General features: G+C 35.9%; 5 protein-coding genes and 1 long non-coding RNA gene across 14 annotated transcripts; 3 read left to right on the forward strand and 3 right to left on the reverse strand.

Moving 5' to 3' along the window:
* LOC109714092 (WD repeat-containing protein 3) lies at positions 3,012-33,068 on the forward strand. The gene is made up of 13 exons (XM_020238519.1): positions 3,012-3,092; positions 3,642-3,700; positions 21,583-21,799; positions 21,905-23,011; positions 23,755-23,877; positions 27,795-27,976; positions 28,072-28,303; positions 29,293-29,502; positions 29,720-29,848; positions 30,748-30,816; positions 31,632-31,754; positions 32,502-32,552; positions 32,649-33,068. Exons 1-13 carry the CDS (start codon positions 3,012-3,014, stop codon positions 32,808-32,810), a joined length of 2,745 nt encoding a protein of 914 aa, XP_020094108.1. The 3' UTR covers positions 32,811-33,068.
* LOC109714004 (lysine-specific demethylase SE14) lies at positions 3,650-16,918 on the forward strand. The gene is made up of 7 exons (XM_020238355.1): positions 3,650-4,776; positions 4,852-4,930; positions 5,031-5,098; positions 7,468-7,618; positions 10,903-11,549; positions 12,769-13,227; positions 14,692-16,918. Exons 1-7 carry the CDS (start codon positions 3,855-3,857, stop codon positions 16,560-16,562), a joined length of 4,197 nt encoding a protein of 1,398 aa, XP_020093944.1. The 5' UTR covers positions 3,650-3,854; the 3' UTR covers positions 16,563-16,918.
* On the forward strand, positions 34,111-36,695 carry LOC109714229. Its single transcript, XR_002217268.1, has 2 exons — positions 34,111-35,121; positions 36,460-36,695. It is a non-coding gene; the product is annotated as an uncharacterized LOC109714229 (long non-coding RNA).
* LOC109713918 lies at positions 41,863-82,225 on the reverse strand. Of its 9 annotated transcripts, none has more exons than XM_020238212.1 (12): positions 82,098-82,200; positions 81,387-81,497; positions 65,516-65,640; positions 65,177-65,369; positions 64,317-64,369; positions 58,598-58,685; positions 57,823-58,506; positions 57,674-57,744; positions 51,361-51,660; positions 51,212-51,268; positions 50,828-50,885; positions 42,512-42,630 (listed from the first exon to the last, which is right to left on the reverse strand). In XM_020238212.1, the coding sequence occupies exons 2-11, from the start codon at positions 81,493-81,495 to the stop codon at positions 50,865-50,867; spliced, it is 1,701 nt and encodes a 566-aa protein (XP_020093801.1). In that variant the 5' UTR covers positions 81,496-81,497; positions 82,098-82,200; the 3' UTR covers positions 42,512-42,630; positions 50,828-50,864. The 9 variants fall into 9 exon arrangements, with proteins under 9 accessions (XP_020093795.1, XP_020093796.1, XP_020093798.1 ...); XM_020238211.1 differs by lacking the exon at positions 50,828-50,885 and adding an exon at positions 49,733-49,793 and having other exon boundaries at positions 42,569-42,630; XM_020238206.1 differs by lacking the exon at positions 50,828-50,885 and having other exon boundaries at positions 41,863-42,630.
* LOC109714587 (translin) lies at positions 96,192-103,479 on the reverse strand. Its single transcript, XM_020239286.1, has 7 exons — positions 103,055-103,479; positions 102,817-102,913; positions 102,586-102,701; positions 99,725-99,769; positions 97,886-97,911; positions 96,758-96,893; positions 96,192-96,582 (listed from the first exon to the last, which is right to left on the reverse strand). Exons 1-7 carry the CDS (start codon positions 103,203-103,205, stop codon positions 96,479-96,481), a joined length of 675 nt encoding a protein of 224 aa, XP_020094875.1. The 5' UTR covers positions 103,206-103,479; the 3' UTR covers positions 96,192-96,478.
* Positions 118,441-136,316, reverse strand: LOC109713555 (putative white-brown complex homolog protein 30). Its single transcript, XM_020237665.1, has 14 exons — positions 136,033-136,316; positions 135,808-135,884; positions 132,033-132,323; positions 129,917-129,980; positions 129,662-129,808; positions 129,462-129,496; positions 127,478-127,551; positions 125,565-126,415; positions 124,844-125,140; positions 123,616-124,089; positions 123,384-123,532; positions 122,290-122,579; positions 121,710-121,834; positions 118,441-118,797 (listed from the first exon to the last, which is right to left on the reverse strand). Exons 1-14 carry the CDS (start codon positions 136,290-136,292, stop codon positions 118,641-118,643), a joined length of 3,291 nt encoding a protein of 1,096 aa, XP_020093254.1. The 5' UTR covers positions 136,293-136,316; the 3' UTR covers positions 118,441-118,640.

Genomic DNA, 144,179 nt, shown 5'->3' on the forward strand with positions numbered 1-144,179 from the left:
TAAAGTGAAAAAATTGAAACCACAGGGGGGTTTTTGAAGTTTTTCCATAATAATAGCGAATGTAGATTAAATAGTAATATTACTTTCAATTTTAGATATAAAATTATTCATTAATTATATTAAGAGATGCATTGTAAGTTCTCTCCAAAAGTTTTTTGAATAAATTATACTTTTGGCTCTCAAATTATAAGGAGTGTGACATTTTGGCCATCAAATATTAATTTATATAACTCAAATTTTCTAAATTAAGTTCCACCGCCCAATCTAGCTGAATAAATATTGACAAATTATTGATAATGAAATAATATGAAAATTAACATTTAAAGTTTGAGCACCAAATGTCAATATCTTATACTTTGAGGACCAAAAGTGTAATTTACCCAAGCTTTTAATCCTGGCAAGAATTTATAAAGTTAACATAAATTTTAGGCCAAAATAACTATTTAACATCTTAAAATTTCGAATTTCTTATTTAACCTTTCGATATATTAGATTTGGATGATTTAGAAAATTACTGCCTTCATCTAGTATATCTATACATTCTTACATGAACTTATTTTGTAAATAATATCATAAATTTTTTTATTTGATGAAATAATCTTTTAAAAATTTTATTTAGGCAAATAACCCTAATCTTACGATGTGGATGTTTGGCCTAGCTTCTGAAAAGTGATTTTCGGCGCGTTTAACAATCTTATTTTTAAAACCTAATTCTAATTTTTAGAATCAATTTTCTAATTCTGGAGGCCGAAAATCAGAAGCAGCTGAAACATGCTTCTTGAAATCTGATTCTTATTGCAGAAAGCCCTAAACCCTAAAATGTAAGTTTTTTAAAAGTTTGGAATGGAAAACGAAAAGGTGGGTATTTATAAAAGGATTTTCTATAATTTAGCCATATATATATATATATATATATATATATATATATATATATATATATATATATATGTATTATATATTAGAGGTCCGTACTATGCTTATTAATCGCCGATTGAAGACACTTGGTGCTTTAACCAAGCTTTTCCGCGTATAGATTCTATTCTTTTTGATCATTTCACACGTGTAGATCATCTATTAAACAACCACACATTCAACCCCCTATGAGAGCCACCATCATCCTAACCGCATATCTCTTAATCCAATAGCCAAAAACTTGGTAAGCAGGACTTCGTTGGCTATTTGAATAGCTATAGTGCCATTTAATATAGAGATTGTGTGTGTTTATACTATATATAGATGAGAGAGAGAGCAGAAAAAGAGAAGAGAGAGAGAGAGAGAGGAGCTAGGCTGGTATACATCAAGTAGCACGAAGACCTCGTGCCTACCAAGTTGTTATTCAATGATGTGGATTCCATATCGACGATCGGCTCTGTTTAGACTTGATCTACACTAATTGAAGTATTTGGGAAACTAAAATTTCATTCTTATTCGCCATTTCATTTAGCTCTCAAAACGATAGTTAAAAATAAATGGCTAAAATAAAAATACTCATAAAAAATAATGGATAAAAAGACTTTGAATTAAGATATGAGATATGATCTTACTCAAAATAGTAAAAAAAAAATTTTTTATAAAATTTCCATCTAATTTGGATTTGTATTTACATCTCGTTAATCACAAACACATCAAATCTACATTAAATGTCAATTTTGAGACCTATTTTGATCACTAGCCAAATTAAGATGTTCAAAAATTTATGAAATTATAGGTTTGCCATACTTTAAATGTGTAGAATCAAGATTAACGGTAAGCGATCGATCGATGGAAGCACAATCATTGAAAACAACTTGGTAGTACGATGCTCCGTTGCTACATAGTTATAACAGCCTTAGCTCGCTGCTCGCTCGCTCGCTCTCTCTCTCTCTCTCGTCTCTTTCTCTCTTCTCTTCTCTCATCTCTCTCTCTCTCTAATATAATATATATATAGTGAGTTCCTGACTTTTATATATTAATAGTACGATGTCGTTATCTAATGTTGTTTTCGATGATAGAGCTTTCGAATCGACGATCCACACCGTTAAACGTTATCTAGAGCATTTGAAACATCTAGAAATCAAATTTCATAATTTTTCGACATCATTTACCTTACAATCAAAAGCTTACAAAATTGACAATTTTTAACGGCCGGTATGAAATACTTAATAGTTTAACGGTGCAAAAGAATCTGAATAGGTTGAATTTTTGATAGAAAATTCTATTCACTACCTAGATAAAGATCAATAACTCTGATCTTAAATTGAAGGATCCGATCATCCATTTTTAAGACATCGTTCGATTTTGACCGTTCATTTTATGCCCGCTTGATGGACTTTATTATGATTTCGAAAAATTACGAAATTTATTTTCTAGGAGTTTCAAATACTCTACATCATATTTAGCGGAGTGGATCGTCGATTCGGAAGCTCCATCATCGAAAACAACTTACGAGTATGAAGGACCCAATACTCATAATAGTATAGTAGCCCTACTATATATATATATATATATATATACTCTTATGAGTATAGGCTTCTTCGTACTCATAAGTTTTTAGCCATTAGAAGAAAGGATATGCGGTTAGGATGGTAGTAGTCTCCTAGGGTTGAGTGGGTGGTTGGTTGAATAGTATAATCTAACTGGTGGAAATGATTAATGGGATGGATCTAACAGCCGAAAACTTATGAGTACAAAGAGACATACTCATAAAAGTATAGTAGTTGAACTCTCTCTCTCTCTCTCTCTCTCTCTCTCTCTTTGTAGTGTCCTTGGGGTTTAGCTGTCGGAATGACTGCAATATCAGTGGCTTGTCGTTCCCTGGGGTTTAGCTGTCAGAATGACTGCAGTATCAGTGGCTTGTCGACACATCTGTAGAGTATCGGGACAAGTCGGAGTCGTTTTGGCCCAAAATGAATGCAAAAACGGACTCGTGCTGTGCGAGATTGGAGTTCTAACACTGAAATCTGCAAATTGCAAATTTTGAGTGTTGAGTACCGGTACCTGAGTGGACTACGGTACCCCAGAGGATTACCAGAATGGGTGCTCTCGAGTTTGTGAAGCTTTGTGCTGGGTACTGGTACCTGAGTGACGCTTTCTCCCATTTTCTTTTAAAGGGGGTGAATCGTTCACCGCATTCAAGAGAATTATATAGGAAATAGAAAAAAGTGAGGTTGTTAGGATTATATGTGGATCATTAGAATTTTTATTTGATTATTAGGATTTTATGGATAGATTATTAGGATTGTTAGGCTGTTAAGATTATATAAAATTATATGGATAAATTATTAGAATTTAAAGATTGTTAAGATTATATGTGATTTGTTAAAATTTTTATGTGGTTGTTAGAATTATATATGGGATATAGAAAGAAATAGTAAATAAGTGAAGGGTAGTGACTGATTCACTATCTTTAAAAGAAATAGAAAAAGAAATGGAAGAAAGCGGGAATGATTTACTGCCTTTAAACGAAATTTTAACGTGGCGCCGACGTGACGAAAGTAGGGTTAGTTTTTCAAATAAAATTTTAAGAAGGTTATTTCGCAAATTTTAAAATTTTAGTGGGTTGTTTTATAAAGAAGTCCTGGCTTGGGGTGTAGTTACTAGGAAGCACTGCTCTTAACAAATCCCTCCTCTTCTCCTCCCGCTGCGTGCTCCGCCTCCTTTAGTCCTCTCCCAAAACCCACCGTCGCAGCTCTCCCGGTTCCTCCTCCTCCTCCTCCTCCTCCTCTCTTCCTCCTCCTCCTTCTCTCTCTCTCGGGTGTGCGCGACGCCTCATAATTCTCTACCTTTCCCACTCCGACCTAGGGTTTCCACGAAACCCCCATCAAAACCCTAACCCTCTTGTCCCCCCATCACTAACCGCCCCTCCAACACAAAAAATGTCCGATCCCGAGATACCCTCGTGGTTGAGGAGCCTCCCCCGCGCGCCCGAGTATCGCCCCACGGAGACGGAGTTCGCCGACCCCATCGCGTTCATCTCCCGCATCGAGCGCGAGGCCGCTGCCTTCGGCATCTGCAAGGTCATCCCTCCCTTGCCCAAACCCTCCAAGAGGTTCGTCCTCGCCAACCTCAACCGCTCCCTCTCCAAGTCCCCCGACCTCTCCTCCTCCGCCGCCGCCGCCGCACCCACTACTAGGCACCAGGAGCTCGGGACCCGCCGCGCCCGGACCCCGGTGCCGTTCCACAAGCAGGTCTGGCAGAGCGGCGAGCTCTACTCCGTCGAGCAGTTCGAGGCCAAGTCGAAGGCTTTTGCCCGAGCCCAGCTCGGCGGATTCAAAGAAGTCACCCCGTTGCTCGTCGAGAGCCTTTTCTGGAAAGCAGCTGCAGAGAAACCCATCTATGTCGAGTATGCCAACGATGTCCCCGGTTCGGGCTTTGCCGCCCCTGAGGAGCCCTTTAAATATTACACTTATCGCAGGAGGCGGCGGAAGAGAGAGTTTCATCAGGAGAAAATTCAAGAACCCATGTGCCCGCTACCAGTAGGAAGTGATGTGGAGAGCACAGGCAGCGCGGGGTGGAAGCTCTCGAACAGCCCATGGAATCTTCAGGTAATCGCACGGTCGCCCGGCTCACTCACCCGGTTCATGCCGGACGAAGTGCCGGGCGTGACCTCCCCGATGGTTTACATCGCAATGCTGTTCAGCTGGTTTGCATGGCATGTGGAGGATCACGAGCTGCACAGCTTGAACTTCCTCCACATGGGCGCACCGAAGACTTGGTATGCGATTCCTGGTGATCATGCTGCTGCCTTGGAAGAGATTGTTCGCGTTCAGGGATACGGCGGGAATGTCGACCGGCTCGGTATATTATTTGCTCTGCCTTTTTGTGAACTTTGTGATTGTAATGGTTCTTTATTTTTAATCCTTTATTGTTAAGCGGCTCTTGCTATGTTGGGGGGGAAGACGACATTGTTATCTCCAGAAGTTCTAGTGGCTTCAGGGATACCCTGCTGTAGGTAAAATATTTCTTTAATGAATTTGACTGATTGATCTTTGCTCGATGGTGGATTGTCGATTTAAAATTTATGAAGCAGCTCTGTTTTATTCCTGTTTCAGATTAGTGCAGAATCCGGGGGAGTTTGTTGTGACATTTCCCAGGGCATATCATATTGGATTCAGCCATGGTAATTCTTTCCTAATTATATTTTATCTATGCAGTGGAATGTTAATTTTTATCTCTTGAGCTGTGGATATAGATTAGAATGGTAGTGACATTTGATATTTTATCCTCCTCTGTAGTCTATATCGAACTGAAAATGTGCAGTTAAGGTTGTCATGGTTTGTCCAAGCATCTCAATGTAGCTGCATTATATCATGGATTTGATTAAATTCTGTTGCATTACTAGATAAAAATGGAATTTTCTTGCCGATAATCTGTTTCTCTTTTTCCCATCAAAATATCATGTTTTCTATGTTAAGAAGACAATGTTTTGATGCTACTAGATAAATCCTCAAACTATTTTGGCTTTTTTTGTTGGTTTGCTAGCTGAAGTCCAATACAACAGACTGAGTTTATCAAGTAAAGATAATTTGTTAAAAAATGTGTGTAAATCTTGGGGAAAAGAAATATGGCTATGTCATCTTGATTCAAATACTATGGTGAAACTAGGTTATTGTACCGAACTGCGTACTTTCCCTACAAATGAATGGGGAGGCCACCGGGCTAGGATGCCAAACTCTAGCGGTTGATAATGGTGGGAACTGCTGAGTGTCACTACGACTTGCATAAATTAGAGCAAAAGCGAATAGATACTATCAAGTAGTTTATGAATACCTAAGGAGTTGTATGAACTATTTAGTAATTAAGTGTTGAAGGGTTTGTCCCATATGGAATGATGTGGATGCTCATGCACATCATCGTCTTCTGGCAAGTTGATGTCGTCTTCTGGCAAGTTGATCGTGAAGAAACTAGGATGAACTTTTGGATGCACATCTCGTTCTCTACTTAGCTGCCATCCTCTGTTTTCCCAACCTTGGAGACCTCTATTCAACCATAGCAGTTCTTCACAATGAGCTGTTCATTCCTTTTCTTCTTGCTGGGAGTTCGAGGGAGAAATGGTGGCGAGTGGAAAGAAGAGGGAAGGAAGACAGAGAGAAAGGTCTTTGTGACAAAAATATGTTTCTGTAGAGACTTAGGAGTATGGATATGTTCTTGGGTTGCCTCTCTTGTATGCACTGCACAGCAAATAAGCAATATGTCCCTGCAAAGTGGCAACAAATAAAAATAAAACACAATAAGACGGGCAGCATTTTGATTTTCCAAACTGACTAAGACTAAACCATCAGCTAACCTTGTTCAGTTGACATTTTAATGACTAATTATCTGCACCTTGCATTTCTTACCTACGCAGGCTCTTTCATCCAATCAAGCCCTGTGCCTACTGCTTCCTCTTCAGTTTGGCTTGCCTAAATGAACCAAACTTCATATTTCTCTTTTGTTACTTCCTCTTAAATGCTATCTGAATGTAGAGTTTGAATGACAAAAATCATAGAAGAAAGCACTCATGGTAAAATGAAAAGAGGTAAGAAGGAAGAAAACTTAGGTAGTTCACTCTATGTTCTACATGCTTTAATGAAGACGAGAGTTCACTGAAGGGTTAGTGGGTTATTTATCTGGGATTTATGGATAGGCTTGTGTTTATTTGTTTCAAGTCAGCTCACTAGCTCAGCGGGTTTACCTTGTTTGAGCCAGATTTGAAATAAAAGCTAAGGGATGATGTTTTATGTGAGAAGGATTTTCACTTTTTGAGCTAGGTTTGCGGCAAAAGGCAAAGCTATTCCATGAAAATAATTATGGATGGCCAATCTGATTTAATAAGAAATCATGTTTAATACAACACTTTCTTGGTTTAGTTCTTTAATAAATGTATGAATTTCCTTTGTGAACATTTTTTTGGTATTACATGACAGAGTACTGTGATCTATACCTTCAAGCATGTTCCTTGACATAGATCCCCTGACTGATGAAAATTCTTGTGGGGGAGCAGATCTTCATTTAAAAAGATACTTATTTTGAATAGATTGATCTGCCATTGGGATAATTACTTTGAATTGCTATGTTTATTTCTTCCCTGTTTATGTTATCATTAGCTACACCTTCTCCATTTAATACAAGAAGAATTTTATTTATTATTGACTAGATTTTCTCCACTTAACATGAGAAGAATTTTATTATGTAAATGTTTTTGTATGAGTTAGATTGTTGGGCAGCTGAACGAAAGGATGTGGGTTAGTAAATCATAACTGTGCATGTAACCAGAGTTGTTTATTTCATGTATTCCTGCAAGTTGCTGTGATTTGCAATTTATTTGCTCTCTTGTATTTCTTTACCATTATAAATATGTGCATTTCATTCAATAGTTTAACATAATATTGGAGATGACTACTTAACTATTGGTTAAGGTTTGAGTTTTTTTTTTCTTTTGGAATAGATGTGAACTTTGTACTGTAGTTTCATAATTAAGTAGTTGTGTCTTCATGTATTTGATGACAGGATTTAATTGTGGTGAAGCCGCAAACTTTGCAACTCCTCAATGGTTGAAGTTTGCAAAAGATGCTGCAGTACGAAGGGCTGCCATGAATTATCTACCAATGCTCTCTCATCAGCAGCTGTTATATATGTTAACTGTTTCTTTTATCTCTAGGTCAGTTTGCGACCAGATTGTGGTTTGTTTGTTAATCTATTCTCTCTTCTTTACAAGGATAATTGCTTCTTATTTTGGTACCTTAGTATTGCATCAAGTTTGGGCTGCATTTTAAGTCGAGCTATTCAAACTTTTATTAGTTTTTGGTTTAATCTTCAGTAATTTTGACTAAAGAGAGTAATTGGGTTATGGCTTTTCCTAAATAACTGTAGTGTTTCCAGTCAGCAAGGGCATTTTAAACATCTGAATATACTGTACAAAAGCAAACATTAGAATCCTGATACATATATTTGATTTAATATTTTGAAAGTATGATTATATAATGCAAGCTTGTGACTTCCCTCCTNTCTTCGCTATTACGCCAGCTGGCGAAAGGGGGATGTGCTGCAAGGCGATTAAGTTGGGTAACGCCAGGGTTTTCCCAGTCACGACGTTGTAAAACGACGGCCAGTGAATTGTAATACGACTCACTATAGGGCGAATTCGAGCTCGGTACCCGGGGATCCTCTAGAGTCGACCTGCAGGCATGCAAGCTTGTGACTTCCCTCCTAGAAATGTTGCTTACTGCAAGTTTTGGCATACATTTTGGGGTAGTCGACCATTATTAAGGTGAGAAAGAACGGATTATGAAACCCACATGAAAATGTTCTCCTTGATTTTTGTTTGGAGGAAATACGAATTGCGTGTGATAAGGAAATTAGGAGAGTTATACACGTTTCTACCACTGTAGTGACCTTAGTTAGTTGGCTATGAGTAGAAGTTCTTCTTGTTAGGAATTTAAGTTCAAGCCATGATCGTCGTGCTGGTTGGCGTGGTAGGAACTTGTTGAGTGTGCACTTTGCCGAATGCATCAACAATGAAGAGGGCACCATGTAACGGTCAATGCTTAATTATTTTTTATTCCAAAACTTAGTATGGTGGGGATAGAAATAATAGTTGTTTAATTGATAATTCTTTATTTCTATATGAATAAAGGAGTTGAAAAAATAAGGGCGTATGATATCTTATGTGGTGCAATTGTGCACAAGTAGGTCACTGATGCTGGTCGGCATGGTAGGATCTTACTGAGTGTGCTCTTTGCTGAATGCATCAACAATGAAAATGGCGTCATGTAGCAGTCGATGCTTAATTTTGTATTGATTCTAATACTTAGAATGATGGGAATAGAAGTTTAAATGATTGTTCTCTATTTTCTACCGAATAAAGGAGCTAAATGAACTAGGGGATATGATATATTTAGTGTGGTGCAAAAGTTGGTCACCGGTGAGCAGTAGTCAATCATGCCTCGGCATACTTGGCCTATTTTTCTGCAAGAAGAGGTTATATATGTGTGCTGTTGAGCAAGCCTGGTGAATTAATTCACAAAATCAGATAGATGGTTTTCACTAATTTCATCGACTTCACAGATAGGCTAATGATGATGAACTTTCAACTTCTATATTTGCTTGAAAAAAAAAGGTTTGTATCATGCATGTTTGTATGCATGTGCTGATATTATAGGCTAAACTAGAGGCATGAAAACTGCTGCGAATAGGTAATTTAGGTATGCCAATCATACATTACTAACCTGTAATATCATTGTATAACAAATTCTAAGATTATACAACTTGACATTTAGACCTAGAAACAGCTACATTTAAACTTTTGAACGACAACATTATTTGCAGGACATATCAAGATAGCACTGATCATTAAGATAATGGACAAAAATAAAATGTTTACTACGTTGAGTTGATTTGTAACACTTTCCAGGAACAAGTGTTGGACGTGGCAAAACCACTTTCCATGCCAAGCTATACCTCCAACTCTTCAACTAATGAAATACAAAGTCTCGTGAACTTGCATGCAACATATCAAGGAAGATGAAGGTTATAAGACATCAAAAGGATTTAGCTGCACTAATTATCTAATTTTCACTTTTTGCAATGTTGTCATTGTGGGTGCGTTCTACAACGGATTTCACCCATAGACTAGTGGTGGATCAAGATAGACTGATTAAGACATGCATTCTTAACCAGTCACATGGTGATGTGAGGCGGAATTTTTTATAGCTGACCACAATAATGGGTCAAGTTACACTTTAGTAGTGTCCTTATAGAGAGGAAGATGTGCTAACCTGGTCTAGAAGATCTGAGTAGGTCATAGGCTATTTTTTTATTTGTTTAGTACTCTGACCGCAATTGTGACACCTTATATTAGTTATATGCAGTGAAATGCAGGGTGTGACCACTGATGAAACTAGCCTGGATTTACTATACTTTTTCGAAACATGTTTACCAATGCTTCTATTTTTCATCGGATGATGAAGTTGTTTTCATAGAACTTCTAGGTGGAAAATATGGAGTGATAGAGAGGCACGGTGCCCTGCCCACGACAGGAAAATAGTATGCCAACAAAAGCAAACTTTCCCCATTTTCAGTATGTAACCACTAAATATTGATTCTGAACCTCTGTAACTTATGGGTTGAAGAACTATAGAAGTACCCTTAGATTCTTTCTTGATTTTAGACTAAAATAAACTAACTGATAGTGGAAATGATGCTTAATGCATCATTAATGTTCAATATGGCTTTTCCAATAATTCAGGACGTTTTCATTTTAATAGTCAATTGAATCTTCTTGAAGTTTGTCTGATCTGTTCTTTAGCTTCTGTGGTCTAGGATTATTACTGACTTTTGTCAAGAGGAACTTGGATGGCCTGTCTGACCGTATAAGCTATCAGTATTAACAAACAGAATCAGGATTATTGTCATCTCGTTTCTTGTTATATTAGAGTTTTTTGTGGTAAAACTTTATCTGCTATCAAGTCCATAGCCATTGTGCTTACCCAGGATAGAAGTTCCACATCCTCATAGATGCTCTAACTGGCAACTAGTATCTTTTGCAATGCATGTGAGGAATTTACTGAAAATAAAATGCTTATCTATTTGTTTTATGGTTGAATGTAAGCTCTCATGATTGGTTATTCCAGCAGCCTTGATAATGCTATCATCTTATTGGGTAGTTTCTAGAAAACCTGATATGACCTTCTTCTTATTATTTTTAGATGATCTTTATACCTTTTTTTCTCACTGACCTGTCTCATGTTTTCTGGTATTATTCGGCACAGTGTAATGAATGCCTCTTAACAAATTGGTGCTCCTATTTCATTTGTATTTTAGTGAACTATCTCACACATTTACGTTTTTATTTTGTGTGCTATTGGTGTCCATGAATTACTGGAGTGGGCACCTAATCTGTATGTTTTCTCCAGTTTGAATCTGGTGGGGTTATTTTAATTCCAGAGTACCTGGAGAACTATTGCCTGGCGTTCGGACATCACGCTTGAGAGATCGTAAGAAAGAAGAGAGAGAATTTCTTATCAAAAGAGCATTTTTGCATGATATGATGAATGAAAACCAGTTGTTGTGTTCCCTTCATGCAAAAGAATCGACTATGGGTGCAGTTCTATGGGAGCCTGACCTGTTACCTTCTTCATGTCTTGTACCCCATGAGAGGATGGTTGATGGTGATTCTGCAATGGAAATGATTCAATGTAAGCTCAAAAATAGCAAACCTTTAGAGAATGTTCATGAAGGGACTGACCATTTAGCTAGCATACAGTCTCAGAATATTTTATCTGTTAAGACACAGATCAATGCTTGTGATGCTGAATGCTCGAATTCTAAGGAGGAAACAATTAATTATGAAGATGCTGAGGGGGAGGCTGATGAGGAGGATTTACCTTTTGGTTTGAGAATCGATTCGGGGTCACTAGCATGTGTTGCCTGCGGTATTCTTGGCTATCCATTCATGGCCATTTTACAACCTTCTGAAAAAGCATTGAACGGGCTTTCTCCTGTAAATTGTGAAGAGTCTACTCAAAAGATTGAAGTATCAGAGTGTACAAGTCAACCTTCACTTGCTAGCATCATTAAAAAGTTTGATTCAGGTTTGCATCCTTTGACCGAAGTTTATTGATTTCAAGTTCCAGACAAGGGTCTTTTTAGCTTAGTTGTAAATTCTGCATTTTTATTGTTTAAACATAGCTGTTTAAGAAAATTTATTTGTTGAAATCTCCCCAGCCGCTTCCAAACTGAAGCTGAAAGTAGAAACTTCTGATTGATGCTTCCGCTTGTGGAATCCAGAATTCAGAGCCTTTTTGTTTTCCAAATTTTCAAATTCTAAACAGAGAAACTATTTTAGAAGCATGGCTAAAGGGCCACAAAAGTAGGCATCTAAGGGTGAGAAAAAACCAGCTTTGTGCCTAAATGTTGACGGATAGCCTTTATTTGTTGTTTAAGCGATGAATATCATGGTTACATGAAAATTGTTGCGCATTAGGCTTTTGGTCATTACAAAAGACCTTACAGACAGATTTGCCTCTTTTGGCTAAAAAGAAGAGTTTATAATGCGTTTGATAATTAAGAGCTGGCCTTTCCACTATTTCTGTTTGCCTATTATGAAGTTTCAGAACCCAATGTTATTTTCTCGTGCTTTCATACAACCCCCCTTCTTTGGCAAATGAACCTAATAAGCCCATGTTAGCCAGCCTTAAATGACAAGAATTAACATCTGATTGCATATTTAATGATTCTGAAGGGTAAGTTGCAGATAAATTAAACTAAATTTGCAACATGCATTTTGCAGCGACAGGAATTTTAGTGCTTAGTGGCTCAGGCCATGCCCACTGTGCTGTACTATGCCGGTGAGATATATGCACAGTAATGACAATTGTGCCGATGGAACGATTGAAAACCGTAATTTTTTTCAAAATTAGCAAGTAATTTCATCAATAGATTACAAAATATTTGATATAAAATATATTAAGAGCAATTAGAATATACTGGTGACAAAGAATGAAAGAAAATAAACTTTTCATGCCGAAGAATGTTAACACATAGGCATTGCATTGATGAGACACATCAGTACAACAAAACACTGTGCTGTACGGTGCTGCAAGTGCCCGGCATGACCCTGTTCCTCGGCTCTTAAATCCATGGACAGCAATGGATGCTTGTGTCTCCACATATGTACTTGTATTATGGAGATTAAATACCTTTTGGTTTTACTTCAAAAATAGAAGAAACGGATTTTAACATAAGTAGCAGAAGAATTCTTATTTGCAATTTAAATTAGCTCTTGAACACATGCTCATGTTTTTCTGTCAGCCAAAGAATCATCATTAAACCATGTAGAGGCGCGAGACCAGGAGACTTCTGATGGGGACAAAGCTAGAATAGGTCATCAATCTCTAGAAGGAAACACTTGTAGAATTAGTAGTTCACAAATTGACTCGCCAGATGGTAGGAAACAAGGATGCAGCACTGCTATATTCGAGCATCCAATAAATCAGCTGAGCCATCAAAATGATAGCAGTTCTCCGTCCAGAATAGGAATTGTGAGCACTGAAGATGATATTTCTAACATGAATATTTCTGGTGAAAAGGCACAGACAGATGCAGACAGGCTGCTTGGTGCCGGAGTGGGACAATGTGATGAGGTTACAAAGTGGAACACGCATAATGGATTTTTAAGGCCTCGAATCTTTTGCTTGCAACATGCTCTTGAGATTGAGGAGTTGTTGCAAAGTAAAGGCAGTGCACATGTTTTAATTATCTGTCATTCAGGTATGAAGTTCTTCACACATTCTCGAGTTGTTTTATGCTTTCTTTAGCTCTCTGAAGCTCTAAAAGAGTTTGATGTCTTATTCTCGACAATATTATGGTCCTTTAGTCTTGTGTATGTAAAGTATGTACGGAGTTTTTAGGATATTTTTTCCTTTATTTTCGTGTCATAACATACTTTATCCCCTTGGCTTTCCTGTTAAATAGCATGACATTGAGTTATTTTTTTGTTTGTTATGGCTCTGTTGTTTGCTGTAGAAACAATAGAAAGAACTCTTCTTGTTATTGAGACAATTACGACCTCTGTTTTCTAACCAGATTAAGTGGACAAATAAGATCTCATAAGGAAAGGAAGACATCTAATTAAGAATGTCTTCGCTTTGACTTTTAGGAGTAAAACTTCAAAGACTTGCTGGTTTCATTATTCTAAATCTGTATTTCAGAAAATTTGAGATTACTTTGTTGGGAGCATATGAACTTATTATTCTAAATCTGTAACTAGGAAATTTGAGATTACTTTGCTGGAAATCTATTATCTTTAATGGCCTTCCAAGTGTGTATCTTGTGCCTGACTTATTGTATTGGAAAGTTCTATCCACAAAAGAAATATGCACAGTTGTTTGATCCTGGGTAGTCTTACAGAAGTTGATGAGATCTGAACTCTGATCTAATGAATTTTTTGATTTTTTTGTTTTACCCTAAATCTTGTAAGATACTGTATTGGGATCTCTGTTGCCTTTAGAACCCTGGGATTTGACAGTTACAGGGACTAAACTAGAGAGGCTTGTCACTGCTGGTGCATAGTTGTCATTATTGGAATGTGACTCTGCCGCCAAGGAGGGAGCGGTAGGGGCTGCTGTAGGAGATTATATTTAAAAGTGATAGAAGGGAAAAGAAGGGTTTAGATGGGCGGAAAAGAGAAAAATCTAAGACTACTGGGCAAATGGGAGGACATGAGAAGGATAAAACAGCTAACCTAAATGGATAACAATATAATCTAAAATATCTAGCAGTTCTGATAGATTTGATTTTTATTTAAACCTGCCAATATAAAAGATACAATGCGTATAAAACTTGAACCAATTGATGAACATACGATGCAACTCAATTTTACCTTTACTAATATATAGATGGATAAAGTTAAACATGACGCAAACTGGATTCGTATTATCCCTAAGTTGCCGTGCTGGCATAAAAAAAAAGCTTTATTTACTTAATTTTGTATGATTCCCTAATTGAATTGATATGTTCGTCGTAATATTTGTACAATCTTAGCCACCTATTGCACAAATAAATTTAGCTGCTAATCTCTTAGTGCAGCTTTAATGCCACTTTCAAATAATTGACCTAACTGGAGATTCAAGCAATTTTTAATCTTTCTAATTTCTTAATTGTGCTACATGTGAAGTATCTTAATGAGATTGGTGAACATAGTATCTTACCAATATCTACTTGTGTTTTTGATAGATTATCTCACAATAAAAGCACTTGCCATGTCGATTGCTGAGGAAATTGATGTCCAGCTTGATTGTGAAGACATTCCTTTGCAGAATGCATCTCCATCTGATATGCATTTGATTAATATTTCAATCGATGACGAAGAGCATGAAGAAGATGGCAAAGATTGGTCATCAAGTTTGGGTGTGAACCTACAGTATCGTGCCAAGCTCAGAAAGCAGTCATCAGCAAAAGAACAGCTTGCACTCTCTCTTGGGGGAATATTTTCTGACCCTGCTCCTGTTTCAGTTGTTTCTAATCTCAAGTGGCTCTGCAAAAAATCCCGCACGCCGTGTAAGGTAGTTGGTACAAGCCTGCCTAGATCTCACCTCCATAAAGATACTAATAAGTTTGGTCGTTCGCATTGTTATTATGAAAATGTAGATGAGGAAAACATGAACAATTTGTATGCTGTCCCTATTACTATTGCCGAACATCTGCAAATAAATCAACTCGGCTTGTCTGGACAAAGTGTTAGCAGTTCACATGAGGTCACTCATTCTTTAAATTCACAGGGTTCGCCTGTTGACGACAATACAGATTTTGTGTCTGGTGGGGGAGAGTTAGAGATCCATTCGGATAAGTCAGTTAATACAGTCAGTCTTTCTAATCCTATGAGCTCAGAATCTGATATATCCTATTACAACATTCCAATCTTGGCAAGGTTTGATATTCCTGAAAAGACCACTAAGGAATATAGCTTGAATAGAAAACACGACAATGTGGAGAATTTAGAAGTTAAAGAAAAAACTATGAGGTTAGAAGATGAAAGCTTACAAGTTGAGGAAACTAAAATTCTTGATGAGATGAATTCTAAGCTTGATGGGCCCCAATCTGCAAAATTAGATTGTGAATCTTCTTTAAGTGCTGTCTCTATTGCAGAGAATACACAAGAAAACTCATGGGCCGAAATTCCTGACTCAGAGGGTAACCATGCTGAAACTTTGGTGCTAGAGGAGTCGTTATCTGCCCCAGTATTGTCATTGAATGCTTCTGATATCCTTCTTGAAGTTGTAGATGAGGAACGACAGTGTGATGCTGCACTTGCAAAAGAAAGTCTTGCTCTAGATGATGCTGCTCTGAATGAAATCCACCACTCTACATTTAAAACCACAGTGGTTGACAATGCTGAGGCGAAAGATAACTCTGAAATGCTGCAGAAAGCACAACTAACAAATGTAGTGAAAGCGAGTACAGAGGTCTGTGCTTCTTTTGAAGCTGTTGTGAGAAGTGGGAAAGCGACTAGAGATATCATACACTATGTGAGACGCAAGAACAAACGAAAACGAGAAGAAGAGCAGCACAAAGGTGATAGTTCATACAGCTGTATTGGCTTTATACGCAGCCCATGTGAAGGCTTGAGACCAAGGAGTGGGCGGAACATACCCCTAGAGTCTGATACCCCTGTAGTTCCGAAAAAAGTAATGAAGGCAGTAAAGAAGCCTCAAATTTCTACCGTTCAAGGAGGCAAAAACAGGGTAGAAGGGCAGTTCAGCTGTGATCTCGAAGGCTGCCGCATGAGGTTTCGAACAAGAAGGGAGCTGTCACTCCACAAGCAAAACCGGTGCACTTTAGAAGGGTGCGGTAAGCGCTTCAGTTCACACAATTATGCGGCACGCCACCAGTGTGTTCATATTGACGATAGGCCTCTCAAGTGCCCCTGGAAAGGCTGCCGCATGACCTTCAAGTGGGCATGGGCCCGTACGGAGCATGTGAGGGTGCACACGGGCGAACGTCCCTATGAGTGTAAGGTTGCTGGGTGCGGGCTTACTTTTAGGTATATCTCCGATTTTAGCCGCCACAGAAGGAAAACTGGGCATTACGTGAGCGCATCTGTGTGACTGTTTTCAGAGGAACTTTTGCTTTCTTCTGTTGAAGCTTTCTCTTAGGCAGGAGAGATTTAACATCTAACAATCTAACTTTGTAGTTCTAGTGTTTCTCTTCGTCAATGATGGAGTTAAGTGTACACTGACTGGAATGTAGATTTGCCTAGACTGATCTTTCAATTGTCTGTACATTACTCCATTCTTTTGTTTCATTCAATGTTGCACTAAATGGGAAGCTTATTAATTGGATGTTGCCCCTCTATTGAAGTGTTCCTTTTTACCTAATTATGTAATTTTTATTCTGGTGTTTGAACTAGCCGTATGGCCTATGGACTGAGATCCTGCTGAGTTTATTATATATTGTTTGTCCATCGATTCTTTCACAGGAGATTGGTGATTTTAAGGCTGTTCTCAATGATAGCTCGATGCATTACTAAGCACATAAAATTTTCAAGACTTTCAGCAACAGCAGAAAATAGAAAATTTTCTTTTCTTTTCTTTTCTTATCTTTTCTTTTTTTCCTGATTGAGTACGTACTCATCCTAAACTTTAGGGTTACCTATTGGTGGCTGGAAGAATCTCAGAATTCAGGTGAAAATTTGCTTGGGGGGATAGCTTGGTTATTAATTGGAGCAATATGAAACAGTCTAAAAGGAGGTCTTCTCTTCAACGTAGCAGTTGCACCATATTATTTTCTTATCAAATCAGTCAAATACTTTTTTTTTTGAAAGAAATTGGTGAGCTCCAAAGGCACAATTTGATTGGTTGAGGATACGATGATAGAGAGCCATGGCCTTTTTGTTCAATGCTTTGTTAAAATAGTCTAAACTTCTGCTAAATTCTATTCAGAAGAAAACAATTTTGCCAAACAGTAAGTCTCTACACATCCATTGTACAATTCCTACGTACAAATCTCACGAGCTGACGTAGACCGAAAACCGCATCAACTAAAAAAAAAAAAACCCTTCAAACCAAAAAAAAAAAAAAAACTCGCTTCAACCCCCCAAAAAGTATATTTCATTTTCTTTCGCACCCAGATATGGTGGAGATCTCTTCCTCTCCTAAAGATTAGCATCTCATCGAAGCAGAATATGTTGGAGAACGAAAATAAAAAAGGTTGAAAATCGAAAGAGAATCAGAATCACCAAATTGAAATTTCTACTTTTGAGCATTAGAATCAATTTTTGCTATTCAACTTGGCATCTTGGGAAAAATACTTTATCCGTTTGCCATGAATAAGCCAAATTATAGTTTTAAAAAGTGTGGGGATTTGTATAAACTATGAGTCAATTCTATTAGTCGGAGATTGGCTCCGACAATGATATCATGAATGAAAAATCTATTATAGCAATCTCGGCCTAATGTGTAGAATTGAGCAAAATTGCTGGTTTTAAAGGTCTCATGCGCGGAGTTGTAAGAGGTCAGTTTCGACAAAGTGCTAATCTTCAGGAGAGAAAGAGGTTTCGATCGTATCTGGGTGGAAGAGAAAACGAAACGCTAGTTTTTTCAGAGGTTGAAGCAGTTTTTCTTTTTCTTTTCTTTTTCCCTTCATTCTCAGTTAATGAGGTTTTCTCAATTCTATTTTCACATCTTACATGTTGTGGTCTATATCAGCCCGTGAAATTTGTATGTAGGAAATAAAAATTGTACTTGGGTATAGGCTTACTGCTTGCCAAATTATGAATAATAAAGATATGAAAGAATTAGTTTCGAAGCTGTCTTTATAAAATCTAAAACCAAACATGAGTAGGAAAATAAAACTCGAAATTGTGCCCAAACTCAATCCGGTATTTTATAAACTATGAATTGGGAATCCTATCAGGTTGGGAGCGCTCTCCGCATCCTGCGCATTGTGGGCCCCGCAACTCATTGTGGGTCCCGCAAATTTGTTTCACATTAAGTGATGTGGTCCACGCAATTCTATTTTGCAATACATGGGGGTATGATCGGATCTCAATTTTCCATTAAATTTGACCTTTACATCTGGGGACGGCATTTGACCCTTCTATTTCTGTTTCATCTGACGCTCCGCCTTCTCCCTCTCCTCTCCATTTCCACCATGGCTCTCCGCCGTTATCTCGATCTTTGCCAAGATGGGCGTGACGTGAGGCTGCCGTTTTCTCCGTTGTGCCTTTGCCGAGCTGTTTGTACAGCTTCACCTCTTTCTTACCTTCTAGGGTTTCGTTGCGGCAAATTTTCTTGTGTTGGATGGTGGATGCATTGTTCGCCTCTGTAATGTGGCCTCTTGCAACTTGTCAAAGTGCCACAGAATGCGGCCTCCGGTGTAGATGGCGTGGAGGTTGTGTTAGTCCCTGACACAACGTATGGTGTTTTTGCTGGTCGTACACCTAGTAATAATAATTGGGCTTAAGCATTTTGGGCCTGTGATTTTAGCCCAACGAGTTATTATTGCTAGCGGATCGAATCGTTACATTTGATACCAGAGCCAATCACCAGCCGACAATGTGTGGCTAGTCTCGGTTGAGCCAGGGTTTGAAAGATAAGATGGCAGGTTTTGCCGGAGTCTGAATGACAAGGTGACCGACTATGCCAGGGTCTGGATGACAGGGCTAGCGAGATAAGTCTAACATCGCTTGGTGATCTTGGGCTCTAAGTGTGTGTGTGCGTGTTTAGAGCTGACGAGGACCTTAGGTAGGAGTGGGGTTGTCATTGGGTATATAAGAAGACTCTACCCTACTAATAATAACTAGGCTTAAGCATTTTGGGTCAGTGATTTTGATCCAACGAGTTATTATTACTAGCAGGTCGAGTCGTTACACATAGTATGGCAACTAAGATGGCATTTAGGCAGCCGTTGCAACCATTGATCTTTTTTATAATTTGTTTAAATGATGTATCAAACAAATGTAAAAATTATTGACCCAACATATCTATGTTATGTTTAATCCTTTTCCATTGGTTTTGCTTCTTTTTCTTTTCTTTTTTTTTTCCCCTTGCTTATGCACTTGATTTAATGCATTTTATGCATAGTCAAATGCTGTTATATTTTTTTCCTCAAATTTGATGTTGATCCAATTTCACTCTCTTTCTTATATATTCCAAATTTTTTTGTACTTTCTTTCAATTATTTATTTATTTTTTTAAATTTTTAAATACTTTTCAACTGTTTAAATATGATGAGGCATTTTGGATGGCAATTATACAAACATTTATTTTCCTCAGAAATCAGTAAATCAGCTATTGAGGTAAATATTTGAAAATTTTTTGTTGATTTCTTCTACCATAAGTTTTTGATCAATTTGTATTTATTATTTTATTTGTTTTCTTTGATTTATCTACTGTTTTGAAAATTTAATCTGTTTTGCTTCAACTACTAATATGCCCCTGCAGATGAAAAAATAGTTATACTTCACTCTTTGTTCCTACTCCTAGCGGAAGAATGGTTATGATTCACTGTTGTTTCTACTTCCTTTGCTGTTGACAACATATATGGTTTGATATCTATTGCGAACCATCATTTTTTTAAAAAGAGATGTTAAAAAACAAGATTATTATAAATACTATAAATTATTTTTCTTCTGTCACCAATTATCGAACTTCTTCTATTTATTGATAACTTGAAAGTTTGTAAAATCCTATCAACTTTGCTGCTGTTGCAACACTAAAATCACTGTTGATGTTATAGATTTGACTTTTCTGTAACATTACAGCTTTTGGTCTCAGCTATTGATAAATCAATTATTGAGTGAATAAAAGTTATTTTATATATTTTTCGCATTATATTTAAAATAAAAAAGAATTATTTATAATTTATCATATCTCAAAGATAAACAAATTTAAAATTAGATATTAAATATTATATATTTATCAATCCCATCATGTGGGTCACTATACCAAGTTTTCCTAATAAGGGCTTTTTTTTTGCATTTAGCCTCCTGACAAATTTTTATTTTCAAAATAATCCTATTAAAATTTAATTTGCAAAAATGGCCCTGAGCCTGCCATGCAAGTGCCACGTCAGCGCCACGCGGGCAGGGCTGGAGCCAAGTGTGTTAAGTTGAACACGGTGAACCATTCACTGTGTTCAAATACGGTGAATGGTTCACCGTGTTTCATATTTGTATTTATTTTTTTTCCCTTTTTCAAAAATCCAAATCCGAACCCGGAAATCAAATTAAAACCCAAACCCGACGGATTTTAAAAATTCTTACCCATATCCATATCCGACCAAAAACTCGAAATCCGAACATGAATCCAGCGGGTTTTAAAAATCTATACCGTTGGATAAAGATCCAAGGAATAAAAATTATTAAATATTTTATATATTGTATAAATAAATAAAAATAAATTATGCATATATATAATTTATTCGGGTTTGAGTTCGAATAATATTTCGGATATCTATACCCATTGACATTCCTACTCCCTATTCCTCTTTTCAATATTTATATTGCAAAAAATACGTACAGGCTCTAAACACGGTGAATGGTTCACCGTGTTAGACACGGTGAAACCCACCCCAACCCCGTACGGGCGGCGCTGACGTGGCGATTGCGTGGCAGGAGCATGCCATTTTTGCAAATATAATTTTGCTGGGTTATTTTTAAAAATATTTTTTTGTTTCAGGAGTCCAATTACCAAAAAAGCCCTAATAAATCCAAACCCTCAACCCCTTAAACCCTAATTAGGTCGACCCAATCTCCCTCTCGTCCTTCTCCCGCTCCACCGCCGCTTCCCCTTCCCCCGCCGCCGCAGCGCGGCTGCGCCACCGCCTCTCCGCCGCCTTCGTCTTCGCCGCCGCCGCGAAGATGGTGAAGGCGTACCTGCGCTACGAGCCCGCCCTAGCCTTCGGCGTCATCACCTCCGGCGACGCCAACATCTGCTACGACCCCTCGGGGCGCCACCTCCTCGCTCCCGCCCTCGACAAATTCGCCCTCTGGGACCTCAAGAAGGGCCTACCCACCATCACCTTCTCCCCTTCCGCCTCCCCCTCCTCCTCCCGATCCCTCCAAAACCCTAGTTTTCCGCTACTTCACTTCGTGTTCTAAACCTTTGGTTCCTTTTGGTGTGATCAGATTGCGAGCGGGCACTCCGACGGGAGCATACGCCTCTGGGACTGTGAGAAGGGCACGTGCGAGGCCACGCTCAATGGCCACAAGTCTGCAGTTACCGTCCTCCGATACAACCACGCTGGCTCCCTCCTCGCCTCCGGGAGCAAGGACTGCGATGTCATTCTCTGGGATGTCGTCGGGGAAGCCGGGATCTTTCGCCTCCGCGGGCACCGCGACCAGGTACACACTCTCTCTCTCTCTTTCACACCCCCTTAAAAATCCCACCTTTTGTTTGTTTTATGCACTTTTAGTTGATTTGGATCGATACCCCTTTGTTTGTTTCAGGTGACTGATCTTTCTTTCATCGACTCGGGGAAGAAGCTGGTGACTTGCTCCAAGGACAAGTTTATGAGGGTGTGGGATCTGGAGACACAGCATTGTATACAGATTGTCGGCGGGCACCACACTGAGATTTGGTCTCTTGATGTTGATCCAAAGGAGAGGTTTCTGGTCTCTGGGTCAGCGGACCCAGAACTGCGGTTTTACCAAATCAGGCACAATGCAGAGGCAACTGATAAGGTTCAGGACAAATGGGAAATCTTGAAGCAATTTGGAGAGATTCAGCGGAAAAGCAAGTATAGGGTAGCCGCTGTCCGATTTGATAAATCCGGAAGCCTCTTAGCATGTCAAGTAGCTGGGAAAGCTGTGGAGATTTACTGGGTTTTAGATGATTCAGAAGCCATGCGCAAATCCAAAAGGAGGCTTCATAGAAAGAAAGAAAAGGTTTTAGCAAAATCAGTGGTTGAAGGAAATGAGAATGGCAGCGTAATAGATCCTTTATCCAGCCAGGAAGTGCAGCATCCTACTATTGTTGTCTCCGATGTTTTCAAATTCCTCCGAAACTTACCAGCGAGCAACAAGATTTGCTCGATTGCATTCTGTCCCAATTCTCCACCCAAAGGCGCCCTTGCTGTTCTCACTTTGTCACTAAATAATAACATGTTGGAGACTCATTTAGTCGATAGCAGTGATAGTAGCAAGAGCTCGAAAATGAATTCTGTTGAACTTCAAGGACATCGCTCGTATATTAGAAGTGTCGCACTGAATTCCGAAAGTAACCTTCTAATGTCAACCAGCCACAATGTGGTTAAGATCTGGAATCCAAGTACTGGGGCCTGCCTTCGAACCATTGATTCTGAATATGGCTTGTGTAGTTGCTTTGTTCCAGGAAATCGGTATGCTCTTGTGGGAACAAAGAGTGGAAAGTTAGAAATTATTGACATTGGGAGTGGGAGCTTGACAGAGGTGGTTGAAGCTCATGCTGGTCCAATACGGTCAATTGTACCCATTCCGGATTTGAATGGATCTATAAGTGGGCGCGGCTTCGTCACTGGGAGTGCGGATAAAGATGTCAAGTTCTGGGAATATCAGATATTGCAAACACCTGATAGTGTGAGATTCTTCGTTTCCTAATTGGTCCCCCATTCCTAGATAAATTACTTTATTGTTGTGTTTATGCCAGTGGTCCATTGTTCTAAACTGAACCAGCCTCACTCCATGTGTGGCATACATAGTGATTCTTCTTAAAGTTAGATTAGCTTTTCTACCTAGAGATAGCTTTTGGTAACGAACTTAGTAGCACTTAATTGTTGCCTGAATCATCGCTACTAGTTTTTAGTCTTTTCAGCCTTGGCACTTACTGAAATTGTTCATTATTTGTATCTCGACATATCCATATGACTTGATTTTGGTCTACCTTCTCAACAATTTTTGTGCTTATTTTGCTTAGGAACCATAATTAATTAATTATATAAGATTTATATATGTAGTAATGGTTGATGCTAATCGTAGCCTGCGTTCTATTGATTGCTTGAATCTGGGCTTCTTGTATGACTTTTCTTTTCCCCCTTCTTCCCATGGAGGACGCATCTTTGCCAAAGAAAATGAAGTCTGGATTGTAGGCACCTATTGAGTATTCCCTACATAAAATTGTTGTGAGATTGGCAATATAGTGTGGTCTTGTGTCCCATGGTCAGAGTCGCCTTGCCTAATTTATTGCACTGACATAATGTCAATAGTGAACTTCATTTCTATTTAGAAGGGCCTTTTTTTTATTATTAACTTGCTTTATACTGCTGCATCTAACTGTTTGTAGTTATATGGAGAAATTTAAGTGGTGTTCTTAATGGCTGCAGGGCTCCAAAAAATTAAGTGTGGCAAATGTTAGGACTTTGAAAATGAATGATGATGTCCTTGTTGTCTCCATCAGTCCAAATGGAAAGTACATTGCTGTTGCTTTATTGGATTGCACAGTCAAGGTTAGTTCTCAAGAATTTGGAATTTCAAGCATCTTGGTAATGCCAATTTTAGTTTATATTTATTGATTATTAGAAAATAATAAGGATCGCAATAGTGGCCCCTTAATTCTGTGCCAAAAAGTTATATGTTTGCCATAGGCTTTAAACTTAAGTATTCAACTCCTTGAACATTAAAAGTGTTTCACTCTGATCTTTGCTAGGGAACTGCGTTAGTGGAACTAACAAAAAAGGCAACATAGCTACTATGTAGGTTACTCTTGATATTTACTTGGTCGTCAAGTGACTCAAGTCCATTATCTCACAAGTGAGTTCCGTTGAACCTCATAAAGAAAAGAATTTTCGTTTATGGATCATTAATTTATTTCAGGGTGGAATTAGATTGAGCATGGCTGCCAAGCATACGTGCATGACCAATTTGATGCTTTCTCCGACTTATTTAATCTGATGGAAAGGGTTAGAAAAATAAATACACAATTCATTTTTCAAGGATTCAAATTGTTAATGGCATTTTTCAACTTCAAGGATTCAAATTGTTAATGGTTGATGTCTGAAATGAAACTTTTGTAGAGTTCAGAGGCCGTTGATGCAATTTACCCTAATATTAGCATTTTGGATACTCATTATGTGGACAGTTTCTATTGATGTGTTCATTTATAGATTGTGTCTCCAAAATTGTTTCTGGCAGCTTTATGCTGCTGCTTGTCCAAAAACATATTAATATGCTTAAGTGATTATTACTTAAGCAAGAGATTTTGCTGTGATGCTTATCTGTTAGCCTTTTGGCCGCTGTTACTCTGCCGTAATCTTTAAAGACGCTCATTTTTATTTCATTAGCAAGGCTTTTTGTTGGAACATTTTTGTCACCATTGCTCTTTAGTAGCTGCTTCAACTTGTGGTTTCTCTGATCACGAGGTGGTGTTGTCCTACTGGTTAGAACAGTTGTTATTGATATTTAAGATATTTTTTGTGGGAATATTGCATCTACTGGAGGTATGGAAGACTACAAAATAGACAAACTTAAATCAACGCTACTTTTGTTGCTAATTTCTTGGTCTAGGTAATTCTTTGTGATTGAAGCCAGCTATAATTTATGTAGGTTGATTAGTTGTTCATTTCCTACACTTGCTTATAGCTGAAATTGATATTCTCTCCCCTACATTGAGGTTTGAAGATTTACTGCAGAAGTATATTAATGGAATATTATGGAGTGTGTAGGCTAATCTCATTTGAAAGAAGAAATAAGTCATATTAAGTGCGTTAGCTTAGAGAAACTAGGTTGTGATATTTTTAAATGATTGTTATTTAAGGAAAAACAATGGATAAATAAGGTAGGAAAAGAATGTTGAGGAATGTGGAGAAAGAGAAATGGAAGCAAAAGTCAGCTGGGAGGTAAAGGAGAGGAGAGACAGGTACCAGCAAAGAGGAAGTATAGAGAAGAGAAATGAGAAGGGAAGATAGATGGAGCCTATGGGTACTGTGTAACACACTTTGAGTGTATCTGTCTTTCTGTCTCTTTCTGAAGCATTGGTCCCTAAATACAGTGAAAGTAACACTCATGTTGGAAGTTATTTTTGTTACCATCTTTTTGAAGTGTTTGTTTTATTTAAATGCTTGGTAACCTGGACACAGCTGAGGAAGCGGTATCCCTATCGGATGTGTGTTCGATGTATACGACGTGCGAACACACACATCCCGACACATATGCATTGCGGAGTATCAAGTATGTGATTCCATGGGGAAAGCAAAAATTACAACCTTAATTCGCTTCTCATAAAACAATCTAAGAGGTAATCTAGGAAACTACCAATCATCAAAATATTAAATCCCTGGTGTATGGATAGTTATGGACAGTCAAGATTTGTTTATAATTAAGATCAATTTTAGTAGATCCCTTATTATCTTTTTCTGATTTTTCATATCAAATAAATCAAGATCAGCATAATATCTTACTTAATCCTAATGCTTACTTTAGTAAACTATTCTTTTGAACATGTGATTTAAAAGGTTCCTCCTCTTCTTTTTTCTCTAAGCTTTGCATGATTATTTTAATTTGCTTTTGACTAATTCCATTATAAATTTTGTTTTGCCTAAGTTAATTTCATCCCTTCTTTTAAATAAAATGCGCATATTTGCTAGTTTTTAAAAATAATTCAGTTCCTTTTTGTTAATATTTTCTCTCACGACAAAATATAATAGTATTTTCATGAATATGATGATTATATGTGTGATAAAATAAGTGTAAAATTATATTGAAACATTGTCCCCTTACCATGTCCATGTCCTAATTTTGTTGTAACTTGCCGAGTTGTTGTGTCTGAGTCATGTCATGTCCCGTGTCTGTGTCCATATACGGGTACCTAGTTTTAGTGCTATCTTTTTGGTACATTGGATTGATCTGCTAAGTTGCATGGTATAAAAAATAGGCTCATTATTTCCTCTCTAATACTGTTGAAAACAATTCTACCCAATTTGATTGCAGATTTTTTTTTTTCTATATTTTGTTACGTTTTACAGGAACACTTTTGAAAATTCATGAATTTAGGGTCTGTTTGGTTCAACGTAAAACTATGGAAAATAATTCTCGGTGGAAAAGAGTTTTCTGTGGAAAAAAATTTTACGCTCTTTAACATTTGGTTTATAGAAAAAGAAAAATAGTTTTCCAGCCATACTTGTTTGGTTGAAAGGAAAAGTTTGAATGAAAAATAATTTTATATATCTTTCTTCTGTTATATATTATGTATTATTTATATAAATAACTATCATATTATACATATTATAATTAAAATTTATATCTGTATCTATTATTATTATTATCATCATCATCTATATTTATAATTTAAATATATTCAAAATTATGTAATATAATATAATATATAATATATAACACATATGTAATATAATATATAATGAGGTGAGCTGGAATGCTATCAATAGCAAACGGGCTCCGGTGCCACCCATTTGTTTTCTGAGATAGACCCTCCAAATTGATGATTGGCACGGTTGAACATGATTCATACCACTTGAAGTATCTAGAAACCAAATTTTAAATCTTTTCGACATCGTTCGCTTAATTATCAAAGGGTTTCAAAATTTGTAATTTTAATAGTCAATATGAGATGTTTTCTCGTTTAATGGCGTAAAGATATCCAAATCAATTGTATTTTGGTTAAAAAATTTTTTAAACTATTCAGAACAAGTTCTATACTATTGATCTTGATTACAAGACTCCTATCATCACTTTTTAAAGGATATTCATTTTCAGCCGTTCAATTTTGTGTCTACTTGATGGACAAGAGAACAATATCGAAAAAACATGAAATTTGGTTTCTAGATGCTTCAAGGGGTATGGATCATGTTCAATGATGCCGATAATCGATTTGGAGGCTCCATCATCGAAAACAAATGGGTAACAACGGAGCCCGTTTGCTACTGATAGCATTCTAGCTCAACTCAATATATAATATATAAATATATATATATATATATATATTTATAAATAAAATATATATAATAGTTTATTACTATAAGGAGAAAGAGAGGGTAAGTGACTCTCTTCCAGAGAGTTTTCATTTTCCGCCGAAAAATGGTGGAAACTGAAAAATTTTTCCCTAAATCCGTAAAATTACTTTTACGGGAAAGTTATTTTACATCGAACCAAACAAATGAAAAAGCATTTTTCATACCAAAAATAATTTTTCAGTTCGTTTTATGCCGAACCAAACGCCCCCCCAGTTGAAGTCTCTTTAGTTTTAAAATTTTCACTCATCTAGTGCCTTATAATGAGGTGCAAAAATTAAATGATATCCTGCTTAGCATTCGGATGACCTGATTGTTGTGTAGTTAGAATCATAGTCAGTAATTCTTAACTTGGCAATTCATATGTTCCAACATGCTGAGATATGCAAGTAATTTTGCAGGTCTTCTTTGTCGACACGCTAAAATACTTTCAACACCTTTATGGCCACAAGCTTCCGGTTTTCTGTATGGATTTTTCATCAGATGGAGATCTACTAGTTACTGGTTCTGCAGATAAAAATCTGAGGATCTGGGGTTTGGATTTTGGCGATATTCGTCGATCTATTTTTGCCCATGCAGACAGGTCCTTTGATATTATCAATTTAAACTAATTCAGGCTATTCTTGAGTATCTGCCTTAATGTAGAACTTATTGGAGATTTCTCACTTATTTTTGCAGTGTTATGGATGTGAAATTTGTCAAAAATACGCATTATATGTTTAGTGTGGGGAAAGATCGTCTTGTGAAATATTGGGATGCGGACAAATTTGAGTTATTGTTAACTCTTGAGGGGCATCATGATGAAGTTTCATGCCTTGCGGTTAGTAATCGCGGTGATTTTATTGTTACAGGATCACACGATCGTTCAATTCGACGTTGGGATCGCACCGAAGAACCTCTTTTTATTGAGGTATTATTTGCTTAATTTTTTTTGGCAGCAATGTATGTAACTAACCTGTTAGGCTGGTTGGGAACAGCTACCAAACCTTTAAGAATTTTGTTTTATTGCCTAATCTTTTGTTTTATTTGATTTTAGCTGTTTATTAGCTCTGGAAAACTATTGCATGCACCTTGTGCATTTGTACATTTATATACTGCACATTTATTGGTCATCATTTTATTTGGTTATTGATCTTTATTATCTAATGGTTTTATGGTTTTTTTAGTTAAAAAATTAGTGATTTAATTAACAAAGTGAGATGCAGTTAAAAAAAATAAAGATATGGTGTACAAATATCTGGATGGACGAGGTACAAGCAATTGCTCTTAATAAGACAAATCAAACTATTTGAAAGCTCAGGTAGTAAAATAAAAAATTTTAGAAGTCGGGTAGCCATTTCCAAATGACCTGAATTTTAGGCTAGCTCTATACAATTTCAATTATTATTATTATTATTTTTTTCTGTTCAGCTGCTAATTTTAGTGTAAATTAGAACACTTACCATGTAATTTCACTTAAGCTATTGCTATGCTGTTGTATTGCTGTGCTGAAATACAACATCCATTTCAGTTGGGTCCGTTTGCCAATTTCATTTAATTACCCTAACTAAGGATGGCACAGTGGCTGATGCTGCTGCCACATCTGTAAGAGATGACATAGTGGTTGATTCTTAATAGCCTTGAGAGTATATGGTAACTGAATTGTCTATCACATGTTGCCACAAAATCTCGTGGAGATTAGGTGTGATTCCATTCCATCCCTCTGTTATGAAAGCGATGTGAAACATAAATTGATGTTTACTGCGTAAAATGCGGCAAATTGAAATGACCTGAATGAGATGTTGTGTTAAGTTCAGTAGCCAGGAGCAAAATCTAGTGCGCATTTAATTTATGCTATTCACTGCATTTCTATTTTGCATGTTTAATAAGTGGTCTTGTGGAATTTTCTGGGAACTACAGGAAGAAAGGGGGAAAAGATTAGAGGAGATGTTTGATTCTGATTTAGATAACTCAGCTGATAATAGATATGCACCGAAAGAAGTGGTTCCTGAGGAAGGATCTGTTGGGGTTCCAGGAAAGAAGACTCAAGAGTCTCTAACTGCAGCTGATGTTATAATTGATGCATTAGACACTGCTGAAGAAGAGATAAAACGAATTAATCAATACAAGGTACAAGTGGCATGAATATCTTCTTTTCTGCTTCATCTCTTATTTGTGCTCAAATATATTATTCAATAAGGAATTTAAACAAGAGAGTGGGTTGAACATGAAATTTTCTGGTAACATAAAAACTAACGGATATTTGCGGAGAGATAATCTTCAGAATCTGTGAAATTATTACATTTTGGGATTCTTACTGTGATTCTTTTACTTTTCCTAATTTCAGGAGGACCAAAGCCATGGACAAGAAACAGAGTTCCAGCCGAATGTTTTAATGCGAGGGCATCCACCTTCTGATTTTGTTCTCCATGCACTTTCAAATGTCCCCGCCAATGATGTGGAGCAGATGCTGCTGGTTTGTATCTGTCTCAACTGTTTTATTCATTGCTTTCTATTACCTTTTTGTGTAATGATATGCTGTTAATGAATTTCTTTTGGAGTAATGCTCCCCGTTTTAGGGTGCGTTGTAGTTGTATTTAGCATGAGTAAGATTTCTCTTCTTTTTAATGGTTCTTTTATTTCGGAAATTGGAATGAAAAACTACTTAATGCAGACCGTGATCTGTTGGTTACAAAGAAATTTCTCCGTTCTGTCACCAAAAGGTGCACTTGCACGAAAGCTTTCGTGTTTGAAGTTTTGCTTATAATTATGTTCAAACTACTACAATTCCCAAAAGGGCCAAAGTATTAAACCATAAATTGCAAAACATTTCAATTTCTATCAGTAAGTTAATGCAAGAGTCTCGATATTAGAGTCTTTTTCTTATTTAAATATGATTGCCGCAAAATGTGACACCCCAAGATTTGGAGTAGTCCTATATGTGAGATATAATAGGGCTAAAAAAATCTCTTAATCCGGCTATAGCATTTTTGGCAGTAGCTAGGCCCAAAAGGTTAAAAGAGTTAAGCGTGCTAAGACTAGAGTAGTCTTAGAATAGATGACTCTAGTCTCTGGAAAGTGGGGCGTTGCAGAAAATGTTTCTTTGCTCTAATAGTCCTCTGCAGGAGCTAAATGTACCATGACTTTTAGCTCTATGATACAAAACAACCTTAAGACCTATTCTGAATAATTGGGTGAGTAGTCAGAAAATTTGCATATTTTACTTCTATCGTTTTGCTGTTGTTGGTCAAAGATGCAGCAATATGCTTACTAATATGATTGTATTGCTTTAGCCAGATGGAAGCTTTTTAACTTCTTGTTACTTTGGATTGACATATGTGAACATTCAAATAATTGAAGAATTTTATTTTGCAGTCGCTGCCATTTTCAGATGCTTTAAAGCTAATGTCTTACTTGAGAGAATGGGCCCTCATTCCTGACAAGGTAATGCACATATTTATGCTCTTCAACTTTCTTTTGGTCCATCATGTATGAATAAGACATTTATCTTGTATTTCTTTTTTGAATCACATTGCAGGTCGGTAGACAACATAGCAATACCCTCTGATGTCGTTTTACAAGTGTGACATCAATTATGAGCAAAAAAGTACAGAAAGTTATGAGAATACTATAATGATCACCCTTCAATTCCTAGGAAGCACTGTAGAAGGAACCCAACTACTAGGCCACAACCCAATTTGTTTTGTTATGAATCACCAAACTTCTAACCGTCCTGATATTTTTCTAGAGGGATGTAGTTCCTAAGTAGAGAGTTGTCTAAAAAGCTGGTCCATGCATCCTCATATGTGCCTCTAGATGTATCTGCTGTTGCTTGACCACCTTGTGTAGATATTATATGGATATGCTGTAGGCGACACTTAATGAGTGCATAAACAACCTTTATCGTGCGTTTTATTAGAAAAAGATTTAGCATGACATATTTGTGATTGGCTACTCAGAAGCTTGGTTATTATTATTCGATATGCTTAATTTGTTTAACAAATATTCATACATTTATTGTCCACTTGCCATAATATATTTTATCTTCCATGGTTGCAATGCGTATTGGCTACTATATGACCACTATGTGGTATCTCAGCGGCATGCAGACAATTTTTACTATAAGAACTTTAGTTCGAAACAATTGCATGAATAGGCCTTCCAACTTTTCAGTATGTTGTTTCAATGCAGTCGTACTAATGCTATAATGATAATAAAGTTGCTGCATCTTTAGTGACGTTTCATACGACTGTGTGCAGGTTGAGCTTGTTTGTAGGGTTTGTACTGTGCTGCTTCAAACACATCATAACCAGTTGACGACTACAGTGGCTGCAAGGCCCATGTTAACGTCATTGAAGGATATTCTTCATGAAAGAGTTAAGGTAATTAATTACTTGTATGAATCCTAATTTACAAATGAATTGATTGTGTTGTATAAGTAGCAAGCTGATTTTCTCCAATGAATCATCTGCTCTAGCATTAAAATGATGTCGCTCTCAATTTGATTAGTTTATGTAAGAAACTGGTCTGATGAACCCTGTGTTTTGGGAATACTTCAATATCTCAGCATTTCTATCAGCTAGATTCTGTTCTTGCAAGTTCTTGTTAATTATTGTCAAAGAAAGTACTTCATGCTGCAAATTTAGGCATAGTTTACGGTTAGAATTATTAGTCCGTTTTGAGAAGATTCGTATGAAGAAGTTAAAAACGAAGGGATTTTATGCATATATACCCCTCAAAATACACGTATTTGTTGTATAGCCTTCATGGTATAAGTACTCGTGAGAAAATAGCACATATTTGCATGTATTACACTCACAATTTATAGTTGCGCCTGCACCTTTGGAAACATCCCTTCTACTTGAAAGCTTGTGCTAAAGCTCTCGATAAGAGGAGGATATACAAAAATGTCCGCCCTTCCTATGGGTGTGAGTGCAACCCAACGTTTGAGAGTATCTTTGTGAATCCGGGCTACTCTAGGAGTGTAGGCTTAAATCATAATTTAAAGGTTATGCACGCAAATACATGTATGGTAATGCGTATGTATGCAAAATTCCCAGAGTTGTATTACCTTTTTTTTTTTTCGCCTCTTTAATGTTCAAGTTATAATGGAAGTTTGTCTTCTCCAGGAATGTAAAGACACGGTTGGTTTCAACCTTGCAGCAATGGATCATCTGAAGGTAAATGATTTTGTCAGTTTCTCTTGTACTAATAATACGGCTTCTAAAGCTGAGCTGATCAAGTTATAATCATTGTGTTTATATTTGATCTTGTAGGAACTCATGTCCATGAAGTCGGATGCACTTTTCCGAGATGCTAAGGCAACACTTATGGAAATTCGCATGCAACAGTCGAAGCGTACCGATCGGAGAGAGATCAATGAGAAGAGGAAAAAGAAAAAACACAAGGTTTCTGCCGTTGCTCAAGCTGCTGCCTAACCTAGACAATATTATAAATTAATTAATTTTAATTCTATAATGTATTATCGTGTATCATTTGCTCTTGGATGAGCATATAAAATTTTGACTTGAAAGAGTTGCAGGTCAGTCTGCGAAGGGTCATTGCTGCTGACTTACCTATTCGCTTGTAATTCTAGCAAAGGAAACTAGGAAAGCTGATCTATGTTTAGCAGTGTATATTTGACAAATACTTCTTAATTAATTTTCCTGGAAATTTTGTATTATCCTGTTGTGGAATTATTTAGTTGGATGGTATTTTTCCTGAGGATTCGTGTGAATGTTTTGATTAGTGTTAAGCTGTAATATCTGAGATTTTAAAATTTGAATTTCAATTTGAATTTGAATTTAATTTCATTTATATATATATAACTTATATATATATATATATAGAGAGAGAGAGAGAGAGAGAGAGAGAGAGTGTTGGACTGGGCTACTATTAGTAGTAAAATTTTATTGTTGCTACCAGTTTAGTAGCAAAATTTTATTGTTGCTATTAGTTTTTTAGCCTATGGATCAACTCTTTTCATTATTTTTAACCATTGGATTAAATACTATAACCCAGTAGGGACCACTCAACCCTAGGGGGATCACTCAACTCTAACTGACTAATATCATCCTGACCCTACAATTTTTTATCCAAGGGTTAAAAATTTGATAGCAAAAAAAGTGTTTTACTATTAATAGTATTCTAGCCTAATTCATATATATATATATATATATATATATATATATGAAATTTAGTTTCTAAATACTTTTAATAGTGTAGATCAAGTCTAACGGAATCAATCGTCGATTTGGAAGCTGTATCATCGAAAACAACTTGGTAGCACGGAGCACTCCGTGCTACCGATAGTATAGTAGCCTAGCTATATATATATATATATATATATATATATATATGTGTGTGTGTGTGTGTGTGTGTGTGTGTGCGCGCGCGCGCGCGTCTATATTTGTGGAGATAGAGGGAGATGGTTGTGTCGCGAAATCGATTCTGGCGAAATAAAATCATAGGTTTGATGATATGGCCGTGCCGGAAATATTGGTACTATCCATTTGCAAATCTGACGAACGGATCTTTTGAAAAGCGTGATTACCGGGAAGGGGTCGAAATTGGCGAAACGAAATTTTCACAGAAGTCCCTATATTTTATATACCAAATTGCACGTGGAGGTGCGTACGCGTGTTTTACACGTGCTGTGGAGGGCTTGTTTGTAAATTTGGAGGTTTGAGGGGTGTTTTTTGCAATTTGACACCTTGTTGTTTAGGTTGGATTTAGGGTCTCCTCCAAAATCCCTAACCCTAACATCTGTCTCCTCCAAACCTGAGCTAGCCGCTACCTCTCCTTCTGCGTGGGCCGCTCATTTCCCGACCGCTGGCGACTGAGCTTCGACTGATCCAACCGCCACCATCTTCATCTTCTTCCTCCTCTCCTCCACCACCACCACCATCTCCTCTCATTCTCTGCCGAGGGCAAGGCAAGGCACACCCTCACCTCGGGCCTCCCCTCCAGTGTCGTCCTCAACCTCCGGCGAAGCCTCCCCAACGGCTGCAACCCCCGCCAAGCGCCGCCACGGCCCTTGCGACATCCCTAGTGAGATCTAAGGCACGGGTGGCCAAGCTGCACCGCGCCGCCACTGTCGTCGCCGTCTGCCGTCGCCTACCCCCTCCTCTCGGTCCCAGGAGTCCCCTTCGCCGCTCGCGGCCTTTTCGACCGCCGCCTGCTTTAGAGAAGGCCGGTGAACCCGAGCCAAGCCCGAGTTGACCTCGGGTTGGTCCCGCGTAGCCACCGCCGCCTTTCACCGCCGGCTAGTGCATGCGCCGGCCTTTCCCCGTCGGCCGCACCCCTCTGCCGCCGACGCGTGTGCTGTCGACCCACCTGCGGCCGGCTGAAGACTATTTGCTCCCAGCAAGCTTAGTTAGGGCTTTTTCTGCGTTCCTTTCAATGTTTCGGCGATCCGGGGACACTCCAACACCTCCGAAAGTGACCATGGTGACCCCTGAGGAGTGCTGATCATCGTGCTCTCATGTTTTTTTGTTGGCGAAGCCCAAATCGTCGTTTTCAGCCCTGTCGCCCCTGGTGCGCATTCCTCGCTAATCTTCGGTTTGCTCCTGCGCACTCCTTGGCTCTTTTTTGTACTCCGGACAGTGAGCACGGCATTCACCTGGTCGGAATCTATAAGCCTGTGCCTCGGCTAACCTCAGAAGTGCTCGAATCGATGTGACGGTTAGATACATCGATCGAGTCGAGAACTCGGATACTTGGTGAGGTGGCTGCTCTATTTCGAAGTCGGTAAAGTTGTATCTTAGTTTTCCTTCTGCCTAATCTATTCTATATATTGGTTGAGTATGATAAATTCTCTTGACATCATATATGTACATGCTTCCACTCTACATGCCTGTTGCTTGCTATGTCGTTTATTGTGTTGATTCATGGTCCTTTGATTGAGCTCTCTCTACTATATAGCTCGTGTGTGATTTATAGAGTAGGTGATGATCTAGTAGAATATCCACCTGTGTATGATTGGATCTGATAGATTGGTATTTACTCTTTCATGAGTTGTGATCATTGTTAGTCGGTTGATTTATCTTATATGAGATTGACTTCGCTGATCGACGTCTACTCCCTCAGATTTGACCTAGGGGTCGGATGACGTATTCTGTCACGATTGGGTCCTTAGCATGCACACCCCTGTCACTTACATTATTTTTATCTTTCTTGTATACTTGTGTAGTGTAGCATGCTAGTTCACCCAGAGAGTTTGGTTTTTAGTGTTGTCGTTGACATCGCTTGAGATTACCTCTTGGCTCCTACTAATGCCTAGGGGCAGTGATTTGACTGTTGAGTCTAGATTATTGGAGCTTTGGTATACACATATAACTATAGCTTATATAGCACTGAAGGAGTCTAAGACAGAGTTTCTAACCCAAAGTTCTTTAGTTATCAGCCCAGTGGGAGGTAATGTTTCATAGATAGAGTTCGTCACTTTGAGTTCTCACCCCCAAACTTGATATACACCGCGCTTAGATAGAGTTAGCGATTTTGGGTGCGGGTTGATGTGTCCCTCCGAAGTGATATTTGATTTGTGGTCCTCGAGACCTAGTGGGCGAGTTTAGACCGAGTCTTTATGGCTGGCCACAGTGATTGGGTATACTTTGGACTACTTACACGTCCAATTGATGCATAGTATCTCTATTTGAGTTATGTATGATATCTGATAGCTGTCTAGCTTACAATAGCAACATCCATCATTTAGTGAGTTATGATATTTGTTGTTCATTATCTCGCTTCTGTAATTAGTGTTCCATTTATGTTGGAATATGACTTTGTTTATAGTAGCGGTATCACTTGTATGTTTATTCATGACAGTCATTCATTGATCTTACTTACTACGGTGGTTGATTGGCTATCTCATGATTAGTATCTTGATTAATGTTACAGTAGCGGTATTATTTTGTATTCTGGTTTAGAATATTTACTTATCTATCTGTAATGCTACTGTAGTTGACTATTTCATTTATGCTCTTATCTGTTTTACGCTTTCTTGTTTGCCAGTGAGTGCGTCCTCGCCGGCTGGTTGCCCCAACCGAAAAATATATTTATATATTTCTCACCCCACTATTTTTACAGGTGTTGCTGACAGTGTGGGTCGGAGCGCGGTGTGAGAATGTGGTTAGTTAGCACCTTGATAGTTCATGCTGTGAATCTCGATTTCTAGCCTTAGATTACTCTTATTTCATTATGTGGATATTGTGGGAAATTATATGATTGTAGTTTGTGATTACTTATATTTGAGTTTTTCCTTTGGTAGTGGTTTAGTTGATTCTGGATTATGATTTTCACCCTTGAATTTATTAGTTGTTGTATATTAGTTCCTCTTTATTCCGATCGCTTGCGGTTATGTATCTGTACACTTACGCCGTACATATACATGAGAGACTCTATCCGCATGGACAAAGAAGAGGATGCCTTGTGCGTGTGGCTAGGGGTGGCAATCCAGCTCGCTGTTTGCGAGCCAGCTCGTGTTCGGCTTGAAANTAGTAAACGAGCCGAACATGAGCTGAATTTTTCAGCTCGGTTAATAAATGAGCCGAACACGAGCTAGGGTAAGCTCGCTCGTGTTCGGCTGGATAATAGCTCGATTATATTTATTTTATATTAATATCATTTTATATATTATATATATATAAAATTATATTTGTATTATAAATATATAATACAGGTTATTAATTTTAATTTTTAGCTCAACTTTTAAAAAAAATTTCAGCTTATTTATAAAAAAGGCCATTTATATTTAGAATTTTTTATTTTCACTCATGGCCCATAGGCCCATGAAATAAATTTCACTCTTTTTATTCCTATGTCCAGCTAACTCTTAACCCTAATTAGCTTTTACCTAATTTTTTTCACTGCAGCCGCACAGAGCATTACAACACATGAGTCTCTCTTTCTCTCTCTTTTAGACTCGCACAAGGGTAGTAGGGCACAACAGCACAAGCACCGCACGCTAGTGCCACAGCCGCCTCTCTCTTTCTCTATCNTCTCTCAGTCTCGCACAGGCACAACCATGAGCCACCTCTCTTTTTCTCTCTGTCTCTCACAACCCTAGATCGCCATTCGCACACCCTCTGCAGCGATAACATGAGCCGGCTCGATTAAGTTTTGAGCCGATCACGAGCCAGAGTTTTCGAGCTCGTCACGAGCTGGAGCCGAACACGAGCCAACCTTGAAGACAACGTGCCGAGCTCGAGCTGGCTCCAGCTCACTGGAGTTCGGCTCGTTTACAGCCCTACATGTGGCGGGTCTGTGCGTGTCTCCGGCAAGGTTTAAAAAAAAAAAAAAAATTATACGCTTTTCCGCAAACTCTGTTTTCAAATTGAAGTGATTTCTCAAAATTAACTTTCCAAAAGGGGCCGGGGCATGACATAAACTAGCGTAGCACCCGCGCTTCGCGGCTAGTTAGTAGTATTTCAGTCAATTGATTGAAAACTTGTAATTAAAAACGTATGAAAAAATTTATTTAGTAGTCTTCTGTTCATTATAAAGAATAATTTTTTTATTAATATTTTCTTAAGTTTGATACTATAGAATTAATTTTTTTTTAATAATTTTATTTAAAAATTCTATCAAACTTAATGGTTTTGAAGGCTATTTTATAAATACATATTTTAATGTAGAGCCTGTTTGATTGGTTGGAAAATAGTAGAAAAATATTTTCTGAAAAAAAAGTGTGGAAAAGGTATTTTCTAATTTATGTAGTTTTGTTCAACGAAAAAAAAAAGGTTTTCCATATATGTATGTTTTGTTGGTAAGAAAAAATATTGAAAAATAGTTTTTCATTTCTATTCACTTGTTCAATTGTTTGATTAGTTGAAAATTTTGGCATTTAAATACCTTCTACAAAAGGAGAGTGTGATTACCAATCTTTTAAATTTAACATAATGCTCACAAACTCTTTACAATATAAATAATTAATAATTAAATTAAAATAAATTTTAACTCTATTTAGATATAGATAAAATAGTTTGATCAAAGAAATGAAGATGGTGAAGAAAAGAGGGTGCTGGGCCCCAGACCAGCCTCACCTCAACTCCCACCCCAACCCACTAAGTCCAACTTAATATAATAGCAGTTTAGAATGGTCAACGATTTACAGGAAATCATGCATTGTATTTAGATACGGTAAACCATTTATCGTGTTCAATGCAACTAGCATCTTGCTTAAAACATCAAACACAACATCAACGTAATATTAGTAAAGTGTTTAGACACGGTGAACTATTTACCGTGTTTGAACATGGCGAATAGTTTACCGTATTCAACTTACCCACCACCACCAGCATGGCGATCATGTTGCACTTACTTGGCAGAGATAGAAATAATTTTGCAACTACAAATTTTATGGGTCTTAAAAATATTTATTAAGAGGCTAAACGCCAAGAAAACCCTTTTAATTTTACTATATTTATTATTAAAAAATTAAACCAATTCATATGATATATATTATTGAAGTGGTGCATGCGATAGTTTCTCATAGTTGAGAATGGGAGAGAGGAGACAGGATTGAAAGGAGAGTGCTATCTGTATCACCAACTCTAAATTCATATATGTATAAATTTATCGTCTCCAAACACGGCGAACCATTCATCGTATTTAGATTTGGAGAATTGTTCACCGTGTTCAGTGCAACTACCACCCTATGTAAACATCAAATACAATATCAATATAATATCTGTAAACTAAACACGGCAAATTATTTACCGTGTTTGAAACTTTGAATACGCTAAATAGTTCACCGTATTCAACTTACACATCACCATTAGCATGATGCAAGAGTTGTGCTCACATGACAGAAATAGAGCCGATTTTGCAACAATAAATTTCATAGGCTTATTTGTTAAAAAAATTGAACAACGCTACATATACATCCCAATTGGGGTGTATATCCTACATCCCATCTATTTATGGGTGGGATGTTTTTATTAGTCACTTGATGTGATTAGTAGTTCACTCCCACCTATTTATGTGACTAGTAATTCACTCCCATTCATTAAATGGGTGGTGTGTAACTTGTGCACCCTGATTGGGTTGTATAAGTAGTATTTTTCAAAAAAAAATTAGGGGCTAAATAAAAAAAAACTCTTTAAATTTTATTATATTTATTATTAAAAAATTAAACTGATTCATGTAAAATATATTATAGAAATGATGCATGCAATAATTTATCATAGTTGAGAATGGGAGAGAGGAGACCGGATGAAAGGGAGAGTGTCACATGTCTTACCAAACTCCAAATTCATATATGTACATATTTACTGTGTCTAAGCACGAAAAATCGTTCATTGTATTTAGACACATAATGAACTATTCATCGTGTTCAATACAACTACTACCTTATGTAAAACACCAAATGCAACATCAACATAATATAGGTAAAGTATTTAGACACGGTGAACCATTTATCGTGTAGAACATGATAAATAATTTCATGGGTCTATTTGTAAAAATAATTTGTTTAGGGAGCTAAATGCAAAAAAATCTCTTCAATTTTACTATATTTATTATTAAAAAATTAAATCGATTCATGTGATATATATTATAGAAATGGTGCATGCAATAATTTCTCATAAATGAGAATAGGAGAGAAGAGATAGGGCTGAAGGAAGAGTGGCACCTGTCTCGCCAACTCCAAATTCATATATATATAGATTTATCATGTTCAAGCATGGAGAATCGTTCACCATGTTTAGACATGGTAAAGTGTTTAGACACGGTGAACTATTTAACGTATTGCAGGCGATGAATAATTCACCGTATTCAACTTACCCACAACCACCAACATGGCGCTCGCGTGGCGCTAACGTGGCAGAAATAAGACCAATTTTGCAAATATAAATTTCATGGGTCTATTTCTAAAAAGAAAATTATTAAGGGGCGAAATGCAAAAAAATATCTTAATTTTAATACATTTATTATTAAAAACTTAGATTGATTCATGTGATATATATTATAGAAATAGTGCATGCAACAATTTTTTACAGTTGAAAATGGGAGAGGGAACACAGGATTAAAGGAAGACGGGTCTCACCAAATCCAAATTCATATATGTTTATAGATAGTAGCTCGACGGCGGGCACGTTTGGTTTGAGGAAAATATAATTAAGATACAATTATATTTTCCGATTTTGTTTTCATTTTCACCAAAATTTTGCTTACAATGAGAACATCACCTTACGGAGAAAAAGTAATCTTATGCCAAATTGGGGGTTCGGGAAGTAGCAGTTTTCCCTTTATTTTATAATGAACAATGTTAGCCTACATTCTTTTCTGGCTATAATCTTTCCAACCCTATCATCCAACAGTTGATAATTTTTCACTGTTTTTATTGCTCACATTTTTTATATTTACTAAAACTCATAAGGGGTTTTTTTCGACCCTAACGGGGTGGGATTACAACCTTTGAATCAAAGGTTGTAATTCTACAACCTTTTTTGGTTTGCAGATTTAGTATTTTTTTTTTTTTTTTCTAATCAGCTAAAATGTACTTTTGCTCCTCAAACTACGAGATGTGACACTTTGGTCTTTAAATTTTACTTAATTATAATTTCTGTCTCGAATTTTTTAAATTATCGTATAAGTCCTATAATCTTATTTAATTGATATCCAAATATTAACGTATTATTGATATAAAAAATAATATAATATTTTAATTATTATTGCTGTTATATATCTTTTACGTAAGCGACAGATCAGTATTTAGTCAGATCTAATTACGACAATTTAGAAAATTTGCATTATGGAGAAATTTTGAGGACCAAAGTGTGTTGCGCGCCTCATAGTTTGAGGATCAAAAGTGTAATTTGGCCTTTCTAATTTACCAAAATAAAAAAATAGAAGTTTCTGGCTTGTATTTAAGCTAGTGGAAAGTCAAAGTTAGGGATCTTTGCACTTTTCAAGAGGTCTTCACACCTATCAATTAGATTTTCTCAAATATGACTCTAGTGTGTTGTTATATCAAGGGCTTGTCAAATATCGCATAAAACAGATACATACAGACACATATCGCGTCTTATATCACAGCATTTGGGAATAAGCATACGTTTATTGCCAAAAAGAATATATGCTTACTACAAAAGAGGGTACTCCAGGGCATTTTCACATGAGGCATTTCTCACCTTACTTTCCCAAGGAAGAGACCAATCGCAAAATGAAATGATGAAAGCATCCGGAGAGCAAGAACTATCACCACTCTTCTTGAGTCATCCTTCAGCACTCCTTAAAATGAAGACAAACAATTGCAGCAGCACAAAGAACCATGCACGCTTAGGAACAAACAGACATTCCCTTGTTCTACACTTATTACATAAATCAGAGAAGTTTACGCCGATGTTCTTGGATTACTTGCATGAATTAAAGTCCCCGTCTAATAAGCGTACAACTTTAGAGAATTTTTCTCCCCAGCTTATCGGTGTACAATTTTAACTACAATTAGGAAGCCTTCCCTGCAATGTCCATGCACATGCCACAGTAAGGTATCACAAAACAAATACACTGATATCACAGTAGCTTGTACATAATAATATCTTCTGCAATACTTTTCGCTTGAAATCACTAAAACATGTTCTATCTCCCATAATAAAGTCTGACATTCCACTTTCCATTCCACAAACAAATCTGATGATATGCACCACCACCAACAAAAATTTTAGTCATTAGATTGTGTAACACGTCATAATTGCTCGTAACAAATGCAACAGTCCACAAGTATAACATATCATCTACTTCGTAACTAAGAATTCTCTGTTGCTACAGTATTAGATCTCATAAACTTCCTTTCAACTTGAGTAATATTTGACCTATCTTCTAAACTTGTTTGTTAAGTAGGTAAAGCCCCTGTAGCTTGAGGCTCAACGGAAAGTAAAATGGTACGATCTTGCTCAATTCAGTACACTTGTGACTTGTTAGACAAAGAAACCAAGCCTCTGTTTGGTTGGTTGTACACTTGAGAGTTACGCATATGTACATGATGTCAAGGTGAGAGGAAACTTCTATGTCGGTTAGAAAACCTAGAATATAAACTATATGTCGTCTCTGGACCTACGTATGGCTTAGCCTCTGTACACCATGTTCATTGTGTTTTATGGACCTGCTGCCAGTGCTGCTTGTAGAGATTGCAGCAGGTCCACCTTCTGCTCGTCTCAATGTTCGATCTCTTGGGTATGGATGAATCACAGATAGCTCTCTGATTCGCCGCAGAACAGAGTGCGGTATGGGTACTGACATACTCTTCTGTGGCTCAACCTAAAAACAAAGTAGAAAGTATGAGTATCCATCTCAGAAGAACAAGATCACGAGAACAAAGAAAAGACATCATGGGACCAATATGTTCCAGGTTTGAAGTTTACATGCTTAGTCAGTTCTTGAGGAACAGGCTGCACGTGCACATTGAAAAATAAAATAGATAGAAAAGGCACATAAAGAATGCCAGAATGGTTTTGCATATGCCACATGGATAATTCCTGATTTTGTCAATACTCAATTTTGTCGAAGGATGTGTTAGCTACTTTCTCATTGACAATAAGAAACCAAAAAAATCCACCATTATCTTTTTTATTTTTTTTCTGTTGTACTTCAGGTTTTTTTTTCTCTGTTTTTTTTTTTGGCCCTTAATTGGTTAACTGTTTGACATAAAAAACAACAAATAGTGCGAAACCTTTTCTCCCTCCTCTCTCTCTCTCTCTATATATATATATAGAATTGTGTGGAAATTCTCCTAAAAATATTACTATTCATGTGCTTCCACCCTCAATAGCCCTTGGATGCCTAAGGTTTAGTTGGGGTTGGTGAAATAGTAATAAATCTAAAAATGAAAAAGTAAGAAGTAAGCGAGTATAATACTTTATGTACTCTAGCTCAATTCACTCTCTCTCCCCCTATATATATTTTTTTATATAGAATGGATCTAGAATACTATTGATAGTAAAAGAATAGTGTTTACTCCCAATTTTTTATCCCTTCAATGCCTAGGGTTCACTATTGGGTGGTAATACTAGTATTCATCCAAGGGATAGAATGTGACGCTCCACTTCCCAACTCTATTAGTAAATTCGCGAATTATTCGCGAACTTTTTAAGAAACGAATTAAACTGCCGTTCCCGTATTTTTCTGAAAAATTTGAAAAAAAAACGCGCATGTTTCTTCAAAAATAATTATTCGCGAATTATTCGCGATTTGCGAATGATTTGCGAAAAAAAACGGTGCTCACGCTCGCGCTCGCGGACTCGCGTCGTCGCCGCTCTCGTCACCGAACTCCTCCGCCGCCCTGGCCGGCGTCGGGAGCAAGAGCGCCGCGGCGGCGGATCCCGTCTCGCCCGAGAGTGTCGAATACGCTCAGCCCCCTAGGTGAACAGTAGCAAAAATGGCGCGGCGTTGTTGGATGGGTATAGATCGCGCGCGGTCCACGAGGCCCGGCCTCATGGACCTTATGAGAAGGAGGTCCACGGTGGACCCCCCTCTCATTATATATATATATATATATATATATATATATATAAAAGCACGTATTTCAAATTTGGGTCTGTCGACAGACCCATTTTTTAGCGGGAAAAATATTGATTCCTCTTTCCGTACGTAAAATAAATAACATAATGAAACAAACTTTTCATTTCTGTTAATCTCTAAAATAGAAAAAAAAAATACTTATCCAAATTTTTGCCAAGGCGAAAGATATCACTGTGAATCTATATTTTAATTAAAAATTTTTAATTTTTTATCTCTAAAATAAAACATGTATTATGCTTATCCAAATTTTGCCAGAATACTATACAGCTAATCTATATTTCAATTCAAATTTAAAATTATTTAAAATTAAAATTTTGGGACTATCAGTATTACATTGAAAATAATTTAAAAGATAGATTGGTTGATAAATTTGTAAATCATATTTTTGAATTAATTATGATGTACAAATTATGATCAATTTGTAAAAAAATTATCTCAAATAAGAACGAACGATTTATGACTAATTTGTAAAAAAAAATATTTATACTTATCTATAACATTCATTCTATGAATGAGTATGATCAATTGTTAAAAATATTAAAATAAAAATGAACGGTTATGATCAATCTGTTAAAAAAGCACTCTATCCATTCATTTTACATTAAAATTTAACTTTGAGTTCAAATCGTGAATTAAATTTAATTTAAAAAATATAGAAAAATATCCAATGTATATTATAATCTATCCTATATAAATTTTATAAATAAAAAAATATATATATTATATTAACAACAACTATTTAAATTTGAGTTAGAATATATATAACAGGTATTTTCTAATAGTACATAATAAATAAATTATTTTTAAAAAATATTATAAATTTTGAATAAAATGATGTTACAATTTCATATTAATTTAAAATAATTATTAAAATTAATTGTTACGTATATTTATACGTACATCTCAACTAGTATGACTAATAATATATATATATATATATATATATATATAGTATTTCATTTTTATAGAAAAATATTATTATATAATATTTTATTTATAAATTTATAATTAGTTATTAATATTTCTAAATATATAACTCTTATATATTATTAATATATGTTTATTATAATTTTAAATATATTTAATCTACATATAAAAATTAGAATAATAATATATATAGTATATTAATTATTATATATATTTATTATATAGCCGAATTTTGATTCGGAATTTTTAATTGGTGAACGTATAATATCTGTATAAATCACGTATCCGAATAATTGTCGAATCTGTTTTTTAGCCGTATTTTTCAACGAATTTAAAAATTAAAAACGAATTTTATCCGAATTATACCCGTACCGAATTTTTGCCGAATCCGAATTAACTAACTATACTTCCCAGGGGGTCACCCATTTTAGGACTGCTTTAGCCCTAGCACGCTTCTCTCTCTTAACCTCTTGGGCCCAGCCACCGTCCAAAAAGTTATAGCCGGCCGGATTAAGGGCTTTAGCCCTATTATATCTTATAGATAGGACTACCTGAGGTCTCACATTCTCCCCCCTAAGTCCTGACGTCCTCGTCAGGCTCACAACTCACAAGTACCATGCGATGTGAAACAAGTCTCGCTAGCCTTAACCGACGTTGCGGAGGAGCCAAACTCTACCCACAACAGTCAACACAATGAAAGCCTCGCTCTCTCCGCTGTACAATCCTGACTTAGTCGAGATTCATCTCACACTTTCGGCTAATAATTAGTTCGAATACTAATTGTGATGCCCCAATTCCTGAGAGTCACCCATCCTAAAACTACTCTTAGCCCTAGCACGCTTAATTCTCTTAATCTCTTGAACCTAGCCACTACCCGAAATGCTATAGCCAAGTTAAAAGTTTTAGCCCTATTATATCTTATAAATAGGACTACATGGAGTCTCACATAAAAAGTTGATAATAAACACTTTTTTTACTATCAATAGTATATTAGCACAACTCTCTCTTCTGTCTCTCTCAGGATCAAATTACACACTGTTAACTTACACACTTCTTACACGAGCTAAAATCTAATTATAGAGGTTTAAAAATGAAGATCTAAATAGTTGAAAGTGTTGTAAAGCACAAACAAGGCCTACATGCAAAAGAGGTAATTTTTGGAAACCTATATCTTCATCTCTCGGAAAAAAATTCCAAATCGTTGCTTTTTAACACCACTTGATGCATAGAAAATCGGTTTTCAAAATTCGTAAAACTTTATAACTATGCATTTTAAATATTCTTGATTACATTTAATGGTTTAGATCTTTAGTTTAGGCCTTCTAGATTGGAATCTACACTTGTGTGCCTAACACATGTAACTTGATCCCTACTCATGTATACATATATATATAACTGAACTAGAATGTTTCTAAAAGCAACAAAGCCTTGGTGCTTACAATTTTTTAGCTCTTGGATCTACCCTTATGGTCGTTAGATTAAAAGTCAACAATGGTAGTTGCTTATGAGGCCCACAATTGTGCATGATCCAAGGGCCGCTAGGATTTGATCCAACGGCCAAAAAGGCTAGGGCACCAACACTTTGGTGCTTCTAAAAGAATGTCAATCAGACTCTCTCTCTCTCTCACTCTATAAAGAGAGAGAATTTGGTTACTATACTACTATGAGTACGGTCACCTTTGTACTCATAAGTTGTATTTGATGGAGCTTCCGAATCGACGATTCATACTGTTAAACATAGTTTTGAGCATTTAAGTATTCTAAAAACTGAATTTCATAATTTATTAACATCGTATACCTTCAGATCAAAGGGCCTCAAATTTGACATTTTTAATAATTGGTATGGAGCGTTCCGAGTTCACAGTATAGAAGAATTGGAATCAATTGAATTTTTAATAAAGAATTCCATTCACTATTTAGATCACGATCAATAACTCTGATCTTGAACTTAAAAGTCCTATCCCATATTTTAAGGAGATCCTTCTATTTTGACCATTCATTTTATACCTAATTGATGGACTATTATAAATTCAAAAAATTACAAAATCCGATTTCTACTTCAAATACTCTAAATCATGTTTAACAATTTGATTCGTGGATATTGAAAGCAACTTATGAATACACAGGTCTCTATACTTATAAGAGTATAGTAGCCCTACTCTCTCTTCTCTCTCTCTCTCTCTCTCTCTACACAAGCCTCTGTGCTATCAAGTCATTTTCTATACTTGAACTTCCGAATTGAAATTTATTTTCTAAGTACTTCAAATGCTCTAAATCAAGTCTAACGGAGTCAATCGTCGATTCAAAAGTCTCAGCACCTAAAATAATTTGATAGCATAGAGGCCATCCTGCTTCTAAAAGCAGAGAAGTATATATAGAGCTAGGCTTGTGTGCTTTCAAAAGCATAATGGCCTCCGTGCTATGAAGTTATTTTCGATATTGGGGCATATCAAATTGATGATCGACTCCATTAAACTTGATAAAGTGCCTAGAAACTAAATTTCGCGATTTTTCAATATTAGAATACCTAGTAATTGAGGGGGCCCAAAATCAACAATTTTAATGGTCGTGATAAGCCGTTTGCAAGTTTAATGATATAAAGATATTCAAAGCACGTGAACTTTTGATAGAAAATCCTTTATACTAATATAAGACAAGATCAATATTTTTAATCTAACATTTTAGTTTCATGTCATTACTTTTTGTGAGATTTTTATTTTCAGCCGTTAATTTTGAGCTTTTTCAATCACTAGGTAAATGATATCGAAAAATCACGAAATTCATTTTTCTAAATACTTCCAATACTCCAGATCAAATCTAACGAAACCGATCGTCGATTCACAAGTCCCAATATAGGAAATGATTCGATAGCGGAGAGAACATCGTGCTCCTGAAAGCACAAAAGCCAGACTCCACAGAGCTACCATATATATAGAGAGAGTGTACGTCTCTTGTACTTTCGAAAGCAAAAAGGCCTAAGTTGTTTTTTATGATGGGACATTCGATTCGACGTCTCCGTTAGGCATGATTTACACTATTCGAGTTATTTAGAGACCAAATTTCATGAGTTGTCGACATTATTTACCAAGTACTCAAAAATACTCAAAAATGACTATTTTAAGGGCCAATGTAGCACGTTTGTAAGTTCAATAGTGTAGAACAGTCCAAATTAGCTAAAATTTTAATAGAAAATTCAACTTACCATCAAGAGCAAGATCGATACTTCCAATTTGAAATTTGTCTTCTATCACTTTTTTATAAGATTTTTATTTTTTGCCGTTCATTTTGAGGCTACTCGTTTAATAGGCAATCAAAGTTAAAAAATTATGAAACATGGTTTCCAGATAGTTCCAACACTGTAGATCATATCTAACGAAATCGATCGCCGAATTCGATGTTCCATCATCGAAACAACTTATAAGCATGGAGGCCTCCGTACCGAAAGCATAGTAGCCTAGCTCTTTATATATATAGGCTAGTATGCTTTTGAAAGCATGGAGACAAGTTTTCGATGAAGAGACTTTTGAATTAACGATCGGCTTCGTTAGACTCAATCTAAAGTATTCAAAGTACTTGAATAACAAATTTTACGATATTCGACGTCATTTACCTAGTGTCAAAGGAGCTCAAAATCAATAATTTAACAGTAGAGGTGAGCCACTAGCAAGTTTAACAGTGTAAAATATCCAAATCATGCGAAATTTTGATGGAAAAATCTTTATACTACAGAAAACAAGATCAATATTGTTGATCTAAAATGTGTTATATCATTATTTTGTGAGATTTATATTTTCAGCCGTTAACTTTGAGCCCTATCGATCACTAGGTAAATGATATTAAAAATCGCAAATTTTATTTCCTAGATACTTTAAATTCTCTAGATCAAGTCTAATGAAGTCGATCGTCGAATTGATAAGTCCGATCATCGAAAACAACTTGAAAGCATGTAAGTTTACGTGCTTTTGAAAGCACACAAGCCAGACTCTCTCTCTCTCTCTCTCTCTCTCTCTCTCTCTATATATATATATATATATATATATATATATATATATAATTCAGCTGGATACTATTAATAGTAGATGAATAGTGTTTGCTATCAACTTTTTAGCCCTTCAATTCATAATAGTACACACATGCATGTATATATATATATATATATATATAGAGAGAGAGAGAGAGAGAGAGAGAGAGAAAGAAAGAGAGCGCTATACTATTAATAGGACAAAGCCCTTTGCCCTGTCAAGTTGTTTCCAATGACAGGCGTCTGCATCGACGATCGATACCATCAACTATAATCTAGAGCATTTAAAGTGCCAAGAAATCAAATTTCATTATTTTTAAAAAATAATGCTTAGTGCATTAAAAGACCACAAAATAAACAGATAAAAGCAAACAGCATTGTGAAAATAAAGGCCAGAGTTTCTCAGCGCAAACTCGGTGTAGTTAAACGTGTCAAGATAGTGAAAAAAAAATTTCTTTTAAGAAATTCAATCGATTTGGATTGCTTTACACTATTGAAGCAAACAACTTACATAGGATATAAAAAATTATTGAATTTGCGGCCTTTCAATCATGACGTAAATGACTTTCAAAAATCACCAAATTTAGTTCCTCGGTATTTCAAATACTTTAGATCAAATCCAATGATGCTGATCATCAATTCACTGTTAATCATGGAAACCAACTTGATAAGACAAAGGGCTTTGTCCTATTAATAGGACAGTCTCTCTTTCGCTCTCTCTCCCACTTCCCATCCCTCCTCTCTCTCTCTCTCTCTCTCTCTCTCTCTCTCTCTCTCTCTCTCTCTATATATATATATATATATATTCTTTCCAATAATTGCAAGTACACATGCCTTGAACCTCTGAGTCGTATACATGAAAAAAAGCAAAAATAGCATAAACATTAAACAAACCAAATGCTTGATTGACCCTGCCCTCCGCTGTCTTCACTTATCCTTGAGCGCTTTTCAGGGACTTAAAATAAAAATAAGAAGAAGCTAAGCGAAGAGCGGAAAGCTTATTTAAATAACATAATTAAATTTAAATAGCTCGCCAAATTTAAGAAGCACATAATGCAAATGTATGAAATATTGTGACAATGCTCATCCTATTCACATGAAGAGAAAAGACATGAGAGCCAGTGTTCATTTCCGACCACATGGAGGTACAATGTGCATTTTAGACAAGATTTGTCTACACTATACATGATTTGCTGCATTATACTCAAAACTTCGTAGAAGAACATTGTTTACAATAGGCTACATATGTATTAAAAGGAGGTCACAAAAGACAATAGAAAAGCTTTACTGCCCCCATTATTCTTCTAACAGAACATATCCTAATATGCATATTGCTTGTGAAATTTATGGCATTGAAAGCTTTCTGGTACTAATATTTTTGGAAACTTCCCCAAAACATTACTCACTAATTGTAGATTCAACTGCAATATCAGCCGTTTAAACAATTTCACCCGTAATATATTTCTACTGTAAGACAAGCATATTTTCAAGTTGCTTTAAACTGCCTGTTGAAAACTGCGTCCTACTAGAGTATTCCAGTCACTAGATTTCCAACTTCCCATCTAGGTTTGCATTGTACACTTTGGTTAAGAACCAAAAACCATCTTAGTCGGTTTCACTCAAGTAATGCTCAATGCAATGACTGTTAAATGTAACTAATGATGAGAAATTTAATTGTTCTCAACCATTTTTTCCATGAACTTTCACAATATCCACATCTTCGCAACAAATTTAACATTCTGATCCATCCAATACAAGCTTTCTTTTAGTCATTTTTATAAATTTATTTAGTACCATTTTCTTTGTCTCTCTTATGTAAGCTAATGAAGTACTAAAAGACTCCCTGTCAATCAAAGATTAATTATTAATCTTTCTTGATGCCTTAATGTAATAAAAGTACATTCATCAACAAGATTAAAAACTAATTACAATGATATAAACATGTATAGCTAGTCATCAATAAAATAATTATGAATCCATTATAGCCACATGAAAATCATTGCGCCTGCTGACAAAATCCTAGCCTTCAAATTGCATCCCTATGTATCTAGAAGAAGCGATCAAGTTGAATAAGGATCAAATAATAGGAACATTCCCGTCCAGTAGGATGCTGTTTAAGTGTAGGCAATGGTCCTGATTGTATGGAACATCTAAAAAAGCTGTAAATTTCACTCACGATGAATTCAGTCCTACAATGCAACACTCACAAGCAGTCATGTATTGCAATTAAAAATATAAAAGCTCTCCAAACCCATGCAAATAAAGACGGTTTTATCATCATGTTAGAGAGAAGTTCATATCCGAATATCAAAGCTGTTAAAATATAGACACAGCCTTGAACTAACCAAATAGTGGACGAAGCAAAACTCTTACCTTCTTCCTGTAATGCAACTGAGCACCACTAGCTCTCAAGAGATTTCTCCATTTATCCTGCCATACAGACAAAATTAAACTAGATAGAAGTATAAGATTAAAATAGATCAAGAATTGCCATATAAATATGTATATATAGAATAAAGAACCTTAAGATCCACCGATGTGCGATAAGTTGATGCCGAAAACAATAGTCTTTTAATCTCAGTCCATCTCCCAACTCCATATTGAGAAACACCATCTACAAGTTTTATCACTTCTGAAAGGGTCCATTGCCTGTGATGTTTCCTTCTGGCTCCGCCTTTATCACGTCTTGTATTTGAACCACAATCATCAGATACATCATTTTGTGATTCAGAATCAGATAGCTGTGAAGTACTAACTGCTCTGGGTGCTATTGATGCCATTGACAGTTGCGTCTGTTGCTTGTTGCCTATGTTTATATCCCCCTGAAATAGAGATAATGAGCATTGAAGAGAGTAACTATCAGATGCTGAGTAAAATAAGTAGAAAATAAATTAGTTTCCATGCAAAATACATAAGGGGAGAAAAACTAGCATAGAGGAAAACATTAGAAATGGTAAATTCCAAAAATATCACAAAACTGTAGTTCAATTCAACATGAGGAAATACAAATCAGGGTGCTGATGAAATATCCCAGGGCAGTTCTGAGTCTTCTAACATGCAGACGCCCAAGAATATAGTATATGTTGTAAATGCAATAATATTAAGACTATTGCCTTAGTAGATGAGTGCGTACATGGTCAAAATAAATTATATCCAGAAGAGATTATGGACTTACCGAACTAGCAAATAATGCATTATATTATGAAGCGATTAATTAGATTTAGTATCATCAAATGCAATGATTGAAGCTTCAGTAGAAAGGACCCTGGGCCATTACAAAACAGGATAAGAATTGTTTGAAACTGTAGACACTTAATTTTTAACACCGAAACATGGACCAACTTGAGGGAGACAGGTACTGGGAGGGATAACGCCGAAAGGGGCTTCGGGCGTAAAATGCGAGCTTCGGTAAAAAGACGAATTATACTGAAGACCATTTCAGATGAAGTCTTCGCAGAAATTTTGACATTCAAAATTTAAAACCGCAGCAAGATTGAAATTCAAATTGTAGATGCCGAAGGATCAAGAAGCAGGGATGACTCCAAAAGCAATTCAAGGGAATAATACATAAACGTCCCGCAACGGCTAATTCAACTAAGGAACAAGATCTATAAAAAGAACAATGACAACGGACAAATGGACATCGAGACATGCCTAAATTCTACCTATTTTATTTGCAGTTTTGCACTAGTGGTAGCTAGGGCTGTAAACGAGCCGAACTCGAGCGAGCTGGAGCCAACTCGAGCTCGGCTCGTCGTCTTCAAGGTCAGCTCGTGTTCGGCTCGAGCTCGAAAGCTTTGGCTCGTGATCGGCTCGAAACTTAATCGAGCCGGCTCGTGTTCGGCTTGTTAGCTCGAGCAATTTTGCTTGTTTATTTTGAAGAAATTCTAGAGGCGGAGCGAGCGAAGAAGATGAAGAAAAGAAGAGGGACGAGGGCGATAAAAATCGCGGCGCACCGCGTTGGAAAAAAGCGCGGTCCACGGGCTGCACTCAGCCTCGTGGACTACACGGGGTGGATGGTGCAATACTTGTATAAAAAAATAAAAAAAAAGAAAAAAAGAGTATAAGTACCTAAAGGAGAAGAGACGGAGCTTAAACAATATAAGCAACAGGAAGGAAATACTCATCTTCTCGAGCTCCTGGGTCGGTGAGGTTCCGCATGGGTTGATATCTCCACACCAAAGTTCTGGAAGAAATGGCGTAGGCTCTCATAGCTTTCCAAGGAAGGCTCCATGGGTATTCTGAGGAAGTGCTTGGGAAAAGTGAAAAGAGAAGGAGAGCTAACTTGCTCAGGAAGGAACTTAACGGGGAGTGGGTCACTGCCATATTATGAATCCGACCCGTTACGCCGGGGTAGTTAGGCCCACGCCTTGGCGGTGCATTGATCCATCAGGCCCAATTACATTTTTTACCTGACTATTCTTTAGGACCCTGTACTTTTTGTTAATTCATTTCCAGTCCCTCTTATCACCCCTATAAATACCGCCTGTAACCGAAATTAGTTATTTTATTTTTTATATTTATACGAATTATAATTATTTATGATAATAATATAATCGAGCTGTTATCGAGCCGAACACGAGCGAGCTGACCCTAGCTCGTGTTCGGCTCGTTTATTAAACGAGCTGAATCGCGAACAGCGAGCTGGATTGCCACCCCTAGTGGTAGCTATAACTTAAGCCTAGGAATAGTTGGTAATTTAAAATTCCTCGTCGACCACAAAGCCGTACACTGTCAGCCGTCCACAACCATTCCAATCACATTATCACACTGTCAGCCGTCCACATTCACAACCATTTCAGATGAATGCTAAACAGAAATTTTGACATTCAAAATTTAAAAGCACAACAAAATTGAAATTCAAATTGTAGATGTCGAAGGATCGAGAAGCAGGTGTTAGGATATATTTAGCATATTAAGATATATTTAGCATGTATTACATTCCATATATAGTGGAACCTATATAGTATATTCCAAATATACTATAAGGCTGTATGGTAATATTATAAAATTACATGGTAACGATGGTTACCATATATACATCTCTTGTAATTATATAAACACATCAATGAAACCCTAAGGGGACATGCCCTTTAGCCTATCCCTATTGGTATCAGAGCCAAACCTTAATTCTAGGTACTGTAGAACTCACTGAGTCCACATATTTAGTGTGGAAACAAATTTTTCTTCATGTTTTAGGGAGTTTTGATGTTGTCTCACATATGACTGGTACCACTATCATTCCTCAAGTTATTGAAGCTACTGGTACGAAAATAACTATGAATCCTCAGTATTTAACCAGGAAGAAGACGGACACAACTATACTGTCCTGGATTAATGCTACTCTATTCTTTAGAATTCTACATATGGTCATATCCAGCTCACCTAAAACAGCTTGTGAAGCATGAAAAGTCATTTAGGCATATTTCCTCGACAAGACAGTCTCTATGGCCTTTTCTCTAAAATCGGAGTTACAAAGTATCAAAAAGGGATCAATGTGGATGATTGACTATATGCAAAAAAGTCAAGTCAATAGGTGATGTCCTTCAGGCAATTGAACCTGAGTCTGATCATAATTTGGTCATGACTGTTCTTCTGGGACTACCAGAGGATTACAGAGGCTTTACAAGTGCTCTTAATACACACGGGACAAAAGCCACCTTCGAACAGCTTTGCCCACTCCTTATGCAGGAAGAAACTAAAGTTCAACATCGTACTATCTTGACGGCACCACTTATTACTTCTCCCACTGATAGTGAAGCCTTCTATGCAAATCGTGATCAAAGCAGCCGCGGAGGTCGCGGGGGTAGATATCGTGGAGGCCAAGGACAGCATGGGAGACGTAACTCTAATCCTGGTCTTGGATCTTATGGAGCATATCCACATCCCCAACCTAGCCATAACCAATTTAATCAACAGCCTACTGTCTCCTGATCTGGGGCACAGTGTCAAATCTGTGGTAAATTTAATCACTCTACTCTTCAATGTAGGCATCGTTTCAATCATTCCTTCGTTGCAGATGATATCGCACAAACTTTCGCTGCCATGAGCCTCCACGAGCTCGGTAAGGAGGTTTGGTATCCCGACACTGGAGCATCCAATCATATGACTGCTAATCTGGTATTCTCTCATCGTCTAAACCTTATACAGGGCAAGATAAGATTCTAGTGGGTAATGGAAATTTGTTGAATATTACTCAGACAGGTGAAACACATTTGAAAACTACTTCTACTTCCTTTGCTCTCAAGAATGTTCTTATTGTTCCTTCTATTAAACGAAATTTACTCTATGTTCGTCAATTTTGCCGTGATAACAACTCTCTTTTGAATTTGACTCATCTGGTTTTGTTGTAAAGAACAAGGAAACGGGGAAGGAGCTTCTCAGATGCCGTAGTTCGGGCACTTCACTCTATCCAATTTCTTCTCGAGTTGCAAGTATAGAGAATAAACAACAGTTAGCTTGTGTTGCATCTAGGTTTAGTGGAGATATTTGGCATAGACGTTTAGGTCACCCTAGTTTACCTGTTCTTTCAAAGTTTGTTAAAGCAAATAATATTACTGATGGTAGATTGGAATAAATGTCTATCTGCAATGCCTGTCACATGGAAAAACATATCAAATAGTCTTTTTTTGTTTCTGAATCAAAGTCTGATTTTCCTTTTCAACTTGTTCATTCTGATGTATGGCAATCTCCTGTTGCTTCAGTATCTGGCTATAAATATTATGTAATCTTTGTGGATGATTATTCTCGACATTTTTGGCTTTATTTTTTAAAATTTAAGCATGAGGTTTTTGAAAAAAATTTTAGAGTACAAATAGAGTACAAAGCAATGGATGAAAGTATTTTTCATCGAAAAATAAAAACTTTGCAATCTGACAATGGTAAGAAGTACGTGAATGAAAAATTTTCCACTTTACTTTCTCAAAATGGGATTATTCATAGGTTTTCCTGCCCTCATAAAACGCAGCAAAATGGTGCCGCAGAGAGGAAACATAGACGTTAAGCTAACATCATAAGAAGTCTACTTCTTCAAGCTTTTATGCCTTCTGTTTGTGGGCTGATGCTCTTCAAACTGTTGTTTTTCTTGTCAATCGTACTCTTACTGTTTTAAAAGAAAAATCGCCCTATGATATCTTGTATAGTTGTGTCCCCTCTGACTTGCAACTTATTAAGGTGTTTGGGTGTTTGTGTTATCCCAATCTGCAAGATGTTGCTGATCATAAGCTCTCTCCCCGATCCCTTCCTTGTGTGTACTTGGGATTATCTAATAAGCATAAAGATTTTCGCTGTCTATATCTAAGTACTGGTAAGATCTTTATTTCTCGACATGTTACCTTTGTTGAAACAGTTTTTCCTTTTGACTGTCTTTCCAAATTTTCTAACTCTTCAGTATCTGCGAATTCAAACTTTCAACTATTTCAATACTCTCTCTAATCCTCCCTTACTGGGTAAGAGTTCGTCTCTCCTTGAAGCTATCTCTGACTTCAACTTTGTGCGTTCCAGTGCTTCTAGCACCAATATTATCCAGTTTGTTTCACCACCATCTGGGAATCTACCTCAATTTCCTACCAATTTGGACTTTGATAATGCACAGATTAGAGATGAGAATGTTACCTCCGCTCCTGGTCACAAAGAGCTCTGTCTCTACCAAGCGTCACCTCTCCAAAACTAGTGCACCCACTGACCTTGCTTCACCACCATATGATCCTTACGCCTCCACCCACACAGCTATTGAGCAACCCGCATCGTCATCTACCTTACCTACGTCACCTGTAGCTCCGCCAATCCCTTCTCACTTACACCCTATGCTCACACGGTCCATGACACTTCTACACAGTCTTTACTTCCTATTGAGCCGACTTTTTTTGCTGAGGCCTCTCAAGATGCAGTTTGGCGTACAGCTATGACTGAGAAGTATAATGCCCTATTCGAAAATTCTACTTGGGATCTTGTTCCTTCTCTCTCATCAATAAATCTTATTGGCTGCAAGTGGATATACAAGGTCAAACAAAAAGCGGATGGTTCTCTTGAGCGTATCAAAGCTCGGGTGGTAGCTCAAGGCTTTTATAATGTGTTAAATGGCATTCTTGAGTTATTAAAATGCCAATTATTCTAATCTTACTAAACTTTCTAAAATATTAACATTTGGACCATTTTTCAAGGAATTAGAGACATTAAAACACTGCAAGAAGCAATTTTTTCATTAAAAGTAACAAGAAAAACAGTTTCAATCCATATTAGTGTGCAACTTGCTTGCCTGCCACTAACATGGAGGGTCGTACTAACATTGGCATCAGATACTGATGGCCCTACAACACTCGTGCCACTGGCACGGCAATCCTTTGCAAGGACAGCTGTCAAATTCTTGTGTCATAATCACCAAGAGAAGGACATTCCAACACAAGTTATCTTGTATACATTTTTCTAACAATGGGCCCATAAGACACTCCAGGGGCAAAATATTAGATCACATGCAATGCTAGTGTAAATCACAGGACAAGCTCCCAAATATTTGGATTCGCTTGCTCTCTGCATTGATCAAGCTCACAGAAGTCAGAAGCAATGGATACCTAGCATAGTTTCACGCTACTTAGCAGTGCATCAAATGAAGATCAATATGCACTGAGGTAGCTAATAGCCTTATACTAAGATATGTTTTTTCAGAGAAGCATATACTCATATGTCGCGGAGAAAAAATGACAAAAAAAGGAAAAGAAATGTGTCGTTCAGAAAAAGAGGAATTTTCTATTTAACACTGCACTAAACGAATAATATTGAATATAAAAAAGCTAAGCAAGATATGCAACCAGTGAAATCATGACTACGGTCACTCACCATCACATTGTTGCTTTTTCTAGGACGGCCTCTTCGAACATGTACACCATCTGGTACAGGAATCAGAACACCTGCAGGACACTGTTGATAAACCCTATGCATTTCTCTCAACACAAACAGTACACATTTTCTAAAATAAGAAGTCTTACCTCTGGAAGAACTTATGGCAGCCTTTAACTTTCCACTGCAGCATCTCGTTTTCAGTTCATATGTTTCCTCGATATATCTCCGAGTAGGTTTGCGCAATCTCTTTGCAGGTATTTGTGCACTTTCCTTTTCTCCAGTGCTTGAGAACCCAGATTCAATTTTCATGACCTCGGTAAGATGTTTCGCATGAGCTACTTGGCCAGCATATTCATCGTTCTCTGGAATTCCATCAACTAATGGGCTACTGTCAGATATTTTTGTAAAAGGAATACATAGTCCTTCAGGTAGACTGCTTCTGGGCATCCAGATTAATTCATCTTGTTGCTCATTTGAACATGGGTCGAATTCCAAGAGGCTCGAAGAAACATGGTCAATTTCAGCAAGGTTCTCCAAGCCAAACAGTATACGACGTTTAAGCCAGTGCTTGTCCTTTACATGTGTATCCCGCCCAAACATACCGCGAAAGGCATCGTGAAGCTCATCAATGCTCATATTCTCGAGGAATGTTGTATCTTGATCACATTTAGCCGCAGGAAAGGGAATAATAGCATGTGAACAATCTGACGTGTCAATATTACTCATATTCCTCTCTAAGCCTTCGGTTTTACATTCCGAATTCAAGTTTCTTGGGTGGGTGCCACTGTCTGAACTAAAATCCATTTGAGAACTCTCAGCAAGGCCTGTATCTAAATTCGGAAAGAAAAAAAAGGTAGGAATAAGTATGTAAAAAGAAAACAAGAGAAGAGTACAAACAAATAACAAAATGAAATACGGTACCTAAAATATAATTAGGACAGACACATGGAATATTGTATGGCATGTTAAGATTTCCTCCATCAACTTCATGCAGTATGCTGTCAACAAACTAAAAGGCAGATCATATAGTCAATAATGAAAAATAATTTCAAGTTTAAACAGAAGAGATGACATAAGCGTCAAAATTTTCAATAATATCCCATAATAAAATGAACACATGTATTATGTACTTTATTGTTTTGCTTCTTTATTGCATATTTTAGCAGCTATTTTATAACAATAAACCTATGTCTCAAATATTTATTCAATTATAACAATAAACCTATGTCTCAAATATTTAGTCAATACTTTGTAATGAAATGCACATATGCATCACGTATTGCCTTGCCTTGCTTTGTTCATGGAAGAAGCTATGTATCATCAACATGCAAAATATGATATATTACTAATTTGGAAAGTGCAACAAAAGATGGTATAACCGTATAAGTTTAACACATGGCAATCTCCCCTATTTTAGAGCTCACTATCCTTATTGAACATCATAAACCCCTATCTCCACAGTATTAAACATGTATCCTAGAATTATCCATGCCATATCAGTTATGTATTTGTTTAAGTTGGCTGTTATGAGAACATGTCAAATGTATTCTTAAAGTATCCAGGAATGTTATAAAGGACCCATACAAAACTAACTTATTGGACACACAAAATTTTGATGAGGAAATCAATAGAATTCCTGTTAAAGAGCGTCTTTATTTTGAGGACTTAAATGTTCGAGTGTGCATAGATATGATTTCGAGAAAAAAATGAAGCATAGGAGGCTATCCTGATCTTTTCGTTTGGTTCGGGTATAAGCAAGAACTAGCTATTACAAGGATAGGTACAAGTATGGGAATAAGAAAAATAGCGTTTGGATGAAAATTGGGTTGTCCCCGGGGATAAGAAAAATAGCATTTAGATGGATAATATGAAATAAGAAAAATAGTGGTTAGTTATATATAGAAAATGGAGGTGTTGGTGGGGATAGTTATACCAGCTTATTTCAAGAACCCGAGAACTACCATTCTCGGGTAAAAAATTTGCGTTTGGGTATAAACGGGGGAATAAGGGGTTATCCCTCCCCTTATCCCCCATCCAAACGGTGCCAATAAAATCCTACGACTAGCAAAATTTGCTTTACCCAACCAGATAAGACAATTCAAGATACTCCAGTAAAACAACAATATTGGCAGTGCCTGGTATTCCCCATAATACATGGAAAAGCAACATCAAAGTAGTACTAGATATAAATGAAGATAAATTGATCAGGAAGCCAGAAGAAAGTTAATGAAGATATCATCTCAACTAGGTCTAGGAATGAGATGACATATAGTATACCCAAAGTGGCTTGGGGCCCAAAAAAAAGAAAATGAAGACAAAACAAAAGATTTCATGCAGTAATAAAGCAAGAAGGAATGCCCTATAAAATTTCAATAATTCATACAAGTACAATAAGCTATGCAGTGCAGGTAGTGAATTCCAAGTACCAACTCAACAGATGCTTGAAAACTTTACTTATTAAAACCTTCTTAACATCTAGGGGGTGTTAGGCCTAGCTATTAGAAAGTGCTTTTAGGGCTAAAAGTGATCTTTTTCGCTTCATTAGAGCATTTGGTAACATTTTTTGTACAATTTAATTTTGAATTTTAGAATCAGGTTTCTGATTTTAGAGGCCCCAAAATCAGAAGCAACTAAAAACTGCTTCCTAAAATTTGATTCTGATTTTGGATTCAAACTTCAAATCTAAAATGTGATTTTGGATTCGAACGTTAAATACAAATTCAGACTTTAAATTCAAAATTGATAAATTTCAAATTTCAAATTTTAAACTTTTAAATCTAGATTTTAAAATTCAAACTTCAATTTTCAATTTCAAATTTCAAATTTCAAATTTCAAATTTTAAATTTCAAAAATCAACCTTGAAATGTCAAATTTCAAATTTTGAATTTAAAATTTCAACATTTTAAATATTAAAATGTCAAATCTAAAATTTAAAATTTTCAATTTTATAATTTAAAATTTAATATTTTCAATGCCAAACTTTAAATTTCAAAAATATAAATTCAAAATTTAAAAAATTTCAAATTTCAAATTTAGATTTGAAATTTTGAATTTTGAAATTTGAAATTTGAAATTTTCAAATTTCAAATTTTAAATTTAAATTTTAAAATTTCAAAATTTCAAAATTTCAAAATTTCAAATCTAGATTTGAAATTTGAAATTTAGTTCCAAATTTAAATTTTCAAACGAGGATTTAAGTGTCATGGCACGGGGCCGTGCCATAAACTTGCCGGCACAGTGTGTGCCGAACAGTGTCGATGTGTGCCAATCACAAAAAATACATGTGTGCCGACACATAATGGCATGAAATATTTATTTTCTTTAGCAACTACATACTCTAATTGTTTATTATGTGTCTTTATTAAATCTTTTGAATTTCATTGAGAAAATTACTATTTAATTTAAAGAATATAGAGTTTTAAGTTGTGCCATCGATACGGGAGCTATATCGTGCCGATGTCTTGTTGGCACGATACGGCACTGTGAAATGGGCACTTAAATCCTTGATTTCAAATTTTTTAATTTTTAATTTTCAAATTTTAAATTTTACAATTTTAATTTTCAAAATTTTAGATTTTAACACTTTAGAAAATTTGCCAAACTGCTTTATAGAAATACATTAAAAATTGATTTAAAAAATTTACTTCTTTGACAGACTCAACTAATACTCTACAGCTTTTAGCTAAAAGCAAATCACCAAATCAAAATCACTTAAAGGTGTGTTTGGTTCCTTGTAAAATCACCCGAAAATTTCTTTTTAGTTGAAAAGTGAGATTCTAGTGTTTGATTGCTTGTAAAAAAAAATTTTCTCGAAAATTTTTTTTTTGTTGGCTTAAATGGGCCAGCATCCTGCCTTGTGGTTGGAGACCAAGTGGGCTGAGTCACATTCGAAATGGCATGAAGCCGAGTTGGATCCAGTCATATTCGAAGTGGCGTAAGGTTGAGAGGGCCAAGTCACAATCGAGACCCATGGGCGCTGTATCTGTACGCTTTAAGTGAATTGCTTGAGTATTTCTAACAGCTCGAGCTTTTGGGATTAATGTTTAGCGCCAACGATTCAACACTTTTTACATATCGTAAGGAAAGCGGGGGTTTCGTTTTCCGCTCTTTTCGAGCAAAAAACGAAAACACGAGGCATTGGGCATGTCGCATTGGGGAACAAAAGCACACGGTTCACGAGGTCCGCTCCACCTCGTGGACCGCATGAGAGAGGTCCAAAGTGGATCGCTTCTCTCCCCCTCTTTTATATAAACATATATATATTAATATTTTATATATATATTATATAATTAAAATATTGTATTTATAAATATTATTTATTAAATATATAGTAATTTAATTTATAGTATTAAATATATATTTATTATATATTATATACATACTTATTGTATAGGGTTAATTTCATACAGGTTCCTACAAATATAGTGAATGACAAATATATCTCTACAAAGTTCAACTTTCATATGTTGTCCGTGCAAAAGTTCTATTGTTTTCAAATGTCCCTCTGGTTTGTTACCATTAGAGAACCGTTAAAGAACCATTTATATTTTCAATTTTGTCATCACAAATATCCCTCCAAAAGCCATAACAGTATAATATAAAAGGGGTAAAAATGTCAAAAACTAACCAATGTTAAGTATTTAACCTATCGTTAACTAAAGTTTTCTAACGGATTCTAACGGCAGGAATATATTTATCATTTAGGGACCTGTATGAAATTAACCCTATCGGCAGGAATATATTTATCATTCAGGGACCTATAACTAAAGTTTGCAGGGACCTGTATGAAATTAACCCTATTGTATAATATATTTTAAATATATTTTATTTATAAATACAAACTATAATATTAATATATGTAATATGATAATTATTATATATCAATAATATATAATAATATTAAAAAAAATACATACAGTAATTTTTAATTTATTACTTTTCCTTTTTCTTTTCCTTTCAACCAAACAACCGTAATGGAAAACTATTTTTTCCTACAAACCACGCGCTAACTAGGTCAAACATGCCTTAATAATGGTAATACATATTAATTAATAATTAATAGGAAAAACTTCAAAAAACCCTTGAATTAAAGTTTGTTTGCAATTTACTACTTGTGATTCAAGGTATAGCAATTTGTCCCCTATGTGGCTTCTATTTTAGTTCTCCTACTGGACCTGCTGTTGAAATGAGTAACTAACTACGACATTTTATGAACCAGAGGGTGATAAAGTGTAAACCACAGGATGGTAAAGCGTACTTTACCACACGTGGTTTATAAAATGTAGCATATTGCTATCCTCTTTAATTGCAAGTCTTTATAGGAATCTAAAACAAAAATCATATGGGGATAAGTGCCTACACTATGAACCACAAGAAAGTAAACTAGGAAAGTGCATAACTTCACTAAGGGTTTTTCGATATTTTTCCCTACTTAATTCTTGATGTACTATTTAATTTTCCTCATTTGTTTTTATTTATCGAGAATTGTTGATTTTAGCATTTCACCTATTCACCTCCCTCTAGGTGTGATTGTTACCTATTAGATCCTAGGTTTCATATCTTTCAAGCAAGTTGTCTAATAGTCATAAAAAGTAATCCTACCATAGCAATGACAATTTGATTTTAACCAAGAACTCAGAACTAAAAAAAAAAGTCAATAAAAATGAATGGTTAATTTCCAATCAGATCCCTAACTTTTGCAATAATGTCAAGTCCTTTAACTTTTCATCCTTTATATAAGCCTCTAGTTTTTAGGTATATTTCATAAAAGTCCCAGTGGACTATCTTCTAAATTTTCATTTTTATCTCTTTAGTATGTTTTTGCCCCTTTAATTTTAACATGCATACAAATATTTGAAAAGTAGGGTATTAAATGAGAAAGGATACAATTGTAATACAAGGTTGCATACATGCAAGCAAGGTTTTAAGTGCCTGTCGGCACGGGCCATATCTACCATGCCGTACCGTACTAACAAGATATAGGCATGATACAGACCCCGTGCTGATGGCACAGCTCAAAACCCTCTATTCTTTAAATTAGTAAGTAATTTTCTCAATAAAGTTCAAAAAATATGATAAAAAGACATAATAAATAGTTAGAATATTTTGTTGCTAAAGAAAATAAATATTTCATGCTATTATGTGTCGGCACACAAGAATTTTTTTAACCAGCACGCATCAGCACGGCTCGGCATGCACCGTGTCGACAAGTTTCCGACACGATCCCGTGCCACGGTACTTAAATCCTTGCATGCAAGGATTGTCGTACCACGATACTAGAAGCACGTAACAACACAACGACACAGCGTGTGCGGTATATTCTTAGTTCTCCGAGAGATACTAAGCACAAACTTTTATGAACCCAAAAGAAAAAAAAAAAAAAAAAAAACTAAAGAGCACTAGCATAAAAAGGTGAGAAGTTAGGAACTTTTTAAAACTAGATGAAAAATTAGTGGCCTATTTGAAAATTACCCAAGAGGATTTAGGAGAGCAAGCTTATAGGTATCATACATACTTCTATACCAAGACTAGCATGCAATTATTTATCAAAAGAATAGAAAGCACAATCCAAAACTCCAAATATACAAGTATAAGAATTTAGTTACTATTGGCACCATATTAAGAACCAAAAAGACATACTTCATACTTCGAACCCGCATTTCCTGCTTGCTCGGTGTCAAGATCTAGAATGCCTGCAAAAAAAAAAAATTTGCCATTAAAACGCAAAAGATAACTTCCACTTGAGTTACAATAAGGAGAGAAGGAAAAAATCTTGTAAAACATTCATTAGAATGTTAGAATAGTTCATGGCTAGTAGCAACAGTATTTTGTTGGCATTGTTGCATACTTTATAGTGATGACCGAGATCGTAAAGCTTGTATATTGTTATCAACAAAATAAACACACCAAAAGTAGGGCAAAGTAAGTCTGCAGGCTATTTAAGGCAGTTTGTAGAGAGTCTATTGGAACTTCAAAGTTTGGAACCATCTAGCCTTTCCCCCTCATTACAAAGTTGGGTTCAAAGCTCCACCCAACATTTTCTTTAAAATTTTAAATTCATAACACATCCGGAAGGAAATTGTTTTCATGGTCTAGTAGGCACATCTTTAGGAGTCCTAAAAGGAATTAGTCCGTAAGGGCAACAATAATTACTACTACTACAAATGAAACTTAAATTAACGAGTACAAAATAGAAAAATAACACATCACAAAGGAATCTATCTTCATGATCTAGTAAGCAAATCGTTAGTAGTACCTTAAATTCATAACACGTCACAAAGGAAATTGTCTTCATAATCTAGTAAGATCTTTAGGAGCACTACAAATAAAACTAAAACGAGACAAGTACATAATAGAAAGGACAACTTATACCAACAGGTGGAAATCAAAAAATTCAGCATAGTTGTTCCACCATTGAAACGAAACTAAAAAGCATGTGGCGACGGAAGGATTAAGTACAGGTTTACCTTAGGAAATAAGCTTCCTAGCACAAGACTTACCCAAATCTGTTTTCTGGTCTGAGTATCCAGCATAGCATGCAAACTCGCCAACAACCAAACAATTTTCAAAACCCTCAGAACTCATCTTCGAAATGTCATCAATTAGATCTTTCTGAATTTGGGGCTCTGCAAGTAACTGTTCAACCTCCATAATATCATCTCCAGAAGCTGGTACAAATGATCCTCCTTGAATCTACAAGAGTCAGCATATGAGAGCAAGTGCTCTAGTCAACGAGGTTTCTTTCACTTGGTTCACAAAAATGTTGCTGATTAGCATATCTGACATGGAAATATGCAGATGTGTATAAAAATTTCAGTTGCTGAAGTAATTCCACATACCCTTGCAAACTTATTCGTCAAGTGGTTCAAGCTTGCACTTGGATTTGTCCAAATGTTTTCCACAGAATACCTTGCAGCTGGATTTTTGCAATTCTCACGCTGAACTTCTAACATATTCATCGAGTCTAGAAAATACAAGTCACATGGACGCTATTTGTATCTAATCCAACAAAAAAAAAAAAAGAATAAAAGAAAAAAAAAATGAAGATTTACTCGTATAGATATAAAAATACACCATTGAAGGGTAAACTAATGTTTAGCAGCAAAATTTTACTTCATAAAGTAAACTAAGAAGCTGCATCAACTACATTATAAAAAAGATCATGAGTAAGCATAGAAAGTTATTCGAGAGATTGAAAGAAAAGCCAACAAAATTAAGTAATGCATTCGCAACTGAATAAAAGGCCAACAAAGTTACATAATTTATACAATGAACAGACATGAGGTGTGCAACAGCAGCAATAGTTGAAAAGCTGACCCTAATGACACCAAAGCACCAAAGGCTTAAATCACTTCACACATATGAAGCATCACCTAAATAGATTTCTGCACATGATGCTCTCCATAAAAAATTTTAGCACCCATCGATCACTTAAACTCACCAATCTATCAACCCGTCTCAAATATTAGAGGCAAATGAAACAATATCTTACACTTTAGAATGTACAGACCCTTCCAAACAACGGCGGATGAATCTATAAACACCTAACAATGATCTTTTGAATCTATAAATACTCAACTGCAGATGACCATGAAGTTCTTTTAACTAGCTATCTGTTAGGGATGTTTGTATGTTTAGCCATTACTATATATTATATGCTTATAGGTTTAGTGCAGTGTAGTCTTAAGTGTAATTTATTTCAGTTGCTAGTGTTCTAGTAGTTTTTCCTTCTATGGAGGATAGTTAGTGGGGTATGGGTAGTTACTAGCAATATGAAACTGTTTTTAAGTTGTATTTATTGGAACCTTATGATAGTAAAATATTATCTATGTTCTCTTATCCAACAAATACTATTGTATCTTGTTAACAATGGAGGAAGGCTCTCCCTCGAAGAAGACCATCAACTTGCAAGAATTGATTAAAGCTTGAATTTCTCAATTTATCTTGCAATTCTTTCAAATAACAACCACGGGAAAGAACAAGAAGAAGTCGTCAGATTTTTGGCTAGTTAAGCCATCATCGGACTTGCCAGAGTCAATTCCATCAGAAGCTACTCGAAGGGTTACAAGATCCCAATCCGTTCGTAACATATTGGTATCAGAGCCAGGCATGTCGGGGCAGGATAAGGATCCGCGAATCGACCGGTTAGAAGCCGAGGTAGGCCGACTATCCGAAAATTTGGACAAAATCTTTGCAGCCATTAATGCAAGATTTGATAGTTTGGAGACTCGACAAAGAGAGAGAGTTGAGTCCTCAAACAATCAGATGGGAAATAGAGGCTCTAGATTCACCGATACTGAGGTGTCTACAAGATCTCTAATCCCAAAGTCTGTTAAAATAGATTTTCCTCGATTCAAGGGCACTGAGGATCCAACCAGTTGGTTATGTAGAGCAGAAAATTTTTTTGAGATACATGGAATACTTGAAGAGGAGAAAGTGCGGATTGCTTCTATCAATATGGAAGGGGATGCACAACTTTGGTACCAATTATTCAAAGAGGAGCAAGGTCTGGTCACTTGGGAGTCCTTCAAAGAAGGATTGAATATTCGTTATGGTCCAACGCAATATCAAGATTTCTTTGGAGATCTAACCAAGCTTAAGCAAATGGGATCAGTAAGAGATTATCAAACCCAATTTGAGAGATTGCTTATTCGAGCAGGCACTCTAACAGCAATACAACAAGTTGGATGTTTTGTAAGTGGGTTGAAAGAGAGCATTCGTACAGATGTGCAAGCTTGTAAGCCGTCTACTCTTTCAGCGGCTATAGGTTTAGCACGATTATATGAGTCTCGTGAACAGGCATCTCGACGCTCTATCCCTTCTACAACTGATCTGAAGCGCACGCCAATTGAAAAGGAACAAAACCAAAGTCGTTCAATATTACCGATCAAAAAGCTAACACCCGCCGAGTTAAAAGAACGTAGAGAAAAGGGGCTTTGTTTTAATTGTAATGAGAAGTTTGGACCTGGCCATCGATGCCGTAAATTATTTTTGATAGAAGGTAGTTGGACAGATGATAAAGAAGATGATGTCATTGACAAAGCAGAATCACAATTGTTTAAAGCAAAAACAGAGATGTGGGAGATTTCTCTTCACGCAATATATAGAGCATGAATGCCACAAACTATGCGAGTCCAAGGAAGAATTGATCAACAACGCATCACAATTTTAATAGACTCAGGTAGCACTCATAATTTTCTTGATGATTGCATGGCTAAAAAATTGGGCCTTTATCCTCATCATAAAGGAAAATTTGAAGTCACTGTTGCAAATGGAGAAAAATTATGTAGCAGTGGCAGGTGTAGAGATGTTTGCATATTATTGAATGGCCTTTCTATTGTTGTTGATCTATATATGTTACCTTTAGAGGGTTGTAATGTTGTATTGGGTGCTCAATGGCTTTATACACTTGGGCCTATTATATGGGATTTCTCAAAACTTCAAATAAAATTTAATTTGGATGGAAGAGAAGTGGCATTACAAGGAGTTTCGTCAGCTAATGATAGAGTTGTTGGAGAAACCAAACTAGCAAAAAAAGTGCAAAAGCAAAAGGAGGGTATTTTGCTACAAATAAATTCTCTTTCATTACAGGATCCATTCGATAATGCTCCATTTCTAAATCAACTCATCATTAATCCAAATTTAGAACAATTAATGCAAGAATTCACTAATGTATTTAGTGAACCCCATGGATTACCACCACCTCGTGCGCATGATCATCGAATACCATTGATTTCTGGAAGTGGACCAGTATCTGTGCGGCCTTATAGATATCCACAATTATTGAAGAATGAAATTGAGGCTTGTGGCTGATTTGCTTGTTAATTGGTTTATACGCCCCAGTAATAGCCCCTATTCCTCACCGGTATTACTTGTCAAGAAGTCCGATGGTTCATGGCGTTTATGCATCGATTACCGTGCACTAAACAAAATTACAATTAAGGATAAGTTTCCAATTCCGGTGATAGATGAGCTTCTTGATGAGTTGTATGGTGCAAAATTCTTCACTAAATTGGATCTCCGTTCCGGCTACCATCAGATCCGAATGAATCCGGATGACATATCCAAAACTGCATTTCGCACACATCAGGGGCATTATGAATTCTTAGTTATGCCTTTCGGCCTTACAAATGCACCGTCAACCTTTCAATCATTGATGAATGAAATATTCAAAGAACATCTCCGTAAGTTTATTCTAGTCTTTTTTGATGATATATTAATTTATTGCAAGACTTGGTTGGAGCATCTTGAACATTTGAAAATCACTCTACTTATTTTACGTGCTCATCAATTATATGCAAAGAAAGAAAAGTGCAGTTTTCGGCAAAAAGAAGTCAAGTTGATCCAGAAAAGATTTCAGCAATGATAGAATGGCCAAAACCATTAACAATCAAAGCACTTCATGGATTCTTAGGCCTAACAGGATATTACCGGAAATTTATTCAAAACTACGGCAAGATAGCTGCTCCTCTCACTAATATGCTCAAGAAGGATGCTTTCAAATGGGATTCACGAGCAGAGGCGGCTTTCGACGAATTAAAACATGCAATGACGGATGCTCCGGTACTCTCTTTACCAGATTTTTCTAAGCCTTTTATAGTTGAATGTGATGCTTCTGGTATAGGTATTGGAGCAGTTTTAATGCAGGAAAATAGGCCCATTGCGTTCTTTAGTCATGCTTTAAAAGGAAAAAATTTGTTCCTATCAACTTATGAAAAAGAAATACTTGCACTTGTATTAGCTGTGCAAAAATGGAGGCCATATTTATTGGGTCGATTCTTCATTGTACGTACAGACCAGAGGAGCTTAAAATTTTTATGGGAGCAAAAGATAACAACTGTGATGCAACAAAGGTGGTTGGCAAAATTAATGGGTTATGACTTTATCATTGAATATAAAAGAGGAGTGGAAAATAAAGTTGCAGATGCTTTATCTCGTAGGGATGAAGAATCAAATTTATATGCAATCTCTAGGCCTATTCCAAATTGGCTTGAACCCATCAGAGAAGACATCCAAACTATACCAGAGCTTCAAGCATTAGTTGAGAAGTGCAAAAAAGGTGAAGCTTTGGGTCTATGGGAGTACATCGATGGAATTCTTTTCTTCAAAAATCGGATCTATTTGCACCCTAAATCTTCATTAAAAAATACCATTCTTGCTGAATTACATGGGAGTACTCATGAAGGGTATCATAAAACATTGCATCGAGTTCGATCAATGTTTTACTGGCAAGGAATGCGGAAAAACATCAAAGAGCATATTAAGACTTGTGATACTTGTCAACGGAACAAAGGGGAAAATACATCTCCAGCTGGATTATTACAACCACTTCCTATTCCCTCTAAGGTATGGAGTGACATTTCTATGGATTTCATTGATAGCCTTCCAAATTCAAAGGGCAAAAGTGTTATATTTGTAGTTGTGGATCGACTTTCTAAATATTCACATTTTATTCCAATCTCTCACCCGTACACAGCGACCATTGTTGCTCAAGTCTTCTTTGAAAATATTTTCAAATTATATGGAATGCCGGAAACTATTGTATGTGATAGAGATAAAGTATTTACAAGTTTGTTTTGGAAGGAATTATTCCGTTTACAGGGAACTCATTTTAATTTTAGCTCTTCATACCACCCTCAAACGGATGGGCAAACTGAAGTAGTTAATCGAACTTTGGAGATGTATCTACGTTGTTTCACGAGTAACAAGCCAAAGGAATGGGTGAAATGGATTCCATGGGCTGAATATTGTTACAATACAAGCAAACACTCATCAACAAAAAGAACACCATATGAGGTGTTATATGGCCGAGAACCACCTACTCTTTTGTCGTACGTAAGCGGCACAACAAAAATTGCAGCAGTTGATATGTTATTAAAGGAAAGAGAATATATCATGAAGGATTTAGCACATCAACTGGCAGAAGCACAGAATCGTATGAAAAAAATCTATGATGCACATCACACTGATCGAGAGTTCCAAGTGGGTGATTTTGTCTATCTAAGGCTTCAACCTTATCGGCAAGTTTCGCTCTCTCTTCGCAAAAATTTAAAACTTTCACCGAAATTTTATGGGCCATATGAAGTGCTCAAACGTATAGGGGCAGTTGCATATGAGCTTAAGTTACCACCTGAGTCGAAACTCCATCCAGTATTTCATGTTTCATGCCTGAAGAAGAAACTTGGTGATCATCAATCGGCTCAAGACACCCTTCCTATCGTTCCAACAACAGAAGATTCAGTTGTACCATTACCTCAAGCTATTCTAGATCAACGAATCCGTAAGGGTAAGAAGGAAGTCTTAATCCATTGGCAGGGGCTCTCACCAGTTGATGCAACATGGGAAAATTTAGACGAGATGAAAATTCGGTTTCCTGAATCAGTCCTTGAGGACAAGGACGCTTTTTAGGGGGAAGGAATGTTAGGAATGTTTGTATGTTTAGCCATTACTATATATTATATGCTTATAGGTTTAGTGCAGTGCAGTCTTAAGTGTAATTTATTTCAGTTGCTAGTGTTCTAGTAGTTTTTCCTTCTATGGAGGATAGTTAGTGGGGTATGGGTAGTTACTAGCAGTATGAAACTGTTTTTAAGTTGTATTTATTGGAACCTTATGATAGTAAAATATTATCTATGTTCTCTTATCCAACAAATACTATTGTATCTTGTTAACAATGGAGGAAGGTTCTCCCTCGAAGAAGACCATCAACTTGCAAGAGTTGATTAAAGCTTGAATCTCTCAACTTATCTTGCAATTCTTTCAAACAACAACCACGGGAAAGAACAAGAAGAAGTCGTCAGATTTTTGGCTAGTTAAGCCATCATCGGACTTGCCGGAGTCAATTCCATCAGAAGCTACTCGAAGGGTTACAAGATCCCAATCCGTTCGTAACATATTGGTATCAGAGCCAGGCATGTCGGGGCAGGATAAGGATCCGCGAATCGACCGGTTAGAAGCCGAGGTAGGCCGACTATCCGAAAATTTGGACAAAATCTTTGCAGCCATTAATGCAAGATTTGATAGTTTGGAGACTCGACAAAGAGAGAGAGTTGAGTCCTCAAACAATCAGATGGGAAATAGAGGCTCTAGATTCACCGATACTGAGGTGTCTACAAGATCTCTAATCCCAAAGTCTGTTAAAATAGATTTTCCTCGATTCAAGGGCACTGAGGATCCAACCAGTTGGTTATGTAGAGCAGAAAATTTTTTTGAGATACATGGAATACTTGAAGAGGAGAAAGTGCGGATTGCTTCTATCAATATGGAAGGGGATGCACAACTTTGGTACCAATTATTCAAAGAGGAGCAAGGTCTGGTCACTTGGGAGTCCTTCAAAGAAGGATTGAATATTCGTTATGGTCCAACGCAATATCAAGATTTCTTTGGAGATCTAACCAAGCTTAAGCAAATGGGATCAGTAAGAGATTATCAAACCCAATTTGAGAGATTGCTTATTCGAGCAGGCACTCTAACAGCAATACAACAAGTTGGATGTTTTGTAAGTGGGTTGAAAGAGAGCATTCGTACAGATGTGCAAGCTTGTAAGCCGTCTACTCTTTCAGCGGCTATAGGTTTAGCACGATTATATGAGTCTCGTGAACAGGCATCTCGACGCTCTATCCCTTCTACAACTGATCTGAAGCGCACGCCAACTGAAAAGGAGCAAAACCAAAGTCGTTCAATATTACCGGTCAAAAAGCTAACACCCGCCGAGTTAAAAGAACGTAGAGAAAAGGGGCTTTGTTTTAATTGTAATGAGAAGTTTGGACCTGGCCATCGATGCCGTAAATTATTTTTGATAGAAGGAAGTTGGACAGATGATGAAGAAGATGATGTCATTGATAAAGCAGAATCACAATTGCTTAAAGAAAAAACAGAGATGCCGGAGATTTCTCTTCACGCAATATATGGAGCACGAATGCCACAAACTATGCGAGTCCGAGGAAGAATTGATCAGCAACGCATCACAATTTTAATAGACTCAGGTAGCACTCATAATTTTCTTGATGATTGCATGGCTAAAAATTTGGGCCTTTATCCTCATCATAAAGGAAAATTTGAAGTCACTGTTGCTAATGGAGAAAAATTATGTAGCAGTGGTAGGTGTAGAGACGTTTGCATATTATTGAATGGCCTTTCCATTGTTGTTGATCTATATCTGTTACCTTTAGAGGGTTGCGATGTTGTATTGGGTGCTCAATGGCTTTATACACTTGGGCCTATTATATGGGATTTCTCAAAACTTCAAATGAAATTTAATTTGGATGGAAGAGAAGTGGCATTACAAGGAGTTTCATCACCTGATGATAAAGTTGTTGGAGAAGCCAAAATAGCAAAAGAAGTGCAAAAGCAAAAGGAGGGGATTTTGCTACAAATAAATTCTCTTTCATTACAGGATCCATTCGATAATGCCCCATTTCTAAATCAACTCATCATTAATCCAGATTTAGAACAATTAATGCAAGAATTCACTGATGTATTTAGTGAACCCCATGGATTACCACCACCTCGTGCGCATGATCATCGAATACCATTGATTTCTGGAAGTGGACCAGTATCTGTGCGGCCTTATAGATATCCACAATTATTGAAGAATGAAATTGAGAGGCTTGTGACTGATTTGCTTGTTAATGGGGTTATACGCCCTAGTAATAGCCCCTATTCCTCACCGGTATTACTTGTCAAGAAGTCCGATGGTTCATGGCGTTTATGCATCGATTACCGTGCACTAAACAAAATTACAATTAAGGATAAGTTTCCAATTCCGGTGATAGATGAGCTTCTTGATGAGTTGTATGGTGCGAAATTCTTCACTAAATTGGATCTCCGTTCCGGCTACCATCAGATCCGAATGAATCCAGATGACATATCCAAAACTGCATTCCGCACACATCAGGGGCATTATGAATTCTTAGTTATGCCCTTCGGCCTCACAAATGCACCGTCAACCTTTCAATCATTGATGAATGAAATATTCAAAGAACATCTCCGTAAGTTTATTCTAGTCTTTTTTGATGATATATTAATTTATAGCAAGACTTGGTTGGAGCATCTTGAACATTTGAAAATCACTCTACTTATTTTACGTGCTCATCAATTATATGCAAAGAAAGAAAAGTGCAGTTTTGGGCAAAAAGAAGTCAAGTATCTTGGTCATATAATCTCTCACAATGGTGTAGCAGTTGATCCAGAAAAAATTTCAGCAATGATAGAATGGCCAAAACCATTAACCATCAAAGCACTTCGTGGATTCTTAGGCCTAACAGGATATTACCGGAAATTTATTCAAAACTACGGCAAGATAGCTGCTCCTCTCACTAATATGCTCAAGAAGGATGCTTTCAAATGGGATTCACGAGCAGAGGCGGCTTTCGACGAATTAAAACATGCAATGACGGATGCTCCGGTACTCTCTTTACCAGATTTTTCTAAGCCTTTTATAGTTGAATGTGATGCTTCTGGTATAGGTATTGGAGCAGTTTTAATGCAGGAAAATAGGCCCATTGCGTTCTTTAGTCATGCTTTAAAGGGAAAAAATTTGTTACTATAAACTTATGAAAAGGAAATGCTTGCACTTGTATTAGCTGTGCAAAAATGGAGGCCATATTTATTGGGTCGATTCTTCATTGTACGTACAGACCAGAGGAGCTTAAAATTTTTATGGGAGCAAAAGATAACAACTGTGATGCAACAAAGGTGGTTGGCAAAATTAATGGGTTATGACTTTATCATTGAATATAAAAGAGGAGTGGAAAATAAAGTTGCAGATGCTTTATCTCGTAGGGATGAAGAATCAAATTTATATGCAATCTCTAGGCCTATTCCAAATTGGCTTGAACCCATCAGAGAAGACATCCAAACTATACCAGAGCTTCAAGCATTAGTTGAGAAGTGCAAAAAAGGTGAAGCTTTGGGTCCATGGGAGTACATCGATGGAATTCTTTTCTTCAAAAATCGGATCTATTTGCACCCTAAATCTTCATTAAAAAATACCATTCTTGCTGAATTACATGGGAGTACTCATGAAGGGTATCATAAAACATTGCATCGAGTTCGATCAATGTTTTACTGGCAAGGAATGCGGAAAAACATCAAAGAGCATATTAAGACTTGTGATACTTGTCAACGGAACAAAGGGGAAAATACATCTCCAGCTGGATTATTACAACCACTTCCTATTCCCTCTAAGGTATGGAGTGACATTTCTATGGATTTCATTGATAGCCTTCCAAATTCAAAGGGCAAAAGTGTTATATTTGTAGTTGTGGATCGACTTTCTAAATATTCACATTTTATTCCAATCTCTCACCCGTACACAGCGACCATTGTTGCTCAAGTCTTCTTTGAAAATATTTTCAAATTATATGGAATGCCGGAAACTATTGTATGTGATAGAGATAAAGTATTTACAAGTTTGTTTTGGAAGGAATTATTCCGTTTACAGGGAACTCATTTTAATTTTAGCTCTTCATACCACCCTCAAACGGATGGGCAAACTGAAGTAGTTAATCGAACTTTGGAGATGTATCTACGTTGTTTCACGAGTAACAAGCCAAAGGAATGGGTGAAATGGATTCCATGGGCTGAATATTGTTACAATACAAGCAAACACTCATCAACAAAAAGAACACCATATGAGGTGTTATATGGCCGAGAACCACCTACTCTTTTGTCGTACGTAAGCGGCACAACAAAAATTGCAGCAGTTGATATGTTATTAAAGGAAAGAGAATATATCATGAAGGATTTAGCACATCAACTGGCAGAAGCACAGAATCGTATGAAAAAAATCTATGATGCACATCACACTGATCGAGAGTTCCAAGTGGGTGATTTTGTCTATCTAAGGCTTCAACCTTATCGGCAAGTTTCGCTCTCTCTTCGCAAAAATTTAAAACTTTCACCGAAATTTTATGGGCCATATGAAGTGCTCAAACGTATAGGGGCAGTTGCATATGAGCTTAAGTTACCACCTGAGTCGAAACTCCATCCAGTATTTCATGTTTCATGCCTGAAGAAGAAACTTGGTGATCATCAATCGGCTCAAGACACCCTTCCTATCGTTCCAACAACAGAAGATTCAGTTGTACCATTACCTCAAGCTATTCTAGATCAACGAATCCGTAAGGGTAAGAAGGAAGTCTTAATCCATTGGCAGGGGCTCTCACCAGTTGATGCAACATGGGAAAATTTAGACGAGATGAAAATTCGGTTTCCTGAATCAGTCCTTGAGGACAAGGACGCTTTTTAGGGGGAAGGAATGTTAGGAATGTTTGTATGTTTAGCCATTACTATATATTATATGCTTATAGGTTTAGTGCAGTGCAGTCTTAAGTGTAATTTATTTCAGTTGCTAGTGTTCTAGTAGTTTTTCCTTCTATGGAGGATAGTTAGTGGGGTATGGGTAGTTACTAGCAGTATGAAACTGTTTTTAAGTTGTATTTATTGGAACCTTATGATAGTAAAATATTATCTATGTTCTCTTATCCAACAAATACTATTGTATCTTGTTAACAATGGAGGAAGGTTCTCCCTCGAAGAAGACCATCAACTTGCAAGAGTTGATTAAAGCTTGAATCTCTCAATTTATCTTGCAATTCTTTCAAATAACAACCACGGGAAAGAACAAGAAGAAGTCGTCAGATTTTTGGCTAGTTAAGCCATCATCGGACTTGCCAGAGTCAATTCCATCAGAAGCTACTCGAAGGTTTACAAGATCCCAATCCGTCCATAACACTATCCAAACAGAGCCTAAACCAAAAGCTTGATCGAAAATCTCAATGGATCCTATCTTTGGTTCATATACGACTATTGAAATGTTGGGTCCGGTGGTGGTTCAGTAAGAACGCAGGATAGGGACTAGATCAAGACCTAGTAAAGATGTCCAAGTAGCAAGTCTAGATTTATTAATGTAAATTAGGTGGTCAAGTTTGCGTGCGTTATATATAGTAGGGATCAAGTTACACAGGTGAAACTTACACAAGTTTTAAATAAATATAAACTGCAACTTTAGAGATTCTAAAACTGGGATGAAAACCAATAAATATGATCAAGAACATCTAAAAGAGCTACTAATAAAACATGTACATACATGACGTACGTATATTTGTATACATATATACATATGTACATATATACATATATATGTTGCTATTCATTCACACATACACACAACCTTGCCTAAGCTCCGTGGCTAGGTTGTGCTCTTAAGACGCTATTCACGCACACACACACACACAACTTGGCAATCTACCGTTTAGCCCTTTGGATGCCTATGGTTTACTATTTCGTGGTGGTAATATTATGGATCCAAGGAGTAAAAAGCTGATAGTATGCACTATTCATGTGCTATTAAGAGTATGAGCATTGTTGGCCGACTATGTACATACAAATAGACATATACGTACAAACATGCATGCGTACATATATATTATGCATATACATATGTACATATGTGTGGTATCTCTGGTGTTCAGCAGGAGAGGCTTGTCGACAACTCTGGAGAGTGTCGGGACAAATCCGAGTCACGTTGGCGCGAAATAGACGCAAAACGGACTCAGCGGGGACGCGGGAGTAAGACTTGGCATTGGAATCTGCAAACAGCAGATTTTCTGTTGTTGTACCGGTACAACCATCAAGGCGTACCGGTACACTTTCTGTACCGGTACAACATCAGGGGTGTACCGGTACACTTCGACAGATTTTACGCAGCTGCTCTCAGGTTGCCATTTGTACCGGTACATTTGCCCGTGTACCGGTACACCTGAGTAGGTAAGGGGCTTTTTGGTAATTTCGTGCCTCGTACGTGTCACCACTCCACCCTTTCACTATTTACATGTATAGAGAGGCTGAGAGAGAGTATTCTACTTGCTTCTTCTCCTCTCTCTCTCTCTAGCATCGGCCGAGCAAGGAAGAGCTCAGGTGGAGTTCGAGTTTCGCCGACGTCGCGCCGCAGTGCCGTTCGAGCGTGTCTTCGTCGTCGTAGCATCGTGAGCAGGCCGGGCGAGGGTGCGATTCCGCGGTTCTCGACGTCGCGCCGGATTGGGATTAGCTATCGAGGTGGGTTAATCGTCGGTTTGTCTTCTAAGTGTATAGTTGGTCGACATGTGTTGTTGTGTTGATAGATTTTGCTCATATCATGAATTTTGGCATATTCCATATAAAATCTGAATTGGAGCTTCCTCATTGCATGTATCTACTAGCACATGTTGGACTGGAATTTGACTTAGAAGAAAACAACGATTATGACCTGTCATATGCTTAAACTACCTGATTTAGCTCTAGGAGCCGTTGTTATTTTGAATCGCTGTAGTATCAATGTGGTGGATACCCCAGGTAGTTTAGATTTCAGTTACGGTCGCGCTGAGATGCCGAGTGTATTTTTACAGTAGTGTTCAGACTGTTCCGGACTGTTGGGGGCCGTCGGGGTTGACGGTGGACTCCTATCGCCGTTTTGGCGTCAGATTATGCCGAGGGCACGTGACCTGTTGGTTGTTAGACCGGTTGAACCCTGTTACTTGACTTCGACTTGTGAGAGCCTGATTGAACTCAACATAAATACGCTGCATACTCGGTTGGGTAGCTCCCACGAGTGCCACTTCGGAGACGGGCGTTGTGCTTTCGCGTTGGTGTCGTTTGTGCAGGTTGGACTTGCTCTCCACGGATAGCTATATAGTTGCAACCGGGCAGGACGGGTGTGTTTACAGTCCCAGGGACGAGTAGGCTTACAGTCCCAGTTGGATTAGGTCAGAATTGACATTTACTACAGTTGGTTAGAGTAGAGCATGATAGTGTAGTGGCTTGTAGCTGTAGATTTTCTTCCAACATTACCTACAATTCTTGTTCCCTTCTGTAGACTTAGTAGGTGGACCAACGTTGTTGAGGGTGGCACCCACTGAGGACTACTTGTTTTTACAGTAGTTCTCACGCTCTGTTGTTCCTTTTCGTTTTGCAGAGCCATCGTCGTCGGCTGCTGCTGATCCTGATCGTGGCAAGGGCGTCGCGAGTTAGAGCCCTACCAGACGAGCCAGAGCTAGTGGAGTACCAGCTACAGGTAGTTGTAATTTTTAGTTCATTACATACTGATGTTATACCTCGCTGGAGCGAGTGTTTTTGTACCAGGATACTGTGTATGTACTGATCCATTTTTATTATATACTCATGTTCATTTTCCCTAGCAGCTCTATACTACTGGTTGTAGTGTTGTATTATTACAGGTACAGTTACAGCTTCGCTTCGTATACAGAAAAAATTTCTTTGTATACGGCGGATTTGTCGGCGTACCCGGAAAACGTGATATCCGGGGCGTGACAATATGTATATACATATGTACATATGTAACACATACAGCACGTTTAGTCCTCAAATTATGAGGCAAGTGGTGTCTGGTCCCCAAACATTATTCATTTACTATCAATAATATTCTAGCTCAACTCCGAACACACACATACACGCGCATGCACACACACATATGGACTTGAGCTACTATACTATTGATAGTAGAAGAACAGTGTTTGTTATCAACCTTTTAGTACATATCTATTCTATATATAAAAGCACGTATTTTTAATTTGGGTATGTCAACAGATCCATTTTTTGGCAGAAAAAAACTTTGGCTCATCTTTTTTCAATGCAAAATAAGTACCATAACGAAACAGACTTTTAATTCTTTTTTTCTCTAATGGATAACCTTAGAAATATTTCATATATTTTCATTGTAGGTGAATATTTTTAGATTATCTCAATTTTATCTACTAATATTAGTTGTTATGTTTACTTTTTATCGATTGCAACCCACAATTAAATTTGAATTTAATTTCAAATATATATTTATTTTTTAATCTTATTTGATTTTAAATTTTTATTTTATCTTAAATTCAGAGTTAAAATTTAACTACATATTAAATATTTTTGTATGTTTTTTGAATAATGACGAACCCAAAATTTAAGTATGCGTTTTAAAATAAAAGTATCGAAATTTTAATTTACCTTCAATTCAAATTTTAAATTTTAATTTTGATCCACTTCAATTTAAAATTTTTAATTTTAAATTCAAATTTGATATCCAAGATAAAATTCAATTCACAATCTAAACTAAAATTTTATAAAATAAAAATTAGAACTATAAAATTATTGTTGGCAACAACTATTTAAATTTGAGCTAGAATATTACAGATATTTTCTAATAGAATATAATAGATGAATTTACTTTATTAAAATTTAAATTTTTATTGTAAACTTTTGGATAAATATGATGCACAAATTTATATTAATTTGAGATAGCTATCAACTAGTATACATATACACATATATGTGTGTGTGAGCACAAACACATATATATAGTATTTGAAATATCTAGAAAACAAATTTTGCGGTTTTTTGATATAGTTTACCTAGTGATCAAAAGAGCTCAAAATTAGCAATTTTAGGTTTTGTTTGGTTCACCTATTTCAAACTCTAGAATCGGAATGGGATTCACTTATTCCGATAATTGTTGTTTGTTTTACAAGAATCGGATTCCAAATCCGATTCCGCTCTGGATTGGGACTGGCCCAATCCATTTATGGCCCAATCCGGGTGTGAATCCTTGATTGACCCATTTCAGAGCAAACCACTCAAAGCCTTCTCTTAGACTATTACAAACACCACCCCTCTCTCTTCATCGCTCTCCTTTTCCTCAACCAAAACCTTCCTCAAAATTCTAGGCGTCCTTGTTCATTTCGATTTTCGTTCCAATAATGAACCAAACATTTTAGGATGATTCGCCGTTCCACTTTTCATTCCAATGCAATCCAATTCCATTTCCCATTCTCATTCTAGTCATGAACCAAACATGTTCTTTATGGTCAATGTAAGTCGTTTGCAAGTCTAACGATGAAAAAATATCCAAATCATATGAAATTTTGAGAGAAAATTCTTAATATTATATAAAGCAAGATCAATATTTCAAATTTTAGTGTTGCATCATTCCTTTCTATGAGATTTTCACTTTCAGTCGTTAAATTTTGAGCCTCTTCGATCACTAGATAAATGATATAACAAAATCACAATATTTGTTTTCTAGATATTTTAAATGCTCTAGATTAAGTTTAGCATAGCCGATCATCAATTCGGAAGGCCCATCGCCGAAAACAACTTGGAAGCACGAAGGCATTCGTGCTTCTAAAAGCACTTAATGATAGTAGATGAATAGTGCCCCTATCAACTTTTTATTAATGCATTTTTAATGATTCAATAGCTATTCTAGCTTCTTCTCTTGCTTGAATTATAATAATATCAAATTAGGGAGGTACATCAGATGCCTATAAATGCAGTTTTCATCCTTTGACCCCAAAAAAAAAACCTAAACAATTGATGTATTATAACGAAAATTATTCTTTATAGCTGGTCATGTTGTTACATTGCATGATTGATTATAGAATTTAGAAATCCATAAAATATTGTGCATCTTCAACAACATAAAAATAAATTCTTTCTTCTATTGATTGCTAAAAATTAATCGAGGCGTTGAACCCTCCTTTACAACAAGATATTTTACATGAACATGATAAACCATTTATTGTGTTTACCTAATAGTATTGAACACGATAAAACCATTTACCGTGTTCACCCTATGGTACTGAAGGTAACTCATTTACAACGTTCACCTAATAGTAATTTGAAGACGATAAACCAATTACTGTGTTCAAGTAAGAGTGTAAGACATTCTACCTAGACAAAGTTCAGAAGAACACGGCAAACCATTTATCGTGTTTACGTAAAATATTCCCTTGACCCTCTGTAGTCCAACATGGGATCCACGTGAATAGAATAGAATCATTTCTGCAGTTCAAATTTATTTGGTGTCAATTATAGAATAAATTATTTTAAAGGGGCCAAAATGCCAAAAACCCCCAATTTTGCATGCTATTACATAATACTGCTGTTCATAGCTCAACCTTGTTCAAGTTGCACACTAACTAATCTTATATTGACAGTTTAAGCTTAACCTAGTTTTTCAGATAGTAAGATTCAGAAATGAATGACAATTTATCTTATTCTAAAATCGAAAAATCCGATACTGCAAAACACAAAAGTTCAAACCACGTAAAAAGCAAAGCATCAACTCGACAAAATCTCTCTCTCTCTCCATTGCAAAAAGCGTTACAAAAATCACAAAGTTAACGCCATAATGAAACTCTAAAAGGCCTCCTCTCATGGCATTGCACACCAACAAACTAATTACAACCACAAAAAGCTCTAAAAAATTCCTAACATTTTCTTCTTCACAGCTCCCAAACTAGCAAATCCTCAAAATAAACACCAAAAAAAATTCCCAAAAAATTTCTCAAGCACGAATGATCCAGCTTATAGGCAGCATTAAGACGCTAGAAAAGAAAAAAACTAAAACTAAAAAAGACGAAACGATCGAAGAAGCCTCACCTCACGAAAGAAGCGCGTCGCAATCGAGAGAGGAGATGCGATGGGAGAGACAAAGATAGCGAGAGAGGGAGAGTGTGCTCTGCTGTTCTTTTTGCTTTTTTTTTTTTTTTTTTTAAGCTTTGGCAGGTTGAGGCTCCGGACACGAGGCGGGTGGGGGAAAGCTGGATTGGAATCCGAAGGCAACGTCCGGTCGGAAGGGGAACTCGGGAGAAACGTGGACGGCTGTCGCTTTCTTGGGCCCCGCGCCGCGGACGGTTCTGATGCGGTGGGCCGACGAACGTAGGCAGCTTGAGATGTGACGTGGATGGTGATTGGTGGATTGCGGCGTAGGTGGCTTTCCTGTTTTTTAATTTTTTTTTTATTTTTATTATTAGCGAATATGCTCCTACCTACCAGTATAATGAGGGCGTGCCCGTCCACACGGCTAGCATTTAGTTGGGCCCAAACGAGCGGTCGGCCAGCCAGGCAAGGCTCGGCCCAAAAGTGAGGAGGTATCGTGTTAGGCCGAAAGTTGTCGACCTTCGGTCCAACACGGCCCTTCGGTCTGGACGGCATGGGCTGTGTGAGGCCAGATTTTTTTATTTATTAATTTTATTTAAAAACATAAAAGATTTAAAAATTAAAAATTATTTTTTTAAAAAAAAAAAGAAAAAGTTGTAAATTTTATAAAATATTTGTAAAAATATTTAATTTTTTTATTATATTATTAATTATTTTTAGGAGAACAAAAGTATCATCTTCAATAGTAAAAAATTTAACTGTTTAAGAAAGTATTTTGGTCCAATTTTAAACCAAAATATCCAACTCCCATGGGTCTGCCAACTCCAAGGGCGGCGGGAGCTTGGCTCCCAACTCTCAATGCTTTGGGAGTTGGGGAAGACTTTGAAAGTTAGGGTCCCAAGGGCCGGGTTAGACTATATCACACCGTGCCGAGTCGGAGCCTCCTCTTAGGCCCAGTATTGACCAGGCCCATCTGAGACCAACGTGCCATCAGGAGGAGGCCCAGTATGGCCCGGTGTATCAGGCCGAGTCGCGTCAGCACAAGTGCTACAGGACTCGTGCCGTGCCTCGACCCAGCCCAAGCTTATGCCGGACCGGCGGTTTACACCCCTACCTCCACCGTTAAGTAAATTTACCAAAAAAAATAATTATATGAAATAATAATAAATTTATATTTATTTAAAATTAAAATACTTTATATATTTATTTATACATTAAATAGTGGCTAATTTATAAAGAAAATTAATGACTTTACAGTTTTACAAAAATAAGTTATTTTTGTAATTTTGAATATTAGGTCTGAATTTTTAATAAATTGACCAAATAATCTTATTACTTTCTCTTATTTCTCTCTTTTGTTTATTTTTTTCGTCCTTTTACGTCTCCCTTTTCCTCCACCTCTTCCTCTACGGTTACTTTCTCTCTTTCTTCTCTCTTTTTCTATCCCTTTCTCCTCCTCCATTGTAACACCTTATATTATTATTTTTTTATTTGGACTCATTGACTTTTGAAAGTTGAACATTTTCGCAAATATTTATAAGTTGAGAGGTTGGCGACTTATCCCTTCTCTCTTTTTAATTCCTCATTCCTCTCTCTTTTTTGTTTGTATCAACTCATGTTAGCTTATCCATCTCTCTTTTTCTCTCTCTCCCTCTCATGATTTCGTAGTGTCATACATCTCCGCCGTGAGCATGCGATGCTCGTTTGATCCTCTGTGTCCACTGTCATCCGTGGTTGCCGCCGTCGTTGCCACTGCTGCTACCATACTCCTCAATCACCATCAGCAACTTTGGTTCGTCGTCAACAGCATCCGTCGTCATCGTTTTCATCTTTGAAGAGATTTTTTTTCCTTTAATTTTTTTTTCCCTTTAATTTTTGTCTCTATTACCTATACTTGAGAGCATCCTATCTCCTTATTCATTTTTATGTGAATATTTTTAAATATTCTTCTCTTTATGATTAGAAATAAAATTACTAAAATCTAATTTCTATCAATCTAGAATTATTATTGACAGTATTATTATTTTACCTTATTTTTATTTCATGAGATTTAATTGTGTAAATTCTTTACATTTTACATGTTTTTCGGATTGCCCTCTAAGTGTTCGACAAAATGCCTAAAAGAAAGTAAACATCATTTTTGTTTCTAAACTTGATCTTATTTAATTACAGTTTGTAAACTTATGTTTTAACATCTGAAAATCATATTTTCTAGAACTAGAATGTTCGTTTAATATTTAAAATTTCATTCGTATTATCTTATTCTTTTGAATTGCTTAGTCTTGATAACTTTTTCTTTTCTTGATTAATAGTTGAGTTTTTGTTGAGTTATTATTCTAAATCTTCTTCATGCTTGATCTCAACCAATTTGCAAGTATTTGTAATTGGCATTGTTAACCTTTATGAATCTATCTAAATTTAGTTGTTTGAGTATTACTTATCTATAATCATACTTGTTATGAAGAGTTTAGTTTTGTGTTTGATGAGTCGAACTTATTTTTGAAAAAATAATTGAAAAGTAAATAAGTTTGTAATTATTTAATTTCGTACTTTGTGCTTGTGATGTTAGTTGTTTATTATTTTAGGTTTCATTCATTAGATTGATATTTGTGTGGCCTTCTCTTTCTAAATATTTATGTCACCTTTGTAATTATTTTTTTAGTAGCTTATAGAAAATCGTAATTCTTAATTTATATTTCGGTGATTAATTAACAATTTTAAGTATTTTATTACATACTTCTGGAAAGAGAGTAAACGTCTTATTACACAATTCTGAAAAGAATGTTTCAATTTTGATTAACAATTTTTTCTAATAAAAGATTTTTAAAATTTGAAAATTTGTTTGTAAAATAGTGGCTGAATAAGTATTTTAAATTATAATATCTCTTGATATTCTACTATACCAATGTTGGTCTTTTTGACATGTACTTTGTTATAGAAACTCGTTTTGACTTTGTATTACGCCTCAGGATGCATGCACCTCCCAGCGACTCTATTTTGTACTAGCAATTTCGAGCGTATCTATTCTATATGTGCACCTTCGATTGCCTCTATTCTATATATGTACCTACGAGTATCTCCGGATCTCGGCAATGGGACACATTATATAGTTAGTTGTCAGAAAGTTATTTTTAATTTTGCTTATTTATAAAAAAAATATTTTGTTAATTTATAATCTCTCTATTTGATATGAACTTGAAATTATGAAAATCTTTATTTTCTAAAATTTTATAAATGACAGATCAGTCGCTTAAATTAATTTTTGTATGAAAATTTTACTTTAGAACTTTTTGTTGTCTATTTTTTGTATGCTTTATCTGACTAATGTAGTGTGTGATTGATTGCATACCCAGATATCGAGATTGTTTTACCGGGCGGGGATGGGACCGAGTGAACGTTAGACGTAGTCATTGTTTGAGATTTTTATTTCCTTTGTTAATATGCCTGATGAAGCTAGGTTTGAATAATCGGGTTTTCATAAACTAATATATGATTTTATTTATTTTTGTTCTGTTATTTTTCTCAGTACCTTGCATAATTATTATCTGCAAAATCTGTCGCACAGAATATTTTTGTTTGTGCTTCATGGCAAACCTTAGTTTCGTAATTATAAGAATTAATTTTGATTATATTCAAATTTGGTTATTAGCCTTATGTTTCTGATTCTTTGGATTTAACAGAATTTTGTAGTTATCGTTCTGTCTATTTCTTATTAGATTTAGTAGCCTTTTGTACTTGTTAATCTATATATATGTGGCATATGTTATGCTTCGGGTTTGCGGCGGCTACAGAGCATGCAGTGGAAAAGGCAAAAGGCAACAGGAGAGGTTCCCATACATTATTTGTCACACCCCAATAATCCCACATCACATAAGAATGGGGATGTGATTGGGTATATTAGAGACTTAGACACTAGTAATAAAAACTGGGCTTAAGCATTTTGGGCCGGTGGTTGGGCCTATCGAGTTATTATTGCTAGTGGGCTGGGTCGTTACATTTGGTATCAGAGCTAATTCATCAGCCAGAAATGTGTGGCAAGTCTCGGCTGAGCCAGGGTCTGAAAGATAAGGTGATAGACTATGCCGAAGTCTGTATGACAAGTTGACCAGCTATGTCAGGGTCTGGATGACAAGGCTAGCGAGACGAGTCTCACATCGCCTAGTGATCTTGGGCTGTGTGTGTGATTGGACTGACGCGGACGTCAGGGCCTTAACGGGAGGAGTCTGTCACACCCCAATAATCCAACTTCGGATAGGAATGGGGATGTGATTGGGTATATTAGAGACTTAGACACTAGTAATAAAAACTGGGCTTAAGCATTTTGGGCCGGTGGTTGGGCCTATCGAGTTATTATTGTTAGTGGGCTGGGTCGTTACATTATCGTCACACCTTTTGCGCTTAGGTTTGAGTCCCTAGCACTTTTAAGAGTGAGCAACAAAAGCCACAAGCAACTTGTCTCCATGCATCCATTTTAAGCTCGAGATAGCATGAGATGTCACTAAACGTTTTAATCCTCTTGTTGTAGGTCATCAAGATGTGAGACCTAGATAATATTATATATAAAATATAATAGAACTAAAATTCTTAACCCAGCTTAGGCATTTTTGGTGGTGGCTAGACACAAGAGGTTAAGAGAGTTAGGCATGCTAGGACCGGAGTAGTCCTAAGATAGGTGACCCTCTGGGAAGTTGGGCATCACAGTTGGTATCAGAGCTAATTACCAGCCAGGAGTATATAGCGAAAAAAATGAGGCTCTTATATTGTTGACTATTGTGGGTGGAGCGCAGCTCACCACAAGGTCAGTTTAGGCTAGCGAGATGAGTCTCACATCGCCTAATACTTGTGAGTCTGAGCCTAACAAAGATGTCAGGGCTTAAGGGGAGGGAGAATGTGAGACCCCAGGTAGTCCTATATAAGCATTTTGGACGGTGGCTAGGCCCAAGAGGTAAAGAGAGTTAAGTATGCTTGGACGAGAGTAGTCCTAGGGTGGATGACCCCTTGGAAAGTTTGGGCGTGACACAAGAGCTTTATTTAAGATCACTATAGTTCGGTAGTGACTAAAAAGCCAAGAGAAATTATTGCTCATCACTGAGCTCATTTTCAACAGCCTTATCTCGAATTATGACGCTCATTATACGAAGGTGCTCAACCATGGTGTACTTCTGGTCCTTCATGTACTGCTGAAATTTTAGATTTAAGGCATGTAGCCTTAAAGTTGAAGTTTATCCAAAGGTTACTTTGAGCTGGTTTCATTGTTTTCGACAGTTTTGTGGATTTCAAACTCCTTGATAAGGTCATCCAACATGGCACTTAATATAGTATACCAAGCAGTTCTATCCTTATTAATTCATTTATCATAGACCTCTCTATCATGACGGTGTTGTATACTATTGCCTTCTAGACATGGTATTATTTTAACAGTAAGGTGTTCCAAGACATCATAATATATATATATATATATATATATATATATAGTCCAACTACTATACTTTTATGAGTACGATCGTCTTCGTACTCATAAGTCGTTTTCGCTGATAGAGCTTCCGAATCGACGATCCATACCGTTAAACGTGATTTACAGCATTTAAAACTTCTAAAAATCAAATTTTATAGTTTTTCGATATCATTTACCTTGCGATCAAAAGGTCACAAAATTGACAATTTTTAACGGCCGGTTTATCGGTTTAGTTTTATCCCTACTATTCTGTTGTTATAGCTTAGTCAGTTCATATGGTTCAGTATTTTTATTATATTGGAATATGTAGACTTTCATGAATGTAATAAAAGAATTTTTGGATCTGGTAAAATAAAAGGTTTTCTACCCCTTGTGGTAGCTTTTATAAAAGATAAAAGTTTTCGCGTATGAAACAGTTTTTAAAAGGTTTTTCGTGAACTTTTGTTTAAACATCGAATGTAAAACTACGGTGTGAATGGTAAATGTATGAATGTATAGCTATCTGTATATTCATTTAGTTGTGGTTGTATACTGTTTGTACTTTTGTACTTGTGCGACGCCGTGCAAATACAGGGGAGACTCTATCCGTGTGAACAGTGGATTCCCTGTATTTGTGGCGGATCTGACATACTCTGGGGTCAGGTGTTTCAAAAAAAAATTTTTAGCCGTTTTCGTTGTTTTTCCAAACTAAAAAGGGACCCCGGGGCGTGACAGCCGGTATGGGATACTTGCTAGTTTAATGGTGTAAAAAAATTGGAATTTATTGAATTTTTGATAGAAAATTCTATTCACTACCTAGATAAAGATCAATAACTTTGATCTTAAATTGAAGAATCGGATCATCCATTTTTAGGACGTCGTTCAATTTTGACGGTTCATTTTATGCTCGCTTGATGGACTTTATTATGATTTCGAAAATTTACGAAATTTATTTTCTAGAAGTTTCAAATACTCTAGATCATATTTAACAGAGTGGATCGTCGATTCGGAAGCTCCATCATCGAAAACAACTTATGAGTACGAAGGCTCCAATACTCATAAGAGTATAGTAGCCCTACTCTACATATATATATATATATATATATATATATATATATAGAGTTGAGCTAGAATACTATCGATAGCAAACGGGCTCCGTTGCCACCCATTTGTTTTCGATGATAGAGCCTCCAAATCAACGATCGGCGCCGTTGAACATGATCTATACCACTTGAAATGTTTAGAAATCAAATTTCAAATCTTTTCGACATCATTTGCCTAATGATCAAAGGGTTTCAAATTTTGTAATTTTAATGGTCGACATAAGGCATTTTCTCGTTTAACGGCGTAAAGATATCCAAATCAATTGAAGTTTTGTTAGAAAATTCTTTAAACTATTTAAAACGCGATCTATACTCTTAATCTTGACTACAAGACTCCTATCATCATTTTTTAAAGAATATTCATTTTCAGTCGTTCATTTTTGTGTCCACTCGATGGATAAGAGAATAATACCGAAAATGTATAAAATTTGATTTTTAAACACTTCAAGTGGTGTAGATTATGTTCAACGGTGTCGATCGTCGATTTGGAGGCTCCATCATCGAAAAACAAATGGGTGGCAACGGAGCCCGTTTGCTACTGATAGTATTCTAGCTCAACTCTCTCTCTCTCTCTCTCTCTCTCTCTTTCTATATATATATACAATTATGCTACTATACAATCAATAGTATCAATCCCTTGGTACTATTGAGTTTTCGGTTGTTGGATGAAAGGATGTGCGGTTAGGATGACCTCTAGGGTTGAGTGGGTGGTTGGTTTAATAGTATAATCTAACGGGTGGAAATGATCTAAGAGGTAGATCTAATGGTAGAAAACTCAATAGTACCAAGGGCTTGGTACTATCGATAGTATGAGTACACGAGCGTCCTTCTTTCTCTTCTCTCTCTCTCTCTCTCCTCTCGTCTCATCGTTCTCCCTCTCATCCTCCCAAACTCGCTCTCTCTCTATACATTATATAATATATATATATATATATATATATATATATATATATATATATTCTGTCAACCTCTTCTACGCTCACGCTCGTAGGAGAAGTTCATGTCGTATCTTGGGGCATTTTTTCGATTAATCCTGCACGAAGAATGGGAATGCATCTTAGGACAGTGCCTCACAAGTCTCCATATCAAAAAATTTTGGCTTTCTTCTTCTACAATTTCTAGATTTTAAATGCTCATTTGTAAGTTGATTTATTAATTTTATCACAAAATTAGTTAGATAACTAGTGTTAAACCCGCGCTTTGCTGCGGGCAATTTTGACGCTAATATTCTGATGTAAATTTAAAACAGTTTTGACGCCAATATTTTGATGTGAATTATAATATATAATTATGAAAAAGGAGGAAAAGAAGAGAAAAAAAATGGAATGACAACAAAATATTTAATTTTTAGCTTGAATGATTACTAATATTTTAATATATATTTTGAATTGATAATAAAATATGTAATTATATAATATGCAAACCAAGGATTAAAGTGCCGTGGCACAGGGTAGTGCCGGAAACTTGTCGGCACGGTATGGCACAGTGCGTGCCGGGCCGTGCCGATGCGTGTCGGTCAAAAAAATATATGTGTGCCGACACGAAATAGCATGAAATATTTATTATCTTTAGCAACAAAATATGTCAATTATTTATTATGTATTTTTATCAAATCTTTTGAACTTTGTTGAGAAAATTACCAACTAATTTCAAGAATAGAGGGTTTTAAATTGTGTCATTGGTACGAGGGCTGTATCGTGCCGATATCTTGTTGGCACGATACGACACGGTTGATATGGCCTGTGCTGATGGGCATTTTAATTCTTGATACAAACACATATTTAGAAGTTAAAATAAGTGTATAATGTGGAATTGTCATCCTATTTGGAGAACATATGAAAGTAAGAAGAAATGAATTGGACAGTAATAGGTGAAAAGCAATACAATCACTAATAAATTGGATAGTAATCATAAATGGAATAATAATAGTAACTAATAAACTTCATGCAAAACGCATTTTTACCATTACAAATGTAAGTAATCAGCAATATTAATCGTCACCAGCACATAGTTTTAAACCACAATGATCAAAATTCACATTCAAACAGAACGAAATACAAATCTAAAATGAGTAGACATAGTTTTGAAAAGAATAACACAAACAGGTACATAGCAGAATATATGAAATCTGAAAGCCAAAAACCGTAGTAGGCACATCGATCAAAATGCATATTCAAACAAACCAACACATAGCTCTAAACCAAAATATAAATCCGAAATGAAGGGAGCCACATAGTTTTAAACTAAAATACAAATATGAAATGAGTTGTCATAGTTTTAAACCACAATGATAGTTTTATTTTAAATATAAAGTTTCAAACAAACCAGCACATAGTAAATGTAAGTAGTCAACAAATCAATCTTCATTTGGTGAATCTTCGTCTAACCTACAAATCAATTAGAGGCATTTAAAACAGACTATCTTATATGTAAAGAATGTCATTATATATGAAAATAAATTAACATTAGACATTACATAAGGTGACATCTTTTTGCAGATTGGATTTCATCTAAGTCTGCAGCATGTTGTAATGAACTGTTTTAACAAAATTATTTTACATTATTTATTTCACCCTTTATTTGGTGAATCTTAAATGAAAGTTTGGATTCATCTAAAAATAGTAAGTGGTTGCCCATGATAAGGTCATCCAAACTTCTATTCAATATTTTACATTCTCTATTTCATCCTGTCTGCATATCATATGTTGCATAAAAGACGGGCAAGAGATGTAAATAGTAAGTAATTGCCTATAATTAGGTCGTTCAAACTTTCATTTAATATTTTGCGTTTTTTATGTCTGCCTATCATCATTGCCCAGCAGAAGGACAAAAAATAAAATAGCAATCGAAAGAAAGGGGAGCCCTTAATGCATTGGTGAAGTAAACAACAGAAAGTCAGTAGAGTTTAACAAAAATCAAACACTAAGAACCAATAAAAGTTAGTAAAGTTAGCCAATAAAGTGAAGTCCATGTTGGCCTACAATGAATAAACCACGCTAGCCTATAATGAAATCTTACAGGCACATAAGAAATAGTGGCAATACTTTAGTACTTTATATACTCTAGTACTTTAACCAGTATAGAAATTAAAAGGGGAGTAGAAAGAATCAAAGAAGATCAACCTCTGTGAGTAAGCAGTAAAGTGGAAGGTAATGTAAGACCTACAAAACAGTACAACTGTTAGTAGAATGAACAGATAGTAACTACAGCTGCAAAAAGCGTGGAACTAAAGAATATACCCTTTTTTGGTTTGAGGAGAAGACTGTTGCATGGAGCAAGTAATAAAAGAAGCTATTTATAATACATCCGACCTAAGCTTTGCACTCTCACAGAAGTTAAGAATGAAGGCAACAGTGCGAAGAGCAGGGTAATTGTGAGGAAGATCTTGAAATAATTCAAAAGATCTCGCAAAAATTCCAAATCCTAGAGTAAGACAGCAAGAAAAATCCAAGAGAATTTCAGTTTAATCGGTTAAAACCAAGTCGAAGAGAAATAAGTGGAAATCTTTTGAAACTCCAAAGAATTTCAGTTTAATTTGAAAAACAAAATGAAAGGGAAATGAGTGAAAATCTTTTGAAATAAGTGATTATAAAATATGAAATATAAAATTAAGGAGTAAAACATGGAAGGAAAATCCAAGAGGAATAGGTTAAATTCTCGGGAATAAAAATCCAAGAAAATGATTTGCTTGGAAATCTTTTGGAACTCTAAGTGAAAATCTTTTGAAATCCATACATCCATACATCCATATCCATGCATCTATCTATCCATAATTTGATTGATTGGAAATCTTTTGGAGTTCTAAGTGAAAATCTTTTGAAATTCTCAATAAATATGTGAAGGAAGACTGAAAAACCTAGAGAGGCATCAGAGTAGGTTGTTCATCACGATGGCCACCATCCAATGGGCGGGCTCATCCCATCCGCGGTCCAATCGAGCGGCGGAGACATCCAGAGAGGCATCAAAGTAGGGGATTGTCCTCCCATCCGCAGTCGAACTGACGAACGGAGCGATATAGAGAGAGCTCAAAGAGCTTACCTCCATAGGTAGAGGGATAGGGCACTTATCATGAAAAGAGAGGTTGAGAAAGGTGGAGAAGCGCATATTGGTTCCTCATGACGATGGCCAACATCCAATTAACGGGCTCATCCTATCCGCAGTCCAATCGCGCCGTGGAGCAATCCAGAGAGGCATCGGAGTAGGAGATTAGGAAGACCAACCCGATGGGCACAGGTCCAACATGATGGCCACCATCCAATTGACAGGTTCATCCCGTCTGCCGTGGAATTGGCCGGCGAAGATCCATAGAGGCCTCGGAGAGCTTACCTTGATAGGTAGGGGGATAGGGCTCTCATGAGCGCGAGAGAGGTAGAGAAAGGCAGAGTAGTGGCCAAGAGAAGAGAGGGGGGGTGTGGAGAGACGCCTCGGAAGAGGCGTACAGGCAGGATAGGGAGAAAGTAGGGCATCATAGGGAGGAAAGAGAGAAAAGACAGAGTAGCGGGTAAGAGAAGAGAGAGAGAGCATGCAGAGACGCCTCGGAAGAGGCGTACAGGGATGATAGGGAGAAAGTAGGGCAGCATAGGGAGGAAAAAGAGAAATAGGGAAAAAGAGAAGAAGGATTTAAGGAGAAGAGAAAAATATAGTACAGAATGAAAAAATGCTTTATGGACGTGGAGGCATAAAATTCTGCCACGTGTATTGTCACAACCATCAAATTATGTATTTGTATGGATTACTCACGATCAAATTTTTTAGTGCGGTTACTCCCAACAATATGTACAATGATAAATATAGTTGTTTAGTTGTATATAGACTATGATACATGTTTTTGATTGATAGGCTTTATGTATATGATTTGTACTGATTGATTGGATTAAATTTTGCATTTATGGGGTGCGTCATCATATATATAGTGGGTTTGTTAGTTATCCGGAGGATTTTCACTAAAACCCAAGGTGTGACGGCGCAACTAGTGCCCCAACAGATAATCCATTTTGTTTCAATTAAAATAATAAATTAGTTAAAAAAGTAGATTTACAAATCTAATTTTCGCAAAAAAAAAAAAAATCTTTGAAAGTTTACGAAAAGTTCTACCAAATCTCATAAATTTTATAATCGAATCTATAGTATACATCTAACAAAAAAACCCTAAAATAGTTCAAATATAAAGTTAGAATTTTGTATATCACAAAAAAGAATCCTAACAAAAAAAATATTGTAGATCTAATCTATATAATTTTAGGATTACAAGACTTATAACAAAAATATATATGGAACACAAATCACCATTAGACACTATCAACGAAATTTGTAAGAAAATAATTAAGACTTTTTCTATATTAAGGAATCTAAAAATACTGTATGTAAACCAAAATTAATTGACCATAAAAAAATGATCTATACATAAAAATATATCTACGCAAATAGGTAGATCGATATTTAAGACGAAAAGGAATAAAACTACGCTGATACCAATTGCAAGAAAAAATAACCGCCGTAATTCATCACACTTTATAATAGTTCCAACGAAAGAACTTTTCTAATTGTCGCATTCATCTCATGGCCTCCTTCATCTTCAATCCGATGTTGTGTCAGAATCTCTATGCTAGATCGTCGTGGAAAGCTACTAGAGTTTCCCACTATCATCCACTCTACAAAACTCGAAAACATAGGTGAAAATCTTAAAGAGAATGTAAAGAGAGGAAAGAAAAAAGTTAAAAGTTTTCTCATTGCCATATAAAACTTGGGAAAAGGGAGTTCCTATATATAGATGATCATGATCTATGATTTTATTAGCAGTTTTTCTAAAGAAATAGTGCAACTAAGGATGTGTTTGTATGAACAAATCCCTGGCTATCACGAGCAAATGAATTCTGAGTATAAGTTGTACAATAAGTGAAATAATTATTATTTCCTACAAGTTTAAACTATTGGAGAATAGCATTTTTATACTTTTATATTTAGCATTCCTTATCATGTCCGGACTCAAGATATTTTGCAAGATCTTATCTCTTATTTTGATATCATGTAAAATGATATGAAAACAATTGCTAATTTTTCTAAAAACTTAAGCTGTCAGAAAACGGAGTTTTCATATTTGTTTTGTTTTCAATAGGGATTTCGACATCATGCGGGTGATAGACAAAGTTGCGAGCTTTGATTGTGTCGAATCTTGCAGTCTTATCTCATGGTCCATACGAAGGAACAGTGCATTGCACCAATTTTTGCCACTAACTTCAACCTGCCAAACACTAGATCTCTAAAGGCAACGCGAGTTTGTTGAGATTGTTAGGTTCCACCTTTTATTTTTCTCATTCCAAACATGTTTTAAAAATAAGAGTAAACTTCAAATACCACTCCTGTGGTTTCGCACTTTCTTACTTTAATATTCTGTGGTTTAATGTGTACAAATTTAGTAATATGTTGTTTCATTTTTTTTTTTTCCGTCGGCTCCTCCGTTAACATTTCATTAAATTATAAGCAAAAAATTTCAAATACCCCGCCTAGGTTTATCGAATATTCATTTTAGTACCTTTTAATTTTAACTTTATCACTGATTTAACAAAAAAAAAATTGTGGAGGAGATAATGAAAAAAAGAGAAAAATAAAACTACGGGATACTAAATTGATACACTTTAAACCACGGGATACTAAAATAAAAAAGTGTGAAACAACAAGATGGTATTTGAAGTTTTTCTTAAAAATAATGTATAAAAAAATTCTTGACAGAAAAGTTAGACTAAAACAGTAATTAGAACGGTAGATATCCAAGCAGGTTTTATTAGCTTTTAACTCTTTTAGTTGAGAGAAAATCCATTATAATAGGCCCGGACAAACGTTAACTGACTCAAAGTACAATATAAAATAAATAAATCCATATTGAAATAAACTTATTGAGCAAATTAAAATTAAGTTGAACCAAACTCAAATCTCTTCTCAAAACCCACCCAAAAATCAGTGATTAAGAGTGAATAAATATATAAGAATTAAAAAAAGAAAAGAAAACTTCTCAAATCCCTCGTGTATCATCAGTGCAACATACCACCAACTAACTTATTACCAATTAAATAAGAAAAACTAAACCCAAAATTCTTAATTTCTAAAGTTTTGTTTGCTGCTCGTTTTGCTCTTTCCTCTTCGTAGCAATTTCTTTATATTTTACTTAATACACGTAAATACCCTCTTAATTGAATAAGTTTAGGTCAATATATGTAGCACATTCAGATACAACAGTTCTAGATCAAAACACACATTATAATATCTTTTATTTGCTTATTTATAATTCACCATTTTAAATTTTACTTGGTATAAACTTTGCTAATTGAAACAATCTAATTCAGTTTCAGATTTGCAGCTTCAGTTTTTGCTTTTTTCGCTTTTTCGGCAATACAATTCTGCTTTTGAGTTTTCAAAATCAATTGGTTGTAAGTTTAGTTTTAGATTTTGAGTTTGGTTGGCAAGATCACTTTAGTTTTTCAAAAACCAAACCAAACCTGATCCTTTGACATCTCTGGTAACAATCAACTGCTTAGATCTCAATTTAGCTATGATCTTTAGTTTTTCAAAAACCAAACCAAACCTGATCCTCTGACATCCCTGGTAGAGGATTATTCTATTTGGAGTAGCACAAAATGATTAGTAACCAACATTATAACCCCGCTAATTCACCATTAGTTATTCTCATCTCCCTAGATCTGAGCATTTTCACCATAACTTAAATCGAACAAAACAACACAACACATACTCAGGACAGTCCAGGTTGGGTTAAAAAGAACAAAACAGAATACAGAAGGTAAGAAAGCAACCATCTCTAACAATCAGGACTTGGCAGCCGTACCGACCCATCAAGCTTGAGCTGTTTCATCTTGCGTCGATTCTGTAGAGGCAAGACCTCGGATCTTGACATCATAGTAGACCTCTTCAACTCTTCTCAGATCATACTTCATTCCTGGTTAGGAAAAGGATTTAGCTAAGTTTCTTAGAAAGAGAACATCTACAAGAAACAGGATGTCGCAGCTAAAGAAGAATAAGGGTAACTGAAATATGTGAATTACCGCAAGAAAATAAATTCCTTAGCGCTAGTTAAAGAAGATGTGAAAGAAAATATGTTCCGTAGAATGTACCATCAAATTTCTTTCGCAGAAAGTCATTTCTTAGGTTGAGCATCCTAAAGGCGGCATGAAGATCAGTTAAGAACTTGAGCACCTTTCTTGGGCAATCGTAATCACCGGCTGTGACTTGATTTACTACATATCTAGGCTGAGAAGGCAATATAGCAGTATTAGTAACTCATACCTGGGCTCTTGAACATCAGAACTTCGAAAGAAATTTAAACAGCATTTTATTCATCAATCCATTCAAACTGCAAAAGCCAGATATACAGCAACGAGTCATCATACTTAGATAACTAGATATCAAGATGTGTTATTGACCACTCTTTTCTGTCAGATAAACATTTGTGGACAAAGATACTTGGCAAGAAGAGTACCGTCAGAGGGTATTCTTCGGATTAGAACGGCAATGGCCATTCAATAGAGGAACTCGTATTTGCTCAATAAAAACAGAAAGGGAGGAATGGTATCATAGCATTCTTTCTCAAACAATTTCTATTATAAAAGGTAAAGCTTAAAGCATTTACAAAACAGAATCTCAATAATTGGCATATAAGTTGTTAAAGTGTGGAATAGAATTCTAACAAACTGCACAAGGTACTGTTTCACCTATCTGTCATTTGCACTCTTTCACCCTTTCTTCACAAACCATCTTGATTTGCACTCTTTCCCCTCTCTTATATATGTATCACTATCCACAAGCGAGAAAAGGCATAATTTACCATTTCACTTCTTTTTAATGCTTGAGTTCCATCATACCTTTAACTAGTCCGACAACCCAAATTCCTTGTACTAAGTATCAATTATCAAACAAAAAATTAACGCAATGCAACCGAAAGCTAGAAAGAAAAGCAAGATTCAAAGAACACTTTTAAAGTGTCATTGCCTCCACCATGCTTTCAATTTCTTAGTACATTCAGTTGGGATACCCACAGTAATAGAAAGCACTTCAGTACGACCAAATCAGTTTAACTAAATCCTCTTTACTTACTTCGGCTAATATGAAGCCAAATCAATTATGCACCCAACATAAATAAATTACTCGTCCTTGAACTACGAGGAACAGGAATTCGAGTTCAATAATATTCCAGTTGATAGGCTTTTCAAGAGAAGTCAGCTTCTAAGGAAACAAAAACTTACCAGCTCATTAGACATGAAACATAATCCTGCAACAAAAACATGATTCTTGTCAGTACTTCGTAAAAGAACAAAGCTTGCAAATGAACACAGTTATACAGATGTTCTAGTTTAATCTAAAAATAAATTATAGACTGTCAACTAGTTTAATCTTATCATAAACAAATTATTCCATTAAAATCTAAACGAAAGCAATACCTAGAATTACCAACTATCAACTTTGTTTCAAATATTTTACTTGAGACATTAAGGCGATATGACATTTAATAACTCAATACACATGCAAGGAAAACTACAATGGATGGGAAAACTTCAATGGCTGCAGATGACTTGTAGTATGTATAGCTAACATCCTACTAAACTTGCACGACTAATGAACGACCAATGCCCGACTTTGTGATCACAAGTTGTTTGGACCATTTGTCATGAAAGCATCTATAAAATACAGAAACAAAAGGGTGAATCCTCCTTTTCAAATGCTACTTGTGTAAGCATTGCACATGCGATGAATGTTCAGAAAAAATTCCTACTAATTATACCCACACATGAATGTTTAAAGAAAAATCAAGGGAAAAATTAATCACTCATTCACGATTAATTGCTTTCCATGAGTTCATGAGCAATTCTGAAAGGAAGGGTATTATGGTGCTTACAATGCTCTCGATAACACATTTGTGCATCAAAACCATTATATTTCTAATAAGTTCAGATCTATCGAGTAAAGCTAGAATATTTCTAGAAGTAAGCGGAACCGTTTACTTCTGCGTCGTTTCTAGTGATAGGGCATCCAAATCGAGCTGATCTAAGCTATTTGAACTTCAAAGAAACCAAATTTCCGGATTTTATGACATCATTTACCTACCGAGCAAGTGATCTTAAATTTACCTTATATTAACAATTAAACATTGCCAAGTTCGGATCCACTTGAATGCTAGGCAAATGATATCAAAAAATTACAAAATGTCAAAAAATTACGAAATTTGATTCCTAGAAAGTTCAAATGCCCTAGATTATGTATAATGGTGCCAATCATCAATTCAAATGCCCCGTCACTAGAAATGATATGGAAGTAAATGCTTCCATTTCCTTTTAAAGGTATTCTAGTTTTACTCCAGATTTATTTATGTAAGGACAACTTCAGAGAATATATACCTCGCTAACCAGATTTTGTAAGGACAACTTTTTTTAAACAGAGAATATATCCCTCTCAACAGTTAAATCACTTATTGCACATGCAAAATAAGTTAGTTTTCAGTGAGAGTGTTGCAACATTGAAGAGGAAAAAGATTATTTATGGTTAATCACGCAGTTGACATTACCAACAAGACTTTGCCTGATGTTTAGTGTCGCTTGAAATAATGATAAAATCCCCCCCCNTCATTCTACATACTGTAGAGGAAAGTGCGAATAATTCATAAGGTTCTTATTCATTCATAATTGCTATTTGGCTGCAACACAGAAAATAGAATGTGTAGTGGTTAAACTGCTTCCTCCCATTGACAAAAATTGTTGCAATACATAATTGAGTTTACAAACAATATTCTAACTAGCATTTATAAGAAGTGCATCAAATGAAGCAACAATAAATCTTATATGACAAATGAACTCAATATTTTGGAAAATCGAACAGGCATTTTTCCTGATCGCAATGGTTTTTCAAAATGAATAATCATGCTCGCCTACTGTAACAGTAATCAACCGTACCAACTAACCATTTTAGACACACTCCAAATAAACTATGCACAAAAGATTATCTTCCTTCTGCTAAATGGAAATTAGGAGACATAATTCATATATACTTACATTGCATTTAACAAAAAATAGTGAATGACAGAAACTAACCAATGAGATAATCTTCAATGTCTAGACCAAATTCTGAAGAATCCACTGCACAGAAAAGGAGAATATATGTAAATTTCACCATCTCCAATTTGCACAAAGAAACCATGATCTCACTTTAATGTCTATCAACAGTTTACAATTTCTAGTATAATAAAGTATAATAAAACAATCTAATATAAGAAAATGATACACTGAAAAAATTGCTTTCGTAGATAAAAAATAACATGCAACAAAATATATCTTCTGAATTTTAGCTACCAAAACATCTATGTCATTTAAACTGCATTGAACTACAAGACAAAATTCCTTCTGCTAGTGCAAGCGCAAGTGGTGGCTGCATTTGCTCTGCATATGTTTTTTTTTTTTTGTTTTGTTCTATTTTATTTTATTTTTGTGTGTTGGGAGGAGGTTTGTGTAGCGACCCAGCCCACTAGCGCTAATAACTCGTTGGGCCTAAGCTACTGGCTCAAAATGCTTAAGCTCAATTATAAATAGTTGGGTCCCTAGTCCTTGTATTCCCATTCACAATCTTTCTCATTTGATGTAGGACTATTGCGGAGTCACACACTTTCCCCATTTAAACCCTGATATTCTCATTAAATTCCATTTCCTAGCTCAAGATTACCAGGCAATGTGAGATCCATCTCACACTTCCGGCTGGCAAATCGGCTCTGATACAAAATAACAACACAGTTCACTGACACTAGTAACTCGTTGGACTTAAACCACCCGCCCAAAATGCTTAAGCCCAATTATTAATAGTAGAGTCCCTGATCCTTATATTTCCATTCACAATCCCCTTCTCATCCGATGTAGGACTATTGGGGCGTCATTGGTTGCTTTATGAGGGTTGCTTCAAGGGCGTAGAGTGTGTAGGGGTTGCAAATAGCATTATGGCTAAAATATCTATAATCAATTTTTTATCTTAAATGGTACAATTTGTAAAAAAAAAAAAATGTAGAGGATTTTTTTACACGATTGATGCTTCTTTTTCTAAAGGGAGAGATAGATAAGAGAAGCAGGAAAAAGAGGAGAAAGGAAAGAAAGGAGAAATAAGGCCTCGGGCCAAAAAAAAAAGAATCGATTTTCATTAAGCACTTCCATGAAAAGTGCCCTAATTCCAAATTTCCATTCAAATGTATGGAAAGACATCAAGATGGCCCTTAAATAATGAAATTAAAACATTCAAAATCATCAAACTTTATCTCACTGTTTAAAAAAGCGCGCCTAGGCGTAGCGCCTAGGCGCCTAGGCTCTAGGCGCACAGGCCAGCGCCTAGAGCAACTCTAGGCGGGCGCCATGACTCAGGCGCGCGCCTAGGCAGCCTAGGCGCGCGCCTGGGACTAGGCGCAAGGCGCCCTCAAGGCGCGCCTAGGCAATATTTATAGTAACGGGTTTGGATCCAGATTTTATTGGTCTAACGAGTTTGAATATCTAAAATAAACCGAATACCCTAAACTAAACCCTAAATAATCATCAATTTTCTCTTTATTCCCCTCTCCCTGTCCGCTCGACCCTCGACCCTCTCCCTGTCCGCTCGACCCTCTCCCTGTCCGCTCGGCCCCCTCTCCCTGTCCGCTCGCCCGCTCGGCCATCTATCCCTCTCTGGCGGTCCCTCTCCGGTTGTCCACTGCTTCCGGCATTTCCTCCTTGCTTCTTCAACTTGCTCGCTTCTTCTTCCAAGGTTTTTTGTCTCTCCCTTGGCCTCTCTCTAATTTCTCTTTTAGTTTTTTGTGTATATTTCTGTTTTTTTTTTAAAGCAATGCTTTCTATGCTTTTTTTTGAAGTAGAAATGTTCTATTTTATTTTTTTTTAAAAAAATCATTTTACTTGAAAATAAAACAGCATTTTAACATTTTAAAAAACAGCATTTTACTTGAAAAAACAGCATTTTACTTGACAATTAGTAGAAAGAATGGTAAGAAACTTCTTGATTATTTACTTATTTCAAAATTTTATGAAAGTGTGCGCCTGATCTCTCTCGGGCGCGCGCCTGCGCCTTGCGCCTAGGCTCCAACAGGCCTTTGCGCCTAGGTGCGCCTTGGGCTTTTTTAAACACTGCTTTATTTAGAGTAATTTGTTCCTTCAAGATCTTATTAAAATCATATTGACAAATAACAGAAGTTCTATTGTCTCACTAAAAGCAATTGGATAAAATGCATCCAGGAATCTTAAAAAAAAGAAAGTAAAACATAGTTTACTAAAAACTAGATTGGAGATTTGGTGAAATCATAGACTAATTTTTTGACCAAACTAACTAATTGTCTCATATAAAACAATAAAATTAAATATAGGCCAAATGGACTCAGGATTATGCAATTCGACCTAAGTTATCTTTGGGAAAGTTTGCTTCCTTAAGATAAAACACAAAATTACGCATTCGGACCACAAAACCCAAAAACAATGTTGATACTCCGAAACTACTATGAGCAGGAAATGATATATACTTCACAGGATAATACCAGGTAATCACCACCATACGGTTGTCTGTCCCTTTCTCTATGGGATCCAGCACTGTGACTATAAGTGAAGCATTCAGTGGCACCACATAATAAAGATAGGCAATTAAAAAACACTTGCCAACATACTTCAAGAATCATGTTTTGGACCTTACAATCTCTGAAGTTTGAACAGCAAGCATGACTGCTAACAGCTGTGTAAACTTCTAATTATGCAATAATTCCTGATTGGCTTTGTTTATACACAAGTATCGACAAACATAAGGAGCATTAACGAACTGGAACTGTGATAATCTAGGATGTGCAAAAAAACTACAACTAAAGCAACCGCAAACATAAAGGCAAAAAATAAAACACATAATAACTATTTTTAAGAGTTGCCACAAGGCACTGAAACCTCACATCCAAGTTTCTTCTCGGCCTCAGTATGCATTAGAAGGCTCCCTGTCTCCAACCAATGCAGAAACGCAAGCAGCGAAACCACTGTTTGAGTCTCACTTCTCCAATCCCCATGGTACCTAATACACCAACAAAAGTACTTCCTTTAAAGCCTCTTAAAAGAAGAAGAAGAAGAAGAAGAAGAAAAACAGAGGAACAACAATAAAGCCCAACTACCCCAAAAATCCCATCTACCTGTAATATTGATCTGGGCGCTCTCTAAGGATCTCGGCGAGCCGACCGAAGAGGCCCTTGATCACCTCAATCTGAAGCTTCGTCTTCTCCAAAACCTCTAAAACCACAATCAACCAGCCATAACCAATGAAATCAGCTCACAAGTAGCAACAAAACCGTGAACCCAAGCAAAACCCTAGCATAAAGAGAAAAAGGCGCCCTTTTCACTGCAAGATCTCGTTTTTGGAGCTCTTCACACCTAGGACGGGGAGGGACTGGTGGACGAGGAGGAGGCTGGAGTGCACGAGTCGAGCGGCGGCCTCCATCTCCATCACCACCGAGCGGATCCGCTCGCGGACGCTCCCGGACTCGTCGAGCTGGTGGCGGAAGTCCTCGAACTGCTTCTCCATGAAAGGAAGAGAATACGAGGAAGAGGAGGAGGAGGTCGCGTTGTCCCTCGGAGGGGACGAAGAGAAGCGGCGGAGGGAGAAGGGAGGGGTTCGGAGGAGGGGGAGGAGGAGGAAGAGGACAGGTTTAGGGTTAGGGTTAGGGCAGGGGAGAGGAGGGAGGCGAGACGAGGCGGAGGAGAGGGCGGGAAGGGAGGCGGTTCGAAATGCGGTTCGAATCTTCCCGGATGGGCCTGCCGACCGTCCATAGCCGTTCTCTGCTGCAAACGTGTAGAGAGTAGGGGTGGAAACGAGCCGAGCTCGAGCGAGCTTACCTCGGCTCAAATTCGGCTTGAAATTAATTTCGAGCCTAAATTTAAGCTCAAGCTTGGATTGAAATTAATTCGAGCCGAGCTCGAGCGAGCCTAATTTCAAGTCGAGCGAGCTCGAGCCCTAAACGAGCCGCTTGAAATTCTCAACATTATACGATCAATAGTTTAATTTGTATAGAACATTATCTATAATTTGATACAAAAATATGTCTAATAGTTCAAAGTACAAAATAATTATATGAAATATAGTATTATAATATGAAGAAAAATAATTTATAAGTTGAATATCTAATCTTTTCAGCCTCACATGTCTTCCCTTCCGCCTTCAATCTCCATATTATTTATTTTCATTTATGCGGTCAAAAATAAATAAATTATATAGATAAATATTGGATTAAACTATCCAATCATATATAACTAAAATTAAAATTTTATATGAATAATAATTTTTTATTTTAAAAATATTCTGTATATTTTCTCAAGCATACAATTAATAGCAAGATAGGCAATGGTGAGCATATGCTGTTACTTGGTAACTTTTAGGGCTTCTGGCTTGACTACTTAGGGTGAGAGACAGAAAAAGAAAAAGAGAGAAACATATTGAAAATTTAGAACTCTGTAAAAGAAAGAAAGAAAGGAAAAATGTATAAATTTAGTGAAATTTTGCCCTTTTATTTGTCTATTGAATTTGTTTTTATGGGCTAACAACATTGACCCAATTTTAACTAAACTGAAATTATTCACTCAGCCTATATATAATTAAAATATATTATATTTATATATTTTTTAATATATATATATAGTGTAGAACTACTATGCTATCGAAAATATAGAGGATTTGATGTTTTCGAATTTTTGACCTTTTGATTAAGAATTGTATGATTGGGATGATTGCGGTCTCCCCTAGGATTAAATAATATTCCTAGGATTGAGTGGTCCCTATAAGGTAATAATAGTATTAATCCAAAGATAAGAAATGATTAAAGAGGTTGATCTAAGAATCAAAAAATCGAAAGCACCAGATCTTCTATACTTTCGATAGCATAGTAGTTCTATTATATATATATATATATTCGAGCTTTTCGAGCTTTTCGAGCCTAATTCGAACGAGCCGAGTAATGCTCAAGCTCGGCTTGAAATGAATTTCGAGCCTTTTTTTTTTGTTCAAGCTCGGCTCATTTAATTTCGAGTCGAGCTCGAGCGAGCCAAATATCGAGTCGAACGCGAGTCGAACGCGAGCTGGCTCGCTCATTTGCCTGCCCTAGTAGAGAGACCTGGAGAGGGTCGCCGACCCCTCAGAGTTTTCTTTTTTTATTAATAGACTCAAAAGGAGTAGGACTTTACTATTGAAAGCACTGAGGTTAAAATCTGATCTAACGTATTTGAAGTCTCATCTCTAAAAAATAAAATTTATAATTTTTCGATATTATTTATCTAATGATCGAAATTAAGAACTCAAAAACATCAGTTGAAAAAAAGAATCATAAAAAGTTATGATATATCACTAAAATTTTCGATCAAAAATATTAATCTTGTTTTATGTAGTATAACAAATTTTCTTTCAAAATTTTATCTGATTTGAATATTTCTAAACCATTAAACTTGCAAACAATACACATCAACTACTAAAAATTATTAATTTTGAACTATTTCGATTATTAGGTAATGATATTGAATAACCGTAAATTTGTTTTTTAGATACTTCAAAAATATTAAATCAAGTTTAAAGGAGCTGATCGTCGATTCGAAAATTTAATCATCGAAAACGGCTCATGAGGATGAAGACTTTCATGCTCCTAATATCACGCAAATCCTACTCGACTTGAAAAATATTATAATTATAAAAATATATTTTTAAATAATTATTTATAAAATTAATCTTATGTACTAAATAAATCACCACTTTTTAAATGTAGTAAATTATTTATCGCTTGACCTATTTTTACAACTAAAAATGTGGGATGCCTATTTTTAGAATTAAAAAATTATGTAAGTGTGGTCATCCAAAACTCCCCTAGTTTTATGATAATTTTGTTTTTTTTTAAAGGCTTATTTACAGTATTCTATACCGTACCTTAAACTTTTTTCTCTTTGTATAGTGTATCTTTTTTTTTCAAATGAACCACTCAACTATTTTTTTTTTTTTTTCAATTCCTACACTATATAAACAACAAATCTATAATTTTATATAGAAGTTGTTAAAAATACTAGCTAAAAATAACAAACTATATATTCAACTCATTTTGACAAGAAAATAACAAAATACATAAAAATAATAAAAATATATTTAATAATAACTTAAGAAAAATATTTAAACAGTCTATAATGAAATTTTATTTTATATTTTTTCTACTATTTAATCGGCGTTGATTAATAAAGTTGTTAGATTTGGCCAATTTGCATAAAAACTCCACAAGTTTTGAGCTTTTGCAAAATTGGGCCTTTTCGATTTTACAGATTCGGTCTGAATTTTCAGCAAACTGACCAAAATACCCTTATTACTTTTTCTCTCTCCTCTTTTTTTTTTCTCGGGTTTTTTTTTTTCTCGCCGAAGAAGGCCGCGGAGGCGGAGACGGAGGCAGAAACGGCCCCGCACCTCTGCCCCTTACGCCATCGCCCTCGCCCGAGCATGCCCCGCTCTCATCACCTCCGACCTTGCCAAGGTTGCGTCGCAACCCCCTTTTTTTTTCCCCTCTCTGACCCTCCTCCACCTGCCGTCTCCACTGCCGCCGTCGGTAACAAAGAGGAAGTGCTTCTCGAGTACCAGAAGCACGTCGGCGAGGAAGGGGAAGAAAAATAGTTACACTCTAGCAAGTGCGATTGTTGCGATAGTGTCACGCCCCGGATACACGTTCTCCGGGCACGCTAACAAATCCGCCGTATACAAAGAATTTTCCTTGTATACGAAGCGATAGCTGTATCTGAAACCAACAATACTACAAACAGTAGTGTAGAGCTGTAAAGAGACTAAGCAGGTAGAACGAACAAATCTCATATACAAACGAGATAACTAAGTACAGAAGTACTCGCTACAGCGAGATCCAGCATCAGTATGTACAAAAGCTCAAAAGTAAACCAGGACTACCTGCAGCTGGTGATCCTCTATCTCAGCAACTCGTCGGGTAGGGCTCTAGTTCGCGACGCCCTTGCCTCGATTAGCCTCAGAAGACGCAGCAGCCGGAACAGCAGGCTCTGTAAAACACAAAGTAACAACTGGGCGTGAGAACTACTGTAAAAATAAGTAGTCCTCAGTGGGTACCGCCCTCAACTCATCGGTCCACCCACTAAGTCTACGGAAGGGAGCAAAGATAATAGTAAATGCAGGAATAAAATCTACCACTATGAAACACTACGCTATCAAGCTCTACACTAACCAACCGTAGGAAATGTCAAATCTGACCCAATCCAATCGGGACTGTAAGCATACCCGTTCCCGGGACTGTGAACACATCCGTCCCTGCCCAGTTGCGACTATCCAGTTACCTCCACACTAACTGATCCGTGGAGAGCAAGTCCAACCGGCATGAGCGACACCAACGCGAAAGCACAATGCCCGTCTCCGGAGTGGCACTCGTGGGAGCTACCCAACTGAGTATGCAGCGTATCTCTGTAGAGCTCAATCATGCTCTATCTCAAGCCACAGTCAAGTAACCGACTCTAATTGGTCTAACAACCAACAGGTAACGTGCCCTCGGTACAATCCGACGCCAAACAGGCGATACGGGTCTACCGTCAACCCCGACGGCACCCAACAGTCCGGAACAACCTAAACGCTATTTTAAAAATTCACTCGGCATCCCCGCACGAGTATAACTGAAATCTAAACTACCTAGAATTCTCAATATGATGATACTGCAACAGTATAAAATCATACAACGACCCCTAGGCTAAATCAGATAGTTTAACATATGCCGACGTTATCGGGTTTTCTCCTAAGTCGAATCCAAGTCCAACATGTATATTTATGGTTACAAGTCATGTTCTCAATGCTGATTATTTTTAGCCATGATACGATCAACAACCTGAGCTACAACATGATTTACCAAAAACCCGAAAATCATACATATCGACTAATATATACTTAGTAATAAACCGATGTAACCCACCTCGATCGCTAAACCCCGGCAGCGAGGAGGTCACCAAAAATCCCCAAATCCACTGGAAAAACCAGGGTGTCCAGCTCAAGTTCGAAATCGCCCTGCACACATCGCAACGAAGAACTCCAACTCAAATTCTGTCCGAAACACAGCAGCAGAGGAGAACATAATTTCGACCCAGCTAACCTTCAACAAATCTAGCAAATAAGGGCTTCGTGGATTCCTCTCGAAGTCCTGAATCCAACGAACCAAGTCCCGTCGAAATCCGACGTTCCTACGCCGAGTACGAGCCGAAACACTAACAGTCGATGCTGAAAATCAGTAAAATCAGCACGCCAGCTCAAAACCGTGCGTTCAAGTAATCCAAGGAGGAAAGTTAGGTACCCATCTCGACAGCGAATCCAGCGTCGGTACGATGTTGAGGACGGCGAAAACACCCCCTCGCCCAGCTTCCTCGCAATGTAACGGCAGCAACCGTATGCTCGAATGGCTTCGCGGCGCGACGTCGACGTGGAAATCGAGCTCCGCGGCACGACCCGAGCTCCTCCTTGCTTCGGCCGAATGGAGAGAGAGAATGCAAAAATAAATAGAGTGCCACCCAGCTAAAGGATAAGTATGCATGGGGGGAAGAGGTTGCACGTGGCATCATAGCCACAATCAACACCAACTAAGTTCAATAATAATAATAATATATAAAAGAAAGGATACTACAGATAGAGGGCAAGGGAGAGGTCGTGACAAAAAAAAATTATAGATAAAAAAAAAGAATAACAAAAAATAAAAATAAAAAACATTTTTTTTCTATAGGAAAGACCAAAATCATAGAAGAAAGAAGAATAAAATGAAATTTCACAATTAAAATAAAATTACACTGTTTTAAAAAAATTTTATATTGTTTTATATGAAAATTACACTCTTTGAGATAAAAATTACATTCTTTGTGATGAGAGTTACACTCTTTAGACGAACGTTGTACTATTTGGGTGAAATTTATACCATTTCTTATTATCTTCTTGTTTCTCCTTCTTTTTCTCTTCCGTTTTCTCGTCCTCCTCCTCCTTCCTCCTCCACCTTCTCTGCTGCCGTCGTCGTCAAGCGCCCCTCGCACCGCCAAACGCCTCTCGCGCAGCCGCCCCCTTTCTCCGCCGGCGCTCTTCCCCGCTGGCGCCGAACTCATACCCGAGTCTCAGGAGGAGCAATCCCACACCCATGCCCGGAGTGCGCCCCCAATGCGGCTGCCGACTGGTAGCGGTGCGTCCCTCTCGGCGCTCCCGGTGCTCCGCGTGCTGGACGTGGCCGGGAACGCACTGGAGCCGACTAGTAGCGGAGGAGGATGCGGATCAAGATAAAAGGAAGGAAGATGAGGAAGAAGAGGAGAAATAATGCAATAAGAGGAGAAACAGTGTAAATATCTCTTAAAGAATGCAGTTTATATATCAAAAAGTGCAACAAGAGAAGAAACAACATAAATATCTCTCAAAAGAGTGCAACTTTTATTTAAAAAGTATAACTTTTATCTTAAAGAATATAGTTTATATCTCAAAAAGTGCAATAAGAAGAGAAACAATGTAAATATCTTTCAAAGAGTGTAATTTTCATTTAAATAGTATAACTTTTATCTTAAAGGGTGTAGTTTTCATCTCAAATAGTGCAACTTACATCCATAATAGTACAACGTTCTTTTAAAATAGTGCAATTTTATTTTAACAATACAATTTCATCTTCATCTTTCTTCTTTTATAATTTTTGGTCTTTAATTTTTTTTCTTTTTCATTCTTCTATAATTTTTTGTTTTTATTTTTTTCTTCTTCCTTCTTCTATAATATTTTTTTTTTTGTCATACCTCTCCGCCAACGGCCACAGCACCGGTGATGACGCAGCTAAGGTCTCCCCACTCCAAGGCTGCGGCACCGTAGCGACTTTCGTGGCGTCGGCGTCGGTGGAGAGGCATCGTCGTCAGAGGTGGCGGAGGAGGCGAAGGAAGTGGGAGAGAGAGAGGGCGAGAAGGGCGAGAGAGGGCGAGAGAGGCGTCGTCGTCAGAGACGGTGGATGAGGGTCGGAGAGGGAAAAAAAAATCGCGGCGTGGCCTCGGCGGGGTCGAAGGCGAGGAAGGCGGGTGGTGTGCGGGAGACGGCGAAGGCATGAGGGTGAGAGGGGAGGTGGGCCGTTTCTGCCTCCGCCTCCGCCTCCGCTGCCTTCTCTGACGAGAGAAAAAAAAATAAACAAGAGAAAAAAAAAGAGGAGAGAGAAAAAGTAATAAAGGTATTTTGGTCGATTTGCTAAAAATTCAGACTGAATCTGCAAAATCAAAAAGGTGGCTCAGTTTTGCAAAAGCTCAAAATTTGTGGATTTTTTATGCAAATTAGCCGTTAGATTTTGACTAAAATAATTGATTTGTTAACAATAATATAGAAATTGGCAAGAAAAAAAAGTGTAGTGATATCTATGAAAAAAAATAGTACAAGATAGAAAAATATTAATAAATCTAAAATTACGATATAAAGATTGATAAAATATAATAATATAATTGTGTCTTTGAATAAACAAATAGTATAATATAGCAAATGAAAATAATAGTATAGTAAAGTGTAATTAAGCCCTTTTTTTTACATAATTTAAAAAGTTTCTTGTTGAAAATTGTTTTGTCTAGTAACAAATTATTTTGAATAAATATCGTCTTTTTTTAAAAAAATAATTACTGTAAGCTGCTTTATAAAATAAATTTTAATTAGGAGAATATAGATATATACCACGCGCGCGCTGTGATATTAGAGGCGATCTCTCTCTCTTCTTCTCCTTCTTTATCTTCTTCCTTTACTCCTGCATCTCTGTTTCAATATTGATCTTCGCTATCGTATGTTTATATAAAGAAGAGGGGCAAATGAGAGAGAGACTTGAAAAGTAAGCTGCGCTGAATCTTACAAGGACATATTAGATTCCCGGTCGACTTCGGTTTGGTTCTAAACCTTTCTCTATCTTTATATCTTTTATATCTATTATTTATTATTTAGGGTTAATTTCATACAGTTCCCTATAAATATAGTGAATTGTAAATGTACTCCTACAAAATTCAACTTTCATATGTTGTCTTGCAAATCTCCTGATATTTTCAAATATGTTCCTGCTGTTAGAATCCGTTAAAAAAAATTAGTTAACCGTAAGTAAAATACTTAACTCTAGTTAGTTAATGAGGTGAATTAACCTTTTTACCAATCTTTAATTAATAGTTGGGACTTTTGAAGGGACATATTTGTGATGGCAAAAATATTTTGTAGAGATATATTTGCAATTTACTATATTTCTCGAAACATGTATGATAATAACTCTATTATTTATTACTATTTACTACAATATATTAAATGCGAGGAACTGACCGTCCCTAGTGTAAGTGGCAAAGGGCTTGGTGGTTGGTACCCAAGACCCAAGTTCGAATCCTAGTTGATTCACATTTCCAGCTAAGTTTATTTCTAAATGAAATAAACGAAGCGGATAGCATGCTACCTTTCTCTCTCTCAAAAAAAAAAAAAAGCGAGGAACACTGTTCGTTTATTGATACACTAGTGTAGTTACCTGTGCGATGCGGCAGGTAGATATTATTGAAGCAATTAATTTTCTGTCATCGTTTATCATCGATGATAGTCTAGAAAAATGAGCTTGAAATACACAGTTCATCAAATACATAGAAAATAGTACTCTAAATATGGAATGAAGAACAGTAGTTTAAACAGGTCGCAAGAATTGGTAAAAAACTACTAAGATGATTTTTTTTATATTTGTTTACTCAACAATATATATGATTAAACTCAAAGTTAAAAAATGATAAGACTATAAGAAAAGATAAATACACATCTACAAGATATAAAATCTTTAAAATTAAACAGCAAATAGAAAATATGAATAATGTAAACAATCGTACATAAAAATAAATCACAGGACGTGTCCAAAATTTACAAGTTCTCCCTTATAGAGAGGAGCAATAAGGGTAGGGGTGTAATTAGGGATGTCAACGGGTCGGGTTTGGGTCGGGTTTTTAAAAACTCGAACCCGAACCCGAATACCAAGTTCATACCCGAACCCGAACCCGAACCCGACGGGTTTAAAAAATCCATACCCATATCCGGCCCCGACCAAATACCCGAAACCCGAACCCAAACCCAAAAACCCGAACCCGATGGTTAGGGAAAGAGAGACGACGATGGTTAGGGTTAATCGAAGGCAGACGTAAGTCGCGGAGGAGTCCTGCGGCATTCGGGCTTGCGATGGAACGGCGATTTTTTGATCTGAAAAGAAATAAAACAAGAAAAAGATCGTCAAAAATCGAACCCAGACATACGCACATCCAAACAAAGATTCAGGAAAAGATAAATAATCATCATAATCGAGAAAAAAGAAGCAAAAAAAAAAAAAATAAAAGAAAAATAAAAGAAAACAAGAAATGAAGAAAGAGGAAAAAGAGATCGAGGAGGAAGATGAGAGGGAAGGGAGTCGTGAGATTGAGAGTACCGAGTACGAGAAATCGCGGAATAGTTCGACTTCGATCGGATCGGGACTGGGGACGGGCTGCGGGCGAGGCGCCTAGGGAAGCGCCGCGCGTTGCCGAATTGGGACGGGCGGCGGGGCGGGGGAGACTGCGGACGGCAGATCGAAGGGGCGGCGAAATGGCGGATGGCCTTTGCCGAGTTAGGGCGAAATGGCGAATGGGGCGAACCGGCGAAGTAAGGAACCTATTAGGGTTTAGTGGTTTACTCTGGCCGTTGATTATGATCTAAATGTATTAAAATAGGAAATCAAAGAATATATATATAATATATATATTATATATAATATATATATATAGTAATATATTATAATATATATATATATATATATAATCCTTATGCTCCAACTAATGGGCTAATTGTATACGCGTTGGAACTTGATACTGGATCTAAATATTAAATATTATTAAATATATATACTTATATTATTATAGTTATACTAAATTATTCGAGTTCGGGTTCGGGTTCAAGGGTTTGGGTATCGGTTTATACAAAATCCACACGCCGTTACCCATATCCTCGGATTATTATATATTATTTATAAGCCCATACAACCGATTGTCCGATCCACCCATTTAGTGCGGGTATACGCCGGCCCCGTTCGGGTTCGGTTCGGGTAATTTTTCGGTATCCAACCATATGACATCCCTACGTTGATATGTGGGCCATGCGGGCTACCGCCACATTTTTCGCGGCCACAACGGGCTAGGGTTCGGTGCCGACCGTCGGCTCATTTATTTCGGGGCCGGCCGTGCCGGGCCCAATTTTTCATCTTCTGGCCCGGCCAACCGGCCCTTTGGCACGCGGAAGGACGGGCCGTACCGGCGCGGTGCCCGTCTTCAGCCGGCTCAAAGTAGCATTATTTTAAATTTTTTTTAAAATTTAGTATGAAATTTAAAAATATTAAAACAAATAATATTTTATTTAAATTAATATTTTGATTAAAACATTAAAAAATTATAACAAATAATATCCTACAAGTAATATTTAATTTTTTAAAAAATAAATAGATTTCTATAATTATTTAAAAAAAAAGAAAAATGTTATAGACTTTTGGTCCAATGGACCAAAAAGTTTTTGGTCCATTGGACCAAAAGACCTCCTCCCAAGGTTTGCCTCAGCAAACCTTGGGAGGAGAGCTCCTGGGCCCAGGAGCTCAGACCCCATGGCCCAAGGCAATTGCCTTGGGCCATGGGGTGCGGGCCGGGCTGGCCGGGCTGGCACGGCCTAAGCTGGCCGTGCCGTGCCGGGCCGTCGGGTTCCAAAATGGTGGCCCAACACGGCCCAGGGCTTCGGGCCGGCCCGGTCCGGCACGGGTGCTACAGTACTCGTGCCGTGCTGTGGCCCGGCACGAGCCCATGCGGGGCCGGGCGGCCCACGTGCCGCTCGGCCTGTTTTACATCCCTAAATAAGGGTACCAAATAAGACTGAGATCCTCATTGTCGACGATGTCGAACCTCTGGCTAAATACTTGTGAAAAACCTCCCCAACACATTTGCCGCCTAGTTCCCTACTCAAGGATTCGATCCATCGAGTTGAAAATTAGATCGATCAAAGACGAAATCAACAGAAAATAATGCAAAACCTTACCAATTTGAGGTGATTTTGAACCGTGGGCGAGATTTGCCAAAAAATTTTTGAGCAATTCATAGAGAAAGAGTGGTGGATAAATACTATTAATAATTCAAGAAAGATGAGGCAATTGTATTAACAAATCTCTAAAACAAAAAAACGAATATTAGTATTTTAGTAAGGTTCTTATCAAGGGTTTTGGTGAACTAGTTCAAAATGGGGAGCACCTTCGACCTCTACTTGAGGATTTTCCTCTGGATCCGCACCACCTTCGGCCATTTCATGAAGCAAGTGAGGTCACTCTTCGGCTACAGGGCTCCGCCGATCCTGAAGGGGATCATTCCATGATGCCGCTTTGAGTATAGCTAGGGTTCCGGAGGCATAGAAGAGGCATAAATAGTAAAAGAGGGAGTGTGAGAGATATAAAGAAGAGAGGGTTTATAAAGGTCTCGTGGAAAAAGCGCTAACGAATCTCGTATGATCTCGACCATTGGATATTTTGATGAGAAAATAATCGGTTTATGTTGATCGTTCGATTAAAGATTGTAACGGTTTGGATTAAAAGGGATGTGTGGTGTCTCTTTTGCAAACACTCATAGTAGTTGGAGAAGAGTGGGAGTTATAGAAAGGGGAGAAGGGAAGACGGAGGGACACGGGAGTTACAGAGAGAGAGAGTATGGTGGATGTAGAGAAAAATGGAGAGTTATAAAGAGGGGGGAAGATGAAGGGACGCAGAGAGGGAAATGGAAGAGAGGGGGACACGGGAGTTACACAAAAAGAGAGGGTAAGCAAGCCATCTACATTAGCAAAAAAAAAAAAAACTTCCAAAGTAAGGACGTTGCGCCACATCAGCTAAATATTGGAAAATAATATATGTTTATAGATTTATTTTATAGAAGATTTATAGATAAATAGATTATAGAGAGATATGGATCAATTGGTCTTGGTCTGATTCGATCCGATGATTCAAGCAAAGAAGAGGGAATCCGGCTTGGTTCAAGCAAAGAAAGATAAAAAAAATTGAGTTGATTCGGGCATGTTGACCCGGTTCACTCAAAGAAATATAGAAATATATGGAGGACTTGAGCCTATTTGGGTCAGCACCTATACTAAACAACCCGGTTCGGTTCATGTAAAGAAAGATGGAAACATATGAAGGACTTGAGCCGGTTCGGGTTATTGCCCACACTCAGCAAACCCGGTTCGGTTCAAGCAAAGAAAGAGAAAAACTTGAGTTGGTTCGGGCACATTGACTCGATTCACTCAAAGAAAGATAGAAATATATAGAGGACTTGAGCCGATTTGGGTTGGCACCCACACTAAACAACCCAGTTTAGTTCACGTAAAGAAAGATGGAAATATATGAAGGACTTGAGCCGGTTCGGGTTGGTGCCCACACTCAACAAACCTGGTTCAGTTCAAGCAAATAAAGGTAATATTGCCACGTGGCAAGTTTAAGAGAAATAATGATAAAGTATAGATAGTGTTATTTGTGCTAATTAGTTTAGAGAGACTAGTAAAAATAACTTTTTATTGATGAGTAGGCAACAGAAGTAAGTTTTCTTTCTCTTTCATATCTCTCCTTGTTTCGTTTTGTTGCCCACCCTCTCCCTGATTGTGCCCTAGCCATTGCCATTGGCCACTGCAAACCGCTGGCAAATTGCCTCCGCCGATCACTATATTCCTACTACCACTCCTTCCCTTTCTCTTCTCCACTTCCAATTCCTCTATATTCCTCTTCTCATTTCTCCCTTTTTCTTTATTCTTTCATTCTTACTAGCTAGCCTGCCAACTTGCCACCCACAACCTGCCATTGTGGCTCAAGTCGTTGCTCCATCTCTCTCTCTCCTCCTCTTTCGTCCTCTCTACACAATTGACATAATTTGTCACACTTCGAGGTTCTTTTTGTAAAATTCTTTTTAGAAAAGCCAACGAAAAACGTGTAATTGTTTTTTACATAGCCACCAAAGATTTCTCGAGACTTGCACAGACCCGCCACACAGACAGAGTGTCCCCTATAGATGCATGACGTAGCACTTGGAATACACCATCAACCACACAACCATAATAACACAATAACAATTAATAGATGGATACAAGAATGAGTACAACTGAGCATCTAACAAAAGGATAAATAAAGAATACTTAGAATCCACAATTATGAATCAACTTAAACCCGCAATTACTTCATCATTATTAATCAGCAGATGATGAACTAATGAATATAAGGAAATTAAACCAATAGTGTCTGGATCACGAGTAGGAATAAAAAACATCATCCATAACCGACCGTCCCTAGCGCAAGTGGCAAAGGGCTTGGTGGTTGGTACCCGAGGTTCCAAGTTCGAATCCTAGTTGATTCATATTTCTAACTAAGCTTATTTCTAAATAAAATAAACGAAGTGGGTAGCATGCTACCTATCTCTCAAAAAAAAAATCATCATCCATAACTTCAGCTCAGGACACATCTATCTATACCGTCCTCACCTACTGTCCTGACCCTCATCTTCCGTGTCACCTGTAAATACGTGAGGTGAGAACATATAAAATGTTTTCTAGTAGGCATCGCAAGCCAACGAAGGCAAGTTGTACTCACCGACAAACAAGAGATATAATAATAAACTATATGAAACGATAAATAAAGTACAGTAACAATAATAATTGAAAGAAAAAAATAATAATCAACAGATATATAAGTAACTGCTACTGTAGCAAAAGAGAGAATATAAGTGTGCATCAACTGGACAAATAGTCCAAATATACCAAATCAAAAAGCTGTGTTGGTCTAAAGACCTCAGGAAGTGTGAGATAACTATCAACTAAGCTAAGGTCATACAGCAGGTAAAGCGTTGCTCTCTGGTTAACGGCCATTGTAGGTGGAGCGTGGCTCCTTACAATCACCTGGTACTTATGAGTGTGGTTGAATTTGATGAGGATGTCAGGGCTTAAAAAGGTGTGCTTGTAAGTATACTTGAGTTTGATGAGAACGTCAAGCTTAAAGGAAGGAGAAATGTGACACCTCTAAAATTTAAAATTGACATATATATAAAATATAATAAGACTAAATCTCTTAATTCGACTTGTTAGGAGCCGAATTTCCTTCTCTTTGACCCGGTCAAAGATCTTCCTTGGGGAACGTGTGGGGATGCGGAACGGCTACGTTTAGTGACCCTCGAAGTTTGCGCCCTTCGACTGGATCAAACGATTTGGCTGATGAGGGATCGGATCAGCCGAGTTCAAAACCTTCTACTATAAAATCGGTTCGGCTGGATGAGCTGAATGTACGAAATACAAAGGATTTTGGGTCGGCTGATGAGCCGAATGCCTTTATATATTGGAATTAACTTGTAAAACTAGTACAAGAGACAAGTGTGCCTGAGGGCATATAGACTCGGTTGATCTGCCTTAAATCTACTCCTAGGAAAACAGTAGGTGCGGGAAATTAAAAGATTATAAGTAGACTACTCCTAGAGAATGTGAGGAAATTGCAAAGGAAATAAAAGTGGTCTTCTGTTCTCGGGGAAAAGACCTCTTTTCTGGGCGTTATTTGCCTATTTATAGATCGCCCATGTTGATCCGTTATTTCCCATCCATGATCGGCCACTACTCCTATTTTTCCGGGCCATTTCCAACCGATCGGAACCGCTTGTAACCACTTGCAGTTACTGTAACTTTCCTCAGTTATACCCGGCGGTTACTCAATATTATTGTTGATGCTCCCGGTGCACATCAAAATCTTCTTTAATCTTTGCTTCTTAAAGATTAGGGTTGAGTGGAGCACCAGCGTATCACCTGGCTGTATGTTATTAGCCCAACACGACTATAATATTTTGAACGATGGCTAAGCCAAGAGGTTAAAAGAGTTATCGTGTTTGATATAGAATAGATCCAGGATGAATAACCCTTTGGGAAGCGGGGCATCACACTTCACTTTCATATAGCTTCAAGTCGAGAGTAGGAAACGTGGGGGGTGGGGGGGGCACTTAATATTTACGGCCAAAAAGAACAACAAAAGCTATCACTTGCAACGAAACTCCTCACTTTGAGTTCCTCGCAATCAAACGTGCCCTTAAGTGATGAAATCACAAAATGCGTGTTCCCCTTAGGGATGCAAACGGATCCGGGTTGGTGGAGCTCCCGCCCCAATCCGTCCCGACGGGGCAATAAATGGGAGAAAATAAACGGATTTGGGGCAGGAAATGAGATAAATTTTACGATCCGAGACGGATTCGGGGCAGGAAACGGGAAATATATTTACCAAAAAGTTCAAAATACAAATAAGTTAGTACTCTTATTTCTAATGTATTTGAAACTTATGAATTTTGTTTTGAATAATGATTGATATTTTTGATTTTTATAATTGATATTGTTAAATTATATATATAATATTATTAAAAATTATTAATTTATATTTTATAAAATATTAATAATTTTATAATTTTATAAAAAATATTAGTTGGCGGGTGGATTCGGGGCACCGACGGAAGGCGGGTTACGAGGGGGGGCGGATTATGGGATGTATTTTTTAACCCGTTACGGATTTGGGGCGGGAGGCAGGGCGGGATTTTGCTAGTCGGGGCGGGAGGCGGCGCGGGGCTCCCGCCCCCAGATCCGCACCGTTTGCAGCCCTAGTTCCCCTTGTGCTCAAACAAATATGCATAAAAATGTAATATGACCATTTCCGCGCATACTCAGAACAAGCAATTTCCACACAATATCATATTTTGAAGACGATTCCTTTAAAAAATAACTACGGTCAATTTACAATTTCACAGTATACATCCTTTCTCCACAAAAAAAAAAAAAAGAAAAAGAAAATCTCAAAACTGGTTATGTACAAAGATGTAAGTATAAAAAGAAAAGCCAAAAGAAAAAAAAAGGCAAGAGCTCGAATGCAGCCTTTATGATTCGTGTCATTTTTCACTTCTTTTTAAGTTTGATCATACAAATGAATGCTATGAACCGGAAAATCAGGCCGTAGATAAAGAGTACAGCTATACAAACGGCCCAATCGTTGATGTCATATCGGCTTTTGAATAGCATGCCACAGCGGGTTATAAGCCACACACCAGAGTACCTGTTGGAAAATGGCAAAAGACAGAGAACAAGCTTAGAAGTTTTGGAATAACAAAGTCGATCGAATAAAGATTTTCTTCAACTGAATAACCAAGAAAGTTAAAAGTGTTCCGTAATCTAGTGGCATGAATAGTATAACAAGGTTGCTATACATGTTTCTACCTGCTAAGAAAGTATAGTTCTACACATTCACTAGTTTGCTATTGATAGTTTATTTCCTGGAAGAACTTATCTGACACTTGAGATATTATTCTCTGAATAAAACATACACAAAACTTGCGTCCCAAATCAATAGTGTGTTACAAAGATCCATTTAAATTCAAAAGTTATTATTACAATGTTACTGCAAGATATCCATTGATAATTAGCCCTATAGGGATTACCAACTTGCAGTTCACGTCCAAGTCCATTGCAGAGACCTAGGAGTCATGATTTTATAAAACAATGCATTCCCCCTAAAAGATTTAATTATCTTATTCCAAGAAAATACCTCGAAGCCAAATATCATATGCCGTTGTAAACATCTAACCATACTCACCTACTATGAGCTCCAAGGCCTTTTGAGTAAACGAAAAAGATGATCTGAACAAGATGTTCAGGCATCCAAAGGAGCACTAGTTTATTTCTCGGCCTTAAGGTACATCAAGTTCAAGTTTTTTTTCGGCGTCAGTAATCTTTACAAATCCATCAATTCGTCTTTTGAAGGCTCAATGCACAACATACTAGCATTCTAAAACACCCAGACATCTGCCTATAAAGTTTGTGAAATGACAGTTTTATTCAGTATCAAGGTTTATGTATAAGTGTCTCAATTGGTATGCATTCAATCATCAATTGCATGGCTCTTCTTACTCATTCAGTATCAAGGTTTATATATAGGTACCGACCGTCAAGTGGCAAAGGACTTGGTGGTTGGCACCCGAGACCCAAGTTCGAATCCTAGTTGATTCACATTTCTAGCTATGTTTATTTCTAAATAAAATAAACGAAGCGGGTAGCGTGCTACCTATCTCTCTCTCTCAAAAAAAAAGAAAAAAGAAAAAAGGTTTATATATAGGTGTCTCAATTGGTATGCATTCAATCATCAATTGCATAGCTCTTTTTAGTCCTTTGTCTAGTACATATATCCCTCCCTCCATTTTACACAATACTAAGCAGAAACAGCCTAGAGACCTCATAGTAGTAGCACACATACATGTTTCAACTTTCACGAAAAATATTATGATAAATCTGCCATTTATCTGCACGATGCTAACATCCTAGAAGTGTGCATTAGGTCTGTTTTGAGTTTTGGACAAAAAAAAAAAAAAGCAAATCTGATATTTTGCAATCTAAAAAAGTTTCAATTTAAGTCTTAGAAACAAATGGAACTAACTAGAAAAACAAAAAGCCACAGAATAGAAGTACTTCAGTTTGGTCGCACTAATCTTTTGGTGCAAATTCTATGTTGACAACAAGTAAGTTGTATTAAATCTTAACCTTTAGTTTAAGTGCCAGTAGGTGTGATCTGTGCCGCAACATGCTGTTTTGAGACTGATTCATACCCTCCTAAGTATCACAACAGGCGTAGTGCCGAAGAGCATCGAATTGCACTGCGCAGCATAGCGCCATTCCTTCTGCAATGCCTTCTGCACTAGCATAATGGCTTCCCCCCTTACCTTTTTATTTGCTTCTCTTCCTTCTTATCATTGGAGAGCAAGATAATGGCACAATACCATGTCGTGCCATAGCATGTCAATGCACTTAAAACCAAGGTTTAAAGTATCGCCTCGTGCTGGTCGGCACGGGGCGATACATACCATGCCACCAATTAAGGTGCAGGGTATGGGGGGGTCTCTCTTGGACCCCCCGTGCCGCGATACCAAAAGGGTATCACGAGAGACATAGCGATACCCTTTGGATATCGTGGCACAATGCTGCTGCGCACCTATAAGGGCATGCATAATTTTAACTTTTAACCCCTTCTTTTTCTTTTCTTTTTTTTGTTTGGGCCTATTTTTAGAAATTTTTTTTTTGCCCCACACACATCCCTCTCTCTCGTTCTCTTCTACCTTCTCTTCTTTGCAACTCGCTCTTTCAATCTTTCCTTTTCTTCTTATAAATACAGTATTTATCAAATTAATTACTTTTTTTCAAAATTGTATCAAAAAAGAAAATCGTTTCCTTATTTTTCCAAGCTAATGAAACCAGAAATAATTGCCCTAACTAAAACAAAATAAGCAAAATGCATTAGATCTATTTGAAATGTTATGCAACCGAATTTAAATTTATGTTGATTATGAACCAAATTAGCAAGACATCACGTGGTATACTATGTAAGTGACAATTGATTTAAAACATTCTATTTCATTTCTTTCAAAACCTAAGGTTTCTTGAATATTTGAAAAAATGTGATATGATGACATATATAAGTTTCCCGACCTCAGCCCACCATCTAGCCAATGAAGGCAAATGCTTTTGCCAGGGAAATGGAAATATATTTCAATGGTTTAAAATAGGGTGAGATCTAAAAGTGATATCAAGATTCAGAGATATTATCTAATTGCTTTATTACATTTGATATAAGGACCCAAAACTATTGCAGGTTCGTCTATATTTTAGTAATAATATGTAAGAAAGCTTTTGCCATCCCACTAACTAAATGTGGTATAAATGATTTTATTACTACGTTAAATTTAGTATGAAACCTCCTAACTTGATCCATCCCATGAAGCATATCTGTGTTTGGTTTAGAACAACCAATACATGTTGCAAAATAAAGTTCGAATATAATACAGAAAAATGGATCTTTATTTGCAAAATCATATCTGAACATTTAGGGTAAAATAAAAGCATATCAAGTACGAAAAGCAGTTTTGGCAAACACAATACTGTTGTCAGGAAAAGAAGAAAGAAGTGAAGAGAAAGATTAACCTTTGAGCAGTTACGATGATAAATCCCTCTAGCGCCCACTTTGGGTAGCAGAAGTTAGTCAGAAACTTTGGGCTTCTATGTTGAGTAGATATCAAAGTTAAAACAACGGGCAGTAAAGCAGACCACTGCATAAATACACTGATATTAGCAACAGAAGCACAATATCTAATAGGGTAAAATGTATACACAGTTCCCGTACCACACTGGTATTACAACTCAATTTGAAAACATCACACTTAAAAACTTCTGTCCTTGAACTTTCTCACATATTCCAATTCCATTCCTGGCTGTTTAGGAGGGGGGACTCATGTCTGCTAGTTTTTGCCGTAAAATATGCTTGTTACCCGTTTCATGTAAACTGAAATGAAGATGTCATTTTCTTACTCGAAAAAAGTTAAAATAGTCATTTAACAGTAAGGAACTGAAGTGAAACGGGATAGTTCAGTGATAAAGTGCTTAACTGAAAAGTTCGGGGACCAAATGGCAATATTGGGAACGCCCAAGAACTATCAATCATTCTACAGTATCTAAAATGATGAGAAAAACAAACAAAAGAAATTGAGAGAATTTCGATCCGCACCAATTGGGCTGAAGCCTGTTGGAAGCAGATGGCAAAAGTATAACCAATACCAGTCACACAGTATACGAGTGCGACCAGAACTGCATAGTTAGAAACAAATGATGATCTTGGATTGTTGAAGAAGTAGAACATTGAGAGATAGACTACTGGCTTAACAAGCGTGTTGAAATGATCAATCGTATCTTTCGAGAGGAAGTAAGCCAACGAGCTCATGCCAGATTCTCTCTCCCTCCAATATTGCAATCCTTCAAGTGAAAATGATCTTAGAGCTCCAATCTTGCATAGAAGCGCTGAAAAACAGTTTATAAGATTCGGCAAATAGGAATTTCAAATAAAAAGACGTCACTTGAAACCATTGAATATTTTTTAATGGCATAATTTAATTGAGAATTTGAGATAAACAAGATCAAGTTAAATTTACCTTAGAAAAGTTGATACCTTAGGACAGGGAAATATCATATGCGCAACTAATTTCTTCTTAAGTAGGTCTAAGCACAATGTAAATCACTACAAAGAATTTTGTACTCCAAAATACAAAAGCTAGGAAGTGTTTTCCTTTACTCAGAACAAATAAGATTTCAATGTAACTCTACAAAGCAATAAATACTAGTTAGAACTAGCAAACCTTAATTTTCGAAAGAATCAATATCTTGCAACGCAAGTTGCGGAGGAAAAAGCTGGTGGCTCAAGAATAAAGTATCTTACATAGTTACTGAAGATGGTAAAATGTCTCTTTCCATCATTTGTCATACCATTTGTCATACCAACATTTGTCATACCATTTAGATTTGATGTTGTCCTCCGATAATAATAAACTAGGTCTACGCAGGAAAAAATAAAAGAGATTACTAAGAACGAAAAAACAAGAAAAAGAAAGAAGGGGAAGACAAAACAAACAAATATTCCAAGTTATTTGGACTAGGATTCTCACCGGAAACAAGGAGAACAAAAATTGAGTGCACATCTAGTATTGTATACGATATTACCCTTGTAGGTCTTCAAGTTGTACAATTAATGCTAGCTATATTTCTTACATTAATAAACTATCTTGGAAAAGCAGTATTAAGAACATAAGGGAAGGGAAGCCAACTTACAAACAGCAATCACAGTGTATCCGTAACCAGCTGATCCAAATGATTCATCGCTGACTTTAGCAATTGTCCCTAAACAAACCCCAGCTAGACCTAGTATCAGATAATCAACCGCTTGTATCCTAGCTTCACGTAAGCGCTGCTTCGTGACCCTACATCGGAGAGAAGTGATAGGTAACTTACACATAAAAATATGGTCACTCCAGCAAAATGAATCAGAAGACAAAGAAATTACCTTCCCAAGTAGTGCTTGTATTGTATTAAAATACCAGGTGTCTTTCGGTTGGTCAAATCATATGATTTTGAGAAGCCTAACTTTTCTTCCTCTCGCCCTAGGCCACACCTTACATTACCCCATACTTCATCAGAAACAGATTGCCCATCAAGAGACCTCGCGGAACCTGGTTCACTGCTCCTAACTGATGCATCCATTTCCTTGAGATCATCTTGCATATCGGGTGGTATTTCGTATCCATTATACAGCATCCACTGCAACGGGAGTTGTTTACATGTAACAGTTGTCGTTGAGTTTGGCTTTACCATGCCCTCTAAAATGTCGATGAAATGATCTGGAGGATTCACGCGCTCAGGGACGTTGATCCCTAGGCCTGCAAAGTAGTCTTCGACTTTGTCCACTGGCCCATGGTATACTGTTAGACCTCCTTTGGCCAAAAGGATTAGATCATCAAACATCTTGAACAAGGTATAGCTGAGCAAGAAATTTGTCATCATCAGATCAGAAGATGAATTTACATGAAAACAGAAACAAAGGAAAAAGGAATAAAATGTTAACTTGGAACTAGTTTGGTGTTGTTGCCGTATTTTTGTTTTTTAAACTTAAATTCTATGTGATGGGGAGTGCAAACAGATGATGGAGTGCTTGCAGCTAATATATCTATGGGGTTAGCTGGGCAACAAAAACAAAAAATTTAATAGTAATTTTTCTTCTTTTGCTTGTTTATTTTTATGAAAAAGATGTCTTTCAGCATCCAACTGGCTGGCGCTGTAAAACTGGTCAATGATGAAAAATTAGGAAAATTCATCCTCCGGCATGTCCAACCACATAAAGTTTTTGTTTATGAACACACACACACACACACACACACACACACATATATATACATGGTAACAATATGAAATGGGACCTTAGATTCTTAATTCAATAATTTTTCCGCAAAAAATTCTCAATGATAGTAGCTACACTTCCAAAATGGTTACTAGCAACAGCACTTGATGCAACTTTTCTTTTGCTTCATTAGTTGATTGCGTAGCAGTTATTCACGATTGATAATATTTTGGTTATCGAGCTGAATCATCTGTATTATATTAATTCCAAGTTCTATCCCGCAGGTTGTTGATGTGATTTTAGGCTTCTAGCTTTCGGTGTAAACCAGCTTGATTAGACTTCACAGAGATTAATACAAGCTATAAAATAGATATCTACTATGCGGTTGAGAATAAACCTGGGTTGGTGAACAACCATGCATATATTCACGCCTTCAAGTGCCTCACGACGGAGAGCTCTAAGAAGCAGCTGGGAAGAAGCACTATCCAAGCCTGATGTGGGTTCATCGAGAATCAAAAGAGATGGTTCCATAACCATTTCTAAACCGACGTTCACGCGCTTCCTTTGTCCCCCAGAAATTCCGCGCTTCTCTACTGTCCCAACCAAGGAATTACGAATTGCTTGCAAACCTAACGACTCAATTACTCTTTCAACAACTAGAATTTTATCAGCTTTTGACATGCCTGCTGACAGTCTGATCAACCAAGGAAAAAAAAAAGGGTTAAATAGTGGGGATAACTCTAGCAGTTGTGGGCAAAAAAAAGATGAAAAATATTATGAGAAAGATGAAAAAGATTATGAGAATGCGTGAAAAACAAAAGTAGTAGAGAACCCTAACCATGGAATTGAAATATAGCATAAAATATGAGAAGATTATGACAATACGGAACATGAAAGAGTGAGTAGACATTCATTATGAGAAGATCAACAAAGGATAAGCTAAACACAAGGAAGAGACACAGCATAAAATAAACAACTACTCCTAAAAGCTACCAAAGAGATAGGGGTAACACAGTAGTCAAATTTCCATGAGCGACACATCAGTCTTCCATTTGAATTACTATGCTTGCCTTGAAACTAAAATGAAAAGCGACACAACTATCAATTCGATTCCATACCTGCACCTAGCACTGAACCAAAGATTCTCCTCCACCGTCAAGTTTCCATGAACAATATCGTCTTGTGGCACAAAACCAATGATTTTTCTATATGAACGAATCTGCCCTACTTTTCCATTTATAAGAACAAGGCCGCTCATCTTGCATCCTGTTGCCTTTCCAGATAAAGCATTAAGAAAGGTGGTCTTTCCTGCCCCAGATGGGCCCATAACAGCAGTTATCCGGCCTGGCATAAGTTTCCCTGTTATTGAGTGCAGAAGTTTCCTCGTTCCCAAAGTTAGAGTTAAGTCGTTGAAAGCAACCTCAAGCAAAGGCCTGGTTCTTGGTTTCAGCTCAGTGGCCATAGAAATAAGTCCCGAAAGTGTTAAGTTCTTAGTTCCCTCCTGAAGCGCTTTTTCTTTTTCGATTTGACGATATGCATACTGGAAGATTTCAGTGTTAGTATGCCTGTGCTTACCTTTTTTAAAAATTTTACCACCAACTTCAAGATTGGAAACTTCGTCCATTTCACTATCACCTTCAACTGAGCGCATCACGACGGTAGCATTACTTGGCTCATTATTCATTGAGATAGGTGATTCTGATGATTGCTGAGAATGACCAAGAACCTTCACTTGTGATTGCTGTCTAAAGGACATCCTGCATGAGAATGTGCGAGATAATTGAGCTGAAAGCTCCACTACATGCTTCCTTGCAATATCTGTGGCTGCTTTCCATCTCTCACGGGCCATAACAGATTCTCTAGCCAACCTTGCACCTGATTCCCTGGATTTGGCTTGCCTTCTTTCGCGGATAGTGAGAAATTGACCATAGCAATTGTATATTATCAGCAATAACAAACTCAAGGCAACCTGAAGGAAACAAGTAATTGCAAAATCAAATTAAATTAAGTAACCCGTCAAGATTATATATTTCCTTATTATGAAGTAGAAAAAAGAGAGTTGCAATATTGGTAAAAATAAGCGGCCTCCTAGACTCACAAAATGTTATCATGCCTGCTCTTAAACAATGTGAAGAATAAGCATCTTCTACAATTTACGAACCATTTAAACTACATAACAAGGTTTTAAGTGCCCGTCGGTACTGACCGTATCTACCGTGCCGTACCGTGCCAACAAGATACCCGCACGATACAAACCCCGTGTCGATGGCACAGCTCAAAACCCTATATTCTTGAAATTAGTAAGTAATTTCCTCAATAAAGTTCAAAAGATGTAATAAAAAGACATAATAAATAGTTAGAATATTTTGTTGCTAAAGAAAATAAATATTTTATGCTATTATGTGTCGGCACATAAGAATTTTTTTGACCGGCATGCATAGACACGGCTCGGCACGCACCGTGCTGTACCGTGCCGGCAAGTTTTCAGCACGACCCCGTGCCACGGCACTTAAATCCTTGCTACATAATGGCAATCTTATTGGTGTTTCATTCTTCTTTAGCTAAATATGAACAATTCTCATAATCCCAGTGATGGTTGGAGAACTGAAAGATAGTATGGGTCCATACATATGAACAAGAAGATTTTTTTCAATGAAACGACAATAAAGGATAAAACTTTGTCCAATTATATAAAGCAATAAAGTAGTTCGTACAAACAAAATTAGCATTAAATTGTTGATGGAGCATCAAAGAACTCTATTAAAGAAGGCATGTGCATTATGCCTTAAAATTAGAACTAACAGAAAAATTAACACTTCAAAGGGGGCAAGAAAAAGAAAAAGAAAAGCAGATAAGATGAACATGAGTAAATCTTTTTTGTTAAGACCATATATAAATACACTAAGAAATCAAATGAAAATTTGTAAAACTGCATATAGGATCCCAGGGAGTGATTTCCGTGGTCCAAAATGAAGAATATTACATATGACACACATTCACAATAAAAGAGAATTTAAAAAGGAATACTTACTATTAATACGGCACCAAATAAAGCGATATTTTGATTAGCGGAGTTAGGCTTGCATAAGTTCTTACTATAGCATTCTGCAAGTTCAAAATAAGCATCAGTCAATAATTCTGGCTTCTTAAGCAAAATTAGAAAGAAAAAAGAACATCGCCAATTCAGTTGCAAAATATTCAACTTCAAAAAGCAATTAGATGACCTCCACTTCAGGGTCTGAACAAAAGCGACTTAAATATCTCCCTCTGATTATTTGCTTCACTTGGAGATAGTTAGCATCAATTTTTGTTGCTTTTGGTATTGTTAAATAAGGCATCAATTAATGTGTCTCATTTGATTTTTCTTTTTTTTTTAATTTGGTAAGTAAATGTGAGACGCCAGATAGTCCTATATATAAGATATAATAGGGCTAAAACTCTTAATCCAACTATAACATTTTGGGCGGTGGCTAGGCCCAAGAGGTTAAGGGAGTTAAGCATGCTAGGACTAGAGTAGTCCTAGGATGGGTGAACCCCCTGGAAAGTGGAACGTCACAGTTGGTATTAGAGTCAATTACCAGCCAGAAGTGTGAGATGAGTCTTAGTTGAGCCAAATTATACAGTGGGGAGAGCGAGACTCTTATGCTGATGACTGTTGTGAGTAGAGTGTGGCTCCCCTCCAAGGTCAGTTAAGACTAGCGAGACGAGTCTCACATCACCTAATACTTGTGAATTTGAACCTGACGAGAATGTCGGGCTTAACCCCAGGGAATCCTATATATAAATATAATAAGAGTAAAACTCTTAACCTGGTTATAGTATTTTAGGTGATGACTAGGCCCAAGAGGTTAGAAGAGTTAAGCGTGTTAGGACTAGAGTAGTCCTAGGATGGGTGACCCCCTGGAAAGTGGGGCATCACATGAAGATTCCGGCGTTAGTTTTTTATGTTAGATTTATCACAGCTGGTGATTCATTAACCAACAATAGTATCGAACATCATCAAATACATCCAATTAGTAATCAAAGCATTGTTTAAGTAAAATTTCTTTCACAATAAAAGAGATTTCTCAATTTCCCGATTGGAGGAGATAGATCTAAAACGAAGCTTCCAAAACATCTTCTTATATGCAGGGTATCATATTCTGATCATAGTATTTGACTTAGAGGATGAATCATGTACAATGTCTAGTTGGGCTCCAATCATCAGCTATAGAGATAAAAAGGTGAAAATTCCTACCACTCAAACTTGTGTCCAAATTCTGTTCATACATAATAAAATGCATTTCAAATTAGATTCCCCAAGATCCTCGGTTTTCATTTTTCCCAAGTGCATGACTACAAAATGCTTATCATCTAAAAGGTTGTCATGGAATTGCCCACAACAAGAAGATTAGGATTCTTTGGCACGAAATGATGTATTTAGCAGTCACATACAACAAATTGAAGTATAAGAGTTGTTTTTCAAAGTTTCTATCATTTTTCCCATTTCCTGACTTGGTTATTTGTTTTCTTTCTTTTTATTAAAAATACATACATTTATTCTATAGGAAATGTATTTTTCTCGTATCTTACATGAACTAGATATGCAATCACCTATGACAGAGTAAGGCACAGCATCACGGCTAGATGCATACAACCACTGCTTTTTACAACACTGGCAGAATTCGTAGTAAAACAATGTCTTTAACTGCTCATCTTAAATAAAATAATTGTCAACAATTTGCTTAAGAGGTCGTTTTCAAAATCTTTTGGCATAGGGAGTCACAATTTTATCTCCCATCCGAACTTATTCTTTGATTTGCTAGATAAGACATCCTCAAGATGATCTTTTATGTGGACTTCTAATCTGTAATTCTAAGGTTGATTACAGCGAAAGAAACATTCTATAAGGCAAGAAAAGTACCATCTGAGCTAGTTCTGATTATAATCCCACAGTACAAAGTAAATCCTTGAACTAAGGTACTAAGAAACAACAATAAAACTTAAAAAGACAAAGAATAGATACAGAAACATACTATTTTCATGAGTGGCACCCATCCTGCAATAGTGCCTGCGAAACAGAATAGAGCCAATTAGAGAAAGAAGGTAGCAATAATTATCAGGAGAATTGACCAAGTAATCTCCACTGTCGTAATGCAAAACAATTGTTGCAGCAAGATATTGACCTCATTTTCAGATTAACTAAGATACTACAATGCTCGAGTAGAAACAATACCCACTACTACAGTTTATTTTCTGGACAGTGGTTGGGCAGTAATAACCAGGTGGGCAGAATATCTCAGTAGTACTTGCCACATCAGCCCATTTATCGGCGGTTCCGCACGTATGATTTGGATTTCCGGGGGGTAGTTGGTAGTTGTATCTGCATAATTTTTTTTTTTCCAGAAAATAAGTCACAAGGAATGCCGCGTTTAGATATCAGAACATAATAATAAGATAGAACCAACCAAACCAAAGAAGGTCATCTTACGGATCGCAAAGCCCGGTAGTTCCATTCAGCGTCCCGAGAGGACAGTAAGCACCCAAGGGACAAGCTTCAACAAGAAAATTGAAAATATTGAGTCAAAACTTGTTTCAGGTCTTGGAAAGAAACTAGCCATCTGATAGAAACAAAACAGATTATAGATGGTGCAATACTGTTTATGCATAGAAGCTTTAAGAAATGCAAGACAAGTATCAATGACTAAATCAAGTAGATTATATTGGAAATGGCAAATAATTTAACTAATTAGAAGATGACTGATGGATAATCTATGTTTAAGTTATATGAAACAACCGTTATTTTTCACAAATTTAAACTTTTGGAGATAAACAGTTATTTTATCCAGTTTAATATGGTAATAGAACTAATTCTAAACTATTTATATTTATATTTATATACTTATGAATTGGTTAATAAAACTAATTCTAAACTATTTATATTTATATTTAGTATACTTGATGAAATTGGAAATCCAGAAGTTCCTGACCCGCCACGTTGGCGGTGGGCAGCGGCGCGGGCCATGCGGCTGCGCAGCGGCGCAGGCAGGCACGGGGTGGGCACGAGTGGGCGAGCCGGCACGGACTCGATCCAGGCGTTTTTTTTTTTTTTTTTTTTTTTTTTTTTTTTTTTGCTGTAGGACACACTCCAGTCTCTCTCTCTCTCTCTTTTTTTTTTTTTTTCCTTTTTCTAAACCCTAAAATTACAATTAAAATTTTTTATTAATGATTTTTGAATGTGTTGCTTAACTTTATATATTTAGTTAGTATATTTTATGTATTTTAGTTATTTAATTTATAAAAAATATATTTAATTATTTATTAATTATTTATAAAGAACCGACCGTCCCTAGAGCAAGTGGCAAAGGGCTTGGTGGTTGGTAACCGAGACCCAAGTTCGAATCCTAATTGATTCACATTTCTAACTAAGTTTATTTCTAAATGAAATAAATGAAGCGGATAGCGTGCTACCTATCTCTCAAAAAAAACGTTGCGTAGCACAGATTCCTTAATTAGTTTAATATGGTATCAGAACTATTCTAAGAGGTCGTGAGTTCAATTCCCATACTTTTGACATTTGACGGGTTTAACTTGAAATGACCATTGTTTTATTATTTTATACAATTAACGGTCTTAAAATATCTAAATTTTTTAGAAATACTTTTTTGGTGGGATTTTTTCATTTTAACCTTTTAAAAATTTATAATTGGCTAAATAATCTTGTAAAAAATTTATTTGTTTGAATTACCCTAGTTTATCCAACTCACTGTTGGACTATAAAAATAATTGAAAAAATAGAATTTAGAAGACGGTGAATGATTCACTTCATTCATCGTCTTTTTCTTTTCTATTAGAGACGGTAAATGATTCAATACCTTTCTCTTTATACTCTCTTAAAGTATAAAAGGTGAAGGATTTATCGCTTTTTTTTATTTCCATATATAATCTTAACAACTATATAAATACTTCAACAAATCACATATAATTCTCAAACTTAAAATATCTTAACAATCTATCTATATAATTTTAACCATAAATAAAAATTTAATAATTTTCATATAATTTTATCAACCTAAAAAAAATTCTCATAACATATAAAAAAAAAATAACAATATAAATACGGTGAATCATTCACCGCTTTTTAAAGACGGTGAACAATTCACCGTATTTCTCGAGTTGTCCGAATAAAATTTTAAAAAAATTATTTGATAAATTAAAAATTTTAATAAAATTACTGTGCAAAAAGTCCTTTTCGGTCAGAAAATTAAACGATTGTTTGAAATACGGACAAAAATTTGCTAGGCAGCGTGCCCAAACTAATTAAACTAATTAGTTACAACCATTGAAAAAAAAAAAAGAAAAAAGTTGGGACCACCAGAAAGGGGGGAAGAGAGCGGCTGGGATGGGCGCCGCGACACACGCGGCTCCCATCCGGCAGCGTGCTCAGGTTGGGCACGCTGCCCAGCAAATTTTTGTCCTTGAAATACTTTACCAAAAATTGACAGTACATTAATTAGATGTGACGGCAGCAGTGCGAAAAAAAAAAAAAAAAGAAAGCTGAGAGAGAGATAGAGAGAGAGAGAGAGAAGGGAGGAAGAAGTACTGACGGATCATGCAGGTGAGGCCGCGAGGGCAGAAGAAACCCGGGCAGCAGGGGGCGCAGCTCTGGGTGCGGGAAGGGAAGTAGCGGGCGACGCCGCCGCCGCCGGCGGAAGCGGGGGTCTGGTCGGGGCCGACGGCGCAGGCCCAGCCGGGCTCGCATCCCGAGACCCAGGAGGTGGAGTTGCAGTTCTTGTTGGGCTTCAGGTAGTTGATCCCCCCGCCGCCGTCGCCGCTGTACAGACCGCCGAAGTAGAACCTGATCTCCGCCTCCGAGCACAGCCGGCCCGTGAAGTCGCCTGCAGAACGCCATCCGGATTTCTAAAATTCTATTAGAAATATATATATATATATAGTCCAGCTATGGTGCTGGTAAAAGTACTAAGCATGTGGTGCTTGTAAGTTTTTTACCGTTAGATCTACTCCTTGGATCATTTTCAACAATTAGATTATACTATTCAATCAACCACCCACTCAACCCTAGGGGCCGACATCATCCTAACCGCATATTTCTTAATACAATGGCTAAAAATTTATAAGCACCAATAACTTGGTACTTTTAAAAATATAGGAGCTCAATTATATATATATATATATATATATATATATATATATATATATATATATATATATATATATATATATATGAGTGAGGCCTACTATTACTTCTAGAAGTACGGAGCCTTTCGTGCTTTCAGGTCGTTTTGGATGTTGTGACTTTCGAATCGTCGATCGGCCTCGTTAAACTTGATTAGGTATCTTGAAGCATCTAAAAAATAAATTTTTGTAATTTTTTCCATATTATTTGCCTAGTGAACTAAGGGGCTCAAAATCAACGAGCTGAAAATAAAAATTTTATAAACGTGATAATATAACATTAAATTTTAAATCAAAGATATATTAATTTTGTTTATATAGTATAATAAATTTTCTATCAAAATTTCACGTGTTTTGGATATTCTACACCGTTAAACTTGCAAACGGGTCACCACGGCCATTAAAATTATTGATTTTGAGTCCCTTCGATCATTATGGCAAATGATATCGAAAAATTACAAAATTTATTTTTTAGCTACTTCAAATACTCTAGATCAAGTTTAACGGAGCCGATCGACGATTCGAAAGTCGCAACATCGAAAACGACCTGGAAGCACGGAAGGCTCCGTGCTTCCAGAAGCATAGTAGCCTCACTCTATATATATATATATATATATATATGTTTGTGAGAGCTATCATCTTCATTTATTTCTTTAGAAATAAACTTAACTGAAAATATGAATCAATTAGGATACAAACTTGGAATCTCAAGTACTAACTACTAAATTCTTTGCCACTTGCGTTAGATAAGATGTTTCACTGTAAAAGTAGGAGAATATTAAAAGTTCACATGTGAATAGTGGAATAATTACAAATGAGTCTAATAGTTGATATATACTAGTGGGTCCAAACATAATAGACTTAAATTATTAGATTGAATAAATTTTATTAGATATGTCACATTTTTTTTCGCTCATATGGCTCTGGACTGGATTCTATGACGCCCCAACTTTTCAGGAGTTCACCTATTTTAGGTCTACTCCCGTCCTAACACGCTTAACACTCTTAACTTTTTGGGCCTAGCCACTACCCAAAATGTTTAAACCAAGTTAAGAGTTTTAGTCTTATTATATCGTATATATAGGACTATCTAAGGTTTTACATTCTCTCTCTCCCTTTAAGTCCTGACGTACTTGTTAGGCTCAAACTCACAAATATCAGGCGATGTGAGAGATAGTTAATCCTATATATACGATATAATAGGGATAAAATTCTTAACTTGGCTTAAGTATTTTGGGTGATGGTTAGGCCCAAAAAATTAAGAGAGTTAAGCATGGTAGGACGAGAATAATCCTAGGATAAGTAACTCCCTGGGAAGTTGGAGTGTTGCATTTGGTACCAGAGCCTGTTCAATAGCCGAAAGTGTGAGATGAGTCTTGGCTGAGTCAGGATCGGAATGACAAACTAAATTAGGGTCGGTGAATGATAAGTTAAGTCAAGGTCGGAAGACAAGACTAGCGAGACGAGTTTCACATCACCTAGTGATCTTAGACTTAAACATTTTAGACTGGTGGTTTGAACCTAACGATTTATTATTGCTAGTGGGCTGAGTCCTTGTAGGCTCAGTACATAAAACTCCCCCAACAAAGTCCTCTCCAGACCCTATATGTGATCTCCATGGTTAATAAACAAATTAAAAATTAATATACCTTAATAACTAATAAATTAATAATTAATATCTTGATAGGCTCTTCAAGTTTGACAAAAAGATAAATGTCTTCATTGAAAAGCAGAAGATTAAGACTTTGCACCTACTAATTTTTTAAGATATTTTTGGTTCGAGGATAACTTTTTCAAGATTTTTTTTTAAAAAAATTCTTAAGATAACTAGTTATTTTAGAATAAACATGAATAAAGTATAAAATTCTATTTGATTTAAAAATCTATATTTTTGGAAAATATTAAAATTATGTGTGGTATTTATTGTCAGAATGGTTGGAATTAATAAAAAAAAGCATGAAATGAATATATAAATATTAACAAATAATATATTTAATATATATACATCATCTTATAAAATACTTTGTATATAAAAATATATAAAACTTATTTGAACTATGGATCATTTTGAATTGACTATTCAACTTTTCACAAAATTTTGATTTTATTATCCAAAATTTCAATTTATTTGATTTGAGTAGGTCAATAGTACTTTGACTTTAAAATTTTAGTCATTTGCTTACTTTAATGAATTTATAGTAGTGAGAATTGTTGAAATATATATATACCAACTAAATCTGTAAAAATAAATAATGTATTTAAATTTTAAAGTTAAAGTGTCGTTGGTTGATTCAAATTGAACAAATTGAATGATTGAGTAGTAAATTAAAATTTTGAAAAGTCAAGTATCAACACAAAATAATCTGAAAAGTAACAAGTTCTGTACATTTTTACCTACTTCATATTACAGGAAATTTATATATAATAGAAAAACATATAATATAAAGTTCATAAAATAATAAATATAAGATAAGATAATTATGGTAGTGCAAGTAGTAGTAGTAATAGTGCTAATTTAATGGTGGAAATAATTATTATTATTGCATCATAAAATATTTTAATATATTAGTGTTTTTTAATTAATAAGGTATATAACTAGAAATGTAAGAATGAGAAATGCTTAGAAATGTAGGAATGGTTCTATTCCCAAAATGTTATTCCAGATTATTTTAGAATTATTTAGAATAATTTAATTTGACTTTCAATTTAACTGAAAAGCTGTTTCAATTTTTTTACGTTTATTTTTTCAAGTAAAAATTTTTTTTAATGTGAAAAATTCTAAATTGTTGGATTTGAAGCATGGTTTGAATGCTACTTTGTATTCAAAAGCTCTCTAAGAAGATACAACACTGTCAGAATTTTCAGATAATTATACATGGTTTGATAGCTCTCAAAGAAGATACTTAATTAGGATTTACTGTTGTTTGATGAAATACCGTTTAATCTAGTTCGATTAGAATAAGCATCATATTTAATGTACTTTGAACGTATTTTTCACAATAGCTAAACAAAAACCCTTCATATCAAAGTTTCTATTTTTGACAGATTTTAAAACATTAATTCTACTAATTAAAATTTTTTACTATTACTTAAAAAATAGAAGTAAAAGTAGGATCAAATATAGCAGAAAAAAAAAACAATGAAGCCAAAGTAAACTATTCTATCGGATTAGTGTAGTTCTCACACCTTTCGTTTGTTGAATACAATTTGCCACGAAGCTTAGATCAGCCGAGAAATTGAACGCATTATCCCAATCCCTGTGCCTGAAACCCACAATCCAAGTCTCAAAACATTCCATTAAGAAAAGGTGCAAAAGGAAAAAAAAGAAAAGAAAAGAAAAGAAAAGAAAATTCCTCCAGAATCCGAGAGATCATAAGAAATTAAACTAAGCTGATTTGCGCATTATCGTACGGGTCGCTAATGCAGAAGCCATAGTTCTTGGCGATATTGTTTGCTACGCGGTTGGTGAGGTTGCCGAGCTCGTCGTTCGCGGCCTGCGTTGCGTTTTGCAATGCGGGCGGCGTGCGGTCTCGCCAGTCATTTCCGACCTGACCGTATACGATCGTCGAAAGGGATGCGATCGCGAGGAGGGCGGAGAGGAGGAGCGCGGCCGAGGACGAGGTTGCGACGACGGCAGCGAGGGCGGTGCTATGTGCCCGACTCGCGAGCATTGTAGAGAAGTGAATAGAAGATGAGAAGAGAGAAAGATGGTAGGGATATAAATATATCAAAATTTCAACATTTGGAGGGTAAATTTATTAAAATTTAACGAGTCCTCGTCAACGGTCGGCACAGTGACCAAGGGTGGCAGTTTCTCATTCTAGCCTATAAATGGGGATTGGCCATTTGGCCTGAGGATAATATTTATTCAGATACAAATGTATAAATGTATAAATAGATCCCAACTATTATATTCTTAAGTTTTCTCTGTACTTATAAGTTTTAGGCCATTAGATCTGTTCCTTTAATTATTTCTATCCTGTAGATCATACTATTCAATCAATCAGCCATCAAGGTTTAAAGTACCATAACATAGGGGTGTGCCGCTGTCTATCTGGCACTGTACGGCACTTGTACATTTCCGTGCCGACATATGATACACTTGCATGTCGATTCATACGTATGACTTTCTATTGGCATGCTTTGACACGAACTAATTTCAATTTTTTTTTATTCCAATAAGCTTTTATTATAATATTATTTTGAAAGATTTAATCAAATAATTATAAATATTTGCTATATATTACTTAATATACTCATTAATTAATATACTTGTAAATTTTATATGTAAAGTGTAACTACACCTGATGCAGAATAAAAATTTTTATATGTTAGAATTTTAAAAATGTAAATACATCTTTTTTTCTTCTTTTTTTTTTTACTATATTAAGGTTTTTTTATAAAATACAAAAAAATAATTTTTAAAATTATTTAAAAAATTATTTTTTAATTAATTTTTTTTAAAAAAGTTATTAAATCCATAAAAAAATTAAGCAATAAATTATATGACAAATAAATTAAATAAATTTAAGTATCAGTTGATTTAATTTAATTTTAAATTTTATCAGTATTTTTAATCTTCTAAGATAAAAATAAATTTTTATGTTTGATATGTCTTAAAATTTATTTATTGAGTTCGATTTTTTGTTACCTCTACGGATCCCACTGACATCCGAGGAGGATGCGAGTGGTTTTACCCCTTGCGGTATGGATCGGATATTTAAATTAAAAATTTATCCATATATTAATTAAAAAAAATTATAATTTTTTGACTTACCTAATAAGTAGATGTTTAATTTGCAATATTTTTAAGGAGTGTGGGATGCTTCTTGGGATCCCAAAGAATAAAACAAAAAAAAAAAAAGCAAAAAGTAAGAAAACTGTAAGAAAAAATAGTGTGCCGGTGCGGCACAGTATCATGGCACGAACCTGCGTATCGCTCTGCGTTGAGCGATACGTAGGTCCGTGCCGCAGCATGGAGGGGGGTCGGAAAATCACCCTATGCCACGGCACGGGACATCATTTTAAACCTTGCTAGCCACTCAACCCTAGATAACCACTATCATCATTCTAGAAACCACTGTCACTCTAACCACACATCTCTTTATTCAACGACCGAAAGCTTATGAGTACAAAGAGATTTATACGCATAAAAGTATAGTAGCCCTACTCTGTATAAATATGTACTTAAGTTTAATTCATCTGCTTTGATTCAACTCTTTAATATCTTGAAATTTTATTTTCGATATGTAATTTGTCAATTTATTTAATTTAGGATATTACTTATTTTGATAAAATTATAGTTGCATAATTAAATTATGCAAAACATATGGAAACTAAAGCTATTAAAATAAATAATATACTATTTAAATTTTGAAGTGTAAGAATTACTGAACAGTTCACATCAAATCAAATAAAGTAAAAAGCTGTACGGCAAAATAAATTATAGTTCAAATAAATTTTGTGTACGTAGTTTTACTGGAAGGAAGAATCTTTAGTTAATTGCTTTCATCACCCATTGGAAAACATGCACAATTATTTTTCTTATCAAGCTACAATTTTTCTTTTTGAATGCTCATGATACGGTTTTTTTTTTTTTTTTAACCTCTTCTATATTTGGCTTTTTTAGGAGCTAAAAGGTTGATGTCGATCTTACACCTTATTTATGCAAGGGCCTAATATCTATGTAATAGTCTTATCAATTATTTTTTAAAATATTAAAATTAAAAAAGGATAAATTGTTGGACATTTGTGTAATATTTTCACCCTATATATTTTTAGGGTGTGTTTGGTTTGACGTAAAGTTATAAAAAAAAGTTTTCGACGGAAAAAAAATTTTCGGAGGAAAATAAATTTTGCGTCATCTAGTATTTAGTTTGTAAGAAAAAAAATAGTTTTTCGTTATGGTTGTTTGGTTGAAAGGATTGAAAGAAAAAAAATTCTAAATAAAAAATTAATATATATTATTTTATTTATATATTTTGTGCTATTAATATATAACTAGTATTTGATCCGTGCAATGCACGGATAATATAATAATATAAAATAATAAAAGTTATTATGTAAAGATAAAAAAATAATATTCTAATTAATATTATATTTTTTTTAACAAATAAAGAAATGTACTATCAATCTTAATTATAGTATATTAACGTACATCATAGTGGTACATATTAACGTACCAATTAACAAATTATACTATCAAATAATTATAATTTGATAGTACAAATTATACCATTTAACAAATAAAGAAATGTACTATCAATCTTAATTATAGTACATATTAACGTACATTAAATTAAATCAAATTAAATAACTATACCAATTAAATCAAATATTCTAATTAATATGATATAATAGTGTTTCGTAATAAAATTCTTGTTAATTGTATATATAATTATATGTAATTGGTATAATTTGTTAATTGGTATAATATGATTTAATCTGATTTAATAGTGTTTCCTAATAAAATTGTTATTCTATATTAGAGTATAATTATAATAATAATAGTGTTTAATAGTGTTTCCTAATTTAATTTGATTTAATAGTGTTTCCTAATAAAATTGTTATTCCATATTTGAGTATAATTATAATAATAGTGTTTATTAGTGTTTCCTAATCAAATTCTAATTAATTCTTTAATTGGTATAATTTGACGTAATTTGAATTAATTTTATAATTAATTTGATTTAATTTGATTTTTAATAGTGATTTTTAATAGTGACTTAATTTGATTTTTATATGACTTAATTTGATTTTTAATAGTGATTTAATTTGATTTAATAGTGTTTCCTAATCTATTTACTAAATCGTTATTCTATATTTGAGTTTGACACGTGGCAAGCATATAGAAAGCCACGTATCAGTTTTTCACAAAGGATTGATAAAGGGTTCTACTTTAGTATGGGTTCTATTTTAGTATATATTAAATATATTTGATTTTTATATGACTTAATTTGATTTTTAATAGTGATTTAATTTGATTTAATAGTGTTTCTTAATCAATTTACTAAATCGCTATTCTATATTTGAGCTTGACACGTGACAAGCATATAGAAAGTCACGTATCAGTTTCTCACAAAGGGTTAATAAAGGGTTCTACTTTAGTATATAGTAAATAGATTTGACTTTTATATGACTTAATTTGATTTTTAATAGTGATTTAATTTGATTTAATAGTGTTTCCTAATCTATTTACTAAATCGCTATTCTATATTTGAGTTTGACACGTGGCAAGCATATAGAAAGCCACGTATCAGTTTTTCACAAAGGGTTCAGAAAGGGTTCTACTTTAGTATATAGTAAATAGATTTGATTTTTATATGACTTAATTTGATTTCTAATAGTGATTTAATTTGATTTAATAGTGTTTTCTAATCTATTTACTAAATCGCTATTCTATATTTGAGTTTGATACATGACAAGCATATAGAAAGCCACGTGTCAGTTTCTCACAAAGGGTTCATAAAGGGTTCTATGTACTTTAGTATATAGTAAATTGATGATTTTTAATAGTGATTTTTAATAGTGACTTAATTTGATTTTTATATGACTTAATTTGATTTTTAATAGTGATTTAATTTGATTTAATAGTGTTTCCTAATCTATTTACTAAATCGTTATTCTATATTTGAGTTTGACACGTGGCAAGCATATAGAAAGCCACGTATCAGTTTTTCACAAAGGGTTCAGAAAGGGTTCTACTTTAGTATATAGTAAATAGATTTGATTTTTATATGACTTAATTTGATTTCTAATAGTGATTTAATTTGATTTAATAGTGTTTTCTAATCTATTTACTAAATCGCTATTCTATATTTGAGTTTGATACATGACAAGCATATAGAAAGCCACGTGTCAGTTTCTCACAAAGGGTTCATAAAGGGTTCTATGTACTTTAGTATATAGTAAATTGATGATTTTTAATAGTGATTTTTAATAGTGACTTAATTTGATTTTTATATGACTTAATTTGATTTTTAATAGTGATTTAATTTGATTTAATAGTGTTTCCTAATCTATTTACTAATTCTATATTTGAGTTTGATACGTGGCAAGCATATAGAAAGCCACATGTCAGTTTCTCACAGAGGATTGATAAAGGGTTTTACTTTAGTATATAGTAAATAGATTTGATTTTTATATGACTTAATTTGATTTTTAATAGTGATTTAATTTGATTTAATAGTGTTTCCTAATCTATTTACTAAATCGCTATTCTATATTTGAGTTGACACGTAGCAAGTATATAGAAAGCCACATGTCAGTTTCTCACAAATGGTTCATAAAGGATTCTACTTTAGTATATAGTAAATAGATAGTAATTTTTAATAATGACTTAATTTGATTTTTAATAGTGATTTAATTTGATTTAATAGTGTTTCCTAATCTATTTACTAAATCGCTATTCTATATTTGAGTTTGACACGTGGCAAACATATAGAAAGCCACGTGTCAGTTTCTCATAAAAGATTCATAAAGAATTCTACTTTAGTATATAGTAAATAGATAGATTATTATCATGTTACATATATTAGTATGATGTTTATATTTATAAATAAAATATATTTAAAATATATTATGTAATAATTAAGTGTTTAATATAATATATAATAGTATATATTTAATATTATAAAATAAATTACTAGATATTTATAAATAAANTGATTTAATAGTGTTTCCTAATAAAATTGTTATTCCATATTTGAGTATAATTATAATAATAGTGTTTATTAGTGTTTCCTAATCAAATTCTAATTAATTCTTTAATTGGTATAATTTGACGTAATTTGAATTAATTTTATAATTAATTTGATTTAATTTGATTTTTAATAGTGATTTTTAATAGTGACTTAATTTGATTTTTATATGACTTAATTTGATTTTTAATTGTGATTTAATTTGAATTAATAGTGTTTCCTAATCTATTTACTAAATCGCTATTCTATATTTGAGTTTGACACGTGCCAAGTATATAGTAAGGCACATGTCAGTTTCTCACAAAGGGTTCATAAAAGGTTTTACTTTAGTATATAGTAAATAGATTTGATTTTTAATAGTGATTTTTAATAGTGACTTAATTTGATTTTTATATGACTTAATTTGATTTTTCATAGTGATTTAATTTGATTTAATAGTGTTTCCTAATCTATTTACTAAATCGTTATTCTATATTTGAGTTTGACACGTGGCAAGCATATAGAAAGCCACGTGTCAGTTTCTCACAAAGGATTGATAAAGGGTTCTACTTTAGTATATAGTAAATATATTTGATTTTTATATGACTTAATTTGATTTTTAATAGTGATTTAATTTGATTTAATAGTGTTTCCTAATCAATTTACTAAATCGTTATTCTATATTTGAGTTTGACACGTGACAAGCATATAGAAAGTCACGTATCAGTTTCTCACAAAGAGTTCATAAAGGGTTCTACTTTAGTATATAGTAAATAGATTTGACTTTTATATGACTTAATTTGATTTTTAATAGTGATTTAATTTAATTTAATAGTGTTTCCTAATCTATTTACTAAATCGTTATTCTATATTTGAGTTTGACACGTGGCAAGCATATAGAAAGCTACGTATCAGTTTCATACAAAGGATTCATAAAGGGTTCTACTTTAATATATAGTAAATAGATTTGATTTTTATATGACTTAATTTAATTTTTAATAGTGATTTAATTTGATTTAATAGTGTTTCTAATCTATTTACTAAATCACTATTCTATATTTGAGTTTGACACGTGGCAAGCATATAGAAAGCCACGTATCAATTTCTTACAAACGGTTCATAAAGGGTTCTACTTTACTATATAGTAAATAAATTTAATTTTTATATGACTTAATTTGATTTTTAATAGTGATTTAATTTGATTTAATAGTGTTTCCTAATCTATTTACTAAATCGCTATTCTATATTTGAGTTTGACACGTGGCAAGCATGCACGTGTCAGTTTCCCACAAAGAATTCATAAAGAATTTTACTTTAGTATATAGTAAATAGATTATTATCATATTACATATATTAGTATGATGTTTATATTTATAAATAAAATATATTTAAAATATATTATGTAATAATTAAGTGTTTAATATAATATATAATAGTATATATTTAATATTATAAAATAAATTACTGGATATTTATAAATAAAATATTATATAATAAATATATTTAATTTAATAAAATATTTTCTTTAAAATATATATAAATATATATATATTATATATTATTATATATAAAAGAAAAGGGAGTGGGGGGAGAGAGGTCCCCAAGGTGGGGTACGTGTGCCTCGGCGACCGCGCGTCTGTTCCCTTCCCTCCCTTTCCAAACGCCGTCATTTTTGGACGTAAGTTTTAATTTTTCGCTCTTTTCGAGCTGAAAACAAAAACATCCTTTTTCCTCACAATTTTGTACAAATTTTTTGAAAATTTTATTTTACGAGCAAACAAATAACAAATTTTTCGAAAAAATGTTTTTACGAGAAAACAAATATCGAAATTTTATTTTTTCACCAAAATTCTTTTTTCAAGGCGGTTTTATGACGAAACAAACACACCCTAAAAAAAAATTGCACACAAAATTTGATTGTAATTAAATTATTTAACTAATTTAGTAATAAAAGATAAAATTAAAATTACGATAAATGCTAAAAATTTTTTAAAAAATTAATCGATCTGGAAGAGTGCTATGCATTGCCCTAAGACATATTTCTGTCTTTCGTGAGGAATTAACCGAAAATTTCACTCCAAAATACGATTGCAAGTTTTTTCTTGAGAAACATGAACATGGAAGAGATTAACAAAGAAACTTTAATTATCGGATGATAAAAAAATTAACATAGACAATTGAGAAAAAAAAAAATATTAGTTAGCTAGAGAGAGATATTAAAAATTATATATTATTTCTTTACCCTTCTACAATGTTCTCATGTGCATGAAGAGTAGAAATAAAACTATTATATATAAGGTGTGGAATTTGAACATTTGTTCCCAAAAAGTCCGCTTAATTAAAAGTTTTTTGGCGCGGTAAACTACAGTGGATGATAAATATATATATTAAATGATAAATAAATATTAAATATAAAAGAATAAAGAATACAATACATAAAATTTTAGAGTTTTTTTTTATTTTTTTTTCCAACAGTAGTTATCTCTTTTAATTATTTTCCTTTGTCCACCTTGTAGAAAAAGCTTGAAAAGTATACAGTGTATGCTCGTAATTAATGTGTAGAAAAAATATACTTGATATACAGTGCTGGTGCAGGTCTTCTGTAAATACATATATAATAATGAGTTTTTTTAACAGCTTTTATTCCACTATACTATACTGTAATATTATTTTCATTTACTATATTTTTTTTTTTTTTTCAAAGACACCATTGTATTATTATATTTTATCAATATCTACCTTGTATTTTAAATTTATTTTTATTTTTTTTATATTGTACCTTTTTTTTCTTATAGATGTCACTAAATTATTTTCTTTTCTTACCGGCCCGTCTCGATATTAATATTAACAAATCCATTATTTTACAAAATCTAACAATTT

This window comes from Ananas comosus, linkage group 8, assembly GCF_001540865.1.
Source record: "Ananas comosus cultivar F153 linkage group 8, ASM154086v1, whole genome shotgun sequence".
Taxonomy (NCBI): Eukaryota; Viridiplantae; Streptophyta; class Magnoliopsida; order Poales; family Bromeliaceae; genus Ananas; species Ananas comosus.

What these genes read in the sequence shown, in the direction of transcription:
- LOC109714587 (XM_020239286.1), bottom strand. Translation starts at nt 103,205, where the DNA reads ATGGAGAAGCAGTTCGAGGACTTCCGCCACCAGCTCGACGAGTCCGGG. An exon ending in CGCCCAGATCAATATTACAG is followed by an intron (nt 102,702 to 102,816) that starts GTAGATGGGATT and finishes TTGGTGTATTAG; the next exon opens with GTACCATGGGGATTGGAGAA. An exon ending in CATTGAAGATTATCTCATTG is followed by an intron (nt 97,912 to 99,724) that starts GTTAGTTTCTGT and finishes TTTTTGTTGCAG; the next exon opens with GATTATGTTTCATGTCTAAT.
- LOC109714004 (XM_020238355.1), top strand. Translation starts at nt 3,855, where the DNA reads ATGTCCGATCCCGAGATACCCTCGTGGTTGAGGAGCCTCCCCCGCGCG. An exon ending in TCATATTGGATTCAGCCATG is followed by an intron (nt 5,099 to 7,467) that starts GTAATTCTTTCC and finishes ATTTGATGACAG; the next exon opens with GATTTAATTGTGGTGAAGCC. An exon ending in TTTAATTATCTGTCATTCAG is followed by an intron (nt 13,228 to 14,691) that starts GTATGAAGTTCT and finishes TGTTTTTGATAG; the next exon opens with ATTATCTCACAATAAAAGCA.
- LOC109713918 (XM_020238206.1), bottom strand. Translation starts at nt 81,495, where the DNA reads ATGATTCTATTCTATTCACGTGGATCCCATGTTGGACTACAGAGGGTC. An exon ending in TGCCATAAGTTCTTCCAGAG is followed by an intron (nt 57,745 to 57,822) that starts GTAAGACTTCTT and finishes AGTGTCCTGCAG; the next exon opens with GTGTTCTGATTCCTGTACCA. An exon ending in GAAAAAGCAACAATGTGATG is followed by an intron (nt 51,661 to 57,673) that starts GTGAGTGACCGT and finishes TCTCTATTTCAG; the next exon opens with GGGGATATAAACATAGGCAA.
- LOC109714092 (XM_020238519.1), top strand. Translation starts at nt 3,012, where the DNA reads ATGGGTGCTCTCGAGTTTGTGAAGCTTTGTGCTGGGTACTGGTACCTG. An exon ending in TATTGCAAACACCTGATAGT is followed by an intron (nt 23,012 to 23,754) that starts GTGAGATTCTTC and finishes TAATGGCTGCAG; the next exon opens with GGCTCCAAAAAATTAAGTGT. An exon ending in CAGCAATGGATCATCTGAAG is followed by an intron (nt 32,553 to 32,648) that starts GTAAATGATTTT and finishes TTGATCTTGTAG; the next exon opens with GAACTCATGTCCATGAAGTC.
- LOC109713555 (XM_020237665.1), bottom strand. Translation starts at nt 136,292, where the DNA reads ATGCTCGCGAGTCGGGCACATAGCACCGCCCTCGCTGCCGTCGTCGCA. An exon ending in ATGGTTGTTCACCAACCCAG is followed by an intron (nt 124,090 to 124,843) that starts GTTTATTCTCAA and finishes TTTCTTGCTCAG; the next exon opens with CTATACCTTGTTCAAGATGT. An exon ending in ATACACTGTGATTGCTGTTT is followed by an intron (nt 122,580 to 123,383) that starts GTAAGTTGGCTT and finishes ACTGTTTTTCAG; the next exon opens with CGCTTCTATGCAAGATTGGA.